Source organism: Gymnodraco acuticeps, unplaced genomic scaffold, assembly GCF_902827175.1.
Source record: "Gymnodraco acuticeps unplaced genomic scaffold, fGymAcu1.1, whole genome shotgun sequence".
Lineage (NCBI taxonomy): Eukaryota > Metazoa > Chordata > Actinopteri > Perciformes > Bathydraconidae > Gymnodraco > Gymnodraco acuticeps.
Genome location: NW_022990238.1, coordinates 11,179,484 through 11,323,662, shown reverse-complemented (window position 1 = coordinate 11,323,662; position 144,179 = coordinate 11,179,484). Strand labels below are relative to the sequence as shown.

The 144,179-nt window shown below is 40.4% G+C and overlaps 1 protein-coding gene across 1 annotated transcript; it reads left to right on the top strand.

The window, feature by feature from the left end:
- Window positions 1-29,758: 29,758 nt before the first annotated feature.
- Window positions 29,759-113,227, top strand: elfn1a (extracellular leucine-rich repeat and fibronectin type III domain containing 1a). Its single transcript, XM_034219479.1, has 3 exons — window positions 29,759-30,316; window positions 79,774-79,864; window positions 108,296-113,227. The coding sequence occupies exon 3, from the start codon at window positions 108,694-108,696 to the stop codon at window positions 111,040-111,042; it is 2,349 nt and encodes a 782-aa protein (XP_034075370.1). The 5' UTR covers window positions 29,759-30,316; window positions 79,774-79,864; window positions 108,296-108,693; the 3' UTR covers window positions 111,043-113,227.
- Window positions 113,228-144,179: the final 30,952 nt, after the last annotated feature.

Sequence of the window (144,179 nt, the reverse complement as noted above, 5' to 3'; positions counted from 1 at the left end):
ATTGCATCTGTCTCGCTCCGCTGATATCTGTTGGTGTTGCAGCTTCACAGGGTCAGGTGAGTCTGAGACTGACGAAGACGCGGTAGATTTTAACGAAGCTACGATACAAAACAGTAGTCCGGAGAGGAAAAAGTCATTTCTGATTTTTTTTACGTCTCCCCTGATAATCAGAGTTGAAAAGCAATTTCACGTTGAAGATTTGAGATAATATCTCAATTGAATCATATTCATGTAAACGATGAAAAACAAGTTAAACTGTGTTTAATAGGAGTTCAGATAGCAGTAGTATCTACAAAGACAAGTCAGGTCAGATTTTTTATTTTTGGGAAAAAACATTTTTTGCTTTCTTACTGCAAGTTATATGTGAAGTTTAATACCACTGTCATGTCAGTATGACAAAAACTGGTAGAAGTGAAATTGCTTACAGTAGCTTAGTACAAAGACTGTAGAAACGGTTACAAAACGCTAGCCTAGCTCAAGGTGCGTTAGAGTGGAAACACTGAAACCTTGTAATATTTTCTTTTCTCAAAATGGGTTAAAATGTGCCATACATTTACATAGACACGTGGCTACTGTAAAAAAATAACCCCTCATTACCCTATTTTATATTTTAGCATACCCAATATATTGAGAAACAGCAACCAAGAAACAATCACAAACATAATCCCCGGTAAAACCCCAAAGCAAGGTTTTAAAATGTCCTTTTTCAGATGTTTTGAGGTGTTCATTAAGGATTGTGTTATCCTTTGACAGAACTGTTCACTAATGTGTATAGTGACTATAGTCCTTAACCTGTTGGATGTACTATATATTTCCTCATACAGATAGGAAGTATTAGGATCATCTCATCTATATCTAAGCTAGAAAGCAAGTCGATGTTTTCCTTCTTTGAAATCACCTTGCAGATTTTAAGAATGAATGCAGAAAGGTAGAGAGAAAAACCGAGCTTTATGTTGTGAATGCCGAAGGATCCGGTGGGTTTTACAGATGGATGCCTCCATATGCTGCATGCCTCACACATGAGAGCTGCAGGCCGGAAACAAAGCAGGATCAGTTCTCAGCGGTGCTTCCTACACGCTGTTCTGTCTCAGGGGCTCTTGGGTTTGCATGTGTGAGACCAAACTCATTCAGCATTAAAACCGTTCCTGTGTTTTACATAAACTCCCCCATTAACTCGAGCTACTTTTTAAAACTTAAAATTGCCTTTAACGTGAATACATTTGTCTTAATTATTTTTTGAAACAAGAAGTACAACCCTAATAATTTTCAGAAGTGTGTCAGGAAAATATGTAGCCATTTTCCGTGTGATGTAATAAGCAACTATCTTTTGCCAGGAGCAGATTATTCATTGGATCGTTGTAGCAATACCAGCTGCTGCTCTTATAGTTGCTTATTTGCGTATTAGACACCTTTGTAAATACTTCATGTGGAATGAGTATTCATATCTCTTCCTGGCACACTCAATAGTACCACAGAGTTACAGTCATTTCTTTTAAAATGTACAGTAATTATTAAAAACGTTGCTTTTGTAAGCTTGCATTAGATTCTTTTTCAATCCGACATTAAGCCTTTCATGAAGAAGAGACTTATTTTCATTTTGGCTTTTTAAAGTCTCCTTTAAGGGACCCCCCAGTGATGTAGTCATTTGATTCAAAGCGTTTTCCTTGGAGAGCAGAGCAGCTTCTCCAGGAAGTGATGCGTGATTATCTCCGCTTGTCACAATCCTAATCAAAGTAAAGTTCAGACGTGCCACGGTGCGAGCATTATGGGGGATTGCACAGATGTTTCAGATGGCAAGAATCAGGTGTTATTCCCTTTCTGACACAAACAAACATCGTGATGGGCGAGAAGTGAAGGAAGCATTTAAAATGTGATGCGCTTCTCTGGGATTTTATTGAAACTTTTAATAACAACATAGTATCGACCAAACTACTGCTGTGTTTCATCACTGTTAGGTGTCTGTGCAGGATTTCAGAAATACTGACACAATATTATTGACTTGTTGTCAGGCAATAAGTACACCAACAAAATGCAACAACAGTGTCAATGTGTCAAAACATCACTGCAGTAAGAGAAAGATGAGATTCTTCAGTAAGATACTTAAAGGAACGACTTACATTTCATCAAGATTAGCCCACCGGGAGTACAAATATGACAATTTGGATCCTGAAAAGGCAGTCAGCATCCTCAATAACCCCAAAAAACACTTAAAAAGTGTCCAAATCGGCCAAGCCATTTTCAAACTATTATCCACATAGGCTAATTAATGCAACTTCCGCTAATTGTGCAACTTGTCCAATATATGCAAATTGGGATCGGCAGTTTCTATATCCTGGGGGATCCCCTAGTATACATTTCTAACGTAAAACTTTGGGGTATTCAACATTTCCGGGTTCACAATGCTGGCAAATAGACTATTTATAGATTCAACAAGGTTCACATAAGAGCATGAACCATACAGGGAGAAATCCCTGAGCCTTCGACTCATATTTGGATAAAAATGTGTGTCAACAGTTCAAATCTCTTTTTGCATAAACTCTCTATTCTTTATGACCGAAACAACCTTTGTGCTAATGTCACAGATCAGTGACTGGAACTATCTCAAAACCCTGCAGAGCTTTCTGTGCCATGGTGGTGGCACAGACAGATGACAATTAGCCGTTTGTGCGGCATAAGGCTCATGCATGACTTCACTAATTCCATAACTGTATTTGATTGTAGGCACTATCATATTTTCTCACAGGACAATTGTGCGGGGTTAGTCGGAGTTTGAAAAGTGAATCATTCAGAACAATTATTTTATCAAAGAAAAACACATTGATTTTTTTATGTTTGGCCTGAAGTCATCTTCAAATTAAAGCAAAGAGCTTTTTTTGAGCCACTCACAGATTATGGAAAACAGATTTCTCAACAAATAAAAATCAGCACAGCGGTTGTTTTAATATTTTAGACTTAAGGCCCATATGAGAATGATGCACCTGCATGCATATGGGTGAATGCAAATAAGTTAATGAGAACATACTGCATTGTTCTCATTTTCAAGTTCATATTTGTATTTTGTGCCACTACTGTGACATGTCTCCATGCTTTTCTGCAGCACCTATTTTCACCCTCTGTCTGAAACCAGAGCCCAGTCTAGGGCTGCTCAATTAATCGTATTTTAATCGCAATTACGATTATGGCTTGCAACGATTACGAAAACAACGTAATCAAAATGAAACGATTATTTTTTTATTATTATTATTACTTTTTTCAGTTGAATTATACTTAAAGTTCAGGGTAATCAACTGTTAAAAACATACTGTTCAAATGTTTTTTCTCCAATAAATTGATGTTTTCAAAGTAAATAATTTTTTCGTTTTTAATAATCGTGATATCAATGATTGACCCTGTGGAGTGAGTGGAATATGTTAAATATGTTTTACCAAAATGTTGGCTATTAAGGAGTTTTCAGGTTGTGACATCTTTGTTGATCTTGTTTATTGGTATTTATTATTTTGATATTATTTATTTAAATTTAGACATGAATGTATAATTTATTTTATTTTGTATTGGTTTTTCAGTTGATTACCCTGAACGTATAATTCAACAGTTAAAAAGTTCAAATTATTATTTGTATTTGTTTTAAAGTACAATAAATGGATGTTTTCAAAGTCAATGAATAATCGCATTTAATAATCGCAATTACAATTATTGACCCAAATAATCGAGATTATTATTTTTGCCATAATCGAGCAGCCCTAGCCCAGTCTGCTCTGATTGGTTAGCTGGCCGGCTCTGTTGTGATTGGTCAACTGCTTAGAGATGTCCCGCCCCTTGGCCTATCATGTACAATGTGTTGGAACGCTAGCCAATTGAAGAGCGAGTGTTCCATAGTGATGTCACCATGTTACAGAAGTAAACAAATGAGTCCAATGCGTGTTAGGCACAGGGGGGAGTGTGTGGGAGAGAAACTCCCTCTGGTGCTCATTACTTTTTACTATTTACTATTTGCACATTCAATTAAAACCAGGAGCTGTGCTCATGTACTGATGAAGGTTTAAATACTATTAATAAGCAGCAATGAGCTGTTGTGAGATATTTTTAACAGCAATCCCTTATTAATTTTCCATACTAGTCATTTAAATGAAGTTATTATAAATATTGTACTCCGTAATGTGAGTTCATGAATAAAATCCTGTGTTAATAAGCAGTGATTAACATGTCAAGCTAATAAGCTTATGAGGGATTTCGTGCTACGTCTAAGCCTCAATGGAAATTTCAGCTGAGACAGAAGTCGCACACCGCTGTCAACTTAACAAAAACATGTGTGTGCGGTTGTCGGCATGTCTATGCATTTCAATGTGTGTGTGTGTGTGTTGTGCTTCTATTGCTCTAAACACAACCCCTCCTTCAATAACAGCTGAACCTGTACCTGCTGTTTGTGAGTGTGCTTCAATTGCCCTCCTCTCACCTTCCCAGATGCAAAGGCGATCAAAATAATTAAGTACTTTTAACCCGAGTTTATCAAAACAATCCCTTACCCAGCACCATCTGTCAGAAATCATAAGCCAGCTCACAACCTTTAACCCTCCTCTTTTCATTCGAGAAACTCTGCAGTGCAGTAATGAAAAGTTTTACAGGAACTGAGGCAAGTATTTCTCCATAAACACTTTCCCACCTCCACTGATCATACACTTCACAATCTGCTCTGCTTCTCTCATCGTTACGTGAGCTGGGGAATCAGCTAGAAAACACAATGTAGGCGGATGTCCTTTTGTCGGTATGCACAGCATCTGTGTGGGCTGCCTGCTGGGCTCAGCTCTCTTATGGATAGGGCACTGGAAGGCCCGGGCTCCCTGGCTGCAGTCAGACAGATGCAGACTGGTGGGCGCCTCATTGCTAAATGCCTGCAGACAGACACACAAGCCGCGGCCACACTGTACCAACGCTCGGTTTGAAATGGCTGCGAGAGCGATGTGAATCCACAGTACATGTGCCTGAGTCCACTTCCCTGGCCTCTGATCCGCCATCAGTCTGTTTACATCCTATAGCATGACTCAGATGTTGTGAATGGAGAAAACAATACTGTGTAGGATGAGGATGGTTTCATCAGCATTCATGCATATATTATTTCCATAATGGTTTTACTTGTTGTTTTTACTTATTTAGTTTCATTTAATGGTTTCATGCACACAAATGAATGTTGGCTTGGTTGAAGGAATACTTTGGTATGTTGGGCAATATGCATATTTGCTTTCTTGCTGAGAGTTGGATGAGAATATTCCAATTTCTTATCGAGGTTTGTGTTGAAGTCATTTGGTTCAAGTATTAAGGAAGTCCCAAGTCAATTGTTCTTGGGCAATTCAGGTAAAATCACAGCTAATACCAGCTCACGGATGGTATTAGCCCCAGGGCCTTGAGGACCTGTGCCCGCCAGCTGTCTCCTGTTCTCCAACACCTGTTTAACCTGAGCAGTGGAAGACGTCCTGTGTTGTTCCTGTCCGTAAGAAGACGACTCCTTCTGGGCTCAATGACTATCGGCCAGTAGCTCTCACATCTCATGTGATGAAGGTGTTGGAGAGACTGGTCTTGGCCCATCTCAGACCGCAGGTGAGATCATTTCTAGACCCTCTGCAATTTGCCCACCAGCCTCACCTGGGGGTGGACGATGCCATTATTCAGGGTTCATACACTTTTTCACCAATGATTTTCAATGACTTTTCCATGACTTCTCCATGACCTTTACCTAATTTTCCATGACCAAAAAAAGTACTCTTTCTCAGCGGTACCACTGAAACATTTTTATTTTAACATGGTAAGCTGGACAATAAGGTCTGCATATGAAACATGTTGTGCCGATCTAAAACAAATCAAATAGTAGGCTTACTAGCTTCTACACGCTAAAGCCACTGTAGACTAGACTAGGGCGTGATTGTAAAAATCTCTCACCAGCAACCTCGACAGTTAAATGCCATTTTACGTTTCATTACTATACGATACAGTATTTATTATCGTTATAGTATTACTATTTCGGCGATTAGATAAAATATAAATTATATTTGATGCAACTTTGGTTACATTTCCATGACTTTTCCAAAACTTTGGGAAAAATATTGTTATCCATAACTTTTCCAGGGCCTCGAATTTGCATTTTGAATTTCCATGACTTTTCCAGGTTTTTAATGACCGTAGGAACCCTGCATTATTTACCTGCGTGCTCACTCATACCTGGATGGATCGGGTTGCACTGTGAGAATCACCTTTTTTGATTTCTCCAGCGCTTTCAACACGATCCAGCCTCGGCTACTGAGTGACAAGCTGCAGGCTATGAGGGTAAACTATCCACCATCTCCTGGATTACCAACTACCTCACAGACAGACCACAGTACGTCAAGCTGGGCAGTGTGATGTGGTGGTTGGTAGTACTGGAGCCCCACAGGGGACTGGGCTGTCTCCTTTCGGATGACTCTGCTGAGGTAGGGTGTATAAGGGATGGACGGGAGGAGGAGTACAGAGCACTGGTGGGTGATTTTGTGGAGTGGACTGGAAGAAATCATCTGCTTCTGAATGTGGCCAAGACCAGAGAGATGGTCATTGATTTCAGTAGGAAGAGGACGTCTCCTCAGCCCCTGCTTTCTGGGAGAGGATGTGGCTGTTGTGGAGGACTACAAGTACCTGGGAGTGCACTTAGACAATGGGCTGAACTGGAGGATCAACACTGATGCTGTGCACAAGAAGGGGATGAGCAGACTCTATTTTCTGAGGAAGCTGAGATCCTTCAACGTGTGCAGCAAGATGCTGGAGATCTTCTACCAGTCTGTTCTTCTTTGCTGCGGTCTGCTGGGGGGGCAGCATCAGAGCCGGTGACACCAGCAGGATCAATAAACTGATCAGGAAAGCTGGGTCTGTCATCGGCATCAAGCTGGACCCCTTTGAAGCTGTGATGGAGAGGAGGACACTGAACAGGCTGTTGTCCATGATGGATAACCCCACCCATCCTCTCCACCTGCAGCTGGACAGTCAACGGAGCTCCTTCTCCAACAGACTGCTGCAGCTCTGCTGTCACAAGGACCGATACAGGAACACATTCCTGCCCACTGCAATAACTCCGTACAACTAATCACCTCTGGCTATAAGAGAACTCTCTGCTCCATAGTTTCTCTTGGAATAAAACCACATTGTACATTTTATATTTATATAATCTGTTCAATATTTAATATTCCATCTGTCATATATTTATGTATATATGTATGTATACATAATACCTTGTTAATTAAACATGTATATTTTCTACTTTCTTGTTTATTTCTAGTCTTTTCATGTTTATTGTACAATGCCATGTCTTTTTGATGCTGCTACAACGCAAACATTTCCCAAATTGGGAACAATAAAGTACTATCTTATCTCTTATCTTATCTTAAAGTCAAGTCAAGTAAGTTAAGCCAAGTCAAGCCACTTTTCTCACCCCATAATACTGCAGTCCTGCCTGCATATTTGCTCTTTGTAAAGAAAAGGACAAGGTAAAAGCACCGTTTCAATGTGGATATTGTTGGCGGATTTACGTTGAACAGTTATTCATTCATTTTATTTGTTTTGAATTATTGATATTTAGTTTTTCTTTAAAGTAATTCAATTAAAAAACTAATAACTATAAAAACGCTATCAGATTTGTTCTACTTTCTTCTAATTCCAAATATATTCCCTTATCACTTTTAAAGATGTAAACGTTAATAAACAAAAAAACAAATCAGTTGTAATGTCAACATCGACAATGTTATACATTCTACAGTATATATTCAATATCAAATATATAAACTAAAAACATAAAACGATCACAAAAAAATCATGTTCGAAGTCTTTTTGTTTTTGCAGGTAAAGTTGCAAGTCATTAAAAGTGAATAAAGGGAAGTTAAGTCCCCCAACCAGTGTTGCCAACTTGGCGATTTTCTCGTTAAATTTGGCGGATTTCCAAACCCTCCGGCGACTTATTGGTGTCAAAAGCGACTAACGACTAATCTAGCGATTTATAATGGTGTTATTAGCGACTTTTCTGGTGTTTGGAGACTCACGTATTGTTCTGCAGTTAACGAGCCGTGGGTGCTGCCGTGAGCCCCGCCTCCCTCCCATAGTACTCACAGGCGCTCAGACTGACAGTTGCCTGGCCGCAGCAGAGCTGCTGCTGCAGTCAGAGCAGAGAGGAGACAACCACACTCCCCCGCGTCGAGACTGCAAATGAATTGCGCATGCGCCAACTGCCAAGCCATCCTGGTTTTGAGCGGGATTTAAATGTTGAATGTAAATGTTTCTTCACTCACTTTCACACTATAATAAATAACTGCCTTTGCTTTGCTTTGCCTCACACAGCCTCAGTCACTCAATCACCTCGTCCACTGTGTGTGTGCCTCTCTGTGACAAGCTAAACATCATGGCACAGTCTAAATTGTATTCTCAAAAATACAGAAAGGAGTGGGGATCAAACCCTGAGTATAAAGGATGGTTGAAGCCATTTATTGGAGATGACACACGGGCATACTGCCTTTATTGTAAGGGGGATTTCTATGCCAAACTGTCATGTTAAAACCCCAAAACATACTCAAAAGGCAAAGACATTTCTGATCTACTGTCGTCTGGATTTAACTCCGGTGGTTTCAAGTTTTGATCCTTGAAGGGTTGGGAACGTTTTTTGCCTACAGCCGCCATTACATGATATGCAAATTAGGCGATGACGTCATTTAGCGACTTCTGGCGACTTTTCGGACAGCCAATAGCTACTTTCCTTACTATGGAGGTGGCAACACTGCCCCCAACATCCCCGTTCATATCTACCGCCAGCTGCTGGTTAGCCTAGCTTAGCATAAAGACAGGAGACAGGTGGATAAAGCTTATCTGACAGCAGATAGGGAACCTGAAAGGGCAGTGTTTCAGTCTGCAGCTTTATTCCGTAACTCACAACTCCATCACATGTATATTCCCGCGCTTGCGGATATAGTACATCACAGTGTAAGCCTGTGTCAGCATGCAGTTTACTAAAGCGCCAACAGGCGTCACTATATAGCAGGCATTAACAGATGCCCATATCTGTAACATCTCCTTTCCTTTAGCTGTAAACAACATCAGCATGTCACTTTAAAGTGCAGGAAAGAGCTACATTGTGTAAAGCTAACACTTTAACATTGTCAACCTCCAATACATGAAAACAATTACAATACTGATTAACCATGCAAGTACCGATACAAAACTATAATAATATCCAACAATTCTTTTTTTTTCTTTTTTCTTTTTTCTTAACAGTCCAACAGACTTAGTGACAATGTTCCCAGTTGTATCACAGGTTCAGTCTCTGCGGCGGCCGTAACAGGCGACCACACCGCGAGTATACAGCTTGGCTCTCTGTACTCACTGGCTTCCCTGGTGTCAAACCCCGCCCTTGCGCCGGGACCCCTGGAGAGTGAGGAGGCTCCCCCAAACCTGTGTCATCCTGGACCGGGTCGGTTCGAGCTCCACCTGCAGCCCTCTCTGCGTTGACATGGCCCCGGTCCGTGTGGCTGCTCTGCTCCGGCCCTACCAGCTGTCGCATCCGGGCTGAGCGCTCCGCAACCCGCAGATCCACCCGGTTTCTCCTGTAGAGCGTGCCGTCCACCTCCACTACGAATGAGCGAGAAGCGACTTTCTGGAGGCATTGACCCAGTTGCCAACGGCCTGTGCGATCTCCTGGAAGAGGCCTCATCCTTATGTGTTCCCCAACATTCAGTTCTGGTAAGTCCCTTGCCGATATGTCGTAGGCGGATTTTGCAAGCCGCCGTTTCAACCGCAGCTTCTCCGTCACTCCCGTCACTAACCATGGTTGCAGCAAGCTGTCCGCAACCGGCAGCGAAGTCTTCAGCCTTCGTGACATTAAGCGTTGGGCTGGACTGCTGTCCAACCCCTCTGTGGGCGTGTTGCGCCAATGGAGAATGGCCTGCCATTTATCCGTGCCATCCAACTTTGCCCGCTTGCAGAGTGATTTCACTATCTTGACAGCTGACTCAGCTTTGCCGTTTGATTTTGGATATCTGGGTGAGGATGTGACATGGTTAAATCCCCACTTTGCAGCAAACTTCCTGAACTGTTCACAGGAAAACTGTGGGCCATTATCTGTGAGCACTTTGTCTGGCTGTCCGTAGCATGCAAATTGAGATTTACAGCGTGTGATGAGAGTGTCAGCTGATAGATCCGGCAGAAGATCAATCTCCCAGAAGTCTGAATAGTGGTCCACTAGGACGATGAAATCTTGGCCAGCGTAAGAGAAGATATCCATACTCACTGTTTGCCATGGACGTGTTGGGATATCATGCGACATCAATGATTCCTTCTGCTGGGCTCGTGCATATTCATTGCATGCAGAGCAGTTCGACACATAGTCTTTTATCTCTACTCTCATGTTTGGCCAGAACAGCGTATCCCTGGCGCGCCTGTAACATGCCTCCCCCCGATGTGGCTGGTGTGTATGCGTCTTAACAACTCTGCCCTCAAGGCCTTAGGGATAACAACGCACTGTCCTCTGTATAGCACACTGTTTTGCACGTTGAGCTCATCCCTGAAGGGCCAGTATTCTCGCACCAAGAGGGGGGTGTCCTCTTTGAAATCAGGCCATCCCCTGAGGATTACTGATGTCAAAGCTTCTAATACATCGTCCATCTCTGTGTGCTGGGCAATTTGGCGAAACCTGAAGTCAGTAACATCCAGATGCTGTGCCTGATCCAGCTCTGAGTCCTCCACCTGAAATCTGTCCATGGAACACACCGCCTGTCGTACATAGGGGGTGTCGGAACCACGATACGGTGGAGTGGCCCTGCTTAGAGTGTCACTGACATACATCTCCGTGCCTGGTTTGTAAACAACATCCAGATTGTACCCCTGGAGCTGCAGTAACATGCCCTGAAGGCGTTTAGGCGCACTCATGAGGGGCTTCTTAAAGATGGTGATCAGTGGTTTGTGGTCTGTTTCTGCAGTGATTGTGTCCCTGCCGTATAGGTACTGGTGAAATCTCTGGCATGCAAAAACTATGCTTAAGCACTCTTTCTCTATTTGAGCGTAGTTTTGCTCAGTCCGTGTCAGTGCGCCTGAGGCAAAGGCTACGGGCTGCCGCTTTTGCAGCAAGCAGCACCCCAGTCCATTCATGCTGGCATCACTCTGGATCGTTACAGGCTTTGTGACGTCATAATATTTGAGAACCGGCGTGTTGGTGACCATCCGCTTTATCTCGCGTATTGCATCATCGTGTTTTGGCAGCCAGTGCCATGCTGTGTCCTTATCCAGGAGTCTGCGAAGAGGCTCACAGATCTCCGATAGCCCTGGCAGGAACTTAGCCAGATATGTCACAAACCCGATCATGCGTTGCACTGCCTTAGCATCCGTGGGCGTCGGCATGTCCAACACTGCTTGAGTTTTCTCTGGGTCGATTTTCAGTCCTTCTGTAGACAGTACATGGCCGTGGAAATGTATAGCTTTGAGCTTGAACTGCAGCTTGCGTTCACTCAATCTGAGCTTCACAGCCCTGCACCGTTGCATGAGAGCTCTTAAGTTGGTGTTGTGGTCCTCTTCAGCCTCTGCGTCCGTATCGCCACACCCGACCACCAGGATTTCATCCGCAATAGGCTCGATGCCAGCAGGCCTGATAGCAGCTCATGTTGCTTGCGCTGATAGATCTCTGGCGCCAATGAGACTCCAAACGGGAGTTTGAGCCATCTCATCCGACCCCATGGGGTCCAGAATGTCATCAAGCGGCTGCTTTCCTCATCAAGCTTGCACTGGAGAAAGGCGTCACGAGCATCAACCAGTGTGAAGACACGAGCCTTGGGCAGTTTGTGAGACGTCTTCTAGCGTTGGCATGTGGTAATGGGACCTGAGAAGTGCCTGATTGAGAGGCTTTGGGTCAATGCAGATTCTTATCTTGTCTGGTTTAGCTACTGTCACCATGTTGCTTATCCACGCTGTTGGCTCTGTCACTGGCGTAAGGTTGCCTGCTTTCACATGTTTGTCCAGCTCTTCCTTAACCCGGGCTTTTAGCGCTACAGGGACATTTCGTGGTGAGCACTGGACTGGTGTCACTTCAGGGTTCAGATCGAAATGAATATTACCTGGGACTGACTCGATCGGGTCATGGAAAACATCATGAAAGTCTTTCAGTAGCATTTCTTTTGTGAGTGGTATAGACTGGCTTGCATCAATAGTGTTCACCTCCGCTGGCAGTAGTTCTCTTGGAATAGTGAATTTCACAAGGCCCAGATCAGTGCATGCAGCACCACCGAGCAGGGGCTTTTGTTTGGTGTTCACTATCTCAAACACAAGTCTGTGTATTTTCCCCCTGACCACACAGTCAGTGTGAAATTTCCCCAGGGATGGCATGTATGTATCAGAGTACAGCTTTAGCCTTGTTCTGGTCGGCTGTAAGGCTGTCTTTGGTGACAGTTTCTCTTTAAACTGGCGGCCCATAACATTGCAAGTGGCCCCTGTATCTAGCTGGCATAGCTGTCTTTTCTTATTCAGGTGTAGGTGTACAAACCATTTGCGTCCAGGTGCTTTCACATTCCCCACATATTCAGTGACATTGTATAGGTTTTCACTTGTATCCGAGTCCCCTTCAGTTTGCTGTACATCCTCAACAACATTAACTTTTCTTGTTTTCTCTGCTCTGCTGCTGGCCTGACATACTTTTGCAAAGTGATTTGAAACGCCACATGCTCGGCAGGTCTTACCATAGGCTGGGCACTGCTCTCTGCCCCGTTTGTGTCCATTTCCATTTTCCATTTTGCGTCGTCCGCCTTGCCTGTCCACCATATAATTAATACTGTCCACCTGTGCCTGCGGGCTCTCAAACAAGGCGGCAAATCTCCACAGCTGTTGGCAGCGTTAGGTCCCGTTCACGCAGCAGTCTCCGTCTGGTGCTCTCGCTGGCAACAGTGTTGCCAACTTGGCGATTTTCTCGTTAAATTTGGCGGATTTCCAAACCCTCCGGCGACTTATTTATGTCAAAAGCGACTAACGACTAATCTAGCGATTTATAATGGTGTTATTAGCGACTTTTCTGGTGTTTGGAGACTCACGTATTGTTCTGCAGTTAACGAGCCGCGGGTGCTGCCGTGAGCCCCGCCTCCCTCCCATAGTACTCACAGGCGCTCAGACTGACAGTTGCCTGGCCGCAGCAGAGCTGCTGCTGCAGTCAGAGCAGAGAGGAGACAACCACACTCCCCCGCGTCGAGACTGCAAATGAATTGCGCATGCGCCAACTGCCAAGCCGTCCTGGTTTTGAGCGGGATTTAAATGTTGAATGTAAATGTTTCTTCACTCACTTTCACACTATAATAAATAACTGCCTTTGCTTTGCTTTGCCTCACACAGCCTCAGTCACTCAATCACCTCGTCCACTGTGTGTGTGCCTCTCTGTGACAAGCTAAACATCATGGCACAGTCTAAATTGTATTCTCAAAAATACAGAAAGGAGTGGGAATTAAACCCTGAGTATAAAGGATGGTTGAAGCCATTTATTGGAGATGACACACGGGCATACTGCCTTTATTGTAAGGGGGATTTCTATGCCAAACTGTCATGTTAAAACCCCAAAACATACTCAAAAGGCAAAGACATTTCTGATCTACTGTCGTCTGGATTTAACTCCGGTGGTTTCAAGTTTTGATCCTTGAAGGGTTGGGAACGTTTTTTGCCTACAGCCGCCATTACATGATATGCAAATTAGGCGATGACGTCATTTAGCGACTTCTGGCGACTTTTCGGACAGCCAATAGCTACTTTCCTTACTATGGAGTTGGCAACACTGGCTGGCAATACCCAGAGCCGTATAATAGAAGAGTTACGACAACGGAAGTCCAAAAACGGTTATCGTCACGTGGTTCATGTAGACGAGGATCGTTCCCCGGAAGTTCATGGCGGGCAATGTGAATGCACTGATAACAGGAGATAGAACTACGATTTTTGGTAATTATTAGTGAATAAAGGTTTTGATTTGCAATATTTATACAACAAATCGATATGTGTATGTATTTACATCAATATGTTTTAAAAAATAAAATAGAATTTGCTAATATTAAGTGATAATATTAGGATTAGTGTGAACAACTAGTTTACATGGTAGGCTAACAGTGCCTTGGTTAAAGAGCCTGTTGCTGTTTATTTATAGCTTTGAATTCTTTAAAACCAATATTATCTTCTTAAACTTGTATGGTAGTCAGGAGCATCACTTTCTAATGTTTATTGATATATTTAGAGGGAGGGGATCTAAAGTAATGCTTTAAAATTCAGATTAGATTAATGTCTACCATTTTCTTAAATTCATGGTAGTTTCAGTAATCCCATGGTAATTGAGGACACAAGTTATCTAAATGACTAATGTCATCTTTATGGCTTTCAGAAAGGACAGGAGACCGACAGGTGACTATCAAAGGACTAGCAGCAGCAGCATGATGATGATGAAGATGATGATGTTAAATGTGTTGTTTTAGGAACATCCATTGCAAATACATGGAATTCAATAAACATTGAATAGCATGTCATGCAGTTTGTCTGTGCCTTTTCCTCCGTGTTGTCCTGGTTTGCTGTGCTGCCTCCCAGTCGCCACCATGGTTTGCTGTGCTGCCTGGGGATGCTCAAATCGCTCCGAGAAAGAAGTACGAATGTACGGCTTCCCAACTGACACAGAGCGGAGGAAAAAATGGCTGGCTCAAGTCAGCAGGAGCAATTTCACAACCAACAGCAAAAAAATATGTGAGGTAATTATATACAAACACTGCATTTGCACTTTTTCACAAAACGAAAACCACACCATTGGGAAAGCTTAATGTTTTGTTTAATACAAAAAAACAGGGAAAGGCTTGAAAAACACAGAGTTGAGACTCAGGGTGCAGGGTGAGGGTCTCAGTGGAGGTATTCAGGCTCCATTGAATCCCCCTCTGGTTCTTGTGCTGAAAGAGGGATAAACAGACAGGAGAAAGGGTTATACACACCTATATAGCACACCTATTGGATGGGAAATTGCCTTGGGGAGATAAGGTGTGGTCTTTGTTCCCAACTGAAGTTATGGAACTTTATTATTTGTGAATTTAATAAAGTATGACAAATGGCATCAGTAACAGATGTGATATGAATTTCTATAAAGTTGTCTCACATTCTTGGTCATATTTTATATACAGTATGTAATGAGTATAACATGTCCAGTAAGTATAAAGTGTTTCCTAATACTGTGTATTCAACCACTATGGAATATGTATGTGGGCAGACAAGATTCAGACACAGTTGTTCTGTGTGTGAAGTAACCTCAAGTCACTCCGCAGGCACATTTTGATGCAGACCAGTTTGTCAAGACAAAAAAGGGCAAGACTAGGCTGAGAGCAGAGGCTATACCCACCATCTTCGTGCATCGCCCTGTGGTCAAAAAGAGAAGGGCCCCTGCACCACGATTCACCCCGGGACCTGTATCTACAAAGCCCATAGCTCATGATCACAGCTATAGTGTGAAAGGTGACACAGGTATAATAAGTATGAACTCTTAGTAACAAAAGTAATATTTCTTATTTTTAAGTGGTATAATATTTTAAATGTTCGAACATTTACAGTGCCATGTCTTCTACTTACATTAGTCTCAAAGATTGAGGGAAGAAGGGATGAGGAGACTGAGAGAAAGGAAAGTGAGGGTGAAGAAAGAGAGGACATGGCTAGTGAGGAGAGACAGGGAGGGCGGACACCACCCACTCAGCCAGCAGCCAGTCAGCATACGAGGGAACCAGCAGCCAGTCAGCATACGAGGGAACCAGCAGCCAGTCAGCATACGAGGGAACCAGCAGCCATTCAAACAGATCTATTACAACAATTAAAGAGAAAATTAAAGAGCCAAGAAGGAATCACCAAAAAAGCAAAGGCTGCACAAAGAAAAATCAGGAAGGAAAATGCAGCTCTCAAGAAAACAATGAAAATTAGGGACAAGAAATATAAGAAAACGTTTTCAAAAGACCAACTGAAGGCATTAGGCAGACTCACCACAAAGGGGATGAAATGGAGCAATGAGACAATTAAGAAGGCTTTAAAAATTCGCTTTGCGAGCGGACCAACGGGTTACAAAACTCTGCAGGAATTGAAGATTCCCCTTCCAGGAATAAGGACACTGCAAAGAAGGATGCAATGTGTTAAGTTTGAGCCTGGTGTGTTGACAGAGGTCTTTGATTTCCTAAAATTGAAGGCAGATAAATTGACAGACCTTCAAAGGGAGTGTGTGTTGACCTTGGATGAAATGGCAATCACACCAAGTGTGGAGTTAGACATGATTACAGGCAAACTGTACGGTGATGTGACTTTACCAGGTCACACAGGGGTGGCAACACATGCTTGTGTGTTTATGTTGGCTGGAAACATAACACGGTGGAAGCAAGTAGTGGCATATCATTACACTGGCAATTCTACCAATGGAGCAGAGTACAGGCCAATCATTATCTTGAGATAATACAGAGGGCAGCATCCATAGGGCTACATGTGCTTGATTTCACCACCGACATGGGTAGCCCTAACCGAGCCATGTGGAAATCCTTTGGGGTGGACCAAAATAAAACATCGGTGCCACATCCAGCAAAACCAGACAGGCAGCTCTATTTCATGCCCGATGTCCCACATCTGGTAAAAAATTTAAAAAGTGCCCTTGTCCGTGGGCAGGTCTTCATAATTCCTGAGGATGTTGTTAACAGAGAGAACCTCCCCTCTAACGAGGTTTCTGTGGTCCCCATTAAGGACTTATTGACCTTTCAGGAAGGGATGGCCTTAAAAATAGCTCCCCTTCTTTCAGCTTCAGCCATCGAGCCAAGTCACTTTGATAAGATGAAGGTTGGTCTTGCTCTAAATGTGTTCAGTAAGGCTACAAGTGCTGGGCTGAAATACATGGTGCAGCAAGAAAACCGCCCTCTGTCATACCTGACGACAGTGTGGTTCCTGGAGCAGGTTGATCGTTGGTTTGATCTGATGTCATCTCGCCATCCAATTACAGCCCTGAGCACGCTCAAGATGGAGGAGTACCAAAAGGCCATCACCTTCCTCCAGAACATCGTCCATCTGTTTCGTGGGATAAAGATATGTCAAAAGGGAGGTTGGAAGCCTGTTCAAACAGGGGTGATAATGGCAACAACATCAATTTTGGCCATACAAGAGGAGATGCTTACACAAGGACACAGGTTTGTGTTAACGTCAAGGTTCACACAAGACTGCCTTGAAAATACATTCAGCTGTGTGAGGTCTAAAAATCCTGTCCCAACTCCAGTGGAATTCCATCATGCACTGAGAATCATATCTGTGGGGCAGTTCCTCACCACCATCAGCTCTGGGAGCTACCAGGAAGACCACAGTAGCTTTTTGGCAGACTTCCTGGACACAGGGGAGCCAAAAATCACTCCATCAGTCAGAGTGGAACAGCTGATGGCAGTGAACAGAGCAGCAGCACCTGACCTCACAAAAACTGAGAAATGTATTCTCTTCCATCTTGCAGGCTACATCGTCCACAAAATCATCAAGTTTGCCAGCATCTGTGAAAAATGCAAAATTGCAACAGAGCACCATGATGAGAGTCCTTCTGGTGACAACAGCTTGTTAGTGGACTTGAAAGACTTCAAGGCAGGTGCTCTTTGTCGTCCCTCCCAAGAAGCCTTTGACTTCATTCACCAAATTGAGGAACTATTTAGGACCAAGACTGGTTCCTCCCTCATGCAGCTCCCCAACGCAGTGGGTGTCTTGGAGAAAGAAGCTCAGGCCCTCTCCAGCAGGCTTCCGTCATGCTGTGGAGTACAACAAAAACTCGTAAAAAGATTTATACGGCTGAGGCTGAGAATTGAGGCAAAACAAATCAGAAATGACAGGAAAAAAAAAAAATTAAAAGATGGCCATTTTGGAAGCAAGAGCCAATCCAAAAAGGTGAAAAGGAACAACAGCAGCCAAGCTACCACATCCAGCAACCCCCAAACAGATCCACAGCTGCAATCATTTCCATTAGCCGTTGCAATGGAAATATTTGGACTAAACATTGCTCTTCCACCTGCCAGCACCCAGCTAACATCACTGCCCCTCCACCCGTAACATCACTGCCCCTCCACCTGCCAACATCACTGCCCTCCACCTGCCAGCACCCAGCCAGAGGAGAGCAAACAACAAAAACAAGCAAGGTGTCCCGTCATGTACCTGGAAGTTTGGGTTGGCAAAATGGAGTAAGAGAGGGACTTGAAAAACCTTGGTGGCTCTCTACTCCTGTTGTTACAGTTGTCTTGGTTACAGCTCTCACGTGTTTTTTTGTTGCCATTTCCACATCTTTAGAAAATATGAAATAAAAAATTGAAGTGAAATCAACCTATTCTCTGGAGAACAAACTTTGATTTCTCTGTCTTGTGAGTTTGCAGTCTTGCTCCTCCACCTGTAACATCACTGCCCCTCCACCTGCCATACAGTAGGTTACTAACAAGATTACTTATATAATACAGTGATAGAATACATGTTTAGTATGCTTACTTATATAAAACAGTAGTATTAAACTTACCTTGTGTTTTCACACTCACTTAAGTCCCTCTCCCTTTGCCATCAATCCAAAATCAGCTGAGCTGCAACATTATACAGGCAGGTAATAATCAACATAATCACAAGGACACAATATGGCTCTGCTAAAAACACTCACTCTAACACGCACCAAAGTTATATTTATCTAATATTTAACTCCCTCCACCCCCGCATACAATCCCGTTTAGAAGCCCCTCTTCTCTAATTCAACAACGTTGGACCAAATGACATTAAGAGAACGGAATTTACAATTAAAAGGTTGTTCAACGTCTGTTGCTAACTTGCTTCGGTATCCTAGCTTGATCTGTTATCTGTAAACGTTCCCTAAATCAGTAGATTTAGGGATAATCCACTGACATCCTTTAATACACATGTTAATTTGAATCAGATGTACTGATAATATCCGCAATATAAATCTTTAAACTTCTTCTTACCTTTAAAAGTCCGTCACGAACGGTTATTATGCTGCAACTCTACCGCTCTGCTAGCCTTGGTGCTAACTTCCGGGGAACGAATGAGAGGCTCCACGATCCGCCATTGCTGTAAAAAAGTGGTCCATTGGAGTGAACGGAGATGTCATCATGGCCGTATCTACCATTGAGGTCACCGAGGTCCGGACCTCGGTAATATTTTCCGAGCTGTATATAACAAAACTTGTGAAATAATTGCACTAAACGGGGTTCTTTGTGGTACTTCCATTTACTGACCATGGGGGCGCTGCATAACTACGTAGCCTCGCTTAAAGCAAACAGAAGAAGACGACATGTATCAACAAACCACCGCAGCCCGGACTTGCAGCGGAGGAGTGATGAGGTATCTAGAGATCTGAGTCCATCGGGCTGCTTGTGTTACTGTTCATCAGGACATCATATGACCAACAGATCCTGTGTGAACGCACTACGTTAGTCAGTGGACGTCCGACAACATGCACACTAACTTATATTGCAGCTTTAGGCTATACTTTGGTTTAAATTGCGTGAATAAACTAGCTAGAGAGCTAAAGTTAATTACATTCATCCAATGTCAGAAGGATTACCTTTTAACAAACGTTGTAATGGTTTTCTTTCATTTCAATTTGAGTAAAACATTGAAGATATAACATTGTATTGTTTTCTTTTTACACTGACTCAGATATAATGAAAAGACTACGTCAGTCGAAGCTCAGCTTTGGTAAGGAAGAGACAGGACAGGCAGAGAGAAAGTGATGGAAGTCAGGGAGGAACTGCAGGTACAGTCACACAAAGATAATGTAGGCTTAATAAGCCCATCTATTTATCTATCTATAACAATAGTCTTCATTTACAATAGGCATAATTTTAAAACATACATCTATTACAGTTATGATGTCATAATAACATACAATTGTATAAAACACAATTTCCTTACATCTTTGTTCTCTTTTTGAGAATCAAACGAAACAGATTTAAATAAAAAAAATAATGCAAACGAACAAGTGAAATGAACTAAACTGCTGAATTGCTTTTAATTCACGGGCAGGAGCGACAAGTGAAGAGGAGCAAAAAGTGAACAACGAGGGAGAGATTGAACAAAGAGAAAGCGTAGAGGACAGAGAGAGTAATGAACAGGAAGAAGACAGAGAGACTCAAGACGATGGAAGAGAGGCTGCAGGTTATGGAAAGGAGAGAGACATGGAAAATGAATGTTGACAATGTGTTGTGATCATTTTAGCCTCTTCTCCATGTCCAGATCATTAATAGTAATAATCAACTGATTCTTATGTATTACACTTTCAAAAATAATTGATGCTGACATTGTCAGCCCACTGACATGGGTTGAAATCAATATATTATCCAATATGTGACCCCCCACAGGACTTAAAAAGCACCTAACTAGATCATGAAAATCCCAAAAATCTCGGGGGGTATACCCCGAACCCCCCTAACATGTTTGGACCTCGGTATTTAGGAAATCCTGGATACGGCCCTGGATGTCATAACTCTTCTATTATACGGCTCTGGCAATACCGAGACCAGCCTGTCCCTAATCAGTTCATCTTTTAGGTCACGGTACTAACATGATGATGCTTTTTCCCTCAGCTTTGTTATAAAGCTATCGATCGGCTCGTCCGGTCCTTGTTTGCAGCATCCAAACGTGTATCTCTCATAAATCACATTTTTTGCCGGCTTGAAATAATCCCCCAACGCATCCAAGATTGTTTTGGGGTCTTTCTTTTGTTCCTCGGTCAGCGTGACGTTGTGCATATATATGCCGGCACTCGTCGTTCCCCATAAGCCGTCTCAGCGTGGCTGCCTGCACCGCATTCGTTTTTTCGGTCAGACCTGTAGCGAGCATAAAGTCCTCAAATTCTGCTCTAAAAACCTCCCAGTTTTTGGCTATATCACCAGACATATGCATGCCCTCGGGTGCCGGAATACTGTTTGTCGTCATGACGTGAGTTTTCTTGAGCTTTTAGTCCAAGAAGACCACTTCTGACACCATGTTTCAGTCTGCAGCTTTATTCCGTAACTCACAACTCCATCACATGTATATTCCCGCGCTTGCGGATATAGTACATCACAGTGTAAGCCTGTGTCAGCATGCAGTTTACTAAAGCGCCAACAGGCGTCACTATATAGCAGGCATTAACAGATACCCATATCTGTAACAGGCAGCACCTCCTTCAGGACTGAGAGGATCTCTCCTGATACATCTCCACTGGTATTCTCTGTCTGTAGTGACGTGCTGAGATGTTTCTCAAGGCATTTCAGATAATGAAAGACGGCATCAGTTCCACTAGATGAATAATTAACTAGGCCTAGTTATTCTTTATCCCTCTGGGGCATGGAGCGGCTGCCAGTACATGTGCAGACAGGTGAGAGGATTGCTGACTGTATAAACGATGGCATTGAGTCAGAGTATCTCATGGTTTCAAACAGGCGTGCAGCCAAGTAAAAAAAAAGAAATCCTAGTAGGGGAATGTCCTTGAATAATTCAAATACAGATGTATTGTAAGTGTATGCTTCATCTTGGGCTGCTGTTATTGTGAATAGAATAATTATTAAGGTGGAATCTAAGGACATATTTCCCATTATAGGGTTTCTTAATGAAGCAGTTATATCTCAGGTAAAGTGATTGTCTGCAGCTTGATGGGAAAGGAACTGCAAAGAAGGCACTTCACTTTGACTACGAAGGTCAAATTGTTGTGATATTCAAATGAAATCAATCTATCACTCTACTCAGAATCGGCATCAAGTCCCTGTCCCTGTACTTGTTGCCTGTGGATAGATTGAGCCCACGAGGCCGAACAAGCCAATGCATCATGCACAGGCCCGGACTGGCCATCGGGAGGACCGGGAGGTTTCCCGATGGCCTGGCCTGTTAAGTGGCCTGCTGGCCTGAGGATTTTTTTTTTATGTATGTATTGTGAACGCAACGCTGCGCAAATGTGGGTCTGACTCTGCCTCACAGAGTGTGACTGGCTGTATACATGATGTGGCTCAAAGAGCCGGCTCTTTTAAGTGAACGACGGGAGCCGGCTCGCGCCCGCGAACGAGCCGGATTTTTTTTTTTGCGGAGGGATCTAGATCGGCATGAAGGCACATTATGCAATGTGCACATTATCCCGCTTATTACATGGCCACATTCTCAACAAATTAACGACATGACTCCCAATATTAATTTAAATGCTTTTATGAATTTAGAAAATGATTTTATTGATTTATTGAGTTGTATGTATTTAAATTGACATGCATCCGCTAAGAAAAATAGTCCGTTGTTACTGTTTGAACTAACGTAGCAACGGCAGGAACTGCTTCGAGAGTGTTTTTGAGGAGCTTTTTGATTACAGATTTGAAAACATCGTTGCTTGTTTTAAAAGTAGCACAATTCATTATGTCAAACTTTGGAAAGTATCTAGATATCCCAACCCTAATGCCAAAGTAACTGGCAACTGAATATGTGTCGCCGTTTGATGTCTATGTCTGGACCGCTGCGTAAAAAGGAGGGTTTCTGCCCCATTACTTCTCTTCTTACTTCGATAAGAATAAAACACGGAGGAGGGAGATCTCTTTTTCTCCCCCTCTTCTGACAGCCCAGCAGCTGATCTCAGAGCACGCTGCCCTCTCCTGCAGGGGGGCGTGGTCAGCTGCAGCTCACAGAATCATATATATACTTTATATAGATATGGCCCTACAATATATTGTTCAAATATAGCATGATAGGTCCACTTTAAGTAATACAAGACAGAATGATGATGATGATCTCCGCGCTACAGCTGCTCCGTGCATGCATGCAGGTGACATGTAATATCCAAGGATTAGAGACGGTTGGATGCTGCTGTTTTGAGCATTGCAATATATTTATTTTCACTAGGCTATGTTATTTATTTATGATTATCCTTAGGCTCAGCAAAGATTTGATGTCAGCTGTTGCTGTCTTTTTTTCTATAGCTAATAGTTACTGAAATAGAGCCCTGCTGTTTTGTCAGGGCCTTTTCTTTAAATATAATTTTAAAATGTCGATACAGTAGCCCCTTTTTTAAAATAGTTTGTATAGGTGTTGCTATCTGTTTTGTGTAGCGTGGTTCGACAAGCAAGTCAGTGCATTCATTGGGTGGTATCAGAGAGTTACACGGGTCTGTAAATGCAATGAAAACATTTGGCCACAGCAAATCATTTATATTAAACATGTCATTTTTACTTTTGAATACTTCAGTACAAAGGATGTATTGAATAATTTAAGTGATATATGTGTACACATATAAATCATTAGTCAAAACAGGGCTACATTTGATTTAATTAAAAGGTATAATTTGTGGTAAACTGAAGAGCCGTTTGGGAGCCGAAAGAGCCGGCTCTTCTTGGTGAGCCGAGCCAAATGATCCGGCTCACCAAGAAGAGCCAGAATTCCCATCACTATTTCATACAGATCATACTAATGCCCTCGATTGGTCTCTGTGTGTCATTCAAGCTCGGGAGGGTGTGTGTTAGTGTATGTGTGGCGCGAGCGAGTGAGACAAAGCGCACGCACCGGTTACGTGTATTGTTGTTGTTAGCATCTGGTGCTAGCTAGCTGCGCTAACGGATATAAGGAGCTTTTTCAAGAACAAGGTGGGGGGAGAGTCCTCTCCAGTCAGACTGAGAGACTGATAACTCCAGCTCAGGTGAGGTAAAGGACTCTGAGTGTTTAGATAGTTAACTTAGTCTAAGTTATCTCTGTGGGTCTCAAACGGTTTGGTCACCATTTATGTAAACACATATTTCCATTTGAGGGGGGAGTGATTAGTAAAATATGCATGAATAATAATAAAAAAAACATTAACTAGGTGAAAAAAGGCAAGATAAACTATTAAAACTTGTTGAGAGCTAAAACTAGTCTTTGCTTCTGCCTCAAAGAGGAGCAGGGGGCAGAGGAGCGAGACAGGTGAGGCTGGTTCAGGAGCACAGACACACTCACAACTATAAATGAACCAAAAACAAATAAATAAACAAGTTTCAATGTTTTTTCATATTGGATATGGTATGTTATTGGTTATGGCCATGTTTTTATGATTTTATGATTATTTAAATGTATACAGTTATGTTTCATATGGGTGTAGTCTCTTTATTTCCCCCTCAAAGTGCACCAGATTGATGCATTTAAGTCCAACATTTAAAAAATGTCCCTATAGGATTTGAGGTCCACCCCCACTTAAAATATGTTCACATAGGTTCCTAAATAGATTTGCACATTTTTTTAAATAGTAACCCATGTCCATATGTTTATTTTTGAGTAGTAGATTTAGAGGGCTATCACTACGGGCAGCAACGCTGTAAAAATTGACAAATAAATCCAGCAAAATGGCACAAAAAACTGGTAGTGGCCTGGCTGGGTGTATAATTCCCAGCCTGACTTATTGTCCCAGTCCAGCCCTGATCATGCATGTAGTGCATTTTGACTGGATGCTGTGTGTAAAATGTAAGTATTACCCCTATTACCTCCAAGCTAATGGATGGAGAAGAAGGTAGAACAACATTGACCAAAGCAGGCCCTTTTAATTATATATGTCTTGCATCCCCGTCAAAATAACTCCACTGTGCATTCCCTGTAAGTGTATCAATATGAGCTGGACACTATTTACAGACATAGAGCTCCATTCCCCTGGATAAAGGGAGTGCGGTCAACCCAGTAGCTCAGCTGGGAGAGCTGAAAGTACCAACATCGGGTATTTTCAGCTTTTCTTCATCCATCCGCACCATAAATAAACCTTGTTCATTCCAGAGTCACAGGGCACAGGCTGCATGTCACAGCTGCTGGAATCGCTGTGTCTCTGTTGTAAGGCTTTTAGTGTAGGTGGGGGTGTGTTTATCCCACCGGTCACGCTGAGGCAGCCACCAGGGGGCCCGGGCCCTCCTCCATGAGTGTTGCCCACGCTCTACTCTCCACTGTGAGCTGTCTGTCTCTACCGGTACCCAAGCTGTCAAAGATCTTCACAGGAAACATACACAGGATGAGGAGGAGGGGGGACATCATGTTCGATAAATTACAGAGCAAGTATGACCCTCGCACTAATTATTATTCAGGTTCTCTGGGAAATGAAGAGGTAAATCTGACACCTTGACTGCTCCATAATGAGCACAGACAAAGCAGAGACACTAAACGTCACCATGCAGAGCCGCTGATAAGGGATCAAAACTCTAATTGGTCTCCTTGTGCTAGTCGACAGCGGGTGATTGATATTTCAGAAGAACAAAATAAGTTTCTAACCCAAATGTGTAGTAAAACAATGATCCTCTCAGTGACAGCCCAGGTCACTGAGAGGTGATGCACATTCAAACTTATAGCAGAAACTGTGAGATCAATTATTATCGGTGCGGACTAAATATTTAAACGAATGCAAATGATACTTCCACAACGGTTCATGGCTTGGGAACTGTGTCGTAACCTAGTCCCACTCAGCGCTCTACCTAGTGTTTATGCAAATTGTTCTTCAGAGTTAGTTTGTTTATTGCAATTCTTTGGTTGGTGCAGCGCAGGTTAAACTCGTCCCTGCATACAGATTGTTCTCTATCCTTTTATCTTTCGCGTCCGTCTTTCTGTCACTGTTTGTTATTACTCAATAGCATTTTAGATGAAGCCATTAAATGCAAATACATTGTATATTGCCTTGTTAATATTCAATGGTGGAATTGAAGTGCACATTTACTCCCCTATGCATATTTGAGTATGAAGCATATCATTAGGAATGTTATACACTCACAGGGTCCATTTCTCTCCCTCAAGTACTTTTGACGTTTTTGTAATAATATGTGCTTTTACTTAAAGTTTATCAATTGATTATTCTGAGCATTGCTTAACAATATTTATGCAATCGCTCTGCCACAAATTTCCAATTGAGAACTATTAAAACTTAAGGACATTTACTTATAGCAGGAGTTTAACAGTGAGGTATTGCTTGTTATACTTAAATGGGCTCTATTACTGTCATTTTCAGGTTCAAATGTGTATTTGGTGTTTGTCCTGAGACATGTTTACATGCTTTTATGTTTGAAATGTACATTATTTATTATTTATTTAGTACCTCTTTTCACCCTCTGTCTGAAACCAGAGCCCAGTCTGCTCTGCTTGGTTAGCTGGCTGGCTCTTTTGTGATTGGTCAATTGCTTAGAGTTCCCACCCCTTGGCCCATCACATATAATGTGTTGGAGCGCTAGCCAAAAGAAGTGAGAGTGTAACATAGTGATGTCACTATGTTATGGAAGTAAACAAAGGACTACAATCGAGTCGTTTGAGAGTGTTGGAGACCATTTACATGCACAACAACCTATATAACACACTAACTGGAAAGGGAACCCCCCCCCCAAAACAAATAACAGTAGGGCCCCTTTAAAGGTGGGGTATGTAAGTTTGAGAAACCGGCTCGAGATACACTTTTTGTTATATTCCATGGAATGCTCTTAACATCCCGATAGCAATGAATATCTTAAAGAGCTTGGACAAAAAATCCATAAAAAATGTCATCTGTGGAAGCCGTAGTGCTGTAAAAAGCACGACCAATCATCTGAGCCGGCCCGGCTAAAGTAACTGGATGGCCTACCTGCCTGTCAGCCTTCCATCTCGTGCACAAACTTATCTCGTGCCCTCATTGGTCATGTGCGCGTTCGTGTGTGTTGGAGGAGGGGCTCTGTAAGGAAGTGGCAGATTTGTTCCGGCTGTGTATTTTCAAATTCTAGCGCACTAGAGCTGGTTTCTCCAAAATTACCTACCCCACCTTTAAATAGAGGTTCAGAATACTTCCTTCCACACTGTTAATATTCATATCAATATTTGAATACATGTATGTCTTTGTACCATTTCAAGAAAATAGTTAAAATACCATTTATCTATGTAGATTATAGGTACATGGCTACCAATTTTGGCCTCCGGTAAGCTGTCCAATTGACGTAGCGAAGACATTATTACCATCGCATGTCTAATCACTTCATACCTTTGCAAGGTGCAACATTCCATCTGTCTGCTGTGTTTGTATGTTGCTGTGAGGACAATAAGAAGATATGTAAGCAGGGCTGTTAAACGTCAACAAGCACCTTGGAGTGCAGCCTCCTATTTCTCCCACACAACATTATCATCGGTGAAGCAGCTGTATATGTCGGCCCACTGCTCAGCCAGTTAGATGGATCTCCTGCACTCCTCTGACAGCAGACATTCCATTATATCAACCAGCAGTCACAGCCTCCTCCCCTGAATGACTTGCCTCAGCACCAAATTGGCTTAGCCAGTAAATGAAGGATTTGAATAATACATTCCACCAATCTGCCTCCTTTTCTTCTGCCTAGACTTCATTTAGTGACATTGTAATCCTTTCCTTTGTAGCCATTTGCTCAACATTTACATGACGCATGTACCACCCTATTCAATGCGAAACATGTCAAATCGCCTGATATCAAAAAAAGCTTTGCTGTCATGTTTACCTCTCTTAATTCTGTATTTTAGATAAGAGAGCCTTATTTAAGGAGCATGTCAAATACATTACTTTGAAATACTTCAAGTAATTTTGCTCCTTAGCGATCCTTCTTCTTTTTCTGTATTGAATAAAACTAAATCTTATGATTAAAAATAAGTTCAAATGTCATGTGCAGTTGTGTTTCAGCAAAAATGTAGTAGCTACACATTGAACTTAATTACATCTGAACAAAGAAAATGTGTAAGAAACCTAAAGTGCATATAACATTTGTATTATTGGTCATAATATGTTGAAATGCTTAAAGCATGTTTAAGGCTATGATTCATGATTCATTGTTGTGCTTGCTGGTTTTCAAAAGGACAATTAAGTTGAAGATAATGTGCAGCTTCAAGCTTAAACAAAGCATCAGTTTAACTCAAATGCAGTTGAGACACCCATATGCAACCATATGCATTGGAATATGTATATTCGCTTTAAATGTAAATACTGTGGAAACCATATTCTCTGAAGAACCACAAATATTGTATGACAAACCCAGCCACAGGGTGTCAAGGAGCCATATGGATATGTATATACTTAGCCTCCACTGTGTATTATAAATCATTAGTTGATAAGAGAGACAGTCCTATCCAATAGAAATCAGAGCTCATACCTGAATGATGTTTAAGCGATCATGCCTCCAAGGTAAAGTCAGCTGAGAAGGTTCATTATGAAAGCCCATCAAGAACACCCCATCTGCTGCAGTCTGAAAGGTGCACAGTCTTTATGTTGTGTCTGAAAAAGGGGCAATACAAAACAGTCTGAGTCTGAGCCACCTGGCATTTATCCTAAGAAATATGTTGCATGTTAGGACTGAAGCAGAAACATTGGCATTTGTAGGAATACATGTAGCTTGCCTGCTCAAAAGAAAAACAAGACCTTTGGCTGAGACATGCGCTTATCTGCCAGGTTTCGGCTTGATATTTTGAAACCTTTATTTGTTTTATGTGGTCAGGGTGGTGTGCAGTGGCAGCACAGGGCCAAAAGGCTACAGTGTCTATATGGGGTCATGTATCAGCCTGCCCTGGGGTCGTGAGGACATTAAGAAGCGTGATACAGTGTGCCTTTCATTCTCAGAGCTGCAGCTGCACTGCCACGACATTTCACAGCTCCAACGTGACTGCTGCAATGAGACAAGACAGTGCAGCGTCTCTGCCAAGTCCTCGCTCAGCCACTTGCTCCCTCTCTGAGAAGAGCATCTGCAGCCTGGCTGTCTCTCCCCGACGTGCTCGGGTCATCCCCTAGACTACGTCATTACAGAGGACATCAGGTTGCACTCTCCATAAATAAAATCTTGGACTGCATTCACACAGGGACAGACAATGTGGCTATAACCCTTCAGGCACGGACTCCTGCTATTTGTTAGCAGGGAAATGTCATATTTTTTGCACTGGCATTATTCATGTAGGCTCTACTTTATTTCATCATTTGGACTTGTTAATGTGTGAGCCAAAGGTAGATTAAATATACAAATACCGAAACATGTTCATTTCACACCATTTTTCGGTCCAGGCACCATGCCTTATCACAATGCATGGGTGATGGTTCATTTGTATTCTGCAGGTTCTTGTTTTCAATAATATATCATTGATGTGTATTGATTTACTATCACCGGGACCCAGGCTTGGCCTCTTTAGTGAAGTATGGTCTACTTCAATAGCCCCCCCCCGCCCTATTCCAATTAATCCTGAAATGTACAGACCACTGCCATCACAACGATGCAGTTTTTACTTTTCTGGGAAAACTGCTTAATAGTTTCCATTTACATCGGTGTGTCTTTGCACTGTTATCAAACACACAGCATGCAAGCCTATTCATTTAGATGGATGCGAGAATAACACAACATTAAATAAGTGATATTGAGGATAATAGAACGACTCCATGTTTCAGACAAAGTAAATCGTTCTTGCTATCAGGAATCTCAGGGATCCCATAGACCAAATACTATTACATTGAAATATTAAGCACCTCTTTTGGTTAAGTGGCCCCCTGGTGGTAGGACCAATGGACATTGGCATGGAGAAAATTATCTCCTTTAATGCAATACCAAATTAAACAAGCCTCCAACCCGAAAATGAGCAATTCAAAACCGTTTCCAGTGCGGAGGTGCAGCCCAGGAAAAAAATGAGGGAAACTTTGCTCATAGATTGGCTGTTGAATCCTTAAACTCACGTGACGTAACTGTTACTTTTCACTCCGTCTGTATTCATTAAGTTGAACCCTTTCAGTTTTTTCTTTATAATACACGAGCTATCAGGCGTTTTCACTTCACAACCGGAGGAGTTTCCATAACCCTCCCGGCATCCGTGATGATCCCGCCACCATTTATAGCCTCGCGGTGAAAAACAATCTTATTATGAGATTTAAACTTTGCCTCGCCTAGACTGGAGGACACGCATTCCTGTAGCACTTATTCCTCATTGTTTCCCCAACTGATACAGTGATACCTGCCTACCTACCCGCCTCCTTTGATTGTCGCTTAAACGCCGGTGTCAGCTCTCGGTGTAATAGAAAAAGCCAGGCAGGACTCCGTGTCTGTTCAGCATAAATAAAGGCGAGCGGCGAGCGGTGAGAGGGAGCTCAGCCCAGAATTAAATCACTCACCGCTAAATGGATCTTTGAGACTCTCCCTTGACGCAGTCAGCTGCTGTTCTGTGCGTCTTCAACCCCCCTAAACAGAGAACTGGGATTCTTTATTTTATTTTTTGAATTATCTAACAGAAATATCTCCTGTCTCTTTGAAAATCTCTTGTGTTCGAGGTGACATACAGTTGCAGCTTGGTATCGGGAAGAAGCTCTCGTTCCGCGTTCGTCAAACAGGTAAGCTGTCTCAGTGTTGCTACATTTTACACTTCAATATCGCAGACTTTAAGGACAACATCCTGTACTTTATGGCATTTGCACACGCGGTAAATATTTGGAGGTTGAAATGAAATACGGTTAAGAACATTGGTGTTTTAAATTGAATAGTATTTGAGCGGATGTGTCGAGAAAAGAAACATAACTTTTCTATTAATGATAACATGCGCACAGTACAGAATGCATATCTAAACTTGCTCTATCACGAAGAAGTATGTGCAATTTGCATTTGTCACTGCGAGATATTTGCGGGACATGGGGGGCACTTTCTTCTGCTTTTTAATGCAAATGATTATGTGTTATTAAGTTTTGTTATTCTCATGTAACTACATGCTCGTGAATATTAAGACACGAACGTTAGCTTCAACCTGATACGGCTCCAGGGAAAGTAGTAGGTAATTTGCAACTGTAAACCTCTACTAACACCGCCCGCGTGAGAGGTCGCTTCAGCACCACGGACAGCTCCCTGTCGCTTTACTCAACTTTATTCCAGAGATTCGCACAAATAAACGGATATCTATTCACTCCTGAGGAAGAACTCGTGTTGTTGTGAAGGTTAGCGTTCACTTTTTACTATTATTAATTAAATAACAAAAAGGAAAAACACTTCTCTGCCACAGAATGGAGCCTATTCAGTTTTGAAGAGTTCATAAAATAAACCAAGGCAACAGTATGAATTCAAACATAGTCAACGTTCAGGGCAGTGTATGGCCTTGACCCTATTGTGTTGTCTTTACACAGTCTTTGCTGTACAGTAGTCCTGAGCAGTCTCACTCAGATTAGCTGAGGATTTCGCTGCGCCTGTGCCATCTGTCTTGGAAATGCATACTATAGCCATACTGTACATGTTGATTTATTTGAATTGCTTATGTGATAGGCTTCGTATGGATTCTTCTCCCTTTTTATATTCAGTTCAGAATTTCCAAAGATTTTTTGCCAGCTAAAAGAAGTCTGCCTGAATCATCTCTAAAATGGGGAGGTGCTAGTGGTATGGGGGGGGGGGGGGGATCTGTAGTCTGAAACAATGCCAAGTTTCATAACCTACACTTGCCAAATAAATGACATGCCTATAGGAACAATTCACTGTCTTTCCACTCAGCTGCACTATGGACATAGGAGTGCTGTATGATCTCTGTTCTGGCTGAATAATATGTTACCGTCGTAGTGACATTTAAAGCCAGGAAAGCATTTATGAAATAGAGCTTAGACGATCAGTTTTATGCTGCTGAACTCTGGGCATTGTCGTCTGTGGTTGCCCGTTGTTCCAGTCATTTCATACAGAAGATCAGCCTTGGCTTAGCCTCTATGTGAATCACCACTTCCTTCAACTTTTATTGTGTAGAGTTATGACTGTTTCAAAACATCTTAGTTTTGCTGCTGTTGCTAAAGCTGCCTCTCGCATTAGCCTCCGTATCCCCCTTTCCCTGTCCCCGTCTCCCTTATCTTGATTATGCAGCTGGATGATTGAGTCAGCTATTTTGTATGCAAGTTGCCTTAGCTTGGCTCTTTGTGGAGGAGAGAGAGTGAGGGAGAGATCGTGCCGGGGATACTGAGAGAGAATTACAGCTTCTCATGACGGCGAGGAGTGGAGAAGACGAGGCTGCCCTATTCGATACATTGCTGGGTGAGAGAGACAGATATCCTCAGGGGGGGCAGCGCTTTTGGAAATGTGACCAACCTTTCTAAACGGAAAAGGCAGCGCTCATTAGAGTTCACCACGGCTCTATATGTGGTCTTGAATTGAAGCATTAAGTAATCTTGAGACGGAGTTTGGCTGATAAAACCAATTTTTACTGAATTGAGAAATGTTTTAGAGGCATGTCGGCACACGATGGAGAATACAAATGTGGATCTAAACACATCCTGCATGTCACAATGGCATCTCCAGTTTGAGTCCAGTTGGGGAATTGACCATGTACATAATCTTTATATTATGTACATATATTTCCTGCTTCTTAAAAATGAAAGGTTCAAAAAATGTCCTACCGTGTAATCATCATTTTATCTTTCCTGTATGACTGATTCTTGGAGGTACCTCCCATTGTGTCTGTTCTCACACTGATCTGTCCTATTGTAGGAAAGTGATTGGGGCCTGTCAAACTGCATGTTGCATCAGTCGCATGTTTTTGTTGTATTGTTAACAAACGTACAGTCAGAGCTGTGAAACATGGTACGACAGACAGTAACTCATGTTTCAGATAAAGCTCCACAGCCCTCCACAACCGTTCAAATTCCAACAACTACCTTTTGTTTCGAGTAGTGTGTGCCATTTTACGTGAGCTGTTGCACCACCTTAGTCTCACGAGTCCCATGTGCCACTCAGCTGTTTTTTAAAGGCTTGTTTTCCTCAGTAGTGAAAAGGGTAAGGTCATGGAATAAGACACAAAGGAAAGGAACAAATTGTAATGTTCTCTCTGTAAGAGGTACAAAGTCAGGATTGGATGCTGCAAATACTTTATGGTTTTTGTTTTAACTATATAGAAAAGCTCATATACAGTAGTTACAGGACATTTTACATTATAGATATACATTTTGTATTATTTTAGAACTTCTAATGTACACCATGCTAACCTTTTAGCTTTCTTTTGTGAAGTCTGCCACATATGACCGAATATTGGGAACATAATGGCATTGAAAGCATTATATTTGTCCAAATGTACTGACTTGAATCTTTCATTTTCAGCATTTTAGAAAATGTTTTTTGCCATGTCCGTGAAGACTTGTGAAGAGTTCTTTGTGGTGAAGGACATGGACATCAATGTCAGAGTTGCGCCTCAGGACAACAGACATGAAAAGGTGATGTTATTGACAGTAACTCAACATTCAGGCTAAGGGCTGGAACTAGCAGATAAGGCAAACGCAGGTCTAAACCTGCTGCCCTGCACATTTTATTCAGACCGTGCAAAACAAAGAGAGACCTTGGTTTGGATGATATTATTTCATAGAAAGCATGTAAAAAAAACATTAGAAAACTGCACCTTGATTTAGCAGCTCATTAACTGCACATTGTGTTCACAGAGCTGTGGCATCAGGACGCAACACATTTACTTAGGGGGGTTTATTGAAAGTGGCAGCGGTGGCCCTTCGGGTTCCAGATGCGTTCCCAAAAAAAGGGAAATCATATGGCAGGTGTAACCATTATGGCTGAGTGCTTTCCTTTCTTTCACCTTCTAGCATCTTCTGTGCTGATTACAGCTCAGGAGAAGATGAGATGACTGCCACGTATGGTGATTTGTACGTGTCCGTTGACAAATGTTCAGCAGAGCTAGGAAGAATATATGTACATGAGAGAAATGCTGCACGCGGTAAAGCTGGAATGGGCTGCTTTGCCATTGACAGATTGTGGGGATCGACCAGGAGATGTAGGGAATCACTCGAGGGTGTGAATCAGTCATAATTGCACCCCCCACCCTCATCCACCTACACTGGCTGCTGGTCAAGTCCCGGATTCCTCCTCACCTACAAGTCCCTCCATACCCTCGCCCCCCCCAGTACTTATCGGACCTCCTCCATCCCTACACCCCTTCTCGGAGTCTGCGGTCCTCAGACACGGGCCTGCTCTCCAACCCCCGCTCTCGCCTCCGAACTGTTGGTGACAGGGCGTTCAGTGTTGCGGCCCCCACCCTCTGGAATGCACTTCCTGCCGAGATCCGTAATGCTGCCTCCCTGGACATCTTCAAATCATCATTAAAAACACACCTGTTTACCCTGGCCTTCGGGCCTAGCCCTTTCTTGGTCCCCCGGCTTCCTCTATGTTTTGTTTGCCCTTTCATTGTCTGTTTGTTTTGTTTGTCCACCATGTACAGCAACCTTGGGTCCCTTGATATTATTATTATTATTATAATTAATTTAGGAGTGCACAAAAGTTAATCCACCCAAAAGTGCCAGAAACGTTTCTGTGTACTTTCCCCAGCCACCTGCTGGCTGCCTTGTGATAGATGCAACCCTTTAGTAACTAAGCATCACAAAATGGCAGAGTGAGGCGTATTGAACATTGCTCTGTCTCTGCCTTGCCATGCTCTCAGCAAAGTCATTAGATGCCGGGATGCAAAACGCCAAGGCTGTGTTTCTGCAGGCACCTGCTCTGCCTGATGAATCTCCGGGACATGAGAGCCCATTAAAGCTGGCGATACATAACAGTTCTGTCAAAGCTCATCTCAGAAGCACGGTCTTTTGGTGTGTCCATGATGGCTTTTACTAAATGCTGGCTTATTGTGTGTTGGTCACTTTTTCATCATAGAGCCAGATCTGGGGGCAGGCAGAGGAACTGCACATTTAAACTCATACCAAAGTAGCTTGGCAGTGTATCAACATTATATTGATCTGTGATATCATCAAGTGTTTTGTTTTCCTGGTTTAAAAGGCTGCATTACAGTAAAGTGAGCTGTTCTTTATTCACTTGTACTTTACCGTTGACTTTTTATTAAAAATAATTATTGGGAAAACATTTTGTGAAAGCACTAATAGTTAACTCTACAATATCTCGTTTGTAGAAACACTGTATTTACAGTGGCTCGTTCACAATATACAGGGCTGCTGGAGCTCTGTATGCAGTATGCAACATATTTCCTCTGTGCATTGTACACAGCACAAACCAATAACTCTTATCTTCTTTTCCATTTCATTTTATGACAACAAACTATTTTCATTAGTCACATTAGTTTCAACAGTCTTAATAATTCATTGCTATGGCCAGTTTCAGTGTCAGAGTGTCACCACCTTTAGTGATTATGAAGGTACTTACAGTATATGGGTTGCACACACTGGATAGTGTGCATTATTAGTGTTCTTTGGTCAAAATCATGTCTTGAAATGTCCAAAACAAAATGTGGAGCTGACTGTGCTTTAAGGCTTTACCTTCTGTGGTAGTCACACACACACAAATATGATTAATGAATAACAGCCTGGATGTGAGAACTTGTTTCATACACTGTATGCTCCAGACCCCGACTGCTCTTCATCAATCATATGGGGATGCTATACAAATAAAAGAGCCATCACATACAGTATTATACTGCAGGTTTATGAGGGGATGATGTATCATAATACAGTGTCCTGTCATATCTCCATACAGACCTGAGAGGTCTAGGGCCTTTTTTTACATGTATGCACACTTTTTCTTGCACACTTCAGACTGAATGGCACTGATCTCACCTTTTGAATTCAACCAAACCAAAGGGAGAAGGGGTTTCACAAAGGGAATCTAACCGGCTGTGTGAACGTGCTGTTAGGTGTGAATGAAGTTGACAATGTGCCATTATGACACCTTTTCATTCATCGGATGTAGCTAATTATCATAAGTGGAAATCCTGTTAAAAATAGATTTGTGTTTAATAACATCTAAATCAGACAATGTAAAACTCAATTTATTATCCATCGTTAATAAACAACTTCTTTTAAAAAGTCCTCGTATGCCATCTCTAAGGAGACAGAAATGGGCACATGTGAGCAAAACACGCACAAATACCCTCCGTCTATTGAGGACGCACACACACACACACTCAGTCACTCTTTAACTGAAAAGACAGGACACCGATCACATTAATTGGCTCCTTGGGGAATTATAAACCCCAAAGAGTGTCTGCAAAGTCCAAGGCACTGAAAGTCCACCAAATAATCAAGTTTATTTGTAACCTGCGAGCTGTCACTCTATCAAACTAAAGGCATTTTATGGAGCAGACTTTGGCTCTTGTGTTTTGCTGCAAGCTGCACATCTTTTGTTTTTAATTATAAATTATACAAGACATCAGCGCAAAGACACATAGTGTGAGAACATGTAGCTGATTCGATCCCTGATCAGTAATGCACCGTGATTAGGCCGTTTAAAGTTTCCTACCAACAATGACATTTAAACCAACAGTCTTTAAAAATGACAGATGCTCGATGAATAAAGTGTCTCAGACATGCCACACTGAAGGCAGAGGCTTTTCATCAAACGGGAAGAATATGACTGAGGTCAACAAGTGCCAAAGACATACCATGGTCATCAAAACATGTTAAGTTCTACGTGATGCGCTAATGAAGTAAATTAACCTGTTCAACGCTTCTGCAAACACGTGTGCAAATATGAAGCACTAAATGTGTTCTTCTCTCTTCCATTCCGTCAAATAATTGTTAACAAAAGTGAATGGTGGAAAAGTGATTTGATTATTGGTCAAAGAGTTGGCTCCTCATTGCGTGTTATGTGCTTTTCTATGATGTTACGTGAGTATCCGTATGAAGCATTGTTGCTAAGTTGTACTGTCTAGTTACTCGCTATTTAGCTAGCTAGCTTGGTTGCTTCTTCAGCCATGTTTGTAGAAGATGTTACAGAAAATGAACCAAACGACAACTATCTCCTAATTCCGCAAAACCAGGAGATCACTGAGCTATACAGAGTGAGGTGGAGAGACCACAGGTTGTGCTAGCTAGCTAATTATTGTCTCAATTGTGGTCTTATAGTCCATAAATGACTACATTTCAGTATTGGGAAACGTGCAAATAGGGTACCATTTCACCAAAACAGGAAAAGAAAGCTTCCTGCAATTGAAATGAACCGCCCCAGGTTAGGGTTAAACCGGACTACAAGGTGCTGGTGTGAATGCGCCCTTTTGCTTTGACCGCCAGTGTTTATTCCCGCACACTTTGATGAAGACTTGTTGTGCCATCAGCCGCCGCCGCTGTGTAGACGGGCCGTTATTCTGCCGCTGCAAAAAAAACACCATATATTCAAATACTGTTAAATGGTTTTCAGTTCAGTTTTTCATTAATGTTTATTCACGGTGTATCCTTGCAGGCACTCAAGTCATATTTTTTCTGATCGATTTTGACCACCCTCAGAGTTATTCATTCAACTCCTAATGCAAAGAGACTCAGCTAGTAATTCAGTTAGTTAAGGCAACTCATCTCTCCAAGGAAGAAGCTCACACTGTTTACCATTATAAATAAATACACACACAACATGAGAGCAAAGATGAGATGGAGGATGGAGGGGGGGGGGGGCCCATTCCTGTGTCCTAATCTCTCTAAATTGTTCAACCAACAGCTACATTTAAAAAAGAAATGGGATACTGTAAAATTGACTCAAATTCAAAGTCCCGGTTCTTGGCAACAATGAACGGTACATTATGAATAATAAATGAAGTCTATGATAAAGGACAAGTAGCAAAACAATGGTTATTTTCATGTTTATGTAGAAAATAATCTGCAGATCAGTTTCAAAAAAGTGAATCCTGTTATTTTTTCAAGGCCGTTCTCTTTAAATGTCATGTCAAATGTTTAACATTTACCCAATTATCAACGTTTTTGAATACTTTTTCGTCACTCGTTGTCAAAATGTCAAAGCATAATGTGATCAACAACACTTTGCAGTTAAAGGGAATCAAAGTGATGACAGAATTGACCTTCCACCATCAAAAACATACTTCAAGACCCAGGGTCACACTGTTGCTGTTTAATGGCTCTGCTGTTAACTCAAGGGATTGATTGTTGGGGTGTGTTTGCACTGTACACACAATTGCCCCATACCCAATAGACAAACATTTAAGTGTACAATCATCTGGAGTGAAAGCCAAGAAGACAAGGAGCAATCAGATGATCAGTCCAGGATTCATCTGCACGTTGTGTGAAGGTCATCCCTTAGTCGTCCTTCCCACCACGTTGTCGTACAACTGTCTGATGGATGATTTGAGCAAGCAGATTGCTTCCCGTTGAGCGAGCACTATAGAAGCCATACAGGGGACACACGGCAGCAATGCTCATGAGTGCTTGGTGGCTGATGGGCGACCCCCACAAATAACAAGGTTACCTTGGTCACCGTGAGACAGTGTTACTCCAAGATATGTGGCGGTCCCTGTGACTCCTCGCTTACATCACTGCCTTTGTTCTGATGGTTGTTATTATATAAGAGCAACTTCCTTGTTAATCTAGAGATGGTCTGTCAAGACACAAACATAGTTCAGGTCACCTTTGTAACTGCCATTTGTGGTTAAACCCTCCTTATATCCTCTTAAATCCTCCTAACAAATATGTGGATTATTTGGTTTAAGGTGTATAATGTTAACTTTTCTTCTCTTTCATTATCGAAATTATGTTTTGAAAGGGAATGCAGAGACAAAAATGGCTGTCATAAATGATCAGTCATCTTATTGGATACTTGTTAGGTTATCTACTTAATAAGTATTCAATCATTTAAATACTTTCAATGTTATTGTTATTTTAAGATTATATAAAGTGTGTTAAAGTAGTAAGGTACTTGTTCTTTACTTGAGTATTTCCATTTCAAATGACTTTGGAATGTATTGTGCAAACTCCCATATTTGGGCATGATGAGAACTTGTTATTATTTTACGTTCACCTATTGTTTGAAAAGACTGGGAGAGATGGATGGTAATTATCCCACTGTGGTGACCCCTAAAGGGAGCTGCGCAAAGAGGAAGTCAACTTTTGCTTATTCTGTCAAAGATACGCTGTGGCACGCTCATTGGATTGTCATCAGGAACAATGCCACATGATTGTCAGTGATCATTTCCACTTCCTACAATCACCGCCGCCTGACTCACGGTGCAGCTGTTGTGACAGAAGGCTTTTATCACACAATAATGCCGGCATCTGCTTTAGTATTTCAATTCGTTATCTTTGCCTGAAAAACAATTTGATTTCTTTAGACTTGTAATAGTTGTATGATTTTAGAAATTGATAAGGATCAAGCAAAACATCAGAGCCTAAACTAAGTAAAGCTTTATGCAATCCACATGACTGACCAGCTGTGAAGGGCAGGTTGTAAATAATAGGGTGTCTGACTCATCAATTATTTCAACAGCCAGGGCTTGACTTTGTAACCTGCGGACAACTTTGTTTGTAGTAGCAAAGATCAGTTTTCTGAGGAAATAATTAAGTAAAATATATTTTATGGCTATAAACTTACAGTGTGCCAGAAAACCTGACAGAATATCTCTAATGCATCCATACATCTCAACTGAAAAGCCTTTAGTCAGGAGGGAGCATAGCTTTTAAGTGTTGGCAAGTATGTCATGATTCAAGAGTGCCAATGCAGTGGCTGTTCACAAACTTCGATAGAGTTATTTCATTTTTAAACCTACAGATTGTCACTGTGGAAGTGAAGACGGGACATCGTTACCATAGAAACTGCTTCCAAACTTGGAGCAAACATACTAGCATCTACTTATAAAAATGTGCCAGTATTCACACCATTATCAGGCCACAGTGTACCATAACACTCCTATTGGAGAGCGTCGCCGCATACTTGACTTAGTGTTCGTTGACACTATCCCAGCCTTTAATATGATGCAAATTATTCAGAGAGCCTGATTTCAACAGAGCCATCCAAACAGTGTCTGGAAATGGCCTAAGTGTGTGTGATTTACACAATGGCATGCATAAGGGACCTGGAACTAAAGAATCCCACTTGTGTGTTTAGTTGTGCGGCCGATTAAACAATGCAGTTGTTTGGGGAGAAAAAATGTGTCCTTTGCAGAGAAGATGGATTGCAGCGCAACAAAGTGAGCAACGCTGGACTTTCAAAGCAATAACTGAACAGAGCCACATCAACTGGAAAAGAAATCACTATGTGATGTGCCCAAAGCAATGAAGTGAGTGTTGGAATGTGCCAAGTTCTGAGAGTGCCGTTACCGAGTACTACAGATCATGATTCAGATCGGATGCAAGACTTTTCTTGGCAGCTTGCTTGCCGCTTTCAGCAGCGAATCAGAAACATATCAATATTTACCTGGATAACTGCCATGCTGTAAGCTGACGTCTCTGAACACACCAGAGAAATAACATTTGTGAATAATGTGTTTTATATTTTCTAACCTCTGATGGGAAAACCAGAGGTGGGAAGTAGTCGAGTACAAATACTTTGTTACTGTACTTACGTACATTTTTCTGGTATCAGTACTTTACTCCACTTATTTTTCTGACAACTTTTTACTTTTACTTCTTACATTTTTAACACACATACCTGTACTTTCTACTTCTTACATTTTCAAAACAGGCTCGTTACTTTAATTTGAATCTGTGTTTGGTGGCGAGTCATTGTGTGTCTGTTGATTTTAACACGATCCGTGTATCCATCACTTCCTGGTCTTCTCTAAAGAAGAGGGACCAATGAAAACGTTGCCATTTTGCCGTTGTTCAGCATTGAAACATTCATTAGCTAACAATGACATTATTTCTCTATTAATATAGATATTAATTATTAATTATCAGTTTCTCTATAAAACAGCTGGTAGTTATAATAATAATAATAATGCATTACATTTTTTATTAGAGCGCTTTTACAGGTGCTCAAAGCGCTTTACAAGTACACATTACACATATTAGACATGTAAGAGTCATTACTGCGGAGCAAATGCGGGTAAAGTGTCTTGCCCAAGGACACAACGGCCTGACACAGTGGCGGCCGAGGCGGGTTTCGAACTGGAGTTCACCAACGCCCCTTGATCTGATGACCAACGCTCTAAACACTGCGCCAAAACCACCCCAGTTATGGGTACATTTCGAAGCCCTACTTCTTCACTTTTACTTGAGTAAAGAAATGTTGTCAGTACGAGTATTTTTAAACACGAGTATCTGTACTTCTACTTGAGTAAAGGATGTGAGTACTTTTGCCATCTCTGGGCAAATGGCCTTCTAACGTGAACATTTTGGCGAACCCACTTTTTTATGATTATTATTCAGGTTGACAGCTGGCAGAAAAAAGTTGTCCATTCCCAGCTGCTGAGCATCAATCTGACGCTCCACCTGTTGTCTCTTCACTCTTGCTCATTAAACAGCACTGCCTTTCAGGCCAAATCAGCTCAGCCTGGTGGTCACCCACTGTGAAACCAGAGCACGGAGAGAGGAGGATCTGGGCTGCCAGATTGTCAAGCCTGAGAGGTGTTATTTCTTCAAATAAATATGGAGATTATATGTCAAGACTATGTGCCAATTATGCTTTCCCACTTCTTTAGTAGGACCACTTGGAATCTGTGTGAAAGTATGCAGCGTTGAATAACATGTACAGTTAGGGTGGCTTGTCAGTGGTGCTACATACAGTGAACAGAAACTGGAGAAAAGCATAGGGTTAACTCCCAGTGATGCCAGGACGTGTAGATGTCATCACTAAACCAAGATGAGAGCTGTAATCACTTGATACAAAGAACAAGAACAGCAAGATATTAAGCTTTCCTTTAAAGAAGACTTCCTCTCATCTAAGATCAGAGGCTGAGACAACATTAGCCTGAGTGTTAGAGCTTATAGTCTTATTGTAAAGCCACCCGACAAAACACAGTTCTAGCATGTTAAACACTGATACAAAATGTAAGCAGTAACTTGGAACAACATAATTATCTTCTGTAATTTTTCACAACTATATAATAATAGAGGCACACCCAAACGGAGCAATTTCAATATGAATTCATGCCCATGATGATAGAAATACCTTGGCAGCTGTGCACGCGGCAAAGCAATTTCTGCTGCTTTTACTAAGGTGTGTGTATGAACTGTGTGTGTGTGTGTGTGTGTGTGTGTGTGCGTGCGTGCGTGCGTGCATGTGTTTGTGTGATTTCCCAGTTCCATGTGCATTTTTTCTAGTGCACATCAGAGTTCTCAGCTAATAAAGTAAATGACAGTGTGTTTCCCCAGTACTGTAGCCATGTACAGGCCCCATCCCATACTACATGTATTGGAACACAGGCAATCACTACAGGTCCTGGCCTATGTGTTTATAGCTTGTTGAGAGTTTGATTGCTGCTGAATCAAGAGGTTGACTGATTGCTTATGCAAGTATACGTTTGGAAAAGCAATTCACGTTTTAGCCCGTAAGTGAGCGATTCAAGTGATTAGCCTGTGGCGCCGCGCTGGATCAGCTGCATGATGTCGGAAAACGTTTTTTTTTGCGCTTTTATATAAATGTCCTACTGTGCATTTTGAGTTTTGTGCTCTCAACCAACTACTACATCCGGAGCTCAAACACGAAAACGTTCACATGGTCAATTCAGAAAGCTTCAAGCTGTCAGGGTTGGAAATAAGCATAAAATGAAGGGTGGAGCAACCTCTTGATATAATGTATCCAGATCTCTGCTCACTTGTGGCAGCTGTAAAAGATTTTCATCAGTGAAATACACCTAACAAAATACAGTGTCCTTGCTTGCCAAAACCAGAAGATATACTTAGCAGTGTACACAATCAAGAAAGAGCACGCTGGTTTCTTATTCTTTTCTGTCAGTGATTTGATGCAGCAAGAAGAGAAGGCACCTTATATAGATCAGCTCACCTCCAGGGGAAATGTGTTTTAAGGGGAGTCAAGAGAAAACGCCAACAGAGCTTCAGCTAATGGTTTTACAGAGTTATCTCCTACACTGAATGGAAAGAATGGAAATATAACTCCCATTAAAATAGAAGCTCATGCCGTCCAATATCCTCACAATGCTCAGTTGAGTGCTGAAAGAAGCCAGAGCGGTGAATATTACTAAAGTGTATGTTTCATTCGAGGACAGGGCCTCCCCTGAGGGCCTGAATATCTATTAGCCCTGCGGGTGTGCCCACCAGACTTCAGTCCTGTCTGCCTCAGGCACGGACCCTCTGTCAATTCCTCTGCGCTCTACCCCCGGTCCCCCTCCAGGGAACTGTTCAAAGAGGTACATCTGTTATGTCAGTCATAACATGATGATGAACTTGGTTTCCCTTATTTACAGATTATCAAAAGCATGTTCGGTCCACCACATCAAACAAAACCATTATGACTACTTTTATGGTAATATTACTTTATATGAAGTTAAGCAACTATACAGTAGCCTCATTATTGTGGGTGTTGCAAGGTTTTCCCATGAATCAATACAGCATTTAAGTAATAGTGTCGTTTCCATAATAGGAATACAGTATTCCTGGAAATGTGGGAGACAACATACATTCAGCCATTTAATACCAACATAGGGTTTATTTGATCATAAAATAGGTTGAACATTTTAATGAACTCTCCGAGATAAGTCTTCTAAGATATGAGCCTGATTAAATTGTAAAATCCATTTTGAGCATGGTATAAATCCACATCAAAAGAAGGGCATTTGTCCATGAGAACATTCTCCCTGTAGTGAATGCTGGGCTCTGCACCCTGTTATTAGAGGTTCAAGCTTGACTAACTGTATCCTTTTCTGTCTAATCTGATGTGCATAGTTAAATGCTTGCACCTAGTGCTACGTGCCAGTGGCTCTGTACTTATAATTACAAATGTTAGGTCTTTCACTTTTCATTATCCCTGCTGCTTAAGGATTTTCAGTATTCCCATTTGGCTGATCTGATCTTATTACAAAGATATACAGTGTGAATTACTGGACTGAGACGCAATGGTAGGGCTGTGCAATTAATCGTATTTTAATCGCGATTACGATTTTGGCTTGCAACGATTACGAAAACAAAGTAATCGAAATAAAACGATTATTATTTTTATTTAAAAAGAAAAAAGGTAAATATTATTTTATTTTTTTTATTGTTTTTTCAGTTGAATTATACTTAAAGTTCAGGGTAATCAACTCTTAAAAACATACGGTTCACTTTTTTTTTTCAATAAATGGATGTTTTCAAAGTAAATGGATAATCGTTTTTAATAATCGTGATATCAATTATTGACCAAAATAATCGTGATAATGATTTTTGCCATAATCGCACAGCCCTACGCAACGGCATACGACTTCAAGCACTATACGTTCACGCTGGGGATATTGATAATTAATGTATACAATTTAATACTACAACATATTTCCAACATTGCACAAGTAACAGCATGACAGTGGACTCCCTCGCAGTATGGGACTGAAGAACAAATATAGTTCAAAGCATACTTATCTTTCCACATTAATTGCAAGTGTGAAATCTTCTTGATGGAAATGAGAAAGGGAATGTGTCGCGAGGCATACATCTTTTATGTGGACAATGTTCAAAGCGATGACACTGCAGCGCTTCTATCATACAAAGAACACGGGATGGATCGGTCGTTAAAAATGAAACATAGACTAAAATGATGGCAGTCACTGGTGGCCGCCGTCTACATCAAAGCTTTTAAAGTGTTGGCGTCTGAATGATGGATTGGAGATGGGTTCACTTGGCTGTGGTCCTGCAGCTCGGACCGCAGCCAGTTTGGTGTCCGGCGGGGATCAAAAGTTTGAAAGGACCTCCCATAAGAGGAAAGACATTTCAACTTCGGTTGCAACTCTGTTTCATCGATTAAAAGTTTTCTGTGAGAATTAACTGCTTGATTATCAAGTGACCCTTAACCCTCCAGTGTTTCCAACAGTCTTCAGCCAGTGAGTGTCTAAAGAGAACATCTCTATTATAGATAAAACTGAGTGCAAATGGCCTTAGTGGGATTAATGAGCCTTTTTCAGCCGTAGAGTAACACTATAGTATAGGAGAGGCCAATCCATGTTAAATCATCTTTTAAACATCTCTTTAAATTAAATGGTAACAAGATTAATATATTCAGCTTTTCATATTTTGATTATTTGCTCAACATATTTACTATCAAACCATTCATCTTCATCTCCACTTAAAAATAAAATGTGCTGAAGTCTGCCATATATTGTCATATTTTCATTAATTATGCTAAGTGCTTTTGTTTTTTTAGCTTTTAAGATTCTTTGTGTAGTTACATTATAAGTGTCTTTAGTATCTTGTATCCTTTTTTAATGCTAAAGTGTTAAAGTATTATCCTTATATATTTAATGTTGTACCTACTATTACAACTTATTTTTCTTAGATTTCTCCAGTATGTTCGCACCACCAGATACCAAAGCAAATTCCTTGTTTGTGTAAACGTACCTGGCGATAAACTTGAAAACGTTTGTCCCTCTCGGGCGCAGTATTGGGAGTTAAAACATTTCTTGCGATTTAATTAATTGACTTACCATGTAATCATTTGACATGATTACAGCTGTGTATATGTTAATCTTTGTTTCAGTTGCACTTGCAGGAGGTAATCACTTTCCAGGAATTACTATGCGTTAAGTTGGAGCTTTACATTTCACAACTGCTATCTGTAAATGAGATAACCCACTTAAAGTAGGATAAAGAGCCTGTGATGGATGGGACCAATCAAAACTCCAATGACTTACTTGTTAATGAGTCTTGCATAACATGCCGTACATCCATAGAAAAAAATGAATGCATGGCTCACAATGACAGATGATGCCGTGTTTCAACGCACATCAATGCTTGGGTTTGCAAAGGAGTCACTTTTTTAAATAATTCTTGCCATTCGGTGTGTGGATTTTTGTGAACTTCCAGTCGTGTTGGCTTTCACAATAGTGCTGACAAAACAGGGTCTAGTAGAATTACACAACAACTCATCTTACAAAGCTGGAGGGATGCCAGCGGCAGCTTTGAGGGGACCATCTGAACCGCGCTTCTCTTCTCTTTTTAGTGTGCTCTGGATATATTTAATTCAATCTTTATTTCAGACTCAAGGTCCATATCACATACAAAATGACAAGATACACATCAATAAATAACATTACAAAGGTAAACACAAAACAAATAAAAACAAACAGATACAAAACACAAAATCAGTCCAATCACAGCGAGCCACACATGCTCACTGTCTGTAGAGGCTATTGCGCCAATGTCTCTAAATCATGGAAGAGTACCGAGTAGAACTCTTCACAGGGTTAATTAAAATCGAGATAACATGATTGTCAGAGTCTTCTGGGTGACACATGCATTTGTACATTACATTTCTTAAAAGGGCTTGACAAGTAGGTACCCCCAAGTTAACAAACCGCTGGATACAAAGCCATTGGCCATTGTACTTCCCATGGTTGTCTACATACACTCTCCTCCATTGTTAGTCCTCTGGGCGTAGCCTCTGTTGAACATCCATGCAGTGTGTCACTTTATTCCAAAACAACAGTATTGGTTTTAAATGGGCAAGTGGGAGGACCACTCACCTTCTTATATTGTTTTTATTGACTGGGGTGGTTGTATATGAGAGACTTGGAGAGGAAACAGAGGCAGCGGTGAGAGGAACAGCACTGGAGGCACTCTGTCTGAGGCTGGTCAATAGATGCTGTGACATTGTTTCTTGTTTTGTACTACTGCTTGAGGCGAGGTGGTATGACTGAAATCTATATTATAGAATATATAACTCAATACATAACAACATCGCACATCAAATAATCCAATCTAAAGGACAATGCAATTGACTATGTTGCACTGTTATACATGACAAAGTATTGTTCTACGAGATGTAACAACATTTTTATTTCACGTCTTTGGACGGAATCATTTTGACAGCAGAATTCCTTCCACAGTTTGTGTCGCAATTCGGAATCATAACTCAGTCAAATCTTTACACGCAGACAACGAAACACACACGTTTTGATAAGGTGTTACATACAATATCATTATGTTTGATATTATACTTACTGTTCAAAAACATGTCAAGTTATGGCATTTCTGAGAATAACACTGAAAAATGGACAAACAAGTTCCTGCAAATGTACTCTCTTGTCTCGTCCATCATCAGTGCCTGCTGAATTGTTTTGTATCTCTTATAAAATATGTGTTTATTCAGACATGTATTAGAACTGCCAAGCACTTTGATTGGATGGAGTGGAATAGCGAACGAAGGCCACACACACACACACACACACACACACACACACACACACACACACACACACACACACACACACACACACACACACACACACACACACACACCACACACACACACACACACACCACACACAACACACACCCTGCCCCTGCTGCTGCGCGCTGTAAGCTCTCCCATGCACTGCTCTGAATTACCTGTCAGCATTGATTACAGCCAGTCAGTCTGGATAGGATCTTGGATTTTCTCTGCCTCAGAATTAAGATAAGCTCCTGCCTGCCTGTTTGAGATGCCCCTTGTTGACCCACCTGTTGAGTGTGATGTGAGGTGTGTGTTCCGCCACTGTGGCCACATTATCCTCCAGCTGCACACACAGTTGGCAGCACTCACTGTCCGTTCCTGTCTCTCCTCTCACCTTTGTTTTTAGTACTTGTTTTATTTCTCTCTTTTCTAACACACCCTTGCTAAACTATTGGTCTGCTCTTATTCAACCTCATCTCTTTGCCACACCTTGTTGACAGTACACTCCAATGACAATGTCCCATTGTATCTGTTAACCAAGCAGAAATACAACATTCTGCTTATTTACCTCGTAAAGGAAATCTTTGAATTTAAATAGGCCATTTCCAAATAGTTATGGCGCATATAACTGAAATAGAAACTAAAATAGAACATCTGTTAAAATCTTAAATGGTACTGCACTTTTTATTGTCTGATACTTATCTAATCTGCTTTAAAACTGGCTGTTAATCCGTCAAAAGCAAGAACAGACAGTGATCAATTACAACAAGTTGATGCCTAAACTAAAGAAATGCCATATGTCTCACAAAGTTAATAATTTTGTATTTATGTTTTTGCCCCATGATGTTGACCCTTTCAGAAATGTAATGTGTTCCTTCTTGGCCAATGCTTAATCCCTCCTCTAAATGTCATTACATCGGGCTAGTGTTTTTTCGTTTTCTTGCTGACAGACAAAGTGACAAACCAAGACAAAACGTTACCTCCTGAGTGGAGGTAATCATTCCCTGAACCTCTGTATCAGCACCACAGCAAAACACATTTAATTCTCTAGGCTGCAGGCTTTGAAATGAGTCTCCAACAAACAGATATCTCAGCTGGAGACTGCCAAAAATCAGAGTGCAGCTTTAAAAATTATCCTGCTTTAGGACGAGTATGACCTGCTAATATTTTCATTTATTAATGCCAACCAAAACATTATATTTTCCTGACCTGACACACAGTAAAAGCGATCGTGTTGGTATAGAGAACTTTGGGGATTTATTTTAATCTTCCTCCTTGAGCTGTGGTTCAGATAAACTATTCATGATTCCTGAAGTGCGTTTCCTATTCATTATCAATGGAGAGCTCCAGGCCGTGCATCAATATGACACTGCAGTTAAGTATTGGTCCTATGGATTTGAGAGGAAGTTTTTCATCTTCATAGATTCTGATTGGACTTTCTAGTGCCCAGAGAAAATGATATGTGGTGTTCCCTAAACCACCGCAAAAGCTTTCATCAGGAGGGGAGAGGCCAGCCCTAAACGAATGCTTTCTATAATTTGCACAGCTTCCAGCCTAATGTTGAGATGATGAGAGTCTCATGGATAGGAGTCTGGAATCTAATATCATTTCAGCTGAGGGCTGATTACACTCAAAATGGTGTGCACACTTTCCAATATGTTGAGTTAAGTAGATACTGGGCGAAATGTATATTTTGGTTTCTTGCGAGGATTTTCAATTTTACAAATGCTGATATGGGTTTTTAATGCCAGAAGATATAAGATGACTTGTGATGTTCTCCTAAACTTTAATGCCATTTCATCCGGGGAAATGAGCTGATTTGTAAATGGATGTACTGTAACTTCAAAGATTAAAGGTACCATGCTTGAAGGGGCCCTTTTAAGTCTTATGTTGTGTTCCATTTCCTGTGGTATGTAACAAAGGTTTTTGTGCATGTAAATGGTCTGTACAAGCTAAAATCCCAAAGTTCCCTCCAGAGGGAGTTTCTCTCCCACACACACCTGCCTGAAATGCCTTCTTTGGAGTACTTTGTTTACTTCTGTTTAGGGATGTAACGATACCAAGAACTCACGGTATGATATTTATCGCGATATTGAAAAATAAAGGGAAAAAAATGTGAATTTTTTTAATTTGTTTATTTATTAAATAATACATCTGATTTGTACAGCATTTTAGTAGGATAGTAGTATTTTAAAGTATCAACAATATCATAAGACCCTGCAATAGAATAAATCAAGTTTCACTTTAGTTTTTCAAGTAACTCAACTCTAACTCACTCACTCAGCATCATCAAGGTTATCTTTTAGGAATATGAGCATGTCCACATTCCAGGTAGAAGCTGGGATGTTTGGGCGTTTGCAATATCCCCTGCTGTGGAAAAAACTCTCTTGCTTGGTACTGATGTTGCTGGGAGAGAGAGATATGCTTTGGCCATGGGTGACAGCAGTGGGTAAAACTGTGCATTGTCTCTCCACCACTTCAAAAACAATACAGTTTTTGCCAAGAAGGTGAGGCTTATTGACAGGGCGAGATATAAATATACTGTTGGTAGGCCTACTTGTCAATGTCTCTAGGTATGTAAATGTAGCCCTGTAAATACGATGTCCTTTTGTGTTCTGTTGTTTTATGTTCATGTTGTAACCTACTTGCTGCCATGTTGGACAGGTCTCTCTTGAAAAAGAGATTGATGATCTCAATGGGACCATCTGGTTAAATAAAGGTTTAAAAAAAATAAATTATTAAATAAATAAAAAATCGCGGTAGATTTTGTCAGTCTCACAACGGTATTGAGACATTTATTTACCGCGATATCGCGATATTCAATATATCGTTACATCCCTACTTCTGTTACATAGTGACATCATGTAACACTGAAGCCTCTATTGCAGGGGTGGGGAACCTTTTTCCTCTCAAGGGCCATTTCAATGTTTTCAACATCCTCCGAGGGCCGTACAAATTATTGACCTCTGTTTAAAAATACTAAAATCACAGCCCACTCATTTCTTTCATTCTGTGCAAAGAAAAAGCAACCTCTTAATCCAGATATCTTGCCATGACTCACGCATGCATGCACGTACACGGTTGTGGCATGACCACCAAAACAGAAAGATATGGACACAAGATGTGTGCAAATGTATTTAGACTCCTATCCATGTGAACATGATTTAAGTGGGGGGGGACCTAACCTCCTCTAGGGGGGTCCGGGGGCATGCTCCCCCGGGAAGATTTGTTTTTTTAAATGTTGAAGTTAAAAGCATCAATCTGGTGCACTTTGAGAGCAACATTAGGAGATCTATGGATACATCTCTCAACACCCATATGAAACAGAACTGTAAGCAGATTTTCTTTTTCTTTATGGGTATTTTACAAATCACTCTCCTTTCAAACTGTATTCTTGTTTATTAATAACAACTTTTTTTACTGTCATATAGTATTTTATACCTGTTTACTTTATTCTCTTATTTGTTTTATAACTATAATGATCATATAAAGATGTGCCTTTACCTCACTGGTTGTAGAAAAAGCTTCTTATATTCGTTAGCATAGCTAGCTAACCAGATGCTAATAACAACAAAGTTATTGACTGTATGATCAGTATGACAGATCGCCACTGGGCTTACAACTAAGACACAGCCACGCAAAAACTGCAGCATGTGTACGGCTCCTTATGGGTACTGCAATTTTTGGAAGTGCCGGAGCGGAGCGGCGTTCTGGTGCTCTCCGTCAGAACTACACCATAGGCGCATTCACACCGCAGTACTTTTCCCACAAAGGTTCATGAGAACTTAGTTCATGAGAACTCTTTTGTCGCGTTCACACCAAAAAGAGCCGGTACTAAAATTAGTTCATGAGAACCTTTTTACCCGTGCGGCTCTCTTGTGAGAAAAGAGCTATATTTCTGATTGGCTGGGCGGATTGCAAACCACGCCCCGTAAAACTCCCAAAAAGTTTTGTGAAGCCGCCATTTTATTATCCTCGCATTAGCATTATTAGCATTAGCCCAGCGCAGAAACGCAGAGAGACTAATTTATGGCAACACAAAATAAAACATGGGAGCGGTGGAGATGAGGAGGTGTCGGCGTTCTGGCGATTTACTCGGAAGGCTTCAGTAGAAGCTGCTGGGAGTCCCAGCAGCTTCTACTGAAGCCAGTCCCCAACTCCGGGGACTTTGGGCGGCAGTATACACCGTGAAGTGGTTTGCGGCCTGCCAGTAAACCCAAAGCAGAAGAAGAAGAAGTGACGTCAGTGGCTTCATTTGCCTAATCCACCCCCAGGGACTTATTCCGGTGTGAACGCGATCTGTACTTAGTTCATGAGAACTAAAGAGTTCTCATGAACTAAGTTCTCATGAACCATTGTGGGAAAAGTACTGCGGTGTGAATGCGCCTCTTGTCAGACGAGACATATACCACTTGATGACATGTTAGGCTTGTGTTGTGTTCAAGGAACCTGACCTTGGCCAGGAAAAACAGGCACTCACTTGTTTAATTATTTTGCGGTCTAGATTTCTTTAATTTTTTTCTTTTTTGCGTGTGTTTATAAATTACCTCGAGGGCCACACCAAATGGTCTCGCGGGCCGTATACGGCCCGAGGGCCGGAGGTTCCCCACCCCTGCTCTATTGGCTAGCTCTCCAGCACATTGTATGTGATCGGCTAAGGGGTGGGACATCTCTAAGTGGTTGACCAATCACATCAGAGCCGGCCAGCTAACCAATCAGAGCAGACTGGGCTGTGGTTTCAGACAGAGGGTGAAAATAAGTGCTGCAGCAGGCATTATGAGAAAAATAAAGAGCTTTTTGAACACTAACGCATGTAAACAATAGAGGCACAAAATACAAATATGAACCTGAAAATGAGCATAGGATACCCTCTTTAAATGAACAGACGCTTCAAATACTGGGTCAAAATGTTGAGCCAGTACTACTGCAGTGTTTTTCCCCTTTACAACTTGGTTATTTACACAACAACAATATGGTATCACTGCATACATTTGAAATCTACCTTTATCTAGAGCTGTTAAGATTAATTTATTAGTTGTCAACTATTAAACTAATCACCAACTCATTTAAATAATTATTTCAATCCGTTTTAAATGACATTTTATAGACAAAACAAGAAGAAAAATTGAAAATGTTAAATAAAAGTCATCATTGGTTGCCTGAATTGTATCTCTTTTCAAACTTTTTTGCCATTTACATGCATGTACATTTAAAGGTGATAAACTTGAAATGGTTCAGGCACTTTATATGTCGTTACTGCTATATTGTATTACCATGTCATAAATACTTGTGTATGCTGCTCTTGCTCTTTTGCAGTTGTTGCATATCATGTATTTTGTTTTTGCTATGTTTGGAAAATGTAATTTTCCTAAATGTTTTATGTGAGGGAATGCGGATGGAAATTAGCTCAAAGCCAAATCTGGCACTGTTACGCTTGACACATTTGAATGTTTTAAGTGTTCATTGCATTGTCCCTGCCAAATAAACAATTAAATGAAACATTTCTCGGTTTACAGTGGGTCAAAAGGGTTTATCTTGGTAAATAATCAAACAGTGCCATGAGAACTAACACTACAATCAGGTCAAGACAGCCCAGTCGTAGTGGGTAAGTACATCTATTTTCACAAACTGTGTACATTTCTTGCCCCCTGATCTTTAGGGAGTACTGTTATTTGATGTTGGGTAAATCACATTTTGAGTTGGGGCTGCAGGGGCCCAGGTTATAATATGACAGTGACTCAGGCCCACATTGCGAGCCTTTATCAGCTTGTCTCAAACATGGCAGCGTAATTGTGTCCCTGTCAAGCCATTCTGTTATTGTATTTACAGCTCCTAATCCCCCTAGTAATCCCATCGACTTCACTGCAGCCACAACCTCCTTGCTTGAGCTTTCCTGGACAGCTGTCATCTGTTTCCATTTAACTGTCAAACTGTTGGGACAGATACGAGATTATTAGCTAGGTGTGATGCGGTCAACATTTTCTTTATCAGCTTTCGCTGTCTGAATGACTGCACCCATATGGAGACGTCTAGACTTGTGAGGTGTGGGAATAACAGCCCCGTAATTGGATTCATTTGGAGATGATCATTGTACCCATTAGTGCCATTTGTGTACATTGATGTAGACTTAATCTTTCATTGCCTCCTCCCCTCCCCTTGGAAATGAACAATTATCTTTCCTAAATTGATTTCTGCCACACACGGAACTGAGCATCAAAGGTATGAACGTAAAGCCACTCAGTCCAGCACACCTTTTATCTGTGTCACGCTCCACACACACTCTGAGCTTATGTCTGTATGCGAGGATACATCTAGGTCTTGAAGAAACCTCAAAACATATGATTCATTTTATGTTTGCATGCCTCTAATCCCCCATAATCCACTATTTGCTATGAATGTGCTCGCTGTGTTTGAACTTCAGAAGGTTTGAGTGATACTGGTGGAGAAAAATACTTGAGGCGGCAGCCGCTATTGTTATCAGATGATAGTCAACCACGCCTTGGGCACATCCCACCCGGAGGCTGACATAATTTCCTTAGTGCCATCCCTAATCTAATATGTCCAGGCTCACTCCGAGGGCCAGGGTATGAGCCAAGTGTCCATGAGGGTTTTTATAGTACAGTCTTACTGCAGCAGAAAACACAACCGTGCTCACATCTTAAGTGGTAGCTAATACCAGAGCAGTTTACTTACTGTGAATTAAGGCTCAACCTCAGCATATCATGAGTTTAAGCATGGTATAATCATCAGTTAACATCATATTATCTAATGTCATGGGCTTTAAGAGTAAATTGTAAACAGAAGTTTTAAATAATAATAATAATAAAGCTTTATTTATATAGCACTTTTCATACAACACATGCAGCTCAAAGTGCTTTACAAAATGACCCAGCACAAGTTAAAAACAAACAACAACAAATTCCCCTTTAAAAGGTACATGCAGCATAATATAACATTTTATCAGGTTAAAGGTAGGGTAGGTAAGAATGGAGAAACCAGCTCGAGTGCGCTAGAATTTGAAAGTACGCAGCCGAAAGAAATCTGCCCCTTCCTTCAGACTTCCTTACAGAGCCCCTCCTCCAACACACACGAACGTGCACATGACCAATGAGGGCACGAGATAAGTTTGTGCACAGATGGAAGGCTGACAGGCAGGTAGGCCATCCAGTTATTTTTAGCTGGGCCGGTGAAAATAATTGGTTGTGCTTTTTACAGGGCTACGGCTTCCAGATGAAATGTTTTAATGTATTTATCGTCAAAGCATTTAATATATCATTGCTATCGGGATGTTAAGAGCATTCCATGGAATATAACAAACATTGTTTCTGAAGTGAATTACCTACCCTACCTTTAATAGACGCAAGGAGGTAAAATGTATGATAATAAAAATAAAATAAAACAAAATAAAAAATTGTTTATCTCTGACAGATAAGACACAAAACAACTGAGTTGATGCAACAATATAAAATATAAAAATATAAAACCCCATAAAACAAAGTGAACATATAGGTACAACAGAAATACAAATAATTAAGACCTATAAAATAAATAAAACAATATAAAGGTCGGTAAATAATAAAGATTAAAAGAACAAAATGACTTCCCATCATCCACCTTCTAATGTTTTCGTGGCCCTTTAAGGGTTTTTATGTTTTGCATTTGTTTAATACGGTTAAGTATGTTATTTAAAAAATAATATTAGGTATACAAATGTATAATTTAGATATTATATTTTCATGTTAACTAATATGTATTTTAACTTCCATAACTTCCTTAAATATTCCAAAACATTTTGGAGAATGAAGCTTGTGATGCTCTTTTGGATACCCCTCTCTAGTAACACAATCCACCTACCAGTGCCTCTTAAGTTTATTATACCTTGTTGAATTCTGGATTCTGATCAGCAGGGTTTTCATATATTGATCATGTTGTTAAACATACTGTAGTGTTAAATGATATTACTTTTGACTGTACTCAACATTATTGATTTTAATTCTTGCTAGCACAGCATTAGCGTTCTGGCTCAAAGTTCTTTGAGCTGAGCAGATTATAAATATCTCCTGTTGCCTATTGGAATCAAATATGTATCCAATGACTGGAGTTTTCATTGGATAAGAGTCTTATTAGATGTTTTTCAGGTATTAGTCCAGATCTCGAGTGTCGTTTGTGAAAACTCTTCATAATTTGATTTCAAATCTGATTGCATGAAAATATAAATAATGGGTGTTGAATGTTTTAAATTAGGCAGCTAATCATGATATCAATGGGGTCGTGCCCCTTGCAACATTATTATAAGGAGTTAGTGTATTCCGCAAAAGTCATCAAGCTGCAGTTTCATATTTCAGCTAACTCTTGGCCAAAATATCTCCTAAACTGTAAAACTTTAGCTCTAACAGATGGTCTTGTATATGCTTGTATTTAAACCGTACAGTTAACAAATTGGTGATTGGCAGAATCAACACTTCCTTTATGGCTATGAATGATACCAATGAATTTCCACAATGCTTGTAAAAGTAAAAGTAACAATGACATTCTGTTGTAAATCCCTTTAACTGAGTTACACAGCCTTATAGAGGATTAGAAAGAGAAAATCCATAGCAAGCTCAATCTCTGTGTTGTTTCTTCATGATCCTTAACAGCTTGCGATTTTTTCACACGCAGTACTTTCACCCAAAGTAAGGAAAACAGTCAAGCATTATAGTAAAGTACTTCATAAAGGCTGATGTATGTGGAACACCCATTGGGGTTTTGAGCCAGAAGAGCTGTGAGGATGAATAAGCTCACCAGGTGTTGTCTAAGATGCAGGTTAGACCTCCAGGCTGTCCATCCTCTGTCCTACAGAAACACTGCTTCCTCTCACTGTTTGTCTATGCCTGCTCCACTGAGAGTTCTGCACTGAACAACACTGACTGACTGAGAATGCTCAATAGTCTGTTATATTCACGCAGCCTGAGCCTCTTAAGAAAAACAGAGATAGCTTTTTCTTGAAGGACGTTTCTACACCTCCTCACACTGAGTGTTTACAGTGTGTCTGGCTCTCCTGGCAGTCTATTCCTTGTTCTTGAAGGTCAGGTATGTTTTGAATGTGTGTTTGGTAATCTAAATATGTCTGAAATGGGGGGGTCATTGCAATATATGTATGATGCATCTTGTTGAGGTGGAATAGGCGGAATCATCAATGCGAGATCATCCCTACTAGTCAGTCCCCACCCTAACTATAATGATGGCAGGGTCAGCCATGTGTGTTGTATCTCGATGGAGAAGGTTTTGCACCCTGCCTCAGTAAGTGAATCTGGGTGTTACACTGGGCTCGTGTCTACCTAAAGTTAAGGTTCCAGAAAAAAATATTAAAACAGAAATGTCCATATAAAATTAAATCCCTACCAAAAATACAAATGATGGTAAAAGTAGCAATAAAGGTGCCATGGTGTAATAAGGTACCTGGCATTACTACAGTATATCGCCAGAATCGGGAGATCATGCGAAATAGCCACCGTGGTGGAAAGGCCAGATTTGTAGCAGTGGAAACATGTATGCCGTCAGTTGCACAGTATAGCATGATGTTGCCGTAGTTAAGAGTTGCATGTGATGAAACTCTTATCAAAGAGCATGATTCAGACAAGGTTCCAGACCTCTGCGCGTGTATACAGGTCTCTGTATAAGTTATTGCAACTACAAGTCAAGAACTGCTTTGAATGATTATTCAATGATCTGTTCCCTCCTACTTACCCATTCCAGTTTTTTATTGTACAAGTGGGTTTGCTCAACTTTAAAGAAGATAATGGGCTGAACCAAATCTTGTGGGCTTGGTGACATTACTAAGAATCTTTCATTGATATTTTATGGAAATGTTACCTGAGACTAACATTAGGCAGCACACTTGCCCAGAGGCTCAGAGGGAAATGATTCCCCTTCATTTGTTGCAGTATAATGTTACAGGATTGTGTATGCTCAGATACGACCTGCATACAGAGATGATTGTTTGGGCATACAGTTAAAGGAGATGAGGAAGAAAGACTGGAGGGGGGGGGGGGCAGACAAACTGTCACACAAGGTGGCCCGTGACAGACAGTGCCGTACCATTCCTGAGACACGAGTCAATCACAACTCTGAGTGCAGGACGTCTCTGCAGGTCCCGTCTCCCCTGAGCTCCTTCAATACATTACAGTGATGGACGTGTGTCAAGTGCTGAGAAAAAGTCAAGCGACGTACACCAATAATTTGCTACCTGGCAGTGTAATAGGTCCATGTAAAAGGGAAGATAGACAGAACTAAAGTGTTGCTCAGTTCTCTTGGAGAAGAAAGACTTCTTCCTACAGATCAGCTGTTATACTCATTGATCTGACAGTCGCTTCTTTTCATCCAAAGAGAGCTGGAGTCTGCGTCTGCCTGGTGTGAAAATGTTCCATTTTTGAAACGCTGTCTCTTGTACAATATTCCTCTGAGGACGTTGCCTGTTTGGTCCAGGAGGAAGTTTGGTCTTCTGTTGGTTTGCAAAGAAGCCTGCTTTTCCGGAAATAAAAAAGAAAGAAAAGATAGTAGTACAGAGAAACAAGTGTTCTGACAATTTGTGCTGTCATTTAGTTCAATCCCAAACTGCACCAAGGTTTCTATTTGAGGTTGGCCTATTGGAGAGGCTTGTCAAATTACATTCTTAACAGCAGGTCTGAATGAGATGAGGATATACCTTGAAGCAATCACAATTTATGTCAGATCTTTGATTTAATATTTTAAGCTAGCTACTTCTGAAAATCCCATTCTCTCCAATACAGGAAACCTTATAAAGCAGTTAAGGAGTTTTGCATCGATCAAGAGAAGGACAGAAGAAATGTGGCTAGTATTTTAAACAGTGATAGAAGATTGAATTCATGATTAACTCTTTAACAGATGGATAACATGTGAGGATTTTAAAATATGTGTCAAATATGATGGTACAAGTCATATTTTTGTGTTTTTATAATTCATCTCTTGATATTCTATTTATATAGCATTACTTATTACATAAGTTGCATGCAACTAAAAAACAATTGTCTAAAATCTACTACATTAGCATATTTTGTCCACCTTTTCACAAAACAATGGCCTCATTTGTGACACCTAACAAATAATATAAGGCACTACATCCTAGAACTCCGATTTCACCATCTACGCCTCCTTATTGTATGGCCTAGGGTTATTGTAACCCTAGGCCATACAATCATGTTAAGCTAACACCAAAAATACATAATGTTCAAGGAGACATGTCATCATTAGCTTAGTTGCTAAATCCCAGGCTTATTTACTGATTGCATGAAAGGGACCTGGTGAAATGAAAGTCACCAAATGTGCGGCCATTAGTGATGGGAATTCCAGCTCTTCTTGGTGAGCCGGATCATTTGGCTCGGCTCACCAAGAAGAGCCGGCTCTTTCGGCTCCCAAACGGCTCTTCAGTTTACCACTTATTATACCTTTTAATTAAATCAAATGTAGCCCTGTTCAGACTAATGATTTATATTTGTACACATATATCACTTAAATTATTCAACACATCCTTTGTACTGAAGTATTCAAAAGTAAAAATTACATGTTTAATATAAATGATTTGCTGTGGCCAATTGTTTTCATTGCATTTACAGACCCGTGCAACTCTCTGATACCACCCAATGAATGCATTGACTTGCTTGTAGAACCACACTACACAAAACAGATAGCAACACCTATAAAAACTATTTAAAAAAAGGGGCTACTGTATCGACCTATATAAAGTATATAAATATAAGTTTTTTTTCAAAATACCAAAAAGATCCTGCATTTTAGCCATGTCTCATTTCGCTCTATTTGCTCCATCCAGCGCTGTTTTTGCAGGGGGCTGATTCTGTGAGCTGCAGCTGACCACGCCCCCCTGCAGGAGAGGGGAGCGTGCTCTGAGATCAGCTGCTGGGCTGTCAGAAGAGGGGGAGAAAAAGAGATCTCCGTCCTCCGTGTTTTATTCTTATAGAAGTAAGAAGAGAAGTAATGGGGCAGAAACCCTCCTTTTTACGCAGCGGTCCAGACATAGACATCAAACGGCGACACATATTCAGTGTGCAGTTACTTTGGCATTAGGGCAGGGATATCTAGATACTTTCCAAGGTTTGACATAATGAATTGTGCTACTTTTAAAGCAAGCAACGATGTTTTCAAATCTGTAATCAAAAAGCTCCTCAAAAACATTATCGAAGCAGTTCCTGCCGTTGCTACGTTAGTTCAAACAGTAACAATGGACTACTTTTCTTAGCGGATGCATGTCAATTTAAATCAATACATAAAACTATTTTTTAAATCAATAAAATCATTTTCTAAATCCATAAAAGCATTTCCATTACTATTGGGAGTCATGTCGTTACTTTGTTGAGAATGTGGCCATGTAATAAGCGGGATAATGTGCACATTGCACATTGCATAATGTGCCTTCATGCCGATCTAGATCCCTCCGCAAAAATGGCTTGTTCGCGGGCGAGAGCCGGCTCCCGTCGTTCACAAGTTCGCGACCGACACATCACTAGCGGCCATTAGGGACGCAGGCCACTTGTGGAAGCATGTCGAGCACTTGTGGAAACAGTCTAAAGCATCCATTAAGTACAACTCTATAGATGGATCAGGCCATTTAAATGTTGCCATGGTGAAGAGAGTTACTGTACAGTCATTACTGTAGTTCTACAATCACAGTCGCAGCCCCTTCAACAGGGCTCTTTACCACTTATCCTTGAAACTCCTCTCAGTGAAATGTGCATATGTTCATACATTCAGGATGCTCCCACATAATCCAATGCGAGCAGCAACACCACCTCCCTTACAGTAGGCTGGGGGGGGGGGTAAAGTGCAATTACTGCACCCAGCACCCTGACACAGACACGGCAACGTAATTATCTCTGAAGTTGGACAAATGCAGCCCTCATTTTTCGAAACCCTTGTGTTAAAGGTCAGTAGGGATGGCCTGCCACTCCTAATACCCTGATAGGCAGGGGGGGGGGGGGCACCAGGAGGATGGCCTGAATGGAGCCTGATTAACAACAGACAACTGCTAAACAAGTCGGATGGGAACAATCCAACACATCTCACCTTTGTTAGGAAGCTGACGGGTGGCCTGACATGTCTCTCTATGTGATGCACAGGAGCCCCAATGGGACAACGCACAGGAAACACAAAAGCCCAGCATTTATAAAGCATTTCAAAGAGTAATTACTTTATATAAGACACCTACATCCTATGGCTTTAGTTGTTCTAATATTATAGTCAATCAAGTTTTCAAATACAGTCAACAGCACCTGGCATAACCTTTTGTCTCTGGATATTCTGGGCAGATGAGTCAAAAATGATTCCACCCACATCCATATTTCTATCATCATGTCTTTATCCATTCTACATGCAAACAGTTCAAACTTTGTTGGAGCTTCTCTTTTCCTTCTGCATTCCATCTTCTAGCTAAATGTAAAAAATGTACATGTTAACCCCCATCCTATTTTAACATGATGGTCTGCTTTTTTAATTATTATTATTCAAGCTTCAGGCTCCTCCAAAAAATGCAATATATGCTTAACACGGGGGGGGGGGAGAATATAAAAAATGTACTCGAAGTGTTTTACCACTATTTTTGTGTGTGTTTTGAAGACCAGATGACTCTCTCCTTGTAAACTCAACATTGCTAAAATGGAGGTTATACTGTATTGTACTGTGAATTAACAGTGAACTATTAACAACCCCCAGAGGGAGGAAAGAAAGTTCCATCATGTTTTTAATGCATCAATGCAATAGTTGTAATAGACTAGCAGCTTCGTTACCACCTGAAGAATGTTTGGCTTTACACTACACAACACTAAATCAATATTGGTGAGCAAGGCAGTATCACAGGTGTTTCATTAAGAGAGTGTCATGTGTATCCTCTATGTGTCACATGGATCATATGTGTGCGTGGTTGGGCCTACAGTATACAGTCTATACAGTAACATAGCCTGTGTTTTTCAGTCCTATCCAGGTCTTCTGGATCGGATGGTTCTTGACATTTTGGCAAACATCTCTCCTCAGTAGAACGATGATGTAAGCACACAGGCTTTTAGTTGGCTGGTGTGCAGCCAGGTAGAATGACATATTGCAAGGAGCCAGGAGAAATGTGCTGCAAATCCCACTTAGGTGAACACAATCTCTGCCTTGACTTTCAGGTTTCATAAATAATGCAGTACAGGCTAAGCAAAACATTTGGATTTCCCAGGAGCAAAGATAAATAACTTTTAAATTCTACTTTTAAGTGCACTTGTTTACAACAGAAAAAGCATGATATTCTTATCGACTGAAGCTAAGCGTCTTTTTCACAACAGCATAGTAGAGTGTTTAAGAGGACAAATATGTATAGCCTGAGTAGTCTAAAAATGCCACTTGACTGTTCAACTTTGCCCTGGAAAACACTCATCTATTTTAAAAAGGACATACATCCTGCACAAGCAGGTCTGGGACTTGAGCAGAGTGGCTCAGGCAGGTATGTCCAGGAGGGGTCAGAGTTGAAACAGACTGTCGATGAGGCCAGATTCATTCACAATGTGTTTAAAAACAACTCCCCATTGAGCACTTTGTTGTAAATATAACACACTCGTTAAACAGACTATACTGATAATCAAATCGCGTCATGACTGAATTTCTCGGTAAAATACAGTGTGAAAAACAGTGTGAAAGTGTGTAAACATATTCAATGTCTGGTTTGTAGCTATTGTTAGAAAGTAGGGGGATGATTGTGCTGGGAATATTAGAATCAAGCTACCATTTAATCCACAATATTTATTATATTTTGGTTTTGTCTTTTGGATAGTTTAGTTCTAGTAGTTTAGGGTTAGGGTTGTGTGCAGCAAATATGTCAGTAAAGATATTTTAAATAAGTAAATGCATCCAATACTTCCCAGTATTATCCTTCTCTGACTCTGAATTCAGAGCAGAGCTGCCTTTTAAAGGGCAGTGACACTGACAGAAGCTCAGTAAGGCATGGGTAGGTAACAATAACAGAGATATGATTTCCAACAAATACAAGTCACACTCCAGAAGATCAAAAACATACGAAAAAAGTCCACCTCAATATAAAATAGTTTTAGCAACATGAGGAATCCAAGAAGAAAATACATTTCAATGATCAACCACTGCAGCCTTTTTGCTATAATCACCAGTCGTCACTTTTGAGTGCTATCTTATTTCATACGTCATAACTCAAATGGGTCGGGAATAGATGTATTAGGTTTTTCAAAAAAGGTCATTCATACATTGGGAGAAAGAGTCATTGAATAAATGAGAGCAAAAGTGAAAAGGCAGGGGGAAGAGAGACAAATGAGAAAAGAGACAAAGGAGGGTTTTCTGCCTGGGACAGCATGAGGGCTTTTGTGTGATAGCTGCTGGTAGGAGGCAGCGAAAAGATAAGGTTTACTAATAGGCTGTTCAGGAGAATGTTTCATTTATTATCATACTTTACTAATGCGACCGTGGAGTAATATCGAGCGTCGGTGCTATTCAGGAGAGCTCTGAGAGGGTTACATTGTGGGGACTGTTAGTGGTGCTTTGGAAACCGTTAATCCTGGTAGAGAAAAGGCAGCTGCAGCACTGAGAGGCTGTTATGAAGGGTGGTTTATGGCAGCCATGGGCAACGTTAGGTCTGCAGGCCTGATACTTTAATCATTCCCATGAACACATATCCAGTACTGTCTTTTCCTCCGTGCCGTTCTTTTTTTTTTATCCTCAGCTCTACTTTTACCTACGTAGACAAAAAACATTAAACATTTAGTATTTGTGATTAAGCATGCTACAGGTCTCAGTTTCATTCTCCTGAAAAAGCCAAACACACTAACCAAATCATCATCATGCAAGCATACATACGTCAGCTTTTGTTCCATTGTACTCCAGACTCAAAATGGACATTTTTTAAAACCATATTAAATTGATGCAGCAGAACTAGGTATTTGCTGGTGTAGAGTACCATGGATTTAAAAAGGCAATCACAGAACAGTTGTCAGAAAGTTTGGGAATGATCTAGATTCTAATCAATAATAGTAACAGAAATAGGTTTTCAAGGGCTTTAAAATGAGCATCATGTAAATGCCAACAGTTTAGGGTTAGGGTTAGGGTTAATCAAGGACTTATGGTTAGATTACTTAATTCAAAGATAGTTGAAGAATCTGTGAGAACCCTCTGAGTAATACGTGCACAATTCAATAACACCTGTATTCTATGTTCGATCGTTTTGGGCGATATTTTTCCAATTGAGATTTTTGGTTTTCAATTCATCTCCAACTTCATGTGTGCTTGAGGGGGGATTTGTTTTAGCAGCAAAACATATGAAGAAATAAACATACACAAATCCCTCATAGGGAAGATCAAAGCGGTTCTCAAAACTTTCTTTCCAGCTTGCAGTCTCCGAAAGCACTCTCCTTTTATATTCCTACAATAAAGCAATAGGCCTCCAACCTTCCTGGTATTGATCTGAGGCCGAATAGCAAATAAGAGAGCAGTATTGCCTCTGCACTATTTAGCATGGTGATATACGACCTCATCACTGAACATTTCTGTTGGCTCCCTCTTATGTTTAGCTTGTGACTAATTAATTGTGTATGACTTTATTAGCTACTGTACCATCGCTGGTGTTGCTTACGCCAGAGTTTGTGTAGGAGGCAGAGGGAGAGTTTATCACTTAAAGTCTTTAAACTATGCATGAAACAGGACATTATCCTTATAAATCGTAGGAAACAATAGCAGGCTACAAGTTATTGTGACAAGCACGTTCAGTAATGGTGTATAAAACCAAGGAATAAGGTCAGGTTGAGAAACGGGAGTTGCAGTGGGCCAACTTCCTGTTATAGGCAACAGGAGTTTGGAACATGTGCAGTGGGCAGTAAATGCCTCATAGGTGACCAGACTACATTAGTGCTGGAGGCAAAGAGAGAGGAAGAGCCAAGGCCCAGGAACACAGCCAGCACAAACACATGTTGGAACAGGAACCAAGAATCCCACACAAAGCCAGGTGCTGGATGGCAAGAAATGTGGACGACAAAGAAATATTTCTTTCCACTGCAGGTCAGGTGAACCACGTCATGGCTAGGAATGCAGACATTAGCTCACACATTAAGAAAAAAAGATACATAAAAAAACATGATTTCTGTTAATTAAACTCTAAATAGATACTTAAGGTAGCTTTTATGTTGCAGACAAAGCCCAAAAGTAAGTTGATCATATGATGCTCTCAGCAAGGAAAGAATATCATTTATGCTCCCGTCCAGTGGCTCACAGGGAGCAATCTATAAAGTACAAAGTAGAGTAGATAGTAGGCGTCAAGAACTGCTATACACGTCTGTGGGGGAAACTTCTGAAGCAATTGGAAACAGGACTCAGAGAGACACGAGGAGAGCTGGAGCTTTGATGGCAAACACTGACGGTTATTTGGAGCTTCGGCCGGAGAATTCACAAGACATATCACGGGCCACGATCTGACCACAGGTTGAGATGCCAAATCAATTCTGAAGAACCCTTCCTCTCGTATGATGTTGTAACTAGTTTCGCTAAGGGTAATCAACATTCTTCATTAGTTAGACTAAACAGCGGAGGAAACTGAATTGACTTTATAGATAGTCATTGTTGTGGGACACCTGGAACACAAGGATGTGTTCCAGGTGTCCCACAACAATGACTATCTCTGACCGAGAGTTGCCTGGTCACAAACTGGTAACAACAACAACTTGCTAGGGCAGCCCCTCCTTAAGGGAGATAACGGCTGCTCAAGGTTGGAACATCTGTGTCAGAGGGTGAAAGAGGACACTAGGGCAAATTATTCCCCAACAGTTAAGTTTAGTTGAGTGCTATCATGCACGACTACCAAATATGAACCCAGGAAAACAGAGAACAAAGGATCATGTAGGGATAAAGGAACACAGCGATACAGCAAGTGATGTTCACTGATTTGTCATGAGATGAAAGGGGAAGCCAGAAGTTATGTTTAACTTTAAAAGCTAAATGATGACTGGAAAAGAAGCACATAATGTTTCCCGTTGAGACGTCAGCTCCGCTATATCTACAGCAGTCATCTCTTCCCTTGATGCAGCTGGTGAATATTGCCAAAAACCCGCTGCATTCAAGCAAAGCGGAAGCTGCTCAATCATGCAGCATGACATGTGGTGTTTGTATTATCTCTGTGACTTAGCAATTAGCACATAGAGAAGGGTTGCCGGAGAGGAGTACATCAAAAATGCTGGTAAACAAAAGGCATACAGAGGATTCAGAAAAGTAAGTATATTTATTTAGTTTAATGGATTCACGTCTTTTTAACAAATCTACATTCACTGCAAGGCAACCCTGAGATGCCAGCTTAAAAGTTGACTGTTAAAATGACCAACTAAGATCATTAAATCTAACATACTTTAGTTGGGTAGGCTCCAACTAAATATCACTCTTGTTCCCTTTTCTCCTATAAGTTCTATAAGTTAGAAAACCCTCTTGATGGAAAGAAAATCAGGAACAGATGAAAGAAGTACGCAAGATGGGGAAAGTTAGGTCTGCTTCTGTTAATCAGCATTAGCCTCAAGGATAACAGAAAACTGAGTAGGTAAGGAGAAGATGGAGGTTTATAGATGTCAAATAGTGTTACCATGTACATGCTAAATCAAAGATTAGAGAAAATATTAAAGCTCACCTATTATGCAAAAAACGCTTTTTCATTCAGCATGTGTCCCCTCTGTGGAAAGAGATTCTGAAAGTTTCAGGAAAAAAGATTCTCTCTCTTTTTGTCCTGATCCATTTATATAAAAACCTGTCTGAAAATGAGCTGATCAGATTTTGGCCACTTTATGATGTCATAACGATTTTTTGGCTTGTGTAACCATTAGCCAATCACCAACCAAGGTAACCCCCCCCACACACCTTATCACCTGAATCTCCTCCTAGAGCACCATTGTGTTCTTTTTAACCAAATATCTCTCAGAGGGGCGTGGGGAGGGGCTCCTTACTTTCATCTGAAGTAACAGACAGAGAATCAGCACTTTGGAAATGGGGCTGAAACAGAGGGGATTATGGGATGCTGCAATGCACGATCTGTTTGGTATTTCGAGCAAAACACTTCAGAGACATATTTTGTATATATCTGAGACCTATTATATATTGATGAAAAACAGTATAATAGGAGACCTTTAACTGTATGTCCACATTTTGCACAAGTGAATCAGGTGTCAGTAATTGACATTTAGCAGCTTGAATGATCCTTAGGTCCAAACACATGATCCTTATGAGATCAAGAAACGATATTGAAATAGGATTACAGTGCTGTATGTTGTCTGCCTGCCCCTTTAAAGCCATGATTTTAATCGTATTTTCTGAGAGCCGCCCCAGGTGAATTTGTCTTTGTCTGTGTTTATGTTACCTGCGATGGGTAATCCATCACAGTGAACAGCACTTCATCTTTTATCGATGTCATAATGTTGTTTTTGCATACTAATGAAGCTGACACATTAGCAACGATTGCACTCATGAATTAGGATTATAAAGACTTGGAGAAATACTTTTGTTGGTGTAATAGGTTAATCAAAAACTAAAATACTGATTTTGCCAATTCACACTTAACGCAAAAATAGCAAAGGCTGTGATAAAAACACAGAAAAGCACACAAGAAAATTTTTGATCCATATTTAAATGTTTAACACATGAATACCCTGAGCAGACACTTTTTGATGGGCTACTCATTTTGTAGAGACCATCCTCATTTAAGATATGTATACTGTGGAACCAGCTCAATTACAGCAAAGTAGTTAATAGATGGAAGATTAAGTGACCTATTTCTAGAATTAGAAAACCCATAAAGTTCAGTTTAGTCAGCAGGCAACAAGTTTCAACTGACTTAAAGTTTCCTGGACTAAACTCTACCCAAATAAAAAATACTGCATGAATTATTTAGGTACAAATTGAAATAAAAGTGTCATCAGCCTAACAGTGAAACTGGGGTTCAGCAGTTTGGTCTTTGTAATACAATGAATTCAATATGTATACTTTTTATGATAACGTTGACCTAGGCTGTAAATGTATAGTTTTTTGACAGTCAAGACAGACTTATATTTGGGATTTAGTAAATCATCAATCTGGTCACTCAATCAGGTTATCAGTCATTCTTAATTTGGTCTCAGCTCACAATAACTTTCTAAAAGTGAAAAAGAATAGCAACTAATTTATATCAAAGCTCTCGATAAAAATCTCTAAAGAACCCATGAAATCAGCTACAGTGGTAATGGTTTAACAATACACAGTAAGTATAGTGTGTATGGACTTAAAGAGCCTGTGACAGCATCCCAACAACTGTTGTGCAATGAAATATTGGGCTACTAGTAATCTCGAACCGTCAGTTTAAAAAAGAAAAAGCGATACCGTTCCGTTAAAGTTTCAGAAACCGGCTCGAGATACATTTTTTGTTATATTCCATGGAATGCTTTTAACATCCCGATAGCAATGAATATCTGAAGTGCTTTGACAAAAAATCCATAAAAAAAATTCATCTGTGGAAGCCGTAATACTGTAAAAAGTACAACCAATCCGTTTAGCCGGCCCGGCTAAACGGATTGTATCTCGTGCCAGCAACAGGTGGCCACTTTCACCAGTCTGCTGACGTCATGTGCGCGTTCATGTGTGTTGGAGGTGAAGGAAGGGGCGGATTCTTTTCGGCTGTGTACTTTCAAATTTTAGTGCACTCGAGCCGGTTTCTGAAACTTACCTACCCTACCTTTAAATATCAATAATTTCGAACATCGCGGGGAAATTCCTTCGACTCATTTTGAAGTTTTGGGGGAAGCCGGAAGTGACGTCAATGCGGGAACGCTTCACTGTGCAGCGAGAGAGCCAAACACGGACAAAGTGTGTTGTCATGCGTAGAAATGGTGAATTACTGAGTTTAGGCACGTTAATAACATTTTAATGAAGTTGACTACAGTATATTCATATTTGTCAGTGCTTTCATGTCAATTCGGCGAACATAAACATAAATGATCGTGGTGAAGATGATGATTACATTAGGATTACAAATCGGTAGTGAGAGCTGCTGAATTTCCTCCCGTAGGATGTGATATAAAAACAAATCGATTATTTTTGCAGTTGTAAACTCAAGTGGATGAAACTACATTTATTAGTGCTTTCATGTCAATTCGGCGAACATATGATAGATTAAATGATCGTGAGAATGATGATTAAAAATAGTTTGTTTCTGCATTTCCTGATGAGAAAACAAACCGATGCTTTTTGTAGTTGTAGTACACCAACATGGATTAAACGTGTGGTTTTTTTTACCACAATGTTGGGGGAATTAATGGATAAAATGCACAGATTATTATTATTATTATTCCCACTCCGATCGGGACACTAGGTCCACCGTTTCCCCGCAGCGAGGCTCCACCCGTTGACAGTTTACATGGGCTGGGTGCAGTGGCGGACTGGCCATCGGGACGAATCCCGATGGGCCGGTACCGAAGTGGGCCGGTCGGATAAGTCACTAGCACATCCCCCATAGGCGGCGCGTGAGGCTCAGGTTTGGGAAGGCTAAATAACTTTTTTGACCTGACGCTGCCCGCCTCCGGCGTCTATAGAAAAGAGATCAACTCAGTGTGCAGAGTTTAAATCTCTCAAGTCATATTACAGGATAAAGGAAATACAGTTTAAACTGCCGTATGCAGAGAAGACGTGTCGCACTTATCATTCATATTACATCATCAATCAGATCATCGATCATATAATATCATAATATATCACATATCTCCTTATCTGAGTCAGCTGAGCCGTATCTTGCCGTGCAACACTTAGTGTCACATAGCCTACTGTATGCAGAAGTATTATTTTAAGCAACACATTATGTTGACGAAACACTCGAGTCAAATGTAATTAAAGTCAGATCCACTCGTGTCTTAGACGTGAACGCGCTCTCAGCTGGAGAGAGAAACCCTGGCTTGATTTACCGAGTTGATAACCAGCGTCGTAGGACCGCTTAGCGAGATCTCGTTTGTTAGTTTGTTTGTTACTCAAACATATCCAGGGTATGTTGAACTGGCTTCGTAGTACAGGGCACAGGTGGCTAGCAGCGCTAATGTCAAAGACACAGACATTGCATTATATTTGTATTTTACCAGGATGCAGTGACACAAATATTTACATAGTTACATTTACTATCTACAGCACCCGCCGCCCCTGACATCCCCCACTCCCCCAATGACAATTTACTCGCGGTACCGAAGTGGGCCGGTCGAGAGTCCCGGGATGATTTTTAGTCCCATTCCACCACTGGCTACATGACCGTATGATCGCCCATATTGACGCACCTAATTCCTAAACTTCTAACCGATACAACATAAACCGATCCTTCAGCCTCATATGAGCTCTGACACGTTCAAAATTAAACTGTCATCGCTGTCTGAGCTTGCTGCTGTGTGCACCATCGTGCGTTTACATGCAGATGCTGGGATCCGGACGGTGCAGCTGGAGCGCTGTGCCCGCAATGACGTCACACATAATTTGGCGGGACTTGAAGAATCCCCGAGAAGATCCAGAAAATGGTCAACATTGAAGGGCAGATTAATGGTTATCAAAGTACAAATATCCAAAATCAGTTCAGTAACGGTTTTCAAGGGGACAATATTTACTCAAATTGATGGGTTTGGATGATGGGGGAAACTCGTGTCACAGGCTCTTTAATGTGCTGTACTTAAAAAAAGTTTTAGTCGTCAAATGAATTCTGCTTGAATAGCTGAGTGAATAATTCTGGCAATGAGTTGGCTGCGGCTCACAATGTAATAACAACTTGAATCCTCGGATGACTCAGATACTATTTTATTATTGTACACTATGCACTTTTTTATTATACTGTGTTCAGTCAAATCTATAACTTAATTACGTTCTTAGAGCATTGTACAATATGTTTCTTTAAAAGGTAAGACAATGTCCTGACTATTTATTTTGCTTTTTTCGACCAGCTCCTTTCTGTAAACAGTCTGGACAGCACCGCAGAATGCACCATGCAAAGGCTCGAAGCGGCTGCTTGGCTGCGGTGTTGACACTGTAGCTTCATCAGACCCCAAAGTGCATTACCAGCTCCACTCAAAGCCTTTAATGAATCAACTCAGGCAAGAGCCATCAATATAAAGACACTGAATAATGCCTTTAGTGCAGACACTTAGCTTGTAACCCTATCCATTCTATAAGTGCTGATTGAGGAAACAGGGAAAACTGCTGCAGTGCACAGGTTGTTCTCACATATGATGTCAACATAAAATGCATTTATGGTTAATAGAAAATTGCTTGTTTCATAAGATGTGGGTACTTATATATACAAGCATGGCACAGTGTGACATACTGTACAATGCTTTACCAATATTACGTTTTTTTCGTTTTTAAAGTACACTGTAAATTGAACATGTTACAACTGCTTTTGAGCAGCTCTTTTACTGACAACAATACCCACACATGCTTGTATCTCATGTTACTTCATTGTATTATAGATGATGTCTGTTCATTTTCCCTGTTTAATTATTCAACTCAGTCAAACGAGGCGATTACATTAATCTTCATATTGCAGGAAGTCGTAACCAACATGTCCATCTGTCGTCATTTTTCTAAATTGAATTCAACTTGGCTGTATTTTACATATTTGGTAAAGTATTCTCAAAATGAAAAGCAAAAGCAGGCTTCTCTCAGCCAAGAGTTTGCTGAGTCATGACATTGCTGTCTTAGTAGCTTGCAGAGTAGAGGTGGAGTGTTGTGCTGTGATTTATTGAGTGGGCCTGCTGCAGAGGGAAGCAGGGGGAATAAAGTGCTCTCACCTGGAAAGCGAGGCCCACTAGCTTCGCTACTCACATTACTGTAAAAAGATCCAATGAGGTCTGAATGATTCCATATTCATGAGAGGATGGATGAACAGTCGCAGGAATCGTGTACGCAGAGCCACATTGATTCTTAACAATTATCCACGTTTAATATGTGAATGAGCACGAAGGAGTGTGCAGGACGTTAGAGCTCTGGCCACTTTCTCTAAATAATGAACACATAGGGACAGTGTGCAGGGTCTCTGCTGCATATTCAGTGAAGTGGCTTGGAGGTGTCCCCGTGTACCGCTCGAACACACTCTCAGTGTGAGGGCACTCTGCACACTGTGGCTTTCCTGGTTTGTGGTTAACAGGTTTCCGTGTTAACATATGTACGCTGCAGCTCCATAGACCCACCCTCCCTCTCCGTTGCGCACGCTGAGCTTCTTGATTCAAACAGGGCGAGATAACTTGTGCCATTTTTCATGTCACATCATGTCCCAGATATGCATCGCTTACCAGTAAATGTAGGGTGTGTTCTCCATCTTCTGCTTGGATGTTTTCTTTACATAACTCAGGCTCTCAGAGTCACACAGTGAGGATTTCAATCTGAACTGGTTTATGGATAATAATAAACTTGAACGCAGGGATTTTTACAGCACTCTGTCAACTTGACAAGCTCTGCAAACACCTCTAAGGCCTTAAAGCTCACCGGGGATGCAGCAAATCCAGGCTTTTACATCTCAAAGTCCTCCAAGTCTCCTCTGATCTCATCAATTAAACTGCAAGCTCCCCCTTATGGAAGGCTTATACCATGTGTCCTTTAAAGCCTGCCTTTAATGCTATTCACATAACCTGAAGGGGACTCGGTCAATCTCTGCAAACTGATATGAGTGGATCTATTCAAATGTTATAGATACAATTTAGAACCAAGTTTAACCCTTCAAGGGTTTCAGTATCCTGGGGGATACAGTCATTTGACAGGCTCTGTCATTGTGTAATATGGGTGTATATTGGTGACACATGGGTGCAATAGGGGTCTAATAACAGTGTTATATAGATGTAATAATAGTGTAACATGAGTATTATACGGGTCTAATAATGGTGTAACATGGGTGTATTCATGTGTAATATGGATGTCATACGGTAGTAATATAGGTGTAATATAGGTCTTAGATGGGTGTAATATGGGTCTAATAACAGTGTGATGTAACATGGGTTAAATAAGGTAGTAATAATGGTGTAACATGGGTGTAATACCGTTGTAATATGGGTAATGTAAAAAATAGCAATCAATACATTTTTCAAAAGTATTTATGTGATGACAAATAAATAGTTTGCACATTTTTATTCAGGGTAAGATGTTGATTTTGCAATGATGACATCAATTAGGCAGGTGATAAAATCCCCATAGTGAACCATGGGATGCTTTATGGAGCTCCTTTGCATGCCTCAGAATCACAGTTTGAATTCAGGGCTCATGATGACAGGACTCATTTTAAATGAATGCTGGAGCTGTTGGTGAGATTCTTTGCTCAGCTGTAGGTCTTTATTTAATGGCGGCAGTAGAGCTGTAGATATTCTCCTGCCGCTCCTTGATATGATCTTAATTTGGAATTTAGAGAAAGAGCCGCTAGACAGCAGCAACACAGCAACATCAATGTTTGATTGCAACAAACATCTGTCTTCGAAGATGCCTTAGACGTGCACTTATGAGAATATCAGAAAACACGCTTCATACAAGCAAACTGCGCAGTACATGCACACTCCAAATGTTATATTTATAGATACTGAACAGTAGTAGTGCAGAAAAGGAACACAGTGTGTGCTTACATGACTTCATGCCTCTCCTTGAAAGTGCACAATGTAGCATGAATCCTTTCTTTTCCTGAAAAGAGCCTCGTGTGTTCTCGGCACGCACATGAACCTAACTGTTCTTCTCAGTCATTCCCAGAATACCAGCACACAATGCTCCCTTCAGCCGGTCCTGCCCTGGAGAGAATCTGCTAAAAGCAATAAAGGCAGTGGAGTAAAACCACGTGTAGCCCCTGTTATTCTTGTCATCCTTATCATTCCACTCCACTTATTACAGATAATAACAAATGACTGCCTGTGTCACTCAAGAGATCTGACCAAGAAGAAAAGCCATTATGGAGCTTCACAAGATGTTCCTGATGAACAATCCTGGAGAGCAAAAACAGACATGGGACTACATTAGTGTCTTTGTCTCGTGTGTGTGTGTGTGTGTGTGTGTGTGCGCGTGTGTGTGTGTGTGTGTGTGTGTGTGTGTGTGTGTGTGTGTGTGTGTGTGTGTGTGTGTGTGTGTGTGTGTGTGTGTGTGTGTGTGTGACCACTATAGTTACTATTCATGTCTATTCAGAGCCTGCCTGGAAGCAAAAAAAACAAGGCACCACTGTACAAATGCCAGACATTAAATGAGTGAGTCCCCAGGCAAAGCACAACAGCCCCAGAGTTTGTGCCAACTTAATGGCTTCCCTGCCTCTGCACCCCGAGGTGCTACCCGTTCACAGAGCACGGAAATGGGCCGAACAAAAGAGTGTGAATGCACCTCAGAAATGAAGTGTCAACAGCAGGCTTTCCTTTAATGTGGCAGGGGTTAAGTGCAAAGCTTTTATGCGTTGAAACAACATAAAAGGCATCACACATGTGCAAGTGTCACGTTCTTAAATAGAATATTAGATAACATAATACTAAATGAATGTACTGTATTATACACTTTGAGTATGATGGAAAACATAGCATCAACAAATCTTAAATTCCACAAGTCCAGGTTAAATACAGACTGAGTTGCCAAATAAATGTAATATAACTTCAAAGTGAGTTGTTGTCAATCTCCATCTGCAAAAGTTAGTTTTCTTTTAAATTTGAGGATCTTAAAGGCTCTACATTTTAATCTACACACCGGTTAAGGTTGTGAAGTATACGAAAAACACATGTGCTCCCAAAAAACTATTAACTATGTATTAATCCCTCGTGGAGAAATTGTTTCTCTGCATTTGACCCATCCTAGTGTTAGGAGCAGTGTGCTGCCATTTTGAACGGCGCCCGGGGAGCAGTGTAGGGAACGGTGCATTGCTCAGGGACACCTCGGTAGCACTTGGTCTTGCCGGGACTTGAACTGGTGACCTTCCAGTTGCCAAGCCAACTCCCTATCGACTTCGCCACCACCGCTATGTTTAAGAAAACATAGCTCCTTTTCCAATTCATTACTACAAAGTGACTGGATAAGAAAATAACTCTATAATTTACAAAAAGGTTCTTTAGTTATTTACAGATGAAGTTTAGGATCTGTAGAAAAACATCTAGGGGAGGATGGGAATGCAGAAAAGGCATCCCAAATCTCCAGAGGGAGTTTCTCTCCCACATACTCCCCGCCCTCCCTGAAACACCTCTATTGGACTCCTATGTTTAGTTCCCTAACATAGTGACATCATTATGTAACACCAGCGCCTCTGTTGGCTCACGCTCCAACATATAGTACACAATATATCTAAGCGGTGGTTCAACAACAGAGCTGGCCAGCTAACCAATCAGAGCAGACTGGGCTCTGGTTTCAGACAGAGGGTGAAAAGAGGTTCTGCAGCACAGGCAGTATGAGACAAATTAAGAGCTTTTTGAACATTAAAGCATGAGTAGAGGCACGAAATACAAATATGAACCTGACATTTTTGTATAACAGGGCTAAAAGGGTCTATTCTAAATCCATATTTTGATTTTATTTCATATTTTCTATAATTGTTATATGAAAAACAGACCAGATTGTAGGATTAAAAAGATGGTTTCCATGTGTTTTAGTGTATGCAGAGCACATCAGGTGGGGTGAGAAGATATGTCTGTGAAAGAGCCCTTCAGCACAGAGCTGTCACCTTTTTCACACCATTTTCTTATATTTCCCATACATATATTATCTTGATATATCGGGGTATTGCCGTTTCCCTCTAAGTAAAGAAAGTACACAGTGGAGTATATGATTGTTAGGTGCATTATCGGCAGAATTGGACAGAATTGTTTGTTCACAAACAAATCTCGTAAGACCATTAAACCTCTGTAACGTGCCATTGAACTGAATATTTCATCTATTTTAATTCATTTTAGATGAGGCAGCATGTACAATTTAACCGGTGATGTATGATATTTTAATATTTACATGACAGAGTGGCAGTTTCTTGCATAAGCTTTTTTCTTTTTATTACAAGCCACTGTCAGTTGAACAAAAATGTTCCATGTTTAATGTTTTAGCTTCTACTTATAGTGCAGTCATGTTTTTACTTTAGCAGCCTGGTCTACAAGCAGCCATGTTTCATTTTTCTGTAGAGCCATGACAACATCATTATGTGTGCTCTAGAAAGCATGTCATGCTGCTTAAATATTGAATGAGTGAAGGAATAGCACACTAGCTTCTCACTTTCATGAAGCTATCAGGAAAGCCTGTCTCCAAATGTGTTTTTTACTGTATATCTATTTTTGGCAAGGCAATTTTCAAGTTTCCTGCATGCATACACATACACAAGGCCAAGAGTGTATATGGAAGTGTTCTTATGTGTGTGTTTGAGTGTGTGTTGATCTGCTTAAGGCTTGTTGTTTGTGGGTTCAACAGACAGCACATTCTCTGTTATTCTCCATAGGGGAAACTAGCTGCGCTGCTCTCCACTTCCATACCTTTAGGCTTCACTGAGACTCAGTCACTCAGATGTAAAACCACAAACTTCACATCTTGAGTATTAGCAAATAAAATGTAGATTTAATAACTTAAACCTTCTGTTCAGTAATTATATTGATTATATCCCAAAACAAGCCCAGTAAGTGATTCATTTCATTTTGTCACATAGAAACTGCATTTGATTTCATTCATTAATGTGGGTAATTATGATTCTTTATCATAGTGGACCTTTAAAAGAGCAGCAGTACTTTCTGGTCCGCTGCCTGTGACTGTACAGTATGATACAAATATTGGTTGCGCTTTTCTACACCCTCCTCCACCACAGCTGCTGAGATTTAATTTCCTGCAAAGTGAGGCACTCCTTGATTGGCAGTTCAGGATCAGTGAAGCACAACACAGTAAATACTCACCACCTCAAATGGGTCATCATGTCAAAATCTAAAATGGTTTTATTCAATACAAGTTTCTGTGACTAAAACTGTGCCAGGCAAGGAGGAACGGTTATTGAAAAGCAACACTTCTGTCATGTCTTAACGCGGTCACACTTAGATTTATTTCTGTAATTTGGCCGCCTGCTAGCGGAAGTAAATACATTATACCAGATAATATTACTCTGTCAGCGTATTGACAGCTTTGCAACCTGATTTTATTATCATGAAAGACAGAGATAGCAAATCAAATTAAATGACGTGTTTTGACATTAATGTATGGCATGTTCTCCATTTACATGCAAGTTACTACAACCAATGTGATTGATGCTTCCTTTTCTTATTACATGGCGAAAATGTACTTGAACTTGACTTGAAACGAGAGCTGTCAAATCATTATATAAACAATTTCACAATTTTATCCAGTACATTTAAAAACGTTTTCTTTTCTAGATAAGTTTCCTCAAAGCTGAGCTTAACATTTTTGGTGTTTTACTTTCTTTTGAATAATGTGACTGTGTGGGTGCTCCTCCTTTAAGGATAACATGCAAATGTACACAAGAGCTTAAGGGGCTAATTTGAGTACAAATATCAGAGACTTTGAGATCTAATGGGTATGGTGGACCAATAGAAAATGTATCATGTTAAAATGTCAAATATTTCACAGTTTCAGCTAAAATAAATTGACAATCTGCTGTTTTTCCCTTGAATGTCATTATAGTCGATAGTTGGTCAGACTAGTCAAGACATCTAAAATTGTTATGGGCAATTTTCTCTGCTTTCTGATGGTTAGAAACATCCTTCACCGATAATGAAAATAATTTTTTAGTTGCAGCCCCATAAAAGTTCATAAAATGTCAAGTCAATCACATATTGTCCTAACAATTAAAGCTATAATAATTATGTTGCAGACATTGTGCAATGCTGTTCGTGAGCTAAATATCATCAATTGTATCAAACAGAAAATGAAGGAACAGTGGAAAGAAAGAGTGTGTTTCTTCACTCGTAAACGTAATATTAATTTAGAAAATCTCACTTTTTATCTTTGCTTAACATGTAGTGGCCTTTTACCCTGCAAACCACTTAAGCACACTTATCTCTTCAATTAAGAAGGGGGCACAACAACAGGGTCTGCCTTTTGTTACACAGAGAGAAGAGGAGGGCACACATACATTGACTTGGGGTCACTTATTTTCTGAATATTGTAACTGCTTTCTTTATTCAAATAGATTGCAGATGACCAGACCTGAATAGCAAATCTAAACTCCCCCTCTTAACTGTATAAATTGGATTTTCTTTTCTAAAGCCTCCACTTAGGATAGTCATAGCACCGATCAAAATTATTTAAGTGAAACATCCTTTATGCATTTCTAAATATGACTACACTGTGCTACACGCCAGTCATCTCCTAGTACGTTGACACAAGCCAGAATAAATTGGCAGTGATTTAAATTCTAAGGAATTGCTCAAGCTGTGGATCCCAGCAAGTTATTTTTGTCTTCACATCCATGTGCGCTGCTCTGCACGTCAGCAGCTGGGCAGAATCCGTCAGATCGGTGCCAGTGCTCAACCTTTCAATGCTCCGGGTCAGCATCCTGGAGATCTGCCAGAAAGTCCAGCTCCTCAAGACCATATGGGGTCTGTTTCTCCTCAGCACCTCCACTATTCCCTCCTGCACCCCAGCTCCTCCAGGGCTGCAACCTGACCCAACCTCGAGTACACATGCCCTGTGTACAGCAACACGAACGAAGACTGTTTCTGTTCAGATAGAGGAGCATGCTGGAAGGATACTTCTTCCCATCTCTCCATGAAACAGTCAATATTCCCAGAAAAGGGATATTAAACATTCACTGGATATTAGTGTGCCAGATTTCTACAGAATAAGGTTTTATATACATAATTGTAGTAAAACTATTTTGTTAGGGTTTATTCACATCACAACAATGGTCTGCCTCTGTGACCTATACATAGTTGCTTCTGCAGTCAAGCAGCATCTTATTTTTCATTATCAACATGTTCCTGTAAATGTATAATAGGACACATTGAACTCAATAATTAAATGATATAGGAACAAATTCACTGTTTTATTAACCTTTGATCTCTAGCAAGGTTTTCTTATTGTTGGGTGAGAGTGGATAAGAGCTCTCTGACAAAAAAATAAGAAATCTTCTTTTGACAATTTGTTCTTCCAACGCAAGGAAATTATAATGATTGGATTACATTTCTGAGCAACAGATTTTGTATTTAGGACTTTCAAATGCTGTGGTTCAGCTTGGATAATGTACTTTTTGATGCATTTGAATTGTCTTGTTATAATTAAATACACATCTCCAATTTACTGTATGACTAAGTGGGATTCATCATTTTGCACACCTGGGTAGGAGCGGATTTGGATGATTAAGACATTTTGGGGCATCTTAAATTAAATCGTATTTTCTCTGACAGAAAGTTATTTAAGATAATGATAAGTAAGGCTCATTGTTTATCTTTTACCTCAAGCTTCTACATGCCAACTTCATTGTTTGTGTCAACATGGTCTGATGCAGAACTAATTCTTTCTTTCACTTAAAATTAGTAGATTTTTTTTATTGTAAAGATCTAATGGAGCAGTGTGTGAATGTGTTTTGAGCTGATTCTTGATTCTATTCTTGAGCAACCTGTCTGTTGAAGCCTGGAGGGAAAATAAATGTTCCCATTGGTTAAAGATGGCAGGCAGGGGCAGCTGCAGGACTGACCCTGCCAAGGACAGAGAGCTTCCCATGCCTGCTCAATGCAGTAAATGGGTCATTGAACAGCTAAATGGAGTCATTATGATGAGTCATTAAAAGAATACTGCTGAAGTCTCCCAAACTGGCCTTTTCTCTTGGTTCCGCTGCTTTTTGTGTTTTCACAGGCCTTTGCTGAAAGGCAGCTGCCTTGGGCCCTTAAACTATCACCCCTTTCACTGGGATGCAAATAGCAGCCTTAGCAGCTAATTGAATTGCATTATCTATTGTACTCTCATTTAGTGAAAATCTAGCCATTTCACAGTTTTCCATTAATGATTGTTGGAGATTGAATTTTGCCGGTGCTTTCCATCTGATATGGCATGTCATACACTCTGAATCACAAGGGATGAGAGCACGGAATTGTTTCATTAGGGCAAGACGAGTCATATGAATACTGAGTGTGCATTAATCTGGACTCGTAGCGTCCGTACATAGGTCGGAGAATTGCAGCTTTGCTTTGTTGCATATTGTAGGGACTGGGTAAACATTATCATTCAAGTAAGAACAAAAACATGTTTAAAAGATGAGGAAGTTGTTTTTCATTTCTATTTCCCTTATTGTAGTGAATACCAAACATCTATCTCTGGGCCAAAAAGCTTCATTTCCTCTATTGTTTTAACGTCCAATAAAAATGCATGAAGACGTGCCGGTGGAGATTCCCTGCGGGCTGTGTGTGCAACACATTCTCCTTCACTTTACAGGGAGTCATTAAGATGATAGGGGGGGACTGATGTTTGATTAATTAGTAAAACTAACTTTGGCAGGACCGGACACTGGAACAGAGGCTTTCATTAGCTTCTGCTTGCTAGATAAGGTTAATGAGGTGGTTCTGATTCTTGAAAAAGAAATGAGAGGAAAAAAGAACGAGCACACTGCTGAATTCATTTCGGAGACGGCAATGCCAAAGAAGGTTATCCTCTGAAGAAGCAGCTTTTTATTACATCCACCATTACGACCGGCCTCCACGTATTGGATCCAACATGTCGGCTTAAATACCTGCATGTTAATGAATGTATTAAGTTCATGTCAACATGCAAGCTCCATTTACTCCTACCATGCTGTTTAAAAACAATTAAAATCTTAATAGAGCATGACATTCATATATTTCTCTGTCATTTCCTTTTTCTTCAGAGTTCAGCAAGAGAAATCAGTGAACATCTGCATTGCTCGAGGACACCAGGGATGCTTTCTCACACCGAGGACTTCAACCTAGATACCAGGGGTAAGTGCGTGTATTCTGCTTGTATCTTGAGTCAACTGCAGCACAGCATGAGCAAACGCCCTGTAAGAGGATCACAGAGAATCCAGCGCTAATCCACTGGTCACTACACACGACAAGTAGGTGCCGAAGACATGTTACTTAAAGGACATGTCACCCTGAGAGCGTACCGTCTCAATAACACACTGCATTCAGGTGTCCACGCTTCTACCACTGCTTTTCCATTTAAATAAGCACATAAGTACTGGAAGCCATAATGTTTATTATATAATTAAGAAGGTAGAGTCTTTTCATAGGCTCAGTACAACATATAAATCAAAGGTCATTACATTTCCATTTTTTGTTATAGTTTAATATGAATGACCCAACTACAACCACCTCATCAGGAATGACATCATTCTTATAAACCTCCAATCTTTCTTTTAAATGATTTATTTACTAGCTAAACTTTAAACGTTTCACACATTTTAAACCACTAGTTGTATTAGTTCATCACCACCCGTTACTCAAAAAATAAGTAATACATAAAATGTTGAAGCTTTCATATACTACCCAACAAGTGATCTCTTTAAATGCCTTTATAAAGATAAGCAGTTTTTCCTTTTGCTTTGTTCTGTCCCATTATTTCCAACAAGCAAGCGAGTACTCTCATTGGCTGGTGTGTGTAGTGATAGAAAGCGTATAAGCATGCTAAACAATTAGTGCTAATAAAGAGAATTGTGAATTGTTACTGACTCACTTTCTTGGCATTCATTTAGATAACCTGCACCCATTCTCCAATATGTGACACACTAGTTACACAGCTAGTCTGCCACCTAAAGCAGAGCAGATGGGGAGCGCCCTAAGGCTTTATTAAAGCACAAGACAGCAGAAGTCGAGTTTGTTCTAAATGTATCACTATCTGCTTGCCATTTAATCAATTGTTGAAGGAGGAGGAAAACTAAAGTGAACTGTAAGCTAAGGGTATCATAAGAACCGATACCTCAAAGTTCGGAAAACTTGAGAGTAGGCCTACTTGTTCTAACAGCTTCCGAGAACAATATCTTTCAAAACGGCAAGAGGAAAGCTAGTAAACATTAGCTGTTAGCACACGGTGGCTAGCACAGTCCTGCTTGGCTAAATAACAGTTAATGGAGGTTCCAGTAACATTCTGGTGCATTCAAGCTCTATTCAGTTAAAATGAGTATATGTGAAGTGTCAATAAACGTTTTGACTGTGGCATCAAGTTGTGAATCTAGAATCAAGGAATTTGATTATTTTTGGTATCAACAACTAGATCTCTGGTATTATGACATCCCTATTTTAAGTTTGAAAAATGCATTCCTACAACCCTCCATTTGCTTAATGGATTTAAAGGAAATGAATAGCAGGTAATTCCCTCTTGTCCTACTTAACTGCTTACATTCTAACTGTAACAATGCTAACACAACGTTTTAAGCACAGCTGAGCCAGCCATGTTCACAAGGACAGCATTTCCTTGCATATGGCATTAAGCTTTATATTACAAGAAATTCATCACCAACTTTGTTTTTGTATGAAATTAGCAAACCAAGCTCATGTGGCTTTTAGTGTAGTCATAAAGCGTTTTCTTTGCCACTTGCTAATACTTGACTCATACAGTAACAGTGCCCAACAAAATATGAAACTATACTAAACACGGCGATGCAATCTCAAAACAGAAACGCCCCCAGAAAGATAATTACGATCATGCTGTGCAAACAAAGCTATGGAGAAATAAAGAAGTGGTTTTCAGTGCGTCTTCATGTACCGCATCGTCATTTAAATCAGCTTGCAACAACCAGCAATGTATAAAATCTTCCAGAAAGCACATAAAAGGATATTAAGTCTGCTGCTTTAGTCTCATCACTCACCAAATAAATCCTGTTTATTGTATTTTTATTCAGTTATTTTCCGTTTACAAAATGTTCAGTTTATATATTTCAAATGGTAGCAGCCATTTATTGGATTTTTATTTAAACTAAGAAGATGAGAGACAATGTGTTTGTGTATGTATTCTTGTCAATCAAATGAAGAAAGACATGTTTGGAGCGATGTCAAAAACAAAATCTTTATTTAGACACATCAAGTATGTGTGCTCCATCAATTAAATGATTTAATCCTTGCTGTGTTTCAAGTACAGCCAAAAGGGATTGTTGGTATGTCAAGCTGTCTTGAATTATTTCTGCTTCACCTATTCTTAGCGTATAAATATAAAACGTATGCATATGAGCACAACAAGCCTTTTATTTATTGCAGTCCTAAAACAAGTTTGGCAGCACATGAAAGAGGAGGGGCTAGGTTTTACACCACTGTCATTAAAACGAAAGATGTACCGTAGTGCTGCAGCTGGTGAAAGTTAGTGATGAGTCTGAGAGCCCAGAGCTGTAGAGGGACCACAAAACTCCCAGTTTAATTATTTTATTTAAAGAAAAAGTGTCCAGACCGATATTCTTTAAGGGGACCCATAATTCCTAGTTTGCCTCCAGATACATGTGCTTTTACTTCAATGATTTATACAGGGTGTGAAGTGTGTGCTACAGCGGGAAAAAACCTGCCCACTGTAAGAAAAAACGTTTCTCAATGCCTCCATCTTACATCTTTCTGTGAAGCTTTTTTCAGCTTGATAAATGCCATCTGTTTGTGATGAGGTGTGTGATATCAGCATTAATGCCCCTAAAATGTGCGAAATAAGCCTACCTGTTTCACAAAATTATTACAAACAAGGAACAATAAAAAAATGTATCCAGAAAGTCAGAAATCAGCAGAATATACAGTAAATCATAAAAAAAAAAATTGTAGTGTCAGTATTGCTGTTAAAGGGTCCTAAACTATTCAAACAAACATAAACAGTGGAGCTGCCCACTACATTTCATCTGAGTAGCGCTGTTCTGTGACGAAGTAAAGAGGGAACAGTTTATATCATCAAGTCAGATTCTAAAAGACATCGTAAGCACACTGGTCTATGACTAATATGAGAGGCATTCAAGGGGTTATGACAGTTACAGAGATATATGACGTTATTATATTATAGCCCACAGAAGTGGATGTTACACTCTTGGGAGGATATCACTCGACAACAACCTGCACAACAACACCCGCTGCTGTTCTGTCGAGATTGACATTAAAAATGACAACATCTTAAAAAACTTCTCAGTGAATTGGCAAGCCATTGTGATGCTGAAAATGATTTTTACATGAATTATCTTACATTTTAAAACTAATTTCACTATCTTAGTCAATTCAGTCTGGACCATTTGTCAATTACATACAAACTTACTTTTAAATTATTATAAGAAAAGACAATTTGTGAACACCACAAACTAACATCTCAAATCAAATGTAATTGGCAAATAAGCGTAAGCCCGTTTTCAGTCACAGCAATATAAAGCAATATGGACACACACATTTTTATTTTTAAGTAAACTAATGCAAAGTCTCTTCAAGGGAAACATTTCTACCAGTTCGCTTTGTATACCGTCATATCCCACAACCCTAGTGGGACAGGATAAAACTGTCCATAAAAGTGGTTCTGCAAGACACCCAATGTTCTATTTTAAACAAACTATACTGTATGCCTCTAAGTTTTCCAGTTTGACCCATAAAATCAGTAGAACAGCTGCCATGGGATTTAGAATATCACAGTAATTTATCACTGTGATATTCATCTTTCCGTAGCTTTATTCCTACCAAGCTCCACGGTGTCAGCTGCTTCGTCAATCTGGAGTCCTAATTGATGGCACTAGAGAAGAGTTATTTGAATGGATTACCGTAAAGAGCATCGTGGATTAGCCTGAGAGAGACACGGATCCCGAGGGAGCCATTGGTCACATAAGTGATTATAAAACATCCGTTTGGTAGGCAATTATTGGGTTCCTTCCTCATCAAAGAGTTTTAACCCTTCCTCTGTGCTCTCTAAACGCATTGATTCCACTAAAGCTTGTTGTACCTCACGTTGGCTGCAGAGGTGTTTGTTGGGGCTCAAGCAGAAGTGATCAATGCACTGAGGATGGAAAAACAACTGGTTGTAAATGACGTATTGGTTTATGTAGGTGTCTTAATGACTTAGATACTAAGACGTCATCCTGGTACCACACGGTGACTATATACAACCAACCTGTCGTTTAAAACAAATCAATGCAACATATTACACCATCAATGGCAGCACAATCCATATTTAGAGGGCTAAATGGCTGCTTTACACTTCTTGATGCACGATTCATGTGATTTTTGTTTTCAAAAAGCCCTTTATTTTTCCCATACTGCCTGTGTTGCAGCATCTCTTTTTACCCTCTGTCTGAAACCAGAGCCCAGTCTGCTTTTATTGGTTAGCTGGTCAGCTCTGTTGGCTGTGTAATGGGTTGGAGTGTTAGCCAATAGGAGCATGAGTGTTACGGTACGTCCACACGGTTCCAATTCAATTCATTACATTTATTATAGCGCTTTACAGATACACATTACACACATATCAGACATGTAACGGTCATGTACTGTGGACAATACCCACAGGAGCAAATTCAGGTGAAGTGTCTTGCCCAAGGACACAACGGCCTGACGCAGTGGCGGCGGAGGTGGGTTTCGAACTGGTGTTCCCCAACGCCCCCTTGATCTGATGATCAACACACCGCCCCATGCTTCAACGGAGACGCTTCCCATTCACTTTGAATGGGGTGACGTCAAGCTTTGCCGAATATATATATAATAATATTCAATAAAAAAAAAATAAGGAAAGTCAAGGTGAAAGATCAATAACTTGTATTAGGTACAGGTTAAAATAAAAATAAAATGATAGCCCACAAAGTCTCTAAAGGCTAAAATGGAACTTTAATTGACATAAAGAATCCATACAGCAAGTTAACACAGGGTTAGTTCTCATCATGTAATCTCATTAAATGTATTCCAATCCCATACGGTGTTAAAAATGACTTTTTAACACCATATGGGATTGGAATACATTTAACACTAAGAAAGGCAATCATGGAGAAAATGAATGAACGTCTTAGAGGGCTACACAGATTTGACAGACAGCTGTCAACCCTTCATTACTGTCTCCCTAATGATATTTTTCAAAATCACTGATGAACTGCTGTGCCACCGTTTTTCTCAGCATGACAGGGAACTTTTCTCAAATCATGACACCTCAATTCTCCCCTCTTATTACATGCCAGACCTTAGAAGCAATTAAACAATGAAACGCCATGTTTAATGCATGTGCTGTATAAAACACAGATGTAGGCATGGGCTGAAATCTGCATGATGAGATCATTTTTGATTGTATAACTTTTTTTCAATAAAATATTAAAGTCTCCCAGTCCGTGACTTTTCCTGAAAGTGTATTATGTACAGTGTTGGGCAAGAGTACTGCTCTCAAAAAAGTAACTAGTTACTTTATTAGTTACTAAATTATCAAAGTAACTTGTAACAAGTAAATTTACTTTAAAAATAATAACAATAAAATTGAAAATGAAATGCTTTCACTGGTATTTTGCTGACTAGTTCTCTGAAGGCAACAGACTCGACCGTTGCGATGGGCAGCATGTCCTCAACAACATACCTGGCAATCAATCTGTTTAGTTGACTCTGGGTGACATGTGGCGATTTAAAAAAAATCGTTTTTTGGCTGTTTAGATGGTGTTGCTCCATCTGGGTCACTGCCGGTGGTTGAGACGGTGGGGTCTTTGGCGACTAGTTTTATAGCCCCATGTACATTACTTAGGTGCTTCAGGAGATTGGCATTGCTGTTATTCGATGAGGACAATGCTTTCTGTCCTGCACACAGTTTACATTTTAACGTAATATTTTTTGCGTCCTTTATCCCCACAAATTGAAAATAGTGGTTATATTTCCAAGTTGCAAATGCGCTGCTGCTCTCGCTGATACTTGCATCTGCCATTGTGTGTGTGTGTGTGTGTGTGTGTGTGTGTGTGTGTGTGTGTGTGTGTGTGTGTGTGTGTGTGTGTGTGTGTGTGTGTGTGTGTGTGTGTGTGTGTTGTGTGTGTGTGTGTGTGTGTGTGTGTGTGTATTTTCCCCATAAGGCAAGACCCGCCCAACTCTGTCTCTGATTGGCTTACCCTGAAAGGTTACCCCGCGTTAACCAATCATCACTCCTCTCTGGTTATTTTCACTTTTCCATGGTGCTGTGAGAGGACATCGCTGTATTCGCCTATAAGTTACATCCGCGGCGAGATTCGGTTCAGTTGGATCACAAAATGTAACGCAGTAACGCACCCATTTAAATCACAGTAACTATAACGGCGTTACTTAATGGGAATAGGTAACTAGTAATGCTATTAGTTACCGCAAAAAGTAGTTGCGTTACTGTAACCCAACATTGGTTATGTAGCACCCTCTGTTGTTAAAACTTGTCAATATGAAGTCAGATTGAAAAAATTGCCATTTATACCTATATCCGCCAGCGGGTAATATTAGCGTAGCGCGATTACATGTAAAGTCAATGCAGAGACGCGGACAGATGCGAATTCGCTCCTACGGCGAGCATGAAGCAGTGGACGCGGCGTGAATCGCACGATTGAGGCGATTGAACGGTGCCGCGTCAAACGTGAGAGTTACATTTGTTCAACTCGAGCGTCAAATTCACGTGGCGCGTTCTCGCGGAAGCCAATCAGTGGTGAGGATCTCAGCCTGCCGTCACTGACGTTCAACCAGAAAACATCAGCCGTTAGCTGTTAGCAGTTAGCACACAAAGCTCACAGCTCTTCATATCTGTTCAGAAACTGGACAAAAGTTAAAGAAGAATCGCCATCTCTCTTAAACTCTTTCAACAAAAATCAGGAAGGGGTATTTATTGCAGGACTGTTGTAATAGACTGCATTAGCTTTCCCTAGATGTACCTAATAAACTGGCATATAAGTGTGTGTGTGTGTGTGTGTGTGTGTGGGTGCATACACACACACACACACACACACACACAGACACACACACACACACACACACACACATCTTTATATATATTTTATACATACATTTATGAACCTGTTACATTAGGCTGAAACTTCTTACCAGTTAATGTCTCACCCACAGACCCTAGACGCCTTGTGTTCCAGCTGATGTCGTTTAGGTGGTGTTGGTCCTGAGAATTGGCAGCTAATGGAACATATAGAAACATATCGACATATAGAAACGAAACGTGAGTGTGTGTGGAGCCATGAACGGCCACCATTAAAGGAGCCATGAAAGGTAAACTTACAGATGCAGGGTTGTTGTGGTGGTGGTCGTTGGTGGTCCTGAGAATTTACAGCTAATAGAACATATGAAAATATATCAACATACGGCAATGAAACTAATAAAAAAAAACACTGGAGTGCCACCAATAGTGGACTCATCATAGTTAGACTTACTGAAGCAGGGTGGTGGGATGAAGGGTAACGTCGCCGCATTTTGCGGAATTGGGACGGGTGGCGCAGTGGTCTGTGCATCTGATCATCAGATCAAGGGGGAGTGCTGGGGAACTCCAGTTCGAAACCCGCTCCTGCCGCCACTGCGTCAGGCCGTTGTGTCCTTGGGCAAGACACTTCACCCGGATTTGCTCCTGTGGGTAATGTCCACAGTACATGTATGATACTAATGTGTACTTGTAAAAGCGCCTCGATGACCTCGAGGCGTGAAGATGGACGGTGTGGCGCTGTGCAATGATCATCAGATCAAGGGATGAAACCCGCCGCTGCTGCGTCTGTAAAGCCGTTGTGTCCTTGGGCAAGACACTTCACCTGAACTTGCTCCTGTGGGTATTGTCCACAGTGACCATTGCATGTATGATATGTGTAATGTGTATTTGTAAAGCGCTTTGAGCATCTGGAAAAGCGCTATAATAATAAATGTAAGGAATTATTATTATTATTATTATTAATAACACCCCTCGTTTTTTGGGCCACCGGCTCAGAGTCAGTGTCTGATTCGTAGGTTGGGTATCTAGTCAAAACACATGTAATATTTGAGTGACAAGAAACAATAGTTCTATTATAACCAATAACTGTAACTATTAGGGATGTAACGATACCAAAAACTCACGGTACGATAATATCGCGATAACAAGTCCACGATACGGTATTTATCGCGATATTGAATAATAACGATTTATTTTACTCGGCAAATGTTTCTTTATTACATAATAAATCTGATTTGTACAGCATTTTAGTAGGATAGCAGTATTTTAAAGTGTCAAAAACAAAGTTACAGTACCACACCCGCCAGCTCCCCCAAGAGAATTAAATAACATAACCCTAACCCTAAAACCGAAATAAAGTAACAAAAAAAAGTAACTAAATCCGCCAGAAACCCGAAAATCTTTGCGCGCACGCGCGCGGGTGTCCAGTTTATCAATTTCTGGAAGTTGGCAACCCTAGTGGACGGTCGGAGCATATATAACGTTAGCTTAGCCAAGCTCCATTTAGAAAACACGCATTTTAAAAAGGTTTTTCTCCTGCCGTCTGTCTGCAGACTTGTCAAAGCATTAATTCATGGTTTTTACTAACCGGTATCAGTATGTTGTTACTTCGGCATCATTTTGAAACGTGTATTACAATTAAATCACGGTCAAATATGTTCATCTTGTTGTAGTTGTAGCCCCCTTGTCAGCGATTCTCTCTCTAGTTTAGCATACTCAGCCCGACTCAGCCTGGTTGTTCCTGGCCCTAGAACCACGATTTTATGGGGCCAGAAAAACTGTGAATTAGGACCCGCTAGCCGGTACTAGGCCAAGTGGAAACGCAACCAAACACGGGCCCCGCACGGCTCGGCACGCTTAAAGCGAGCTCCGCGCTGCAGTGAAAACCCGCCATAAAAAGGATCTCTGCAGGCCATGCACCTTTAAGAAGGATCTCTGCAGGCCATGCACCTTTAAGAAGGATCTCTGACCATCTGCTTTTCTATCACCTTTTCAAATCCTGTCTCTTTGACATTTACCATTTTATTTCTTATGAAAGACAGATCCCAATAAGCCTTATTTAAGCCTGTAAACTAGATTTCATAAAGATTGTTAATAAAAACAAAACATTGTGATGAAAATGCATTTCATGAGCATGTCTAGGTAAATGTTATGCGAGTACCAGTTTATTTGAAGGTCCTGAAACGTATGTGAACCCGTTTCAGGTATAGAATCTTCCTATGGAACATTGAATCATCTTTAGTGATGTTTTAAAGACGTTTTCTTTGGTCTCAAAGATAACAAGATTGCAGGAGATAAGATGCCCAAATGAGAAAACTGTCACAGCATCATTTTGTCACAGTAAAGCATTTGCAGGTTCTCATTCTATTACCTTTTAATCTGTCTGCCTCACGTCCTCCGTTACAATCTTATTTCACACATCACTTTAATGACAGTATAAAAGTCATTATCTATCATTTCCATCATATCCCGCTATGTTGGGGTATTTCTATTTATCTGAAGTGACCTGATCATTTAAGGATAGCCTCATGTGTTTCTCATCAACGCTATGCTTCTTTATTATCTTTGAGAAGGATATCACTACAGCTGAAAATTGGACCTCAGATGGATTATAGATTAGTCAGCGTCTGACTGTCCAACCTGGGCAGTAACCATTCAGGACTTTGGCAAATAATTTCTCAACCAGGATGTTTTTTAAAACCAAGTTGAAAGTGTAATAAATCTGCTTGATGAAAACCGTTTACTATACAGTACAGTAGGAATGATGTGAGTAAATTAGTCAATAATGCTGTCTAAGTTGCATTTATATATATACGTCAGAGATCAGTTGTCTCCAACTGTGAGCAATCAAAATGCATGAGTATCCAAGCTTCCACAGCAGCTGCATTTACTTAATGATTCACCTTCAGCGAGTGAGAGGGAATGAAGCGATTAAATCAACAGATGTGAGACTTTTATCCTGATACCTGAATGCACACAGCTGTGGGTGGATCATGAATAAAGACCACTGACTTTCATGCACAGTGACATCATTTCTACAAGGGCATGGTGACTGGGTCTAACAATATGCATACTAACATAGCTGGTGCTTTAGCAAAAGAAAAGCTGATTTGAATTATTATTTTGAATTGTGTGGAGGTATAGACAAAAGTACTGTATGCATTAAGACTATTTGATTAAAGAGCATTAATTAAAACATAAACTAATACTGAGGTGCCAATTGATGAAAAGTATGCTTAACCCTTCCATGGTGATAAACCAACCCACTCTCTTCAGTCTGCGTACAAATGACACGACTTTACACATTGGAAATGCGTGCAATAGATACGCAGAAGTCCGATTTTGCGTGCATATGATACGCTAACCATTCCCATTGCAACCCTGTCTCCTAAAAATTACGTTCCCACAGAACTAAACTGCATTCTCAATTACGTTTAGCTAGAAACTTATTTTCTCCCACGTTACGTTTGTTATGTACGGAGCCCTGGAGGGTTCATAGAGAGAAAAATAAATAAAACGTGGCCACGTTTTACTTTCTCGTGCGCACGCTTTAGTAACTTGTGCGCACGAGTTACTAAAGCGTGCGCACGAGTTACTAAAGCGTGCGCACAAGTTACTAAAGCGTGCGCACGAGTTACTAAAGCGTGCGCACGAGTTACTAAAGCGTGGCCTCGTTTTATTTAAATTGAGGGATTCCTGTCCGTGACTCACAGTATCTGCTGCCCACAGCTGTTTTATAGAAGGAAAACCTCCTTCACTTTATGAAATCTCTGCGGCACCAGTGGCCTGTACTACGAAGCAGGATTTGCTATTTACACTATTCATTCATGAAGTATGACGCTGCGCTGTCAGCACGTGTCTCCATGTTTGTGATTGGTCAAATGTTGCTAACCCCGTCCCTTTCACATGAACGCGCTCTCAGCCGGACAGAGAAACCCTGGTTGATTTACTGAGTTGATAACCAGCTTCGTAGGACCGCTTATCGACATTGCGTTTGTTAGGGTTAGTTAAGCCGGGTAAATCGAACATATCCAGGTCCAGGGTCTGTTGAACTGGCTTCGTCGTACAGGGCACTGGAGGCAGTAACGTGTAACTCAGCAGAATCTGAGAAGAGCAGCACCAGCTGCAAAGAGCTGTGCCTTTTACTGTTTACTTCACTGCGTTTCCCTTCATTAGAACCGCTGAATAGAGATCGAGGCTGCTACATTTAACCACACACACCTATACACACATCGAACTACCAGAGTATTCTCCCTCGTTTTATGAAGGAGATGTCCTGTCACTGGGGCGCATGATGTGTGTGTGTGTGTGTGTGTGTGTGTGTGTGTGTGTGTGTGTGTGTGTGTGTGTGTGTGTGTGTGTGTGTGTGTGTGTGTGTGTGTGTGTGTGTGTGTGTGTGTGTGTGGTGTGTGTGTGTGTGTGTGTGTGTGTGTGTGTGTGTGTGTGTGTGTGTGTGTGTGTGTGTGTGTGTGTGCTCAGCTCCGCTCTGTGTGCGTGTTCGAGTGTATCCGACACCACCGGCATTTGTTTTCAAATTACCACGAACAGTACTTTACACAAATCTGGTTCCCCATAGTTAAGTGTATTCCCAAGTGAAAGACATTTGTTTAATCTTAAACTCAATGTGCTATAGTCCTGCCGGAGTGCACCGGAACGAACGATACTATCATAAACAAATGCTAAAGTTTAGTTCTGTGGGAACTCGTGCACACGAGTTACTAAAGCGTGCGCACGAGAAAGTAAAACGTGGCCACGTTTTATTTATTTTTCTCTCTATGAACCCTCCGTAGTTATGAACGTATCTTAAATACATTTATTTTCTACATATCTTCTAGAAACATATTTTCTCCCACGTTACGTTTGTTATGAACGTATCTTAAATACGTTTATTTTCTACATATCTTTGCCATTTATTGTCTTGTATAATGTCTTGAATAATGATAATAGTCATTTATAAATATAATTTTAGAGCAAACATTTGAAATCGAGAATCGGGCTCGATATATGGTTAAATTAAAATCAGTAGGCGAGGCTGTAATTTTGCCAGCTGTTACTCTCATGAGCGAGGCAGAAAATAATAGTTTTCTCATGCCAAAAAGCTGCTGTGTCGTTTATTGCACCTCAAACATTAAAACAAATCCAGAGTTACGTGTTTCTGTACTTTCTCTAAGAAGAAAGGACAGTAACAGAAGATCTCTGTGGCTTCAGGCTTGATCGCCGTTCAAATGACAGCGTTGGTTTCCCCAAAAGTGGGCGGGGCTGTAAAGTGAGGTAGATTTTACTCTCATCTATTATTCAAAACCATTCTATTATTCTAACGTAAATTACATGCCAGTGTTTTATCTTTTTATTTAGCGATTTGTTTTTTTTGCACTGGGAATGTTTTCATGTTGAACCGGAAGTACGTCACTTCCCTTTGTCTTCTTCATCCCTTTTACGTTCCAGACAATGCATGGCTCAGCGTAACAGACAGAGCGACCCCAGGTGTGTCTACATTGCAATTACATCTTCATTACTGAAGGAAAATACTTGACCTAGTGTTTGTTAACTGGGTTTTTAATGCAGTTGGCTTTTCTTAATGGTTACAATATTGCTATGAGTTATATCAGAAGCAAATTATGTTTCTGAAGATGTGTGGTCAATTCCACCCTTCAATGTAGCATAAATGTGAACTCTCATTACAGGAACAATGCCGGAAACAGACGTAGGAAAGATCATCAGCTCGGTGATTGGATGTTTTAGCCGCAATGCACGTTGGGATATGGTGTTTATGCAATGTGAAAACAAAAAACATTTTTAAAACAAATAAAAATAATACTTTATTCCCGTGGACTGTATAGCTCAGTTGGTAGAGCTGGCAGCCAACATATTGTAAAATATATACTTACATTTACATTTTCTAAATGTATACATATTTATGGTATAGAGCTACATTCCAAAAAGCTTCCATACAAGCAATGTAATGCTGTAAAACGTTAAGAGCACCAGGCTCTTCCTTCAGACTTTAGATCATAAGGCATCTGTATGCACTGAAAAACTGGCTTTAATGAAGTGTATTATGTCAAAACGTTTCACCTAACTGTATTAGGTTAGTTCAAAGCAATAACAATAAGTTGAATCTAATATTTTGTATTTAAACTTTAATAGTATTGCTTTCAACTAACCTAATACATTACATACTGTAAGTGAAATATGTTGACATAATACATTTAATTAAAGTCAACGTTTTCGTTTTTTCAGTGTATCACACACACACGTAACACACCCCACTGGTTGCAAGTAGTGAGCTAGCAAGAACAAAATGTTTTAAGCAAGAACTGTCAATAATTATGTAGCACTTTTATCTTCTCTTGCACTTTATGTCGTAGCTGCTACATTGTACTGCCATGTGGTAAATGATATGCTGCTCATGCTCTTCCTGCATTTCATGTATTTATTTTTGCTATGTATATAAATGTCATGTTCTTATATGTTGTATGTGACGGGACTACGGATGGAAATTAGCTGTTTTAAAGTGTTCATCAATGTGCACTGTCCCGATTCAAATAAACGATTCAATGAAAATGAAATGAATAACACAACATGTCAACATGTGTATTAAACATCTAAAAAAGATTGTGGTAATGAACAAAACGGTTATGTAAATATACAGGTAGGTAAGGCAAGGCAAGGCAAGGCAAGTTTATTTATTTAGCACTTTTCAACACAAGGCAATTCAAGGTAGGCAGCTACCCCATAATAGCTGTTGGCTAAATAGTTGTCAGACTAAATGTTAATGAAAAGCAAACATGATACAGTATACCACGCTAACTACAAAATAACACTCAAAATGTAGGAAGAAAATATATTAAGCAAATACATCATTGTATAAATCAAGGCTATGCATATACAACATTCTAATATAGTATTATATATACTGTATTATAATTATTATCTTTGTAATATTGGTAATTGTCCAATTAGATACTGAGATTGTATGTTAAAGGGTTGAAATGGTTAAGTCTTTCAAACTTGCAGCTTTTTACAAAACTATGCACATATTTTACAGCACAGTGAAAATCTGAATGTATCACAGTGAAAATAAAATGTGTGGCCTGACTGAAAGCAGTGATTTCAACAGGGCCTGCTAAAAGAGCGCTTTCATATGCGAAATGATTAATCTCATCAGGCATCTGTCCACTTTGTAATGTATCATGTCATATGACCTTCTTGACTTTGTTGTAAAATGATGATTGCATCTGCCTCATCTACTTAGCAGGTTATGACACAGAAGACATGTATTGACTAGACACCCTTGTACAAGCATTTTACAAGAATTGTGCAAAAGGCAACGTGAAACAGAAGCAGTGTTTAAATGTGGATTAAACACACTGGTAGTGAAACCTGCTGTTAAATCCCTCATTAAAGCTCTTGCTCCCATAAATAGGGAATGATGTCTTCTAATAAAACCTCTGCCAGAGAGGAGACGTGTGGGAAAAACCTTGAATGGCATTGTTATGGCTGTGACAACTATAGTATCACATGTGAGAGCTACTCAAGAATGATCTTGTCTGCATACAAACTAAAATATTTGTTTTCCTTTGTGAATTTTTCCAAATCAGCAAAGCAAATACTTCCTTTTGCCTCCGAGTGGGTTTGTGGAGGTAGATTAAAATGGACAACAGCAATACAAATGAAAATTCTGACACAATGTAATCAGAGCACTTTATGTCCGTTATTCTGAACTAATGTCCATTAGAATTTAAAGCATTTATTGGTGGCATTCTGCGACTGGGATAAAAGTGTTCCCAGTGGCCAACCTGTCATCTCTTGTTGAAATCTCCTTCAAGTCTGCAATCCGCTTTCTGCGGCCCACCAAAAAAACCTCTCACTTCTGTGAAAGTCAAGCTGTTGCGCACTCTGCCTCTTTTTGAGCCTGAGAGAATGTGCCCTGTCAGAAACAATAACTTCCCTTTTAAGGCAGAGACAGTTTTATTTCTCAACACAGCCGTCGCACAAGGTGGTTGTTTCCATTTGCCTCCACCATGTTTCCTTTCATTCCACAATTTTTCATTGATAAATCAAAGTCCAGCAACAGGAGAGCCAGTTCCCTTTATATACTTGCTTGCTTTTTTTTCAACATGTCCTCCAACTCATACGACCAAATAGGTCGTTTGTTCAAGCGCTTAATACGACCTACAGTATAATCACGTTTTAGAGTTTTCGACCTCTAGTGCTCCCGTTGATTGCAAACGTTACAGAGGGTCGTTTATTCACAAATAAGTTTAACACACTCTGGAAAATCCTAAATTGTAGGATAGTTTGGCCATTAAAATGCTTTTTGATTAGATTTCTAGCGAGAAGTGTATATTGTACTTTTATAATCTACGTCCAGTGGATGTGTAGGATCTATAGTTTGATAGATATTACGAAGATGATTTGAGGTTTCGCCAGGAGAACGTTTATATGCAGCAGCTTCCATGTAAAGTTAGCGTCAACCCTCACGGGGTGAAAACAGTATTTCCGGTCTCGAAGTTTTCATAATAAAACCAATGATCAAATGATTTAACAGTGATATCTGCAGTACTCATCCACTAAAAAACATCAGTTTATCCTTGTTAATTACACATCATTAATTGGTTTAAATTGTGTACAATGCTTTTGTGCTTTTCCCATAGGTTTTTCTCTTTCGATTCTGAGAGACACATTTCTTTTTTCAGAGGTTTTGATAGGCTAAAACATCAAACTACACCCATAATCTTGGATGTTTTAGCCGCAATACACGTTGGGATATGGTGTTTATGCGATATGAAATCAGAAAACATTTTAAAAAAAAAATAATAATACTTTATTCCGAGTGTTCTTGCTTTTCTCTTTGGAAGTCATCATATAACGGCATTGTAATACACGGTTTGGCTGCATTAAATATTATACATCTGCCGTAGTTCTCTATTTCTAGAGCCCTGATTAGAAGACTTTTGGACAAACTGGAAGAAATGCCGCCGAAACTGAATATGTGACGTGGATCATAAATATATCAGCAATTAAACAACATCTTCCATTTATTTTCATACAATACGTCTCCTTGCAGTATCAACACTTTTTCGGCTGACTTTTATATTTGATCCAATTGATAGATAGGCTGTATTTACACCATAACGATGCACAGCTGATAGAAAGGGACTTGTTGTTTTTAAAGATATTACTGATTTTCTTTTTATTAAAGATCGTAATATACTGAGTTTAGAGAATAGTCAGGGGTTTTGTGTGATGGGAGACACATCTATGGAATCAGAATTTCAATAGCTGATATTATTATGTTTTATTAACTAGACCACTGGTTTTTTAACCCGCACCACCGAGTGGTTAAAACACGTTATTGAATTTAGTTGTTGAATAAGTTTTATTTTATGAAAACATTTAAATATTAAGAGTAGCCTACATACAAAATTGGGGAAAGTAGAAGGTCAATGATAGAAATATAGAATAGAAAATATCAAGAAGATACTGTAGTGATCTCTACAATAAAACAGTTTAGTGGAGGACGTCCAAAGATATTAATATGAGGATGTGCAAAACAGACAAACTAATTAACCTTTATTTAAACATTAAAGAATACTTTAAGTTACGGTCTTCTTTTGAATAAGAAAAAAACGTTGGGGGTATCGACAGATAAATATTAAGTCTGACAAAGTACTTAACGTCCAATATATTGTATAGTTTATTTTGGCACTTGACAATCACCTTCCCTGAATTTGACTCAGGTGTAACTAAAGTCTGATTTAAGGGTTGTATATATTTCACATCATTAAGTATGTAAGTAACAAAAATAAATGTAGTGGAGTAAAAATACCAGGTTAACCTCTGAATTGTAGTGGAGTAGAACAAAGTAGTATGCTGCTGTAACAAAAACATTTCCCAACTTGGGATCAATAATCAACCCAGTCTCGTGGCATTTCGTGTTCACCAACACGATTTGTAATCTATTGATTCGTGTTCACCAACACGATTTTCCCCTTTTTTTCGTGTTGCACAGAACGATTTTAAAAGCAATGTATTTCTACTGGTAATGTGTTTCTTGCCTGCAGCACGTCTTTTTCTCCGGTCGGGTCGTGGAAGACCGGAAGCTGTGTGGTTCATAAAAACATGTTCTTACTCAATATCAAGCCACAATTATTGCTTTTATTTTAAATCGTATAATTTCTGACTTTTGTTGCCGTCTGTGAGGAAAATAAATGGGGCTCAGAGCCTCAGGATACTGAAATCTGTATTTTTTAAATCTTTTTTTCCTTTTAATTTGTTATTCTTTTCAAAATAACACACTGTTATTTACTCACCAATAACACACAATTATCCTTGCTTTTATGTATTGGTTTAATTCCATCATCTCGGGCATTTTGGCGTGCATCAGGAACTGAATTTCAAAATAAAAATAACCGGAAACAGACGTAGGCCTGTAAGTGTTGGTGAACATGAATCAATAGATTAAATATCGTGTTGGTGAACACGAAATGCCATGAGACTGGGTTGCAATAATGTATGTCTTATCTTATGATGATCGATGGCTACTGCCATATTTGCAAAATGTACCTCTGAACCTTGACAAGTGCATGTTTCAGGCTTATCAATTAACAACAGGAGGGGTCACAAACATAAGACCAGCTGTTAAATAAAGCTCTTCTGACCTTAGCTGTCATGTGGGTATATTAATGCTGCCCATTTTGGACAAAAGCCATTTTCACCCATTTATTAATTATATGTTTTAAATTTGATAACACCAATGTGTTTCGTATCCCCAAAACCTCCAGGGGTGTAAACAATTTAATACTGGCAACTTCTAATTGTGGGAAATACGAAAACGTTTTTTAAAACTACAATTCCCAGTAGAGACGTGCCATAGAACATATTGCGAAACACACTATAGCCAGCATGTGTAGTTCTGGGGGGGAGGGGGGGAGCTGGGCTGGACCCGTCCAAGTCCAGTTTTGGAAAGTCTGCCGTGGTTCCATTCCATTTCAAAGAGCTGTTTGACGCTCAGCGTAACCTTGTCGCACTGCCACTCCAACATCCAATCACAGAGCTTGATGACTAATCACGGAGATTGTAAAGCAAGGCGGATGTTGTAGTCCGAAACGTTAGCTGGGGATTCTGGGTAGTGTAGTGTATTTGGAAACTCTGTAGTGTCTAAACTCCGAAAAAACTATTTGTTTCTCCGAATTGAAGGTTAAAAACACAAAAGCATTGTACACAATTTAAACCAATCAATATTGTGTAATTAACAAGGATAAACTGATGTTTTGTAGAGGATGAGTAATGCAGATATCACTGTGTAATCATTTGACAGTGAGGGGAGTACTTCCGGTTTTATTATGAAAACTTTGAGACCGGAAATACTGTTTTCACCCCGTGAGGGTTGACGCTAACTTTACATGGAAGCTGCCGCATATACACGTTCTCCTGGCGAGACCTCAAATCATCTTCGTAATATCTATCAAACTATAGATCCTACACATCCACTGGACGTAGATTATAAAAGTACAATATACACTTCTCGCTAGAAATCTAATCAAAAAGCATTTTAACGGCCAAACTATTGCACAATTTAGGATTTTCCAGAGAGGGTTATTTGTTAATAAAATAATCTCCAGAGCGTTTGCAATCAACGTGAGCATGTTGTTTCTTACACGACCACTAGAGGTGCTACACTTTAAAACATGACTGGGTCGTAATATGCTGCTGAACAATCGACCTATATGGTCGTTTTTTGTAGGAGGACAGGCTGTTTTTTTGCTATAACCTTGACCCAACTGTGATACTCTCTCTACAAAAAGGAAAAAAAATGGTTATTACGAATAAGATAATCCCCATGAGCACGTAGACGAACATTCATATCACAACTATAATGTTTTGAAACTCCAGTTGCATGAGTCTATGGGTAGTAGCCTACTGCTGCTCCAATCACTGACCACCACAATTTGAAATGCTCCCCGGACAGCCCATTCATTTAATGTTAATTATGTTTCTGTCTCTGTCAAACTTGCTTTCAGATGCATTCACATGACACACCATTTGCTCTTTTCTCACCACCAGGTTGGGCGCAGAGCCTTAGGGTGAAAACAGTCAGTTTAGTTTAGTTTCTATGATCATCTCTCCTGCTAGCTTTTGGTGCTACATAAAGCTGTTATCTGATTGGTTGCGAGTCAAAAGGTCAGCGCTTAACATGGACAAAGTTTAAATAATTAGAAAATGTCCGGCGTCAATTTCGAGCTATGCGCAGTTCTGTAGCGCTTCCACAAAGTCGGGCGACAACGCTCTGTTCCTAAAAACACAATGCCAGCGCAGACCCGTTTTCGACGTGAATGCAGCTTTTGAGTAATTCCAGAGCATAGTATGAACAGTGGCCACACTGGCAAATTACAATGCATTTTGCTGTAATAAATGGTTAATAGGTCAACCCTGACGGAATTTGTATCTTTACAAGATTAAAATTGCAAAATCCCCTCGAAGGTAGAATAACTTCTCAAGATGAAGATTCAATTAAATTAAACTCTTCGTGAAAATAATCTTACAGATATAATGTATTTATCTTAAATGTGTCCGTTGCTCTGTCAGCATGAATGGCTTCTCGGCTGTCACACACTGAGGCCGGTTAATCTGTCAGTCAGAAGCACGGTCTTGCAGTTCACAGTAATGGAATTATCTCCAGTCACTTTCTGAAGGTTAATTGGTAGGGAAATCTTTCAGCATGACGAGGCAATTGATTGAGATAAGAGTCTGATTTTGTCAGTGTTTCATCAATCGCTTCATCAACCCTCTGAACATAAGATATTAATAAAGATGATACATATAAAAAAGGCATTGAAACCCAGCAATCCTGTTAAATCTGCCTGAATAGTTTTCTATAACTTCCTGTCACGCTCTGGCGTCACAGTGGCTCCCACTTTAGTGCGACATGTCATGAGTCAGCTTGCTGTCAGATGATTTGGCTCCGAGGCCAAATAAGGGGGCCAAGTTGATGGTCAGTTGATGGCCTGGAAAATTGCATTTAAGCCTTCAGGTGTTATTCCAAGTTGTATCTTATTCTCAAACGTACAGAATTAAATTAAACTCTACTTTCCTCCTGTCCCTATGATAAATGCTTCCTATAGCCCAGCTGCCCTTTTCTCCTGATCAGTATGCATGCTGTGGGGCTGAACTGCTATGGTGGTGTTATAGAATATGGTACAGAGCAAAGATCACAATGCTCATTTTGAAGAAAGAACTGTGAAAGGCTGAGCAGGATGTGTTTTTTTGGCTTTTTTGTTATTGTGCCATCTCCTTTATTCTCTGCCCTAATTCTCTTCAGGGTTTCACTGATGCATCTGTCTCTATCAGTGCGGTGTGATTCTAAAACCACTCTCCATGGCTTATCATCTTGACATAAGAGGTGTCACCAAAAGTAGAGCTTTTAGGTTGTAATGAGATGTTTTGCTCTCTCTAAGCTTGAATCATACTAGGTCATGAGCCTGCTGAAGGACTCTTGATACACTGAAGAACAATAGAGTGAGATATTGGGAATTTACAAGAGATGGCATGCAGGGAAGTAAGTCATTTAAAGTTTTACAAAGTATGACACCTGCGTGGAATACCAAGTAGTAACTGCCGTGTGCAACTTTCCAATAGACTGTTTTCAAATTCAGGATGTCTGGGCATATCTCTCACAACGTCACCTTTGCACTCAGGGCCTTAATTACCCTTCAAGGATCTGTCATTTAACTTTAAGCAGTTATTGAGAGTAACACCTCAGCAATACCTGCTGTGTCCTGTTAATATTTAGCAGGGACCAGTACTAATAGGTAGCAGGAAGATGTTATTTGTCCCTAATACTTATAATAACATATTATGCTCACTTTTCAGGTTTATATATGTTATGTTATGCTTCTATTGTGACATGTCTCCATGCTTTAAGGTTAAAAAAAGCTCTGTATTTTTCGCATACTGCCTGTGCTGCAGCACCTCTTTTCACCCTCTGTCTGAAACCAGAGCCCAGTCTGCTCTGATTGGCTAGCTGGCCGGCTCTGTTGTGATTGGTCAACCACTTAGACTATCACATACAATGTGTTGAAGCGCTAGCCAATAGAAGCACAAGTGTTACATAGTGATGTCATTATGGTCCAGACGTGAACAAAGGATTCCAATGGAAGCAGATCAGGAAGGGGGGGGGGGGGGGGGGGGGGGTGTGGGAGAAAACTCCCTCTGGAGGGAACACAGGGATGTCAGCCTTTGCAGACCATTTACATGCACAAAAACCTAACATTCAACTTAAACATACTTCTTTAACCAGCCAAAATGCACCATATTAGTAGATGTAATACTACTGTCGAAACAGGTTGACCAATTTACTATTTGACTGCACAGGAACACATTTACATACACATAGATACATTTAAAAAAAACAGGCATGTCAATTATCAATTATTTGAAAGAGGCTGCAGTGAAATGTTCTAGTTGCATGTACACAAACAAAGGAAAATAATAGTTTTAGGGGACAGGGAGACTATAGAGACATAAACGAAAATAAAATAAAGTAAAATAAGTCAATCCACGAATTTCCCTCATTGTTTACAAAGAGAAATTAATCCTGTACAGTGGCGGGGACATTTCAAGTATCAACCCGATTAATCTTGAATACTTCTTATGCTGGATGTGTAAATAAGCAACTGATTATATTGGTTTGTTTTCGCTGCCCCAAGGTGACCAAAATTAATTTGTTGCTGCTTTCAATTTGAGTGTAATCCTGTGAAATGTTCCCATTTATGGTAAGGAATCAGGCAAAAGCTGGAAATAACACGTACAAATATCTGTGTTTTTCAAATCTTTTGCGAATCACCTACATTATGTAAGTCCAAATACAGTACCTTATCACCACATGTATTACTTTATTCCAGCCTCGGTGTCATATCAAGATAAATACTTGGATGAAAGCTTCTTCATGAGGAAGCAACTCCTATTGCCATGCAGGAATAATTGTCTGGAAAACAAATGAGTGCAGTGCATTAAGATGGCATACAATACTCCTCACACAGAAGTTAGGTTAAATTAAAACTCCATTTGCTGAGCTCCTGCCTACTGAAAAAGACACATCAAGTATGAGTGGCTGTAAAAAGTGCTGAACTTTTTGCAAACGGTACTCAATGAAGATCATCAATTATTTCCCAGAGTAATTAATTTATTAGTTTAATATCCTCTGATATAACCCAAGCATGTGTGCCCTATTTCTCCTTCTGAACAAAGCAATGCAGTACCTCAATGAGCTCAATGTTTTCCTTCCCCAAGAGAAGCAGTTCCATTTAAAACCAATTCATTCACCACTTCTGTCTTTAAATCTTTACTTTGTTTCCATTCTTCTAAGCAAGGAGTGCATGCACTTTCAATGACATCAAATAAAGGGCAGTCATTGGTATGGATGAAGAGCTTCCCCTGAGATTCCGACACCTTCACCATCACAAAGAACGAGATAGAAAGCACGGGCAGAAAGGGATTCAAACTGCAAAAACAGTTCCTCTGATATCATGCTACTGTAGAACTTTGGAGACAGAACAGAAACATGCCCATTTAGTATGCATGGTGAAATTGTTTGGACGGACACGCAGACAAACAGAAGGGCACCGAGAGGCAGAGATAACCAGGGAGGGGGATGTGTGGGGAGGTGCTGTCTAGTTGGTTTGCAATGGATATACAACTGTTTGTGCGGTGGGAGACGCAGTATTGTGTTTCTTGATGTGCCGTTCTAGAAATTCTGTCAAAGTTCGTCTTGAAGCACCGGCCCTTGTAACGGAGCTGTATTTAAGAGGCTTTCTTTGAGAGAGAGGACACACTCCTTTGCTTCAGGTGTAAAGACTATAACACGAAAAGGCACAGCAGCTGATAGATTCCATTTAAAGTGTAATTCAACCTAGCACAAAATATAGTTTGTCACTAGCACAAACCTACTTTGACCTTCTGCTTTAAGGCCATGAAGATTCAGACTTTTGTGTGATTTTTAACTGGAAGACTCTTCAAGTCTTGTTCTTCTCCCTCAAATTAATTTGCTTCACTGTACATGCTGCAAGATTGAAATATAGACTTCTGGTTCTCCAAATGTACATCAGCCTCTGTGATGTTTTCTAGCCTTTTTCCATAATAAAAAAGAGAGAACCAATGATTTATTGAGTAGAAGTGAAGTATGAGCAGGCCCCGAGCAACCGCGACAGAAAGGTACAAGGCAGTGTTTGAATCATTCTTCAAGAGCTGGGTTTCAATAGGTTATCCACAGAAGAGGGAAAAGAAAAGCCTTCATTACCCACCGCATGAAGCCTAAATGGAAAAGAGAGTGTGGAATGGCTGCCTGTGTCTGATAGGGGAATATACTCAGCTCTGATGCCTTGGGTGTTCTGGCCTGCTGCACTCAGGGCTAACACTGGACCATACAGATTGCTGCCATTATGGAAAGTGGGTCTGTGGTGGCAAATAGAAGATCTGCTAAGGCAACATACCCTGCTGCAGTGGTTCCCAAACGGTGTGCCGCGGCACACTGGTGTGCCGTGACGGCCCGTCCACACAGCGGCGTGCGTTGACGCTTGCCGGCGGGCGTGTCTGACACTCGACCAACAACCAATCACATGAATCTCCCGCCCCTGACACACAAGCAGCGGTTTGATTGGCTAGAGCTTGTACTGGCATATGATTCGATTGGCTGACGCTTCTGCCGAGGCGTCAAAAGTTGAACATTGCTCAACTTTTGCAGCGAGCCACGCCAGCAACGCTCCGCGTCGCTTCCCACGATGCAGTTCGGCTAAAAGTGACGTCACCCCATTCAAAGTGAATGGGCAGAAGCGTTGGAAGCTTCAACGCACGCCGCTGTGTGGACGGGCCGTGAGGCAAGTCCGGTCGGGTGTGCCGTGGGATTTTGTGACAACCATACGTTATTATTGCAATATACAACTACACAAAAATAATATTTTTTTAATTTACTATATCAGTACTTTGTAGGTTTATATGTACGTAATCTGCGCGACTTGCGCGTCCACATCTCCATGTGCAGTGCTGCATAAACATGGCTGAGTCAGCGATAACTTTCGAGGGGTGGAGGTATGCCCATTATTTTGAGTTCGTCCAAAGAATAGACAGGAATGTGACGGTGAGGTGCAAACTGTGTCCAGGCCAGAAGCTGTTATCCACTGCTGTAAACACCACGTCAAACCTCAACAAACACCTGCAAAGAACACATGCTAAGGTGAAGCTACCGCACACGCTATTTGTTGTTTGTTTATATCACGTAGTCTGTTCTTCTTCTCTGTCTTCCGGTTGTTGCCTGTTTTGAATGACAAATACACACTACCGCCGCCTGCTGGTAAGGAAAGTTATTGCCACTCACGCGCAGTTCGTACGTGCTCGGCGAGTAAAGTAACGAGTAAAGTAACGAGTAAAGTAACGAGTTACTTTATGTAGATAGCAACGAAGTAGTGTAATATATTACTTTTTTTTTAAAAGTAATATGTAATATATTACATTTTTTTAGTAACGACTCCATCTCTGGAGTTGGCGTTCTCTACTCTGATTTACATGAAGAACAACAGGAGGTCACGGCTCTCTGTTGAACAGGACTTGCGAGTGGCCCTCTCCTCAGTGCCACCAAGGATTAAAAAAATCTGCGCGCCCCAACAGGCACATGTATCTCACTAATTTGTAAGTCGGCAAAATATTTACAATAGCACATGTTTCAATGCTGATTGCTGAAATGTTACATTTATAATTTGTAGTTCAGGACCATGGACAATGCAGCTTCCTTGAGTTTCCTTTGCCTCATTTTTTATGTTGTGACCTGTCTGGTTTAAATGAGTGTGTTGCTGCTTTGATGAAGCCTAATTTGATAAAGTTTCAAATTAATTTCTGAAATATTTCGTTAATAAATATTTCATGAGTAATATAGTTGTCTTTGTCACATTTTATTTGGCATTAGTAAATAATTATGCACATTTACAGATATTTGACATGATATGAGTGATAACACGTGTTATAAAGGCTATTTTGCACAATAGGTGTGCCTTGAGATTTTTACTTGTCCTTTGTTGTGCCTTGGGCACAAAAAGTTTGGGAACCACTGCCCTGCTGGATGCCTCAGGCTCATCTGAAGATCTGCATACACAATAAGATGTGATTTGCAAAGCAGGAAAACTGTATTTTAAAGTAGCTTCTGCTTTGTTTACAAGTCACCACCGCAGGCGTTTTTTTTTTTTGTTGCCATATGCTTTGAATGTACTGGGACAAGAGAGGAAGATACAGTGTTTGAATTCAAAATCCACATGCAAAATCTACAGTTCCTCCTTTTTATTGTAAGCACTCTTGCGTGTATTTGTGTTTGCCCTAACACAGAGTGCTAGTCCGGCTCTAATGTATGCATGGCTTTCAGTGTTGGGGCGATGAATCAGTTGGAGGCTCACTAGAGTGAGTCACTGTGGACAAACAAAACACAGCCAAAGCATTGTAAATGAGACGTGGCTTCTCAGTTTTAACTTAAACTCCCATTTGGCCGCTGAAAGGGTTTTTCACACCAGTGCCACGCTGTGAGCGGGTGGAGATCAGGTCAGATGAGCTCAGTCTCTTCCGTTCGGTATTTGCAATAAAAGGTCAGAGACTGGGGAATAATAACGAGGCACCGTTTTTCTTTAAGAGCTCCTTTGCCTTGCACACAGATATTCTGCTGAATTTGTTCATATTCATTTCATGGAACATTTGATTTGGAACCTCTTTCCTCCCAGGGGCTTCCAGAGTGTTCTTTTCTTCAATGCTCTCCTGCCGCTGCTCTTTTGTCGTTGTGAAGGTGGTTTTGTAATAGCAGCCTTTAGCATTCTGTTGCAGTGTCCACCACAGCATTTATTTATCCTCTTTATCTGCTCTTGACTTCACTGACAGGTGCTTTTGGCTTGGTCATCTCAGCCCGATTGCAGATCATTTCATAACATTGAGTGAACAGAGGAGATTTGCAATTAAAAAAGGTTTTCTTTTCAGCAAAATGGCACTTCATTTGTGTTATGCTTGCTTTTATGTGCATTTGAATAAAACTTGCGGTGAACTGTTGTTGGACATCACTAATATTAATTTACATGGTCTGCCTAATTGTTCCATTGTGTTACCTGCTAAAATATCGGAGGTAATTCAATACAAACAGCAACCTTTTAGCTATAGATTCACACATATAGGAATTTGTTATTTGGTGGAACAGTGGCTCCGTCTAGCCTTCCCAGGCTAAAGCTGTCTGTCTGCTCGCAGACTTTCCCATTGGTTGGGTTTTATTTATAAATCTCTGCTTGGGTTGGTTCCCTCCTACATTTGCACATATATGTGTCAAAGAGAAAGTCTATATGGCCTGCGCTCCCAAGATTTTATTCAGATGCTGGTTCCTATACAGTGAGAACAAAACTGGGTAAAACAGCTTTTAGATATGCTGCCCCCACAGCTTGGAACAATGTAGAAGGAGCTGAAACTCTCAGATGTAATCACTATGGGGGAATTCAGGTCCATCTTAAAGGACAGAGAACAAGACGCCATTGGTAGATGTGAGTGCTCGTATATCCTAAAATCGTTTTAAATGTTGCCAGTTTTGAATGATTTTTAATAGTTTGTTTTACTTGGCATATTGACTGGCTAATGTGCCATTTTATTTGTGTTTTACAGCTGTATTTGTCTGCATGTTATGTCTGTGTTTTATCTGTTGTAACTTCGTACATGTTGCCCCTCTTGGCCAGGTCACTCTTGGAAAAGAGATTGTAATCTCAATGAGTCTTTTACCTGGTTAAATAAAGGATATATATAAAACAAGGATTAAAAAAAAAGGAAATATTATCAATAACGTTTCAGTGCAAAGACTTGTGTCCCCAGCTTGATGTATGAGAAAAACCACAACACTTGTATGATTGTAATTTGATAAACTTAACTCAGAAAAAGGTCAGATGACAGCGGGGAATGGCCTTTGGGTCCATGATGGCAGGTGGGGTTTTCCATCTTGAAGAAAATGTACTCTGCCATAAACTGTCACATTTATTCTATTCTAACATTATCCCTGCTGTGAAAGGCATGTACGCTAACACACTAAAGCACCTTCTTGCCCTTTGTGTCCCCCCACAAGGCTACTCATGTTGACCTGGGTCTGAGGCCGAACTGGCTTTCAAAAACACAAGATTAGACTACTACACATATCAATATCTCTGGGTTAATGTGCTCATTTTCAAACACATTTTCAAATGTCTTTCATCAGTTAATTATGAGTGGTACACACTTATCCTAAATAGTTTTGGGTTTGCCCAGAAGTATCTGTGTAACTACCTGAACAATATGTTTTCTTTTTATCTGCTTCAGAAAGGTCAACCTGCGTCGGTGTATAAATTCCCCTTGCAATTTGTCAAATGGATTATTAATCCATTTGACAAATTGCTCCAAAACTCACACTATTACTGTTGATTGCAGCCTTTTAAGTATTACTGCATACTTGAGCAGCAAGCAGAATGACATATTTTGGAAAAATAAATTCTGCAATAAAACTGCAATAATGACTGATAAGTGATGTAATATAATATGTTTGGGCACTGAATACATCTACATTTAAATAAGTATAACCTCTACACTTTGTTAAAGGTGAACACATGTAATAAACAGTAGTACAACAGCCAGTTTGGTATGACAAGATGCGTATTGTGGCTAATGTTTGCATATGATGACGTTCGATAGATATTCCTGTGCAGCTGATATGAATGATTAATGCTTGTGATATTGTTAAAATACAGTAGGATTTACTACCATTCAAATGTATATCACCGAGTGGATTTCCTGGTATTATCTTATCGTATGAAACTGCATAAAACGCAAAACCAGATGAAGTATTCACAAAAGCAAAGTGTTCTAAGGATTTCTTATACTGTGTTTTGTTTTTCAGAAACAAATTTAAAAAGAAAATATCATTGCGGGATTTCTTTTTTTATCTGGCCTCTGCAGATAAGAAGAGCAAGAGCATTTTTATAACCGTGGCTTTTCTCCATTTGCAAAAAATGTATTTAGGAAGATCCAGTAATCACACCTTATGCTCAAGTTCTCTTTTTTCTCTTGGAGAATCAGTGCTCAAAAGGATTTTAATTTATGCATGATGGTTTTCGGAGAAAAACCCTAAATGCATTGATTCGAGTTTCCTTTTGTGCGGTCTTGTATAATTGATTTAATTTCAGCTTCTAAACATTGGCCTTCCTCAGTTGCGTCTGACAGTCCTCAGGTTAATGGTGTGAAACCAGGGACCCTGCTTCCCTCGACCTGTCAAGTGGTAATTGGCCAACAGTTTCCTTAAATTGCATTCTGCCACAGGGACTGCAAACACCTCTTAAATTATGTACAAAATAATTGGTAGGACATGAACAACAAGGGCATCCAGTAAACATGAGTCCTATGCTTTGACTGCAACATTTCATTTATAACATATGCTGTAGAAGTGCATTTAATATCTTGATAAAATGTAATTAATATCAACTACGTGTTCTTGTCTTTTGCAGGTTATTCCTCCATGCACATGAAAGAGACACAGAAGAGAAGACAGTGGCAGAAACGATAAGATGAGACCATTTAATGATGGTAACCTCTAGGGAGAAAAGCACAAGCCAACCCGAGGCAGTAGAATCTCTTTTAAGCACCACCACAAGTTTCCTGCAGGCAAACCTCTATGAAAGGAATTCAGTGTAAGGAAGGTTTCTCCTGTTTTTCTGATTGGCACATGGGGGCAATACCATCCATCAATGAGGAGAAAACATCTCAAAGGAATGTTTCTGGCCCGGCGAACAGCTAAACATACAGCTGATATTCCAACAGGATCTTCTCAGCTGCACTGAAACCACCACAGTATCACCCTCATCTAATTTGTTGGTCCCTGCACAACACTCTCAGAGAAGCACCAATGGCCTGCGGCTCAGGCGTGGTGATGAGTGCCTTTTTTTGGTCTGTAGCCATTGTATATATGACTCATATTGGCAGAGTCAGTGGAGACTGCTGGCTGATTGAGGGTGAAAAGGGCTTTGTTTGGCTTGCGATTTGTAGCCAAAACCAACCACCTTATGAGGCCATCCCACAGCATATCAACAGCACCATTGTTGACCTTCGTCTGAATGAAAACAAAATCAAAAGTATCCAATACTCTGCCCTTAGTCGCTTTGCCAACTTGACCTACCTGAACATGACGAAGAATGACATCTCCTACATAGAGGATGGGGCCTTTTCTGCTCAGTTTAACTTACAAGTCCTTCAAATGGGCTTCAACAAGTTGCGGAACCTGACAGAGGGGATCCTCAGGGGCTTAGGAAAGCTGCAGTACCTCTACCTCCAGGCAAACCTGATTGAGACTGTGACATCCAATGCCTTTTTGGAATGCCTCAACATTGAGAATATTGACCTCTCTATGAACAGAATCCAGCAGTTAGACGGGTCTACGTTTACCACTTTGAATAAACTGACCACCTGCGAGCTGTACACCAACCCATTCAACTGCTCCTGTGAATTACTTGGTTTTGTCAAATGGCTCTCAGTTTTCCCTAACAGGACAAATGAGCGGATGGTCTGCGACTCCCCACCTGGCGTCTCTGGTTATAGTTTATTGAGCCAGAATCCAAACAAACCAGCATATCGAAATGCGCTTCACATGCTCACCACTGTGTGTACTGACGACTATTCGACACCTTTCTTTGCCGTGCCCACTGAATCCACGACACCCCCACCGGACTCGACACTCTGTGGGCTGGAAGATTGCCCCTCAGGCACAGAACCAGAAGACATTACCATCAGTACAACCTACACTGACGTGGAAGTCATCCCTGTGATGAAACAGAAGCAAGTATCGAATACAGGTGCCACCATCACAGTTCAGATTCCTCACCCCTACAAGAAGATGTACATTCTGGTTCTGTACAACAACAGCTTTTTCACAGATATTCAAACCCTGAAAGATATAAAGGAGGACATTGACCTTAAAAACCTAAAACCCCACACTAACTACACGTACTGTGTCGCTTCAATACGCAATTCTCTCAGACACAACCACACCTGTCTGACAATCACTACAGGCCCTTGGAATGGAAAGGACAGAGCTGTAAACAATGCGACTGCTACTCATTACATCATGACGATTTTGGGCTGCCTCTTTAGCATGGTCATTTTTCTGGGTGTGGTCTACTTTTGCTTGCGAAAAAAGCGTCAGCAAGATGAAAAGCACAAAAAAGCGTGCAGCCTGAAGAAAAATATAATAGAGCTCAAATATGGGCAAGAGCTGGAGGGTGCGACTATATCTCGAATGTCGCAGAAGCAGTTGTTGGCCGGGGAGAACATGGCACGTATGCCATACTTACCATCTGCTGCTGAAATGGAGCAGTATAAGTTTCAAGAGATGAGTGATACTCATAAAATGATGAAGGGAAATTACATGGAGGTACGGAGCATGGACCACCACGAACGCAGGGAATGTGACATGGGAATGCCAGGGAATAGCCAGGGGTCGGTGGCAGAGATTTGCACCATTGCAAAAGAGGTGGATAAAGTAAATCAGATTATTAACAACTGTATAGATGCTCTCAAGTCAGAATCCACCTCTTTTCAAGGGAAGTCTGGAGCAGTGTCCAACGCAGAGCCCCAGCTTGTGATGTTATCAGAACACCCACAGAATAAAGCTGGCCTTCTGTCCCCAGCGTACACAGACAGCTATCACCACTCCCTGCAGAGGCATCGGACTTCTGATGTCTCGCCAAAGAGGCCCAGCACCGCCACAGGAGGGCCCTCGCGCAGCCCAAGGCCTTATCGCTCTGAATCCAAGTACATAGAGAAAAGTTCCCCAACAGGAAAGAACCTGCTCACTGTAACCCCTGCTGCCGCCATCCTGAGGGCTGAGGCAGAGAAGATGCGTCAGTACAGTGACCACCGCCACTCTTACCCCGACGCTCAGATAGAGGAGCTCGATGGTCCTGGCGGCCACAAGACCTCAATGTTGGAGCCCCTGACTCACTCCCGCAGCAGAGACTTATCATATTCCCAGCTGTCATCTCAGTATCACAATCTAAGCTACTCCTCCAGTCCCGAGTACTACTGCAAACCTTCACACAGCATCTGGGAAAAATTCAAATTCAACCGGAAACGGAACAAAGACGAGGAGTACATGGCGGCGGGCCATGCACTGCGTAAGAAAGTCCAGTTTGCAAAGGATGAGGACCTGCATGATATTTTAGACTACTGGAAAGGTGTTTCATCCCAACAGAAATCATAACCTCTTTTGGTGTTTTTAAATATGGACCACACATTGCAGAAATGACACAAGAACCTCGTCTGACAATTGAATCAATGGATACTTCCATATTATAAATGAACTACTCACTCAAGTGTACCACAATCTATTTTGACGGTGTTGAAGATGGGATAAAGAGTCTTTAAATTTGTCATATTATGTAAAGCATTCAGCGGAAACACTTTTATCTATTAAAGAGAAAATATATTGCAAATTATTAATATATATGTTACAATGGATTATAGGTTTTTGGGTATCGCATGGCCAAGTCCTGTGACAGTGGATTTCCTGTTGTGTAATATGAAACTAATATATGAAGATATGTCTACTGAAATCTCAATATTTCTGAGGACCTATCTGGACCCTTCATAAAGAGAAAGTTTGTTTCTTCCCTCCCTGCATATATTTAATTCTACAAATCTATGTACAGATATATATATTTGAAATGTTTGCTGTGTAAATGGATAAGTATTAGTGGATGAATCAGGTTTATGAAATGGTGCGCTGTTCATTCAGAATAACTTGTTGCTGAAGAACAGCCACTTAAAACCTGTCAGAACATTTGTCATTTTAACCATCACCGCCTGTTTTTTCTACTCTTTTCCTTTTTAAAAAGATTTTACATGCATTTAATAGATACAGATAATTCAGTTTGATTGTCCCCTTTCTCACATAACGCAGTGTTCATTGCATGGAATCTCCTAGACTTCATGCTAGCAGGATGCAGTATATTCCATGCTGTAATGAAAGTTTCAATCATCACTTTCATGAACCATCATTTGTATCTGTAGTACCAAAGTAGAAAAAGCTGAAATGTTTACAATATTTCTGCACGGTCTGGGAATTTTAACATACAGCAGTAGTTGCATTTATTATTATTTTTGTACAAGTAGTATCAGTTACAAAGTGAAAACATTGGGAAACAATACTATTCACTTACAGGATATGGTATTGAAAGCCTACTCTTAATCTCTAACATGTTAAAGGGAATGCAGCTGTACTTTATCCCCTGTTGTTTAGATAGAGACAACTGTTCTTCCCTGCAGGACAGTCCGATGTATGAATGTAATACATATTCTGATCTCTTTATGGCAGCTTTTAAGTATGGAAGTATTTATTTCAAGCTATTAACGACTGTGTTTTTTCCTTTGCTTTAATATTACTTCCAGTGTATTATATTGCATAATGTCTGATCCGATAAAATGCAGGAAAGTAGATTGATGTTCGGATGGGCCTTATTGCTTGCCGAGGGGTTTCATTTTCATTTCCAACTGCTAGGCTGTTCAATCTTTCTGTTATGTTTATATGTATTCATGTGGAACCTACTTGCAGCAGGTCACCCTTGAAAAAGAGATCAATGGGATTCACCTGCATAAATAAAGGTTTGAAATGAAATGAAATTAATATTATCAAAGTTACATACCAGACGAATATCAACGTGCTAGAGTAAACATTTGAGAATGTGAAACTGAATCCTCTGACTTACTGGCTGTGAATTTGTATATCATGACATCTTTTGAGTAAATATTAACGCTTTTTTCTTTATAAGATGCTTATTTAACTTATTCCAACAGGCTCATGATGATTCATTGCATATTCACGGATGAGCATTTGTATTTCAAGTACAGTCAATGCTAGGTTTTAAAATAAAGAAGGAAGAGCTCTTCAAGGTTAATTAGGTCATTTTCACATCATTCATAGGAACCTCAAAATACATTTTAAATACACATAAATATCCATAACTGAGAAGCAGTAAAGGCATACTCTTTGAACTGTGTGTTGAGGTGAGTTTGCAAACTGATAGCAGAGCTTTTAATTGGTATTTCTCCATTAACTCATAGACATTGAGTATGTAAATATAATTGTAGGCATTATTTAGCCCAATTGTATTTTCTCTGTGTTATTATGCCGCTTCCATTCCATGCAAGTGTGTCATAACGCTGATATTATTCATCGATGTGAAGTAAAGTATTCATGAGCCCGATGTGGATGTGTTATGTAAGCACCTTATAAAGTGTTAACTTGGTTGTCTGACTTAATATTTCAACCGCCTTAATATTTTTGGGATATGTGTACAAGTGTATATTTCCTTTTGTTTCTTTCAGTGTTGCTACTGTTGACAAGTCTCCATTTGTTGTTATTTTTATAAAAGCATTTCAGTATCTTCTGAGAGCTGTCAGGTTTCTAGTTCATTTAGCTATTTAGCAACATGTTTTTTATACTGCATATTGTAGCACTTCTGTGTCTAATAAGAGTGTTGATAAAACCTTTAGAAAGATCAACAGGTGTTGTTCAAGTGCATCAAAACAAACAAGAGCACAAAAATGTGTTTATTTTATTTTATTTCTTAATACTATGTTATCTGCTTTCAGACAAAGTACTGTGAAATAAAGTTAAGGGTGCACATACAGTATACATCAGCATCTTTATTATGACTTCTGGCCAGAATCACTTTCCCTTATAGGCCATTGACTAATGGATTAGGCTTCGTCACTTCAGGCTCTGTTGCGACCGTGGGAGGCAATGTGTTGCCATTATGCCTTGGACAATTTATTTGGCTTTGAGACATGAACGCCTCGCTCTCTGATTATATTTCTTCACTCTGCTATTTAGGGGCTGGGTCAATTTGTTTAAAAAATGCACGATATATCGACCAAAAGGACTTTTTCATTTACCCGAGTATGAACCCCTTAGATTAGTTGTTTAAAAATGACATCTAATTCTTAAAAATACAGATTTAAGAACTTAGTGAACTACCTTGGATAGCAAAGCACATATTGCCTTCTGCCATTACGGTCACCAGGGCAGAGGTAAACAATTATTAGTCAGTCTGCTGTGGAAGAACCATGTAATGGATACAATGTTCGTAAATTACCTCAAACCTCATCCGGCATTTCTGTACTGCATGCCTTGTGTTCTGTAAATAGGCATTAATATACATTTTAGCCCTATGTATATATTGCCAAATACCTATTAAGTGATGTTTTCCTTTTTTACAGAATTTGTCTTAACATACAAAGAGGTAAGGAAAGGGATCTTCATGATCACTAAAATACAGATTTTGAAAGAAAGACTGAATTTAGTAAAATGTTCATATTAGTGTTCTCTACAAATGTTTAGTTTTTTTGTTGTTCTAACGGAGCATGTATGAAACTTAATACATAAACACAATGTTGACCAATGGTCATTACCAAGCTGTTCCGCTGCGGCAGCACCAGACAAAACAGACAGAAATACAGGCTAATGACAACAGCTGTGCTCTGTGATCAGCTATATTCTCACCTAAAATGAGTGATGGCAGAGGAAGGTAGAGACGACATAAAGGCAGCCACAAAGCATCTGTTACCGTATCCATGGACCTTGGCATCTGAACAGAGGGGGCATACATTTTATTCACAATGGGTATGGCGAGCGTGTGCATTTACTCAGACATACTGTAGGCCTACATTATTGATGTATCGAGTTCAGGACACTTTTTTTTTAAATAGATTTGTGTTCATGTCCATCCCACGTCACATTTTAACAGGATTAAGCTAATAATGACATTTAGTCTAAAAGAAAAACTGGATTAAGAACTGATTCTTGACCAACGTTGTTTAGATATGTATTTTTCGTTTTTTGGTGACTTTTCTAGTGTTAAACCTTTGACAGTATTTTTCAGGTATTGAAAACATAAAGAGAAAATGTAATTGAGGGAATTATCCCTAAAAGTCAAAGTGGATATTTTCGCAATTTAATACCCATCATATAGTGCGAAAGAGAGCAAAAAAGCTCTATCCACTCAAAGGAGTTTCAATGGAACATGACACAATGCCTACATGTTGCATTTTCTTAAAAGCATGGTTCATGGCTTCTATGACAGAAGGTATAATGTTTCTCATGAAAGCATTTTTTGAATGTCCTCACTCCCACCTTTCGACTAAAAGGAAACATTCATGCTCATTGACAGAGTCAAAGCCACAATGTTGAAGATGATATTCTTTTGCTCACCCTATTTCTGCTTTCTGGAAGCATAATGAGCGGGGGTTGTTGATTAGTAAAGGCAAGTTAACAAGTCACATGTCCAGTGCATTTGAAATCACAGGAGCAGGTCAAGGCTGTGTTTTTATGTAGTTCGAAGGTTCACCTTTCTCATTTAGTTCAGTTAAATGTTCTGTCCTCAAAGCACAGCCAATTGTCATTCCTCTTATACATATACAATACCCTGAAAGGTTCCTGAAACTAAAAGGAGTCTATGCTTTCTTTAAAAGAATGCAATGAAATTCAACAACAAAGCAATAACTATATTGCTTTACTTTGCTTGACTCACCTCAGCCGTCGATAATGTTTACTGTGCTGCCATCCAATTGCAATTTGCTTGTTTGGCTTGCCTGGAGGGAAATGAAGGGGTGAGACTGTGGAAGTCGTGGTCTTTGATTTGTTGTTGTTCCTCACATCAGTGAACCGCAGAGGTTAGCATGAAGGCAGAAATTACACACAGACTCAAACCAACACCCCCCTCAAGAAGCAGAGCTGCATCGACCTCTGGGAGTGGAAAAGTTTCATAGCTGCACCTACAGTAACATAAACTGTTCGATCTTGATTGTTATTCAAAGTTATATAATCAAAATATAAACTATTGTTAATGATGATGAAGTAGCTTGGGCAAAAAGCAGAAATGATATTCACTGTGATGGATTTTCTTATCTCAATCAAGTTTCTTTTAAATTTAAGTTTATTTAAATCAATGGATAATTGGTAGATTTAAAAGACACAGGCTGTGTAATGTGCGTTTACTGTCCGCCACGTTAATAGTGTTTCTGAATTCTGGCTGTGTAAATCTATCCTCTAAATAGGGCACTATAAACATTCACAATGGAACAAAAAAGCACTTTCAATGGCAGGCAAACTACTAAATGTTAACAATCGCAATACAGTGAAAAATACAGTGAGATAGATTTTATAGTTAATTATTACCATTATGCAAATCTGTGATGACTTTCATAGTCCCAAATCTCAATTTACATAGCCTGGATCCTTTTATCTAACAAGGCAAAACAAATAGCTCTGTTAAGCTAACAATAGTTTAGCATGTGAGCATCTGGAATGCAAGATATTATTTATTTTCCCAAGTGATAGCACACCCTTGTTAACTGACCATGAAACCGTTATATAACAGGATTAACTGTATTTCACTGCGTGTAGAGGTAAAGTGGCTGAAGTACTTAAGCCACCCGCTACTACACTAACCAATGCAAAAAACCTAGAATCCATAATGTATTGGTTGCTGCTGAGTATTTGCAATCGATGCAACTAAGTCCACAGCTCGTCTGTCCAGGAGAGTTAAAAGTGAGAAGCATGTTTGTGGACAAATGCAACTCATGTCCTACCACTGTAAAGTCTCTTCCGAGTGTTTGTCTGGCATAAAGTTACAGTTTCAGGGTTTCAGCCAGTTCATCTAAACCAGTGACCACCAACTGGCGGCCCGCGGGCCACATCCGGCCCGCCAGACATTCTCATACGGCCCGCACGACGGGGGTGACTGTGGCGGAGTGGTTACTGTGTTCGCCTCCCACCCTTTTTTTTGTTTACGTCGGGAGTAAGGTGCAGTACCGGAGTCCAACAGAGAGGCAGCAGCTGCGGGACAGTAGACTGCGTACTGCGAAACCTTCCCTGCCTTCAAGAAGAAGTGACCCTTCGTTGTGAAGAGTCTGCTTTGTGCGCTCCGCAGCAGTAGCCCCGCTGCGACGGAGTCCAACAGAGAGGCAGGAGCTGCGGGACAGTAGCCTAGAAGCAGGGTTGGGTTGTAACCATAGACTGGTTGTAACGTAATACATGTAACGGCGTTACGCAGAATATAAAAATTAAGTAGGCTAACTGCAGAGATGGGGTCGTTACTAAAAAAAAGTAATATATTACATATTACATATTACTTTTTTAAAAAGTAATATATTACACTACTTCGTTACTCTCTACATAAAGTAACTCGTTACTTTACTCGTTACTTTACTCGCAGGGCCGGCCCGCCCCTCCCTACAGGCAGATCACGCAGACTGCGGCGCACCTACAGTGTGCGCGCCACAGTTTTGCCTCTGCGAGACTCCACTTGCACCCCCAATTACTATTGCATTAAGGAAGACATTACACAATTCTTTCTTTTTATATGCTCTAAAATAGGCTACCAGCCTACCACAACAAACTAACAGTCTGTGAAACGTCAAGACACTAATTAATGAAACCAGTTCAAGACGCATTATTCTTATCATTCTTTATGAGCGCAGTAACGGTAAGGTATCTATTTACCAGCGACGTGCAGTCAGGGGAGGCAGGGGAGGCAGAGCCTCACCTGTCATACTCATAGACTGGCCATACTACAATGTAACGGAAAAACAACTAAAGAAAAACTAAATAGTAATAATAATAAAATGTCTCCACTGATCTGTGTTGTGAATGTGATTTCTGTATGATTCCAATCGCTTTTATAGTCAAAATCAGCAAATTTGCCGAGCTCCGCTACAACTACATGATGGGAGCGATGAGGAGTGAGGCAGGGACGAGCTCTGCCTCTCGTAAGCCCACAGTAACTTGCTGGAGCGCGGGCACTAATTTAGCGCGGGCACTTATTTTGTGAGCGCGCTCAAGCCAGTTATTGTGTGATAAGGTGAGGCACAGATGAGCTCTGCCTCACCTCAAAATGCGTCACCTCAGAGAAACTGGCTGGAAAGCGGGCACTAAGCGCATGCCTGTTACCATCTCACTGTAGGTCACCAATGTAATGTTTGTAGATCCCTTTATTACATTTATCCTCGCCATCCATAGTCTCTAAATAACTTATTTCACGTATTTATGATATTTAGGCTCGCCGTACAACGGCAATGAAAAAAGCACCAGGGGAGGCAGCCATAACCTGTGCCGCACTGAAGGGGGCGCACGTAAGCCCACAGGTCCTTGTTGCTACTGTTATTCTACGCAGAGACGGTATAGACGCAAACAACAAACTAGACTTTTGAAACTCGAGGAAGATAAGGAGGACTTTTACAAAAAAGTAATAGAGATTGTTGTCCAGAAGGATAGCATGGACTTCATCTTCAAGTCAAGGTAAGACCACATTGGTAATGAAAATTGGTTCTTACTAAGAAAGAACAATACAATATTTAGATTGTGGGTATCCTTTTGTTGAACGGTCTGTTTAAAATGAATCGAAACATCAGACCAAAAAAGCTTTTGAAAATAACAGAATATTTCGATTAAGGTCAGAATATAATATTTGTAAATCTGACTCTGAAAGAGTCAGTGCCTCACCAGCCATGAACCTCACCGCACGTCACTGCTAATTACTTATGTATTTAGTATTCCATAACTTAGTAACAGAGATGGTCAAACTAAAGTGGTAGAGACATAATTCCTACAATGAAGCGGGACATTGAACTGTTCACCCGTGAGAGGGCGATCAACAAAAGAGAGCGAGCGGCCCCGTTGAGGGAGTTTACAGATGAAAAGACTCATCCATGTTTATGCAGCACTGCACGTGGAGATGTGGTCTCGCAAGTCGCGCAGATTACATAGGCCTACATGTATATAAACCTGCGGCGGAAACCCCTCTAGTCTGTCAGTGAGTGTGATTATTTTATAAAAGTAACGAAGTAACGCGTGTCGGGGCAATGTTAGTAACTGTAGTGTGATTACTAAATTATAAAAGTAACGCGTTACATTACTCCGTTACCGACAAAATTACTATTATTACAGTAACGCGTTACTTTGTAACGCGTCACACCCAACTCTGGCTAACTGTATTCAGCTGGCGTTACATTTGAAAAATGAGTAATCTGATTAAAGTTACTTTCGTAAACCTGAAGTGAATACATTTTGGAATACTTATTGGAATTATTGGTGGAAAAGTTTCCTCACAAAATGTAATATTCATTACCGGCAGCACTGTGTGCACACTGCACAGCGCTGCAGCATGTCTGTGAGCGAGAGAGAGATGTAGCGTGTCTGTGAGGCCCCGCCCCCGCACGCAGATGAGAGAGAGATCTCTTTTAAAATATATTGAAAGTTAGAAACGGAGATGGTTGGATAAAATGTGCAAGATAACGTTTATGTAGCATTTCTTTATTGTCGAAATTATGACATTTCATAACGATCAAATCAAAGTGAATGGCCTGCTGCTGCTGAATGCATGGGGCAAGTGACTGGAACAAGTTTTAAAAGTTATTACATCGTTTCAGATAATAAATTAAAGGTCTGCAGTACCTGAGCGTGCTCCACTAGCATTGTGGACTATATGAAAATCGCTGGCCCGCGATAGTGTCTATTGGATACATTTTGGCCCTTGGACAAATGTAGTTGGTGATCCCTGATCTAAACCATGTCTGTGTTCCAATAGTCAGCCATAAAGTTACAGTGTCTTGCTTGCTACCTTCTGATTGAAGACAAGGGGATAGTACTGAAGTTAGCAATAGCTATAGCTATTAGCCTGAGGCTAATTTACCTTGGAAGCTATCTTTTTCAAGATTCGTTCAAGATTCAAAGGTTTTATTGTCATATGCACAAAGCTACAGTGTAGTAATGGCAATGAAATTCTTCTGACCTGAGCTCCTCCAACAATTCAATATATATAATATAATACCAAAATACCAAATAAAATAATAAATAAAATGTAGTGCAAAAGGTCTATATACATGTCAATAGAATATGGGATATGTACAAGAAGAGATGAGATTAAATAATGTAAATTAAGACAAAATTAAATATGGTTTATTGCGGTATATTTATCTTCCACTTTTTTGGTGGACAGTTTTACTGATAACATTATACAAATTCTTATTTTCGGGCTACCAGCTCTGCCAGTACTGGGGCGAGGCCCCAAAATGGAGGACCAAGGTTTTAATCCGGTGTGGGACCATTTGCCATGTGTCATCCCCTCTGTCTCCCCTCTTCAAATCTGTCTCTACAATAAAGGTTGTCAAAAAAAATCAAAAAATAAAATGTGTATTCTTGGTTAACAGTAACTATTAACATTCCTAGAGAGCATGCTAACATTTGATTATTAGCAGTAAAAGTAGATTGATCTGTTTTGGAACAAGGCCAGCAAATATGTCATTAAGCTTGAATCCATCTATCAAAATCAATCATTTATAGAGAAAACGATTATACATTAAAGACAAGCCTTGACTTGTAGTCCTTAAGAATGAATGACGCTCGCTGCCTGGTTGGTGACACTGCTGTCTCGCTTAGAAACCCGCAGCTCAGTCAGCACACGGCATAAATCATCAAAGGAGGGAGCATTATTATGAAGTTCCAACACTGATGTAGGATGGAGGAATGACAGCTTTAGATGATTAATACATTTACAAAATCCCAGCCCGCTCTCAAATATCCTACTGACTGTACCGAGTGTATATTCTGTAGGGAATAATGAACATGACAACGGCTGAGGGATTTCAGAATCGGGACATTTAGACTCCAACATGTCACAGTCGAGAAAACAGGGCGCAGTACAGTGATCACAGAGCTGGAGCTTTATCCAAGGGGTTATGTCGATACTGAACAAACAAATATTTTAGAGGAAAAAGAACATCAGCTAGATATAAAAACAACAAAAAATATATAAACCTAATCCTCAACCGGGTTTTCATCGATGGAAGAGCGACTTTGCGAAAGACAAAGGATCATGTCCATAGTCTAGCTGGAATACAGTCTACTAATATGACTTTCCTTTCATGAAATGTATCTTCTCTGTAAGAAAGATTGCTTTCTCGCAACACCCTGCCTGTCATCCTTTCCATGAAGTTTAGCGATGGAGATCCTCTATCCCTGGGCATGGCGCACACAGTGCATTAATCAGCTGTCAGCAGAGCGTGACTAAAGCTCAGAGTTTAGTTTGAGGAGAGGAAACTCCAAAAGTGTCTCTGCTCTTGTCAAATTCAACGTCTAATTGGATATGGGTGATCAGCTGTGAAGAACAGAGGATCTACAGTGGGCTTTAAAATGATATTCGCATGGAGATCAGAGCTCATATGGCTAGTGCAATTAACAGATCGAACTCGTATAAAGCTGATTTGCAGGGTGATCAAACAAGCTAATAGCATTTCCAGGAAGGACACTGACCAAAACACACATTGCAATACACACTCTAAACATATTTAAATAGCAAATAGTCATATATTTTGTTGTCAAACAAACATTATTATTCAATTAAATCCTATTTCATATTACTTTCAGCAGTAACGTTGTCACATGTATTGTGTGATGTGCTGCTTCCTGCGGTGGCTTATTCCCCAAGAGAGAGCATTATGAATGAATCTTTTCATGTTTTTTACCAAGGGGTGTTGAAGCCTGTGATCTATGAGCACCTTCATGTTGATGAGCTGAAACTCCTCACTCGTGGAGATTTATGCTGATTGATTATTGCGCCGTACCAGAAAAGACCCCGGACCCCCTCATTAATACACAAAACGGCAGCTGGAGCTCCAGTGATCGCCAAGCAGAACAAGTGAATGATCCTTCAAATGAGAGCTGAGTTGAGGCAGGTCACGGGGACCACCAGGTAACACTACCGGAATGGGAAGAGAAGAGGAACTGCTGAGCATATTACATGTTGGAGCAGGCTCATTACGATATGAAAGTGAGAGCAAATCAAAGAGTCTTCACACACTGGAAAATATAAGACGTGTGCCCACATGGGTCACATGATTTTTGTTCCCGCAACTTTTGCTTCTGCCGATAATGAGCCTGCCTGTCTCTTCCCACATCTCTGGTCCTTATCTTTTTTTTCACCCTTCCAAATAAAGACTCCTCTGATCATAGCAGAGTACAAACGAGAAGAGGCTGTGCTAAAAAAAAAAAAAAAGGAAAATCAATGTTCCATTCTTGAAGATAAAAAGCTTTTAGGCTTTAATTATTTCCTCCTTGTAGCTTTATGAATTTGCTTACCACTCAATTCAGAGCTGAGGGCTCTCTTGAACACTCGTACAATGGGCTGGATCAGGACATTTCCTTTCAACACATTTTACAGAGTATGTTCATTATTTTTCAAGTATTAAAGACCGGGATTCTACAAGAAAAAAAAAGTGTCCATTGTTTTGCTTTTAAACAACTTTGAATCGATTAGAAGCTCGTTCAATAAAACATGGGCAATTCTTTAAACAAAACATGAATAAAGGCTAAAGCCAATGAGAAACATTTGACTTACAAATCAGTGAACAAAAAAGGTTAAATGTGGTTTATGTATAAGATTAAATAAAAGTAGAAACAGAACATGACCAGAACATCGAAGGAGTAAATAATTAAATTAATGACAGCAATTTTGACTTCAGGTTGTTGGTTTGTTGTGAATGAAGGCTCCCTGTCACACCATCATAACTTACGGCAACATTGTATTTGGACCAAGCCATATTTCATGTTTTCAGTAACACCTGTGCTTTCCCTGCCATATGGAAAACAAAATGTCTGCTGGGAAGAGGGCCTCTATGAATGAATAAACAATACATTAATGAGTACATTTATGAAAATTGCATAAAAGGGGAACATTTTGCCTAAGAGCCATGTAAACCGAGCAGTAGTAAAGAAGTGTTTTTTGTTAAAGCAGCCCTACTTTGCTTTTTGGGGTGTTCCCTTTCCTGTAGTGTGTTGGTTTGTGTGCATGTAAATGTATCTTTTAACACTTTTTATACACAGTAAAAAAAACAAGAAGTCGTTTATCAAAGTTCATTTTCATTCAGCAGGAAGTGAGAAGATGTCCTGCTGCTGTGCTGTGAATGTGTCACTTCATGATCCTGAGCAATGATGTCACTCAATCAGATTTCTTTCTGTCACACTTTGTCGTGAGCTTCTGTCTCAGCTGGAATTCACCATACCTACGTCCTCAGTGTGATGTCTTTAATCTAAAAAATGCTGCAATCACAGGGTCTTTTTCTTCCCTTCCTTCCTGGAGAACGTGTTTCTGATTGCTCCGGCACTTATTATTTCCTGGAAGAGGCTTTTGATGCATACTACAGTCCTCTAATCCGCCCAGCAATCATAAGGTCTCTGGAAGCTGTCACTGATTGCCCTGATACGGACATTATTTCAGAAGATGCAAAAAATAAATGAAATGAGTTCCTGTTAACGAAAGGAACCTATAAACACTATCTACTTAGACAGATGTATCTCATGTCACAAATATTAATATACATGTCATTACTCCTGAAGATACGAATAAAAAAAAGAAATACTGGCAGTTTAATAACGTTTTTGCTGGTAGAATTATGATTATCAACTCTGAAAATGTGTAGCCTTTGACATGTGAAAGGACTTTGTGGCGCAGATGAGAATGCAATTACTCCGAGGCTTCACGATTTGAAATAGCTAAGATTGCAATCCATTAAAAAGTAGCATTTCCCATCATGGGCTAAAAGCATTCCAAGAATGATCTGAATACCCGATGCTTTGGCGCATTAGTTTCTCTCTTTAGTGAAAAACAATTCTCGATTATTCTGATTCTATTGAATGTTTAATCACACAGAAAGTGCCTTGATTTTCATTTTCTAGGAGCCGCTGTGACTCCGCAGGTTGCTGCATATTCTCGCAAACACTAACTACTCCTGTTTATCCTCTTTCTTTCTTCACGTATGAACCGGAGCATTTATCAGAGTTTGTTTGTAGCCTTTATTTAACCAGGTGAAAGCCCCTTGAGATCAAAAGATCTCTTTTTCAAGGGTGGCCTGCAGCACATTGGTTACACATGTAACATAAAAACAACAGAACAACAATAAGGACGACATACAACATAAATTACAGGGTACAGTTTACAAACTCTATTTACAGAGACAGGTGCCATGAGTATCAAACAGCATGTCACTCAGCTGTCAGACTGTTCCAATTTAGTGGAGCTGCACAACTAAAAGCTTTCTTCCCTAAGACAGTCCTAGCACTTGGCACATTTAATAAAACAACATCATGAGATCTCAGGCAATACGTACTTTCAATTCGTCGAGAGATCAGAGAGCAGATATAAAAAGGTAGTTTACCCAACATGGCTTTGTAGATGAACATGTACCAATGACTGAGCCTCCGTACAGTTAGTGAAGGCAGACCTGCCTTGACATACAGGGTACAGTGATGAGTAAGTGCTTTACAGTTAGTAACAAATCTCAGAGCACTGTGATAGGCGGCATCTAACTTTTCCAGGCAATGGGCAGGTGCATTCATATAGATCAAATCACCATAGTCCAGCACAGGTAAAAAGGTCACAGTGACTAGCATTTTCCTGGCCTCAAGCAAGAAACAGGACTTGTTTCTAAAAAAAAAACCTAGTCTAACCCTCAGCTTTTTAAGCAGATTAATGACCTGAAGTTTAAAAGTAAGAGAATCATCAAGCCAGATACCAAGGTATTTATAACAGGTAACCACTTCGAGTACTTGTCCTTGCATTGTAACAATATCCAAAGCAGTTTCTGGAGTCTTTTTAGCTTTTGAAAAGAGCATTACCTTGGTTTTCTCAACATTTAAAAGAAGCTTAAGCTCAGCGAGCTGAGTCAATAATGTTAAAAACAGCCTGTAATTTAACACCAGCCTCCTTAATGGAGGGACCTGCACAATACATCACGGTATCATCCGCATAAAAATGTAAAGTAGCTTCATCCACATTTTGACCTAAACTGTTGATATATATGGAGAATAAAAGTGGACCTAAAACAGAACCCTGGGGAACACCATTAGCAATGTTCAACCACTCAGAAGACAGCCCATCAAAGTGAACACATTGGGACCTTTCAGAGAGGTAGTTCACAAACCAACCCACTGCATGGCTGGATATGCCGATACTGAGTAGCCTCTGCTTTAAGATGCGATGATCGACGGTATCAAACGCTTTGGAAAGGTCAATAAATAGGGCTGCACAACTCTGCTTATTATCTAAAATACTCGTAGAGTGCTACAAGAACGGAGACATGAGGAAGTGAAGAAGCTGATGAACATGAATAGGACATCTGCACAGACTTAAATGAGGGATGTGATGCAACTGTTGAATTAATTCATGCATACGATAGTGTTAATATGAATTTGTTTCCCATGCCTATGGTTACATTTGAGTCTTTCCCAAAATGCATTGGGTTTAAGGCCAAAAAACCCTCAGGCCAAGTTTCCAGTCAATTACAAGGCCAGATAATAGAGTGGTGCAGGGATGACGTATTTTTGTAGGCCGACCCGGAAATAAACTGCGCATGGGTTCCCTCGACAAAAAAGCAACGGGATTTCTCCATAGGATTTTGGAAAATAGCTTGAATAAGTTCTGTGGAAAACGAACCTGTTTGATAAATGCACGTTTTGTTCAGCCGGATAATATCCACATGCTAACGTTAAGCTATAAACGAACTACAGCCGAGTACAGCAGGGTCGCACGACTTCAACGTCACGCCAACTTAATATCGATATTCAAAAATACAGATTCAAAATTGTACAAGTTGAAGCGTAACAGTTTGCAAGAGTGCAGGTACTTGCTTCCAAGCAGAACAGGGGCAAACAAACTTAGCAGGAGTGTTTACGTGTTCGGCGTAATGACGTACAACGTCCTCGACAACTTCTGTAGTCCTACTCAGCCACTTGTTAATTATTATCATTATCAGACACGTAAACTCTTCAAAAATCACCAGTGGGGTCACTGCTGATGTATTTAATGTCGTAGAACAAAACGTAATCCGTATCTTAAATTTGTGTCAACCAGAGACCTTATTTCGAGCTATTTTCCAAAATCCTATGGAGAAATCCCATTGACTCTGAGACGAGGGAACCGGACGTGGTAAAATGCTAACTCACTTCTGGGTTTTAGGGCTTGTCACTGCACCACTGTGTTGTTTTTATTTTGTAACACTTTGTAGTCTTTTTGTGTCTATTTAGGGTTGTCGTTTTCAGCATAATGTGAGTTTTCGTGTCACGTTTAAGTTTTTTCTGTACTTACACTTCTTCGTCACGCCAACTCTAGTTACTTTGTAATGATTTTGCAAGACTTTATAGTCATGTTTGCTTGATTTATTGCCCTTTTCCATCTCCTTGTCATCAATATGCATCTCATTGGTGTCATTTTACATCATTTAGTTGTTGTTTGGTTGGCTGTCCAACAAGAAATGTAAACAGATTATTTTTTATGGGCATTTTAGGGTAAAAGGAAAATACAAAGTGCACTATTACCAAGACTTTTTAACTTATGAGATGAGAAAGTATTCAAATGATCCTCTGGTTAAAACATTTCACATCCTATATTTGCATTTTAGGAACAAATAATTCCTAATAATAATGACAAATAATGTTCTGTGCCACTGCAACAGAAACTAATTTTGAAGGACTAAGTGTGAGAAAAACAAGTGATAATTTGCAATGAACCTCCTCTGCATTCTACGTAACAACAACACTCGCGTTGAATAGAGAATGAGATGCATCAGACCGGGGAATGATGTGTTAGTATGCATTGTGACTGAAATTAAGCTCTTGTTCCTCATTTTACACTCTTTAGAAATTGGAATTGTACGGAAATAGCTTCTGTAGGTGGCCTTGCATGTATTTTTTACTTCTAATAAAAGTGTTAACAGAAATACCAACATTGTGTTCATATTTAGTATAAAGAAAAACGGCTAACAAAAGATTTTATTAATAATCATCAAAGGTTTTAAAAGTTAAGTGACATTGTGATGAAAGTCAGGTTCATATTTTAGAATCAGATGGATGAAACCCTCTTTAATGGTCACACATGCAGAGCACACAGCACACAGTGACATTTGTTCTCTGCTTTTAACTAGGGATGGGAACGATTAATCGAATATTCGATATTATTCAGGTATTCCAATATGAGAATGTGAGTTATGAATATTTTTATTGTAATCTTTTTTTTCTTTCTGGGAGGGGTGCCTAAGTTGATTACATATTATCAAATAGAATAATTCAATGTATATGACAGTGCCATAGCTAAATGTGTTAGGTCTAAAGGTGTGTTTTGCTCCGCTCACCGGTCCCTCACAGCGGGCAGAGCTGCAGTGCATCTCTCTCTCGCGTCCGGTTATACTTCACTCGCGTTTATGTCCAAATCCATCAGATCTAGCTACTGTAGTTCTAGCTAATGATATGGCTGCTGCCCCTCCCTACACGCAGATCACGCAGATTCAAACCTCATCTTATGCCCAAATTCCAGCTGAGAGGGTCTTCTCTACAGCTGGCCTGATTGTGAATCGCCTCCGCACCCGCCTCACCCCTGAGTAGACATGCTCATATTCTTAAACAAGAATGAGTATTGAATAGCTGCATTCTGTGCATAGGCCCTGTTATAGGATGTTGATCTCTGTTGTAATAGGGTTACGTTACCCTAACCCGTTATGTCGTTCGTGTATGATCTCTCTTTCATTTTAAAACCAAGTTATGTTTTAAGCATGAAAGCTTAAAGACTCCTCTTGTCCATCAACGAAAATGGAAAAGTATATTGATTTCTTGTATTCTCAATTTTGATATAGTGCCCTTCCTATGAGTACAAGTAGTACAAGTACATAGGCAAGTGTGCATCTCATAGTTTCACTGTGTAGAGCAGGGGTGGGGAACCTTTTTCCTCTCAAGGGCCATTTCAATTTTTTCAACATCCTCCGAGGGCCGTACAAATTATTGACCTCTGCATACAAATACTAAATTTGCAGCCCATTCATTTGGCCTTTCTTTCATGCTTTGCAAAGAAAAAGCAACCTCTTAATCCAGATATCTTACCATGGCTCGCGCATGCATTCACGTGCACTGTTGAGGCATGACCACCAAACAGAAAGATATGGACACAAGATGTGTGCAATGTAGTTTCCTATCCATGTGAACATGATTTAAGTGGGGGGGGGGGGGACCTAACCTCCTCTAGGGGGGTCCGGGGGGCCTGCTCCCTCGGGAAGGTTTTTTTTTTTTAAATGTTGATGTGAAAAGCATCAATCTGGTACACTTTGAGAGCAACATTAAGAGATCTATGGATACATCTCTCAACACCCATATGAAACAGAACAGTAAGCAGATTTCTTTATGGATATTTTACAACTAACTCCTCTTTCAAACTGTATTCTTGTTTATTAATAACAACTTTTTTTACTGTCATATAGTATTTTATACCTGTTTACTTTATTCTCTTTTTTTATAACTATAATGATCATATACAGATGTGCCTTTACCTCACTGGTTGTAGAAAAAGCTTCTTATGTTCGTTAGCATAGCTAGCTAACCAGATGCTAATAACAACAAAGTTATTGTCTGTATGATCAGTATGACAGATGAACAGATCGCCACTGGGCATGGGCATGGGCACGGGAAGGGGGGTGTTGAGGGCGCTGCAGCACCCCCTAGCGGCAGGCAGGCGGGTGCGGAGCTCCCCTGTCTGAATTATTATTTGACAGTTATTGCTGCTCCCGCTGTGCATAATCTGTGTAATATGTAGCCAATACATTCCACATTGTTAGTAAAATAATATTTTAAATCTTTGTAGTGTGTGTGCTCGCCAGTGGCGTCGCCTGGCCTGCCCCGAATGTTTTTTCTTTAGCCCCGGACAATTAATATATTAACCGTGCTTTACGTGACCCTCATCATGACACTAGAGAGGACGGCAGGACTGTAATTTCCCATGTTCAGTGAATGCAAGAGAGGCAAGACACCAGACCAATCAGAGAGTTGCATGGAAATAAAAGTGTGCTTGTGTCATTCAAGCTCGGCTCTGTGTGTGTGTGGAAATAGCGCATTTAGTGTGGTGTGTGAGAGAGAGAGAGAGAGAGAGAGAGAGAGAGAGAGAGAGAGAGAGAGAGAGAGAGAGAGAGAGAGAGAGAGAGAGAGAGAGAGAGAGAGAGAGAGAGGATGGTGTGAGCCAGCTCAAATATCTGGAAATACTGTAGCTATAAGTACAATGTGAAGATCTCACACTGATCGATTTATAAGCCATTGAAAAATATTGTATTCCTTCAGCATACGGAAACCTGTACATCTCAAAACTGATATTTGTCAAAGGTTGGAAGCAGAGTTGGAAAATAGCACTGCCACATGCTGGTAATATGGTATTAATAATAATATGCTGCTAATGTTGATTTGTTTCACTCATAAGCCAGAAAAAAACAGTGTGATGTGACTTTTAACCTTTGCCGATTTACATCAGATGTGTCATCCTCCCACGGCAAAAAATAGATCCTCCAGACAGGAAGATAAACTTTGTCTAAATAAACCATCAACACAAGATTGTTGATGAGAGCCCTTACTGATTTACTAAAGTTATTAAACAGCATGAGTTTTAACACCTTTAGTGATTTGGTTTGGGCAGGAGTTGAACAATATATTAATATTGTTGCATATGCAGCATATGATTAGATCAGTTCCTTTTCCATTGAAGATGTTTTGACATGAAAACAAATACATCACAGCAGAGGCCTGTACTACGAAGCCGGATTTTCTCTTAGCGAGCTAACTTCAGGGAAAACTCGGTTTCCGGTCCTACGACGCTGGTTCTCTTTTTAGCGGGCTAGATATCCATGAGAACTTATGCTGAGCGGCTAACCTGGTCCGGAGCAGGCTAAGAGATCAACTCAGTGAAAGCACTGCCTGCTGACCAATCAGAGCTCCGTGTGCGGAGTTTAAAGCGATCAAGTTACAGGATAGAGGAAATACAGTTTAAACTGCCGTTGCAGGAAAGATGGCCGGCAAAAATCACCGACTGTGTGAACGTGAAAATTAATAGAATATCATCTCCGATCTTCAGAGCAATCTGACTATTATAACATTAGCGTTAAGAAAGCTTACTTAAATATCTGCCACAACACAAGTAACCGGATCAAAGTAACATTACGTAGGCCTACAGTCCGCGGCACTGTGAGTGCAGATGTCGATAGGCCTATGTCCCATTATCATTCATATCACATCATAATGTATCATATATCTCCTTATCTGAGTCAGCTTCTTGAGCCGTATCTGGCCGTGCAACACTCACAGTGTCACATACTGTATGCAGAAGTATTATTTTAAGCAACACATTAAGTTGACGAATCAAATATAATTAAAGTCAGATCCACTCGTGTCTTAGACGGGGCAGTGATATCATAAACCTGTTAATGAACACATTCAAACCCTTTTCTGTTACCAGCAGTATTCATTCTCAATTACGTTTAGCTAGAAACGTATTTACTCCCAAGTTACGTTTGTTATGAACGTATCTTAAATAGGCCTACGTTTATTTTCTACATATCTTCTAGAAACATATTTTCTCCCACGTTACGTTTGTTATGAACGTATCTTAAATACGTTTATTTTCTACATATCTTCTAGAACAGTGGTCGCCACTCGCCAACCAGTCGATCGAGATCGACCGGTCGATCGCGAGTGTGGTGCGGGTAGATCGCGGACCATTAAAAAAAAAGTAACAAAAGAAAGAAAAATAAAATAAAAATAATAATAATGTTTGAAAAATACGTTTTTAGATGTAAACCTATCATCCACCACCCCATTAGCAGGTGCCACTTGATTGACGTATATTTGAGATACCTCAATAATATAATACATTAACCGTGCTTTACGTGAACCTCATCATGACACAAGAGAGGAGGGCAGGACTGCAGTTTCCCGTGTTCAGTGAATGCAACAGAGGCAAGTCACCAGACCAATCAGAGAGTTGCATGGAAATACACGTGTGCTTGTGTCATTCAAGCTCGGCTCTGTATGTGTGTGTGTGGCAATAGCGCATTTAGAGTGATAGAGAGAGAGGGAGAGAGAGAGGGACCGGTGCCAACGGGGACCGTGATGTTAGCATCTGGTTAGCTAGCTGCACTAACAGACATAAGGAGCTGTTTCCACAACAAGCTGGAGGAGAGTCCTCCCCTGTCAGACTGAGGGGCTCAGGTGAGCAAAGGACTCTAACGGCCCGTCCACACACACGCATGAAAAAAATCTTTCAAAGCTTCGCCCATTCACTTGAATGGGGTGACGTAGAAGATTTTGAATCTTCGCCGAACTGCATTGTGGGGAGCGGAGCATGGCTTTGCAAGCATCGTGAGCATCAAAAGTTGAGCAATGTTCAACTTTTGATGCTCCCGATGCTTTCGAAGCTGGCATCAGCCAATCAAATCCCGTTTATGCAAATCCCGCCAGTACAAGCGCTACCGAATCAAACCGCGTGCAAGCTGGGAGAGCCAGACCGCAGTTCATTTCCTCATATTCCATATCAAGATTTTTCAAGATTTTTTTCATGCCTGTGTGTCCACACACAGGCGTCCACACACGCGAGCAACGCGACCAACAACCAATCACATGAATCTCCCGCCCCCGACATACAAAGCAATAGCAATTTTAAAACGAAGTAAACTGGATATAAACTCCCCAAACAGGCGAAAACCTACCAGTTTCACCCACTGTCTCTGCCACCTCCCTCCATGCCTGGTTCCTCCGGTTTGTATCCCGGTAAATAGTTATGGTCGTAAAGAACCGGGTGATTTGCTACCGTAATTTCTTGTTTGGAATATGAGGAAATGAACTGCGGTCTGGCTCTCCCAGCTTGCACGCGGTTTGATTGGTCAGAGACCACATCCTTGGGAAAACAGAGTACTTTGGTGTTGTTCTTATTACACAGACCTTTTACATCTCTTACAGCAGAGTCACCCCACAATCAGAGTTTCAGGCCCAGTCGTTAGCTTTCCCTCTAGCCTTTTACTTTTGGAGTAGCTATTGGTCCTTACCCTGCTGTGTGAAGAGGACAGGTTATCCAGGTCATCAGATCTCCGGTTCTCGGTCAGCGGAGCGTATCTGTTCTGGATTGGCACACTTGGTGGTTTAGGAGGATTGTTTGTAATTCTCCCTTTAGCAGCTGTCCACTGCTGTTTCCTAGTATGAATAGGGGTTGAAGATGCACTCTTCCTGGGTGATAACAATAAAGGCCAGCCGGTCGCATCACAGATTTCAGAGCGCTGGGCTCTGCCTGTTATCCGTCCTCCCAAATCCCATGGAAATGATTTACTCTTAGGCTTTGCACCCAGAGAGTTCCAGGGAGGACTACCACTTGTAGATTTATTACCCGGTACACAGCCCTCTTGTTCCTTGGAATCCTTGTAGCTGCTAACTAGCTGTGAGTTAGCATACCCTTTCCATTATTTTGCAACACTGGTAAAGTGGTGTCATTCCCATGACACCACATTCTTCTCTGACATCATTACCAAAAACAAAAACAACGCACGTGCCTTGTTTGCTACCGTCGACAGACTAACTAACCCCCCTGTGTCAGTAGCCTCTGAATTTCTATCCACCAGGGCATGCAATGATTTTGCCTCCTTTTTCACTGACACAATTCAGAAAATCAGACAAGCAGTCAGTGCCTCTGCATCAGGAACAGCAAATGTGTCGTCTCTGTGTCCACCTAATATCAATTCAAACACCATGACACAATTCCATCAGATTAATGATAAAAACCTAGAGGACATTATACAACTTCTGAAATCCTCCTCCTGCTGCCTTGATATTATTCCAACAGGATTTTTTTAAGATGTTTTGCCTTGCATGGCCTCAGATCTACTTCATATAGTAAACAAATCTCTTCACTCAGGTATTTTTCCACAGGCCCTGAAAACTGCAGTCATTAAACCGCTCTTAAAAAAGAATAATCTAGATGCTTCAGTAATGAACAATTACAGGCCCATATCAAACCTCCCATTTCTAGGTAAAATCATTGAAAAAGTTGTTTTTCAACAGTTAAGTAATTTCTTGAATTTAAATAACTGTTTCGATGTGTTCCTGTCAGGCTTTCGTCCAAACCACAGCACTGAGACTGCTCTTGTAAAGGTCTTTAATGACATCCACTTAAACACAGACAGTGGCAGAACTTCAGTGTTAGTATTATTAGATCTCAGTGCTGCGTTTGACACTGTTGACCCACAACATATTACTAGACCGACTGGAAAACTGGTTGGGACTTTCGGAAACAGCTCTAAATTGGTTTGAATCCTACTTAAAGGACAGAAACAACTTTGTTTCTATAGGTAAATACACATCTGAGTTGACAAATATGACATGTGGGGTTCCTCAAGGCTCCATCTTGGGGCCTCTTCTCTTTAACATCTACATGCTACCACTGGCTCAGATAATGAAAAACAACAACATAAGTTACCATAGCTATGCAGATGACACACACATTTACGTAACAATTTCACCAGGAGACTATGCTCCAATTCCAACACTGAGTAAGTGCATTGAACAAATCAATGACTGGATGTGTCAGAACTTTCTCCAATTAAACAAAGATAAAACTGAGGTAATGGTTTTTGGAGCCAAGTCAGAATGTACAGTATAAAAGTTAGCGCTGAGCTTCAGTCTGCAATGTTCAAAACAACAGATAAAGCCAGAAATCTAGGTGTAGTCATGGACTCTGACCTGAGTTTCAACAGTCACATTAAAACAGTTACTAAATCAGCCTATCACCTAAAGAATATATCTAGGATTAAAAGACTAATGTCACAGCAGGATTTGGAAAAACATGCTTTTATCTTCAGTAGACTCGACTACTGCAATGGTGTCTTCACAGGTCTCACTAAAAAATCTATTAGGAAGCTTCAGCTGATTCAGAACACCGCTGCTCGAGTCCTCACTGACACTAAGAAAGTGGATCACATCACTCCTGTTCTGAAGTCTTTACACTGGCTTCCTGTGTGTCAAAGAATAGATTTCAAAATACTGCTGCTGGTTTATAAAGCACTGAATGGTTTAGGCCCAAAATACATTTCTGACCTCCTGCTAAATTATGAACCATCCAGATCTCTCAGGTCTTCAGGGACTGGTCAGCTTTCTGTCCCCAGTCAGAACTAAACATGGTAAAGCAGCGTTCAGTTATTATGCTCCAAATATCTGGAACAAACTCCCAGAAACCTGCAGGTCCGCTGCAACTCTGACTACTTTTAAATCCAGGCTGAAGACTTTTCTTTTTGTCGCTGCTTTTAATTGAACTATTCACATCTTAGACTGCACTGTAACTTTTATCCATGTACTTTTTCTTTTAATGTTTAATTGAACTATTTACATCTTAAACTGCACTGTAACTTTTATCCATGTATTTTTTATTTTAATGTTTATTTTATTAGCTTTTCTTTTTAATGACTGATTTTAAATGCCATTTTCTTAATGTCTTTAATTTTTTGTAAAGCACTTTGAATTGCCTTGTGTTGAAAAGTGCTATATAAATAAACGTGCCTTGCCTTGTACAGTATGTCTTCTATTTTCTAATAATTGCTCCCATAGTTGATTTCTTCACACCAAGCTGCTTACCTATTGCAGATTCAGTCTTCCCAGCCTGGTGCAGGTCTACAATTTAGTTTCTGGTGTCCTTTGACAGCTCTTTGGTCTTCGCCATAGTGGAGTTTGGAGTGTGACTGTTTGAGGTTGTGGACAGGTGTCTTTTATACTGATAACGAGTTCAAAGAAGTGCCATTAATACAGTTAACGAGTGGAGGACAGAGGAGGCTCTTAAAGAAGAAGTTACAGGTCTGTGAGAGCCAGAAATCTTGTTTGTTTGTAGGTGACCAAATACTTATTTTACCGAGGAATTTATCAATTAATTCATTAAAAATCCTACAATGTGATTTCCTGGATTCTTTCCCCCCATTCTGTCTCTCATAGTTGAAGTGTACCTAGGATGAAAATTACAGGCCTCTCTCATCTTTTTAAGTGGGAGAACTTGCACAATTGGTGGCTGACTAAATACTTTTTTGCCCCACTGTATATATATATATATATATATTAAGGCTAGGACTAAAAACACTGATTTGCAGAGGATTGATTACCACCAAACGTATAGAGGACTTACTTTAAAATAAGTGTAAAATAAAAAACAAGGTAAACAAATCTAAGGTTCCACTAATATATTATATTAACAACAAAAATGGTTATGAGAGGCTTCAACTGAAGATTACTTGTTTTCATTGATTCATCCACTTATTGTTTTGATAAATATGGTAATCTAAATAAAGAATCACAATATATGAAATACATCCAAAAGTGAAGGTTTTGGATTGTGGCTGTAGACAAAATGTCATTCAGGGCAAAAATGGACTAAACAGAACAGACTGATTTTGTTCAGCTCCCTGAGTGTAGTTGGGAAATATTAGTGACAAAGAAGGACAGCAGAGCAGGTGTGTCTAATTCATCTAAGTTTTAATAACATCCTGTGCAACTCTGTCTAAAAACAACGTTCCCACAGAACTAAACTGCATTCTCAATTACGTTTAGCTAGAAACTTATTTTCTCCCACGTTACGTTTGTTACGAACGTATCTTAAATACGTTTATTTTCTACATATCTTTGCCATTTATTGTCTTGCTTATAATAATAGTCATTTATAAATAAGACCACTGATAATCTCCCTCTTCCACACAAGACCACTGATAATCTCCCTCGATCTGGGGCTCCACGCAAGATCTCACCCCGTGGGGTCAAAATGATCACAAGAACGTTGAGCAAAAATCCCAGAACCACACGGGGGGACCTAGTCAATGACCTGCAGAGAGCTGGGACCAAAGTAACAAAGGTAACACACTATGCCGCCAGGGACTCAAATCCTGCAGTGCCAGACGTGTCCCCCTGCTTATGCCACTACATGTCCAGGCCCGTCTGAAGTTTGCTAGAGAGCATTTAGATGATCCAGAAGAGGATTGGGAGAATGTCATATGGTCAGATGAAACCAAAATAGAACTTTTTGGTAAAAACTCAACTAGACGTGTTTGGAGGAGAAAGAATGCTGAGTTGCATCCAAAGAACACCATACCTACTGTGAAACATGGGGGTGGAAACATCATGCTTTGGGGCTGTTTTTCTGCAAAGGTACCAGGACGACTGATCCGTGTAAAGGAAAGAATGAATGGGGCCATGTATCGTGCGATTTTGAGTGACAACCTTCTTTCATCAGCAAGGGCATTGAAGATGAAACGTGGCTGGGTCTTTCAGCATGACAATGATCCCAAACACACCGCCCGGGCAACGAAGGAGTGGCTTCGTAAGAAGCATTTCAAGGTCCTGGAGTGGCCTAGCCAGTCTCCAGATCTCAACCCCATAGAAAATCTTTGGAGGGAGTTGAAAGTCCGTGTTGCCCAGCGACAGCCCCAAAACATCACTGCTCTAGAGGAGATCTGCATGGAGGAATGGGCCAAAATACCAGCAACAGTGTGTGAAAACATTGTGAAGACTTACAGAAAACGTTTAACCTCTGTCATTGCCAACAAAGGGTATATAACAAAGTATTGAGATGAACTTTTGTTATTGACCAAATACTTATTTTCCACCATAATTTCCATATAAATTCTTTAAAAATCAGACAATGTGATTTTCTGGATTTGTTTTTCTCATAGTTGAGGTATACCTAGGATGAAAATTACAGGCCTCTCTCATCTTTTTAAGTGGGAGAACTTGCACAATTGGTGGCTGACTAAATACTTTTTTGCCCCACTGTATATATATATACATATATATATATGTCTAAATTAACTTAAAGGTCCCATGTCATGGCCATTTCTACTGATCATAATTCCATTGTTGAGGTCTACTAGAATAGAGTTACATTGTGGGGGGGGTGATGAGGGGCTGCAGCATGCCCATCTGCGAGGCTCCACTAGCGTCAGTTCTCAGCACAGATTGTGTACAGTTGTTATTGAAAACGGTCAGACCTCCTTCACAGTAGATGCACTCAGGACAGCGGATCATCTATCTCAGGTTAACATGACCTGCTTTGACTAGAGGCTCCCACACATAGTGGTTAATTTACTTTTGTGTCGGATCATTTTCAATTTTCAGCCATTCTTTTAAATTTGGCAAAACACACTGGCTTCTACAAATACAGTATATTAAACAATCATAACTACAGCTAAAGCTAGAAGTGAGAGTTTGATCTGCTGCAGGTTTACTTTATCTCCAGGTCCTTATGTTTTCATATACTCATTAAAAAACATAAACAGTTGCCTTGGTGATCATAATCCATCATTTGAAATAACATGTCAAATGTTCCCAAACTTCATTGCCACAATCATTTTAGTAGTAGTTCTATCAAAAACAGGGTACTAGGCCTGAAGATCATTATGTTTCTGTCTAGCTAAGGTTCCTTGTCCTAAGAATTATTTGACGTAATAATAGGAAAAAGTGAAAAAAGACCCAATGAAAAGATAATTACCTGGGAGAGTTTAAAGGTTTAACTAAAGTCAAAGTCAAGTTTCAATATATTGTACAGTATACAATAACAGGTTCAAAAACTGCAGTAACAACAGAACAATATGTTTTGAACATAATTACTCTAGAGCCCTTGGTAGATGTACTGTTATGAGAGTCACGTACAGCTGACATATGCTTATTAGTCAAGCAAATGAAGAGTAGCAGATACATTGTCAGGAGTCATTAGAGTCAGAGCTACTGCAGAGAGTACCTGCTAAAAGATGCAACAGCATTATGAATACTTTCTCTAACACATGGAACAAAACAAATAATATGTACTTTGTTTTATCCTTGACTTTGTTAGGAACATGCCCCTTAAGGTATGTCTTTGTTTCAGCTATTCATTCCAACAACATCATTTCACACAGAAAGGAGAATAAGGGCAATTACAGTTGTAATTAGTTGTTTAGCTTCCTATTGGCAATAGCAAAAATAATCCTTTGAGCTTTGTTAAGTTAAAGTGCAATAACTGGTGTGTTTCATACTTTAAAACCTGAACAAATAACCCTTCTTTGGTTTAAAGGAGGCAGAAAAAAGGAAAACAGGAAACGATATAAAAGAAATATGTCAAAAGGCAAAACAATAATTCAGAATAGTCCCCGCCAACTGTTTTCATGTTGCCAAAGTCTGTGCCTTCAACTGGTTCCGTGTGGGCAAAGGGATGGAAACACTGTCCACACACTGGCAGAGTGTGACAGAGCTAACAAAGATGAATCCTGCACCTCCACATCTGTGGCCAAGAAGATTGATTGGAGTCTGCCTCTCTGACTTGCAGGTCCACTGAGAGGAAACAAACATAAACAAAGTCTGCAAACTTCACTGAAACTTTCTTTGACTTTTATTTTCATCAACATAATGAAAAATCACATACACAACCTCAACTGTTTACAGTAATTACTGTGACCAATTACAGGGACTCGCGGTGTCACAATATCAGTGTTTACTCTGGCCTGCAATTATATCTTAAAGCCATTAACGCGGCATTTTTGTACATTTTTCCTGACTTTTTTTTTTAATTTGGTAATCATTTCAGCTGTGTTACAGCTTTTGGCATGGAATTCTGTAAGAAGTCTTCTTTTGAGTCACATTTTTGAAATCCATTGTCATTTACTCTTACATGTTTTGTATACTCTCGTGATGCATTTTGTACCCTCTGGACACCTTCGTGGCAAAAATGTACACGCCCATAATAACTGCTATTAAATCATCATACATTAATTTTGTTTTCTACTTTTTTTTTCATGAATCACTTAAACAACTTATAAGTACTCAAAACTACCAAACATTCAATAATATTCTGGATTTTAACCCTTTAAATGCCTGTTTAATTATTTGCATTATTTATTATTTATTACAAAAAAACACAAAACCTTACATTTTTTCAATATAATAATTAGTAGAGGGATGGGGCTTTGGTGGCAAAAATGTACACGCCCATAATAACTACTATTAAATCATCATACATCAAAATGTCTTTCTACTTTTTTTTTCAGAAATCACTTAAACAACTTATAACGTACTAAAATCTACCAAATATTCGATATTTTTCAGGATGTTAACCCATTAAATGCCTGTTTCATTATCTGAATTATCTCATTATTTATTGAAAAAGAACACACAATGTGAAAAATGTTCGATATAATAATTAGTAGGGGCATGGAACTTTGGTGGTTATTAGAGTCTTGGATGATCAAAGATTAACAACAAAATTGATTTGACTGCATTATTATTTTTTTACGTAGTGTCAGATACTACCTCTGGACACCTTTGTGGCAAAAATGCCTCATTGACTGCCATTCAAACCACCTTTTTTTGATCTCACTGCCATTTGCAGTGTAAAACCATGCATTTTGTAATGTCAGCATTTCAGGGCCCCAACAGTGTGGTGTGTGTGTGTGTGTGTGTGTGTGTGTGTGTGTGTGTGTGTGGTGTGTGTGTGTGTGTGTGTGTGTGTGTGTGTGTGTGTGTGTGTGTGTGTGTGTGTGTGTGTGTATCTGTAAGTGTAATAGATTGTTTTTGTAACATTGACAGTATTTTAACTCTTACCTTTGACCTTAACTGTTACACCCTGACAGACAGCCGATACCCCGAGTGCAGGACATCCTTGACAGTCTTGGCGGTCATACTTGGTTTTCATTGTTAGACCAAGGGAAGGCCTACCATCAGGGTTTTATAGATGAAGACAGCAGAGCTTTAACTGCATTTGTGACGCCATGGGGCCTGTATGAATGGATAAGAATTCCATTTGGGCTGATGAATGCAACAGCAGCCTTTCAACGGTGCATGGAAGAGTGTTTAGAAGAAGTGCGAGACAACATCTGCATCCCCTATTTGGATGACACACTTGTGTACAGTCAATCGTTTGAGGACCATGTGAACCATGTCAGAAAAGTGCTACAGCTGTTGAGAAGATATGGAATCAAATTGAAGCCCAGCAAGTGTGAACTTTTTCAAGCGTGAGGTTCGATATTTGGGAAGAGTTGTTTCTGCCGAAGGTAGCAAAATTGATCCAGCTGACACCATCGCTGTGAGAGCATTGAAAGATAAGAGACCGAAAAATGTGGGAGAGCTTCGAGCTATCATGGGCTTGCTAAGCTACTACAGACAATACATACAGAACTTTTCCCGAATTGCTGGACCACTTTTATGACTTGTTGAAAGGTACAGCAGAAGACAACAATGTAACAGAAAGCAGGAGAAAAACAAGACGAGTCACAGAAAAAAAAGAAAGGAGTGCCGTCACACAAACCAATTGTGTGGACTGAAGAACATCAATGCATCCTGGAACGGCTAATAGACTGTCTGGTTGAGCCCCCAGTCCTCGGGTTCCCTGACTTCTCACTGCCATTTGTCCTCCATACAGATGCGTCAAACCAAGGCCTTGGCGCAGTCCTATACCAACAACAGGATGGTAAAACTCCGTGTGATCGCCTACGGTTCCCGGACTCTGACAGCCTCTGAACGAAATTACCATCTCTCACTCAGGAAAATTGGAATTTCTCGCATTAAAGTGGGCAGTAACAGAAAAATTCAGAGACTATCTGTACTATGTGCCTACATTTACTGTATACAGTGATAATAATCCACTTACCTATGTCCTGTCGAATGCCAAGCTTAATGCAACTGGATATAGATGGGTAGCAGAGCTTGCCGACTTTCACTTTACCATTCGATACCGTCCAGGGAAAGAGAATGTGGATGCTGACAGTCTATCAAGGATGCCTGTGAATGTTGAAGAGATGTTGAACAAATGTACTGAAGAGCTCCCATCAGACTGTGTGGCAGCTACAGTTCAAGCAGTCGAGACTCAAGACTCAAGCTCATCGTTGGTCTGCCCAGTACTTACCACTCTCCAATGTTCATCAGTGAGTGAAGCAATGTATAAATCATTTTCAGTTCCTGAAATAAGAAAAGCACAGGAAGACGACAAAAACATTGGTCCAGTGATGCAGTGTAAACTGAGGGACAACAAGCCAGATAGACATGCATTTCATGCATTGAGTAAACAAAGCAAGTGCCTTCTCCGCGAATGGGAAAGACTCCATATCGATGACGATGGCATTCTTCGCAGGAAGACAGTTAACAGAACACAGCTTGTATTACCTGAGAGGCATACAATCACTGTACTGAAAGAGTTGCATGATGAGATGGGCCATCAAGGCATTGATCGTACAACATCACTGATTAGAGACAGATTCTTTTGGCCATACATGCAAAAAGAAATTGAACACTATGTAGCGAGGACTTGTACTTGCCTTAAGCAAAAAACACCATGCAAAGAATCACGTGCACCTCTCACAAGCATTGTCACTACTCAACCCTTTGAACTGGTGTCAATAGACTTTCTTCATTTGGACAAATGCAGCGGCGGCTATGAGTACATTCTGGTAATCGTTGACCATTAACTCGTTTCGCCCAGGCTTACGCCACCACTTCCAAGTCTGGCAAAACTGTTGCTGATCGCATATTAATGATTATGCTCTCAAGTTTGGTCTACCAACACGTATACATCACGACCAAGGCGGCGAATTTGAGAACCAGCTTTTTGCCCAGCTGAAAAAGAACTGTGGTGTACTTGGGTCGCGAACAACACCATATCATCCTCAAGGAAATGGGCAAGTTGAGCGTTTCAATCGAACACTGCTACAGATGTTAAAGACACTTACTGATAAACAGAAGACAAACTGGAAGGAATCGTTAAACAAGCTGATCTATGCATACAACTGCACACGTTTGTGAGGTAACAGGCTTCTCCCCTTTTACCTTCTGTTTGGAAGATCCCCAAGGTTACCCATTGACCTACTGTTTGGTCTAACATCTGAAACAGAACAACAGACCATCGAACATACATGGAGAAATGGAAAAGGGAGATGCAAGACGCGTACAAAATAGTGCAGGAGAATGCAAAGAAGTCAAGAGAAAGCAGTAAAAGGACATTATGATGGAAAAAGTGAGAAGCTCCATGCTGTACCCCCGGTGATCGTGTCCTTGTTCGAAACCTGACACCGAGAGGAGGCACTGGAAAGCTTCGTAACCATTGGGAAGAGAACATCCACTATGTAATCCGCCAGGTCGGAGAAGACATTTCCAGTTTATGAAATCAGACCTGAGCAGGGAAGAGGAAGATCGAGAATAATGCATCGCAATCTGTTGCTACCTTGTGATCACTTACCACTGGAAATTCAGCCAAAGACAGTGTCCAAGCAAAGAATGAAAGAAGGATGACAGAGACAGCTGCTGAAGACACAGCTCGGGAACAGGAAGATGACGAAGAGGAGTTTGAGTACTACTACAAGCCAGTTAGAACATTCTCAAAGGCCCTTTATTGATGTAAACATGGAGCAGTTAACACACAAGATGGTGCTGAACAGAACACACCAGTGTTGAGTACAGATGAGCCTGTGGGTTAAAGAGATGCCTATAACAAACGCACAAGAAGAAGTGCTGCCGAGGAAAATTGTGAGTGTGGAGATGTTCAACCTGTTTGAGGAAGAGAACCCAACATCCCCCATACTCAGATCAGGTGGAGATGAAAGGGAGCAAAGAGATGATCTACCAAGGAGGGAAAGGCGGAGCCCCTAGATTCTTCACTTATGATCAACTTGGGACTCCAACATGCTATAGCGCAGCACATGCTAATGGAATGCTTTGCCAGTATCAACCAAGTTTATTTAGGGAAGGTCACATAGTGACAATGTGGACAAATCCATTTCAACTTGCCCAACCATTATATGTGCAGGGATACTAGGCATAAAACAGACATGGACAGTGTATTATAGAGAATGGTAGGGACTGAGGACCGTTTGACACAAACAGAAACAGTAGTCCAGGAGATTTATTGTGTTCATGCCCAAATTAATCACTTTATTGACACACCTCAAGACCACAATTGAACATTTCAGGTTTAAAACCTTTAGTTTATAGATTTTGAGATTGTCAGGACGACATCAAATTTAGTAGGGGAGTGTGTAATAGATTGTTTTTGTAACATTGACAGTAATTTAACTATTACCTTTGACCTTGTTAATGTAGTTTAATTGCTAGGATGTTTGGAAAGGATGAGAAGGTATTCTGTCTGCGCTTGTTTGTATTTGTTTTTGGAGACGTGTGATCTGTGATCGACTAGATGGCCTTGATCTGGGAGACGGAGATCGATTGCTATTGTCCTCCGCCCACATATATGGGGGGTTCGCAGTACGTACCGGAGAATTAAACCTAACTTTGACTCTTGTCAAAATTCTTCCCTTTTATCAGGTATGTAGATAGTACAAAAACATAGCAAATTGGGCCAAACTATAACATAACATGTGTAAGGAGTGTTTTAAAGCGGTTGTGTGAAATAGTGAGTGTGTTATTATTACGTTTTATCAGCTTGGGCTGATGTGTGTGATAGCTGAGAATGTGTGTAGTAACGTTTACATGGTTACATGAACAAACACTGCGTAGCGCGCATTTGCCGCCATCTTGTGTATTGTGTATGCACACAGTTATATGTAATATGTTGTTAATCATATAATCTTATCAATGATATTGTTGTAATTAAGAAGTGTCATGATTGAAATACAGTGTTAATAGCCAAGTTGTATGTGCTATTGAAAGGTGTTGCATTTGTTGACTCACTCGAGTAAAGTACCGGAGAATTAAACCTAACTTTGACTCTTGTCAAAATTATTCCCTTTTATCAGGGGCGTAACATAAGCATGCACTGATCATTTCAGGGTAAAAAAAAGGGCATCTTGTGTGTATCTGTAAGCATGCACTGATCATTTCAGGGTAAAAAAAAAGGGCATCTTTTGATCTTTTGAAAGATGCATTTCATGTCTTTGAAGAGTTGCTCGAGTATTAAAAACAAAAAACAACTGTTAGTTTGTTTACGCACCTGGCTGCTTCACAGCCAAATGTTAACATGCAGTTTGGCTGAGGGGTTATTTCATGAGTGAGCAGAGAAGGAGAAAGTCCTGGAGCCAAGAGTAGGAGCTAAAATGAAGAGGCATTTCACTGCAGAAGAGGCCGTAGAAATGGTCATGCAGCCTTCATCTGCAAGCGATGACTCTTCTTCTGAAGAAAACAAGCTCCGAGTCTGACATTGAATTATCTCTGGATCCTCCACAACTGAGAGTGCTTCTGAATGTTTGTCTGAAAGTGGGGAGGACACTGAGGATCCGGCCCATCCTAGCCATCCAAGTCTGGTCTCCATCTCATGCCAAGACGCTGCGCTACATTCAGGCACCCACCGGCATGATTCCAGGGCCACAAGATATGCCATATCAAGAAATTTATGATGTGGGCATCCTCTTTTGAACTTTTCTTCACTCCCGACATGATTCAGCTAATTTTTCAGATGACAAATCTCTATGGGAGGCGTTAGGGATGTCAGGATGGAACGATGTGGATGCTGAAGAGATTCGGGCTTACATGGGACTTCTCATCCTGGCGGGTGTGTA

What these genes read in the sequence shown, in the direction of transcription:
- elfn1a (XM_034219479.1), top strand. Translation starts at nt 108,694, where the DNA reads ATGGCCTGCGGCTCAGGCGTGGTGATGAGTGCCTTTTTTTGGTCTGTA.